At 43.9% G+C, this 144179-nt stretch overlaps 2 protein-coding genes and 1 pseudogene across 2 annotated transcripts; all 3 read right to left on the bottom strand.

The window, feature by feature from the left end:
* Positions 1–20221: 20221 nt before the first annotated feature.
* LOC142443923 (U2 spliceosomal RNA) lies at positions 20222–20292 on the bottom strand (annotated as a pseudogene).
* A 13286-nt stretch (positions 20293–33578) lies between these two features.
* Positions 33579–58700, bottom strand: COQ2 (coenzyme Q2, polyprenyltransferase). The gene is made up of 7 exons (XM_075544097.1): positions 58434–58700; positions 51960–52126; positions 41281–41402; positions 39452–39537; positions 37268–37401; positions 35479–35667; positions 33579–34546 (listed from the first exon to the last, which is right to left on the bottom strand). The coding sequence occupies exons 1-7, from the start codon at positions 58675–58677 to the stop codon at positions 34364–34366; spliced, it is 1125 nt and encodes a 374-aa protein (XP_075400212.1). The 5' UTR covers positions 58678–58700; the 3' UTR covers positions 33579–34363.
* A 17754-nt stretch (positions 58701–76454) lies between these two features.
* On the bottom strand, positions 76455–136660 carry HPSE (heparanase). Its single transcript, XM_075544902.1, has 12 exons — positions 136432–136660; positions 118629–118774; positions 108662–108787; positions 100732–100905; positions 98997–99165; positions 96711–96758; positions 94919–95012; positions 94350–94456; positions 91286–91400; positions 90484–90602; positions 88768–88914; positions 76455–77777 (listed from the first exon to the last, which is right to left on the bottom strand). Exons 1-12 carry the CDS (start codon positions 136641–136643, stop codon positions 77618–77620), a joined length of 1617 nt encoding a protein of 538 aa, XP_075401017.1. The 5' UTR covers positions 136644–136660; the 3' UTR covers positions 76455–77617.
* Between the last annotated feature and the right edge of the window lie 7519 nt (positions 136661–144179).

Genomic DNA, 144179 nt, shown 5'->3' with positions numbered 1-144179 from the left:
CAATTTGCAAGGTAACTTTGTGTTCAAGGGCGGTTAAACACTGTGGTGTCTCTTAGGAGACATGCATAGCAAAAACATGTCCACATTCCATTGCAATTGGGTTTAATGTATAAACAAATCAGCCAACTCTTCCTTGAAATCTGGTGGATCCGAGGCAGCCACCTTTAGCTGATGTTTATAGTCAAATCAACCCTGAACCGCACCCTTGGAAGGTACACAACTGTTTTGCAGTAGTTTTGAACTGGCCTCCCTCTGCCTTATCAGTGAGGAAATGGTAGGCGTTTGTGGGGCTTAGGTCATAAGCTGATGAAATTTTGTGAGACTGAAATTTTGTGAGTTTTGATCTCTGTGGACCTTAGACAACTGGCTTCAGTAGTCCTTGTTCTCCATCTCAGAAGACTATTCTAGCCCAACACAAGGGACCCCAGCTTGACTCATTGTCAATCAACACGGGACAAAGGGGAAAACTTGTTCTTTGCTTCTAGTTCATTTGTATATTATGTTGAGCAAACAAAGTTAGGTATGCATACTGTATTTATATGAAATATCAAAACCTGAAAAATGAATCTATATGGCTTGAGAGCTACTGTATATACTCGTGTATAAGCCGAGTTTTTCAGCACAACAAATGTGCTGAAAAACTGGGGTTCGGCTTATACATGGGTCAGTGGTATCCCAGCGAGGTGTAACATCTAGCGGGTGATTGCCGTTCCTCCGCTGTTCATTCAAAGCCCCACTGACACTGCAGGGCTTTGAATGTTTGTTTACTGACATCTAACTAATCAGAGCAGTCCTATGACATGAACGGCTCCAATTCACAGAAGCACCCGCAGTGATTCACTTACGGCGGCAGCTGACCTGGTAAGGATGTGTCTATGGCTGCGCTCCATCTCTCCTCTCTGGTCTCTGTGTTAATTCCCATCCTGCATTTCCCACCCTAGGCTTACACTCGAGTCAATCAGTTTTTCTGGTTTCCCAGGTAATAATTAGGTGCCTCGGCTTATACCCGGGTCGGCTTATATTTGAGTATATATGGTAATCAGTGGGGCGGTTTAAGGGAGGATTGACACAATGGGTACAGAAAGACTTTGGAGGTTTTTGAAAATGTTCTGCAACCCCTGGCTATGGGCAGAGACACCTGGTTGGTGGTGGTGCTCTTATAGAAAAGAAAATGTTCTGCACCTTGACAAGCATATGCATTCATCAAAGTTCAGCAGATTGTACACCTCAGTGTATGTGCTTGGTTGTATAAAAATGATATCTTAAAAAATTAATTAAAATTTTCATTTTCTATCATCTTTGTTATTTTTCATAAGAATCACTTCATTATGAGGTTTTAGCTTCTGAAACATCTCCCATCTTTTAGATTTGAGTTCACTAGAGTTTAATAGGTTCCAGAAGGGTCTTTTATATTTTAGAAACTATAAAGTATACTTTATATACAAAAACCTTCACCTGTTTAGAATGTTCAGTGAGCAATAATTTGGCCAACACCCCCCAACCCAGCCCCCATCCACAAAACCCCCAAACCCATTGCCATGTAGTCGAAGCCGACTTACAGGGCTCTAGGGGAGCGGGCAGACTGCCCCTGGGACTTTCTGAAGATGCCCGGTCTTTCTCCCACATTTCAAACCGTGGGCCATCCGGCTTGCAGCCCAACACATACTCACGGTGGCACCAGGGCGCCTAATACTCTGATATATACAATCACAATCAAATTGGCGAACATACTCGTCATTTCTAAAGGTTTTGCCTTTCTTTAAGATACATCGCTTTGGGGGGCCAGCCCCAATCCCAACTACTACATGGACACCTGCCCCTCCCCCTGAGAAGAATTTATTTCAAAGCACAGCACTGAATCTGCAGCTCTGGGAGAGGGACATATATGATCAGAGCACACGGGAGCAGATGAAGAGGGAGGAGGGGAGAGTGGAGCACATCCTGGCCCACCAGGCCTTGAGGACGATGTTCCCGATTAGAGCAGCCAGTCCACAGAGAGGACCACATGGCCAGCCCCACTATGAGACATGAAGCCTCTCACTGACCCATGGCCCAAGAGGGGACAACACCAGAAACACAGTGTGGGAATTGCCCCGGATCTGATCCCACCACACCAAGGCAAAACACAAAGGGGGTGCAACAGAACAGCAAGGGATTGGAGTGGCAAGGTCCCCAGGGAATGCTGAAGGTGGACTTTGCGGCCAGGATGTGGTGCCCCAACAGACTAGACTGGAAAACACTCCTAAAGGCCAACAAACAGTTCCTAAACTAACTACAAGTTTTTCTTTCTAGTGATTTGTTTTGGGTTTTTTTTGTCACTGGTTTGTTGCTGTTGTTATGTTATATAGTGTTGCTTGGTTTTGCTCTGTCTTGTTTTTGTGCATTGTTATTATTTCTGCAGGTCTGTCTAAATAAGATAGGCTGGATGAACAATCTGGAGGAGAAAACAAAGGGACCGACAGTTCCACGGGGACATGGGAGAGGGGGACATGGGGAGAAAGGTAGTGGTGTTAACAAACCCAGGGACAAGGGAACAGCAAGTGATTCAAATTGGTGGTGAGGAGGATATAGGAGGCCTGTTAGGGTGTGATCAAGGGTAATGTAGCCAAGAGGAATTGCTGAAACCCAAATGAAGACTGAGCATGATAGTGGGACAAGAGAAAAGTCCAAGGAAATAGAGGAAAGAGCTGGGAGGCAAAGGGCATTTATAGAGGTAGAAATAAAGGCACGTACATATGTAAATATACTTATATATGAGGATGGGGAAATAGATCTACGTGCATATATTTATAGGTTTAGTATTAAGGTAGCAGAAGGACAATAGGCCTCCACTCAAGTACTCCCTTAATGCAAGAATACTTTCTTCTATTAAATTGGCATTCCATGATGCTCACCTTCCTGACACAATCGCTGAAGACAAAGGGGGTGAATAAGCAAATGTGGTGAAGAAAGCTGATGGTACCTGGCTATCCAAAGATATAGTGTCTGGGGTCTTAAAGGCTTGAAGGTAAACAAGTGGCCATCTAGCTCAGAAGCAACAAAGCCCACATGGAAGAAGCACACCAACTTGTGTGATCACGAGGTGCTGAAGGGATCAGTTATCAGGCATCAAAGAACAAAAAATCATATCATTGTGTGCTCACCTCCCTGACACGATTGCTGAAGACAAATGTGGGGAAGAAAGCTGATGGTGCCCGGCTATCAAAAGCTGTGTGTCTGGGGTCTTAAAAGCTTGAAGGTAAACAAGCGGCCATCTAGCTCAGAAGCAACAAAGCCCACATGGAGCAAGCACACCATCCTACATGATCACGAGGTGCTGAAGGGATCACGTATCAGGCATCATTAGAACAAAAAATCATATGATTGTGAATGAGGTGGGGAGTGCGGAGTTGAAACCCAAAGCCCATTTGTAGGCCACTGGACACCCCCTTACAGAAAGGTCTCAGGGAGGAGACAAATCAGTCAGGGTGTGATGTAGCAACAATGAAACATACAACTTTCCTCTAGTTCCTAAATGTCCCACCCCACCCCCACCGCCCACTATCATGATGCCAATTCTACTTTACAAATCTGGCTAGACCACGGGATGTACACTGGTACAGATAGGAACTGGAAACACAGGGAATCCAGGGAGGATGATCCCTTCAGGACCAGTGGTGTGAGTGGTGATACTGGGAGGGTGGGTTGGAAAGGGGGAACCGATTACAAGGATCTACATATGACCTCCTCCCTGGGGGATGGACAAGAGAAAAGTGGGTGAAGGGAGACCTCGGACAGGGTAAGATATGACAAAATAATAATTTATAAATTATCAAGATTTCATGAGGGAGGGAGGAGTGGGGAGGGAAAGAAAAAAATGAGGAGCTGATGCCAGTGGCTTAGGTGGAGAGCAAACATTTTGAGAATGATGAGGGCAATGAATGTACAACTGTGCTTTACACAATTGATATATGTATGGATTGTGATGAGTTGTATGAGCCCCTAATAAAACGATATCTAAAAAAAGAACTGAAAAAAAGATACATATCTTTAGATAAGATATTTTATTCTTATTCAAGGTCATTTTTATAAGATGTAGAATTTCATTTCTAAACACATTTCCCAAATATGGATACCCTGGGGAGTTTCTGTTTAGGGACTCCTACAATTTGTCCAACAGGTCTAAGGGTTCTAGACCCTCTGTCTTACCAAGGGTGTCGAACATAATGACTCTTTTTGCATATCGTGGACTTTAAGCCACATGGTACCCTTTTCCCACAGCATCCTATCACTTCCACTTTTGTCAAGTTCCTTTTGGTGGCCAATAATTTGTGCTTACTTCCTCTACTTTCTGCGGAAACTTTTTCATAATAAGAAATTATCGCCCCCTGGAACATGGTATCTTTAAAAAAAAATTGTTGTTTTGGTGAAAGTTTACAGATCAAATTAATTTTCCATTAAAATGTATACACATTTTGTTTTGTGACACTAGTTACAATCTCCTCAATATAACAACACTCTCCCCACCTCCTACCCTAGCCCCCTGTTTCCATTCACCACTCATTTTTCCTGTCCCCTTTGACCTTCTGAGCTTTGTTTCTAGACAAATGCTACCCTTTTGTCTCATATGGTTGATTGTACAGTGGAACACATTCTTGACTGGTGTTACTGTCTCCACTTAGAGTCAAACCTATTGTTCACCTTGAAGGTGATATCCAGCAAGGGGTTCAGTTACCGACTTGAAGGGTGTTTAAGGGCCATAGCCAATCATGGTCTACCAATGTTTATTAGATGAGTAGGCCTGGTCTTTTTTATGATTTTGAATTTTGTCCTGTATTTTTCTCCCACTCTGTCCAAGAACTGATCCTGATAGAGAAGTCGGTATTAATGACTGGAGGCATCTAATTCTTCTGATCTCAGCCTGATGGAAGCTTGAGGTCATTAGTCCTTTGGACTAATTGTTTCCTTCAGTCTTAAGTTTTCTTCTGGATCTCAGAGAGCAATAGTTACATCTCCCCCCCTTTTTAAAAAATCTTTTTATTGGGGCTCATAAAGCTCTTATCACAATCTTATACATCAATTGAGCAAAGCACACTTATATATCCGTTGCCCTCCTCATTCTCATAATTCACCTTCCACTTGGGTTCCTGGAATTAGCTCGGTTTCCCTTTTGTTCCCCCCTCCCCCTCCCTCCCCATCCCACCCCTGGTCCCTTGATAGTTTATAAATAATTATTATATCTTATCTTACACTCCCCGGCATCTCCCCTCACCTGCCTCCCCATTGCCCATCTCCCAGAGAGGAGGTTACACATAGATCTCCGAGATTGGTTCTCCCTTTCTATACCCCCTTCCCTCCTGGTGTCGCCACTCCCACTGTGAGTGTTGAGGGGTTCGTCTGTCCTAGATTCCCTGTGCTTCCAGATCCCTACTGCACCGCTGTACATCCTCTGGTATAACCAGGTCCACAAGGTAGAATTGGGGTCATGATATTTGGGAGGGGAGGAAGCGTTCAGGAACTAGAGGAAGGTTTTGAGTTTCATTGTTGCTACACTGAACCCTGAGTGACTCATCTCCTCCCCACTACCCCTCTGGAAGGGGTGTCCAGTTGTCTACAGATGGGCATTGGGTCCCCATCACGCACTCCCCCTCTTTCACGGTGATGTAATTCTCACCACTACCCCGCCTTTGTTGTTTGAGACCTGGTCTCCTCTGCCCTTCACGATCACCTATGTTGGTGTGCTGCTTCCGTGTGGGCTTGGTTGCTTCTGGGCTAGATGGCCGCTTGTTTGCTTTCAAACGTTTAAGTCCCCAGATGCTATATCTCTCAGTAGCCGGGCACCATCAGCCTTCTTCACCACACTTGCTTATACACACTTTCGTCTTCAGCGATTATGTGAGGAAGGTGATCACACAATGATTGTTTTTGTTCCTTGGTGTCTGCTACATGGCCCATTCAACACCTTGTATTCGCTTAGGCCGTGTGCTTCTTCTCTGTGGGCTTTGTTGCTTCTGAGCTAGATGGCCGCTTGTTTGCCTTCAAGCCTTAAGACCCAGACGCTATATATTTTTGATAGCCGGGCACCATCAGCTTTCTTCACCACGTTTGCTCACACACATGTCTGTCTTCAGTGATCATGTCGGGAAGGTGGGTATCTTGCAATGACCTTTTAGCAGGGCGAGGTGCTATTGTATTGGGGGATTATGCATGAGGAGGCCCAATGTCCATCTGCTACCCTACTACTGAACCTATAAATATATGCTCATAAGTCTATTGCCCCCATAATCATAAATATATTTACATATGTACATGTCTGTATTTAGGCTTCTCTGTATGCACTTTGCCTCCTACTCCTTTCCTCTATTTCCTTTCACTTTCCTCCCATCCCATTACCATGTTTAGCCTTCATTCTGGTTTCAGTAATTCCTCTCAGTTACCTTGCCCTTGGCACTCCCTACCAGTCCTCCCCTCCCCGCCCTCCTCTGGTTTTGAACCACTCGCTGTTCCCTTGTCCCTGTGTTGGGCGACACCTCCCCCCTTTCCCTACCTCCCACGCTCTCATGTCCCTCCAGGACCGTTGGTCCCGTTATTTTCTTCTCTCATTATTTGTCCAGCCTATCTTGTCTAGGTGGACCTGCTGATATAGTAATATGCGCATACTAATGCAGATGACTTTTGACAGCGCCCAAGTGGCACATAAGAACATGGCTTTGACAGAAGCAACATTGACACGCTGATAAGCAGAAAAACCACTAACATACAAAATTTACAAGGTAAAAAACAAAACAAATAAAAAAACAAAAGATAGCAAATATTAAAAGAAAAATTGCTAGTATTTCAAGGTCAGTTCATTGGCCTTTAGGAGTGTTTTCTAGATGTAGCTTGTGAGGTGCCACGTCCTGGCCCAAAAGTCCATCCTTTATACTCCCTCAGGATCCCATTGCTCTGCTTCCTCCACTGCTCCATTGCACGCCCCCAGTGTTTGCCTCAGTGTGGTGGGGTCAGCTCAGTCGCACATCCCCCACTGTGTCTCAGGTGCGGTCCCGTGTAGGGTCATGTGTTGGTGCAGGATGTCGCATCTCATAGTGTGGCCAGTTGTATGGTCCTCTCTGTATGATGGGCCCTTCTAGCTGGTCTATCGACCTTGGGCTTGGTGGACCCAGGTGTACTCCACTACGTCCTTTCTCCTTCTTTTGTTTCAGCTTCCTTCTGGATGTGGTGTGGTGGGTCAGTTCCTTTCCCACTCCAGACGATCTATTTTTGTTTTCTGTGGTATTCCCTGAGTGTGGGGGTCGGCCTAATTCTGGTTTGGGCCAGCGTGTCGTCCAGCCTCTTTGTGTAGACCTCTGTTCTTTACGTTGCCCTCCTTGTTTGGTGTGTTGTGTTGGGGTCCGTATGCATGTTCCAAATCAGACTCCTACCATTCAGCTACCTGGACACCAAATCTGCTTTGTTTGGAGGAGCTCTCAGAGTATGCGGGTGTCCTGGTCGGCCATCTTCCTCTTCTCCCCTTTTCCCCTTTTTAAAAAACATTTTATTAGGGACTCATACAACTCTATCATAATCCATACATACATCAATTGTGTAAAGCACATCTATACATTCTTTGCCCTCATCATTTTCAAAGCATTTGCTCTCCACATAAGCCCTTTGCATCAGGTCCTCTTTTTTTCCTCACTCTCCCTGCTCCCCCCTCCCTCATGGGCCCTTGATAATTTATAAATTATCATTTTGTCATATCTTGCCCTGTCCGACATCTCCCTTCATCCCCTTTTGCAATAGTTACATCTTAGAGGACTATTCATCAGCTTTAAAGTCCACGGCTGCTACTCACCAAAGTAGCATGTAGAACGTTGGCTTTATGGACTACGTTGTGACCTAGGTGTCCTCCAAGAAAGACTATGATCCTAAGCTGTCAAGGCCACTGACTCAGTACAGCAAGGTGTTCGATTATGGCTTAGAAGTTTACATAACTATGTTGTTGCTGTGAGGTGCTATCAAATGGATCTGACCCACTGTGACCCTATGCACAACAGAACAGAACACCTCAGGGCCCTGCATCAGCCTCACAATTGTTCCTACGCCTGAAGTCATTGTTGCGGTCTTTGTGTCAGTTCATCTCCTTGAGGCCTTTCCTCTTTTCCTATGCATGATGTCCTTCTCCTCGGACTGGTCTCTCTTCACAGTATGTTGGAAGTAAGTAAGATGAAGTCTTGCTATCCTTGTCTCTGAGGACCATTCTGGCCAGATTTATTCCAAGACACACTTGCTTATCCTTTTAACAGTCACAGTACTTTTCAATATTCTCCTCCAGCACCACAGTTCAAAATCATCTGAGATAGTTACGGTATATTGTGCCAACCTGGCCGATAAACACATGTGGGATTAATTGAAGGGCGCAGAGATAAATGGCTCAGTGACCCTCACCATTCTAGTTCTCGCGTCTCTTGCTCTCTGATGGTTGGACCAGGGTGCCTTAGCCAGGTCCCTGCTTTCGCTGGCAAGGGTTACATCCTGTGAGACATCCCTGAGGAGGAGCCACATGGATCTACCCTGATGCAGCCCTGGGTGCTAGAGCAGCTGTGTGGAGACCCCTGCCAGTGCTGAGATGCGTACACACTCACTGATTCAGCTTTCTTCCTGCATTTGGCATAATTGCGTGCATTTTGTGAGATTGCAGAGCACTTTGTAAATTGGCGTCAGACATATGGGATAATGTTGGATTTACAGGCTTGGACAGCACTGGGTTGGGATGCTTTCTGAATGTACACTTTATATGAAACTCTCTCTCATATGTATATATATTTCCCCCCAGTGGATTTGTTTCTCTAGTCTACCCAGACTAACATAACACCTATTCTTCCACAGTCTTCCTTATTCAATGTCTAACTTTCACATGCTAAGGCAATTGAAAATACCATGGTTTGGGTCAGGCACACCTTAGTGCTTAAAGTAATATCCTTGCTTTTCAGTACTCTAGAGAGGTCTTGTGCAGTGCGTCTTGACCTCTTGGCTGCTGCTTTCATGAGCATCAATTGTGTATGCAAATAAGAAAAAACCCTTCACAACTTCAAACTTTTTTCCATTCATCACGATGATACCTATTGGTCCAGTTGTGAGGATTTTGGTCTTCTTTACACTGAGTCATAATCCACAGCGAAGGCTGCAATCATTGATCTTTATCAGCAAGTGCTTTAATTTCTGCTCACTTTCAGCAAGCAAGGTTGTAACATCTTCATAAACCTTCCTCCAGTCCTGATGCCACATTCTGCTTCATACAATCCAGCTTCTCTGATGATTTGCTCAGCGTACAGACTGAGTAAGTATGGTGAGAGGATACAGTCTTGATGCACACCTTTCCTGATTTTAACCCAGGCAACATTTCCTTGTTCTGTTCATACTGCTCAACTATATAGTCGAATATATTTACAGTACATACAGTATGGATGTGGAAATAACCTCTGCCAAATTTATATACACTCATGGGGTGTACGTACTCCCATACACCATCCCATACATGTTACAAATCTACCTATGAATCTGCTCATAAATTATTGTTTGCTATTTCAGCTATGCAGGATTGTAAATGTAATAGTATTTACTGTTGTTACCTTTTGCTCTTGTATACATAACTCTGTGTCTTCCTTTGTCTTGTTCATGTTGTACTGACATCCCCTTATTGTGTTACCTTTACTTCACCCAGGCGTTCTGGCTATACTTCATCCAAGATTGATGTGTTAATTCTCCTGGCAGTCCATGGTATATTTCATTTTCATCACCAACACCATAATTCAAATGTATCAATTCTTTGGTTTCCCATGTTCATTGTCTAACTTTCATAGGCATATGAGAAATGGAACTTTTACATATGTAAAACGTTTCAGCAGTTAAAAATCCTCAACCACATGAAAAGGTACACTTAGAGATGTCTCTCATTTCTCCTTTCTCATGCTCATTTCCTCATTCTGCCTTCTTTAGGTAGCTATTTTCATTAGTTTCTGGTCAACCTTTTCTATATTTATCATTTGTAAAACTAAGTGTGGTTTTGTATCGCATAATCTCCCCTTCTTTCTTACATAAAAAGTAGTATACTGGATATACTCTTCTAAAAATTACTTTTTTCACTTAACTACATACCCTGGATATTATTCCATGTCATTTTTATATCTTTTTTTCCCCACATCTGGCAATCAAAATGTTGGGTAGGCTTGCAGTCATAAGAAGGGATGACTGGGGCCCTTTAAAGATGGTTCACTCACATGCCCAGTTGTTGGACAGAGCATCTCCATGTGAGCCTCTCCACAGGCTCCTTAAGTGCGGAGGCACCGCCTCTAGAAAGAACAACCTAGAGCGCTGGAAGGGAAAAGAAAGGACTTTCATGACTTAGCCTGATTATAGACTCTCCTTTTCATAACATTCTATTTGTTATACGTGAGTCACTTAGTTTGAACCTTTGAGGATACAAGTGTCAAATAATGTATAGACATATCTTAAAACCACCACAAACCTTGTTAAGAAAATATCTGTGCACCAAGCTGCTTATCTTCTTTAGAAATAAAATTTTAATTGCAATAGAAAGTATTTACACAGTTCTGGAATTTGCACGATAATCTACCTATAGAACATTTTTATTATTATAAATAATAAAAACATATACACACAATGACTAATCCAAAAAGTATTGCTGCAAAAATATAGAAAACTTTCTTTAAAAATGATAAAAGTGACAATTTAGCTATTGTTTCTGAACATGTCCTCCACCTAGAGGTCTATACACTTGGAAGGTAGCGCTTCCATCTCTCAAGCCCTTACCCAAAGAAGTCTGCGGTCTTCAATTTAGAGCACATCCAAACGACAGTTTTGTCCTTCTTGAGAGATGCAAATCATTTCCCTTTCAAATAGTCTTTGAGTGAAGACAAAAAAATTCTGAAGGAGCAAGATCGAAAGCTATCTTCAGACTTCAACCATGGGCTGTAGGATGGACGGTGTTAGCTTCTTGTAGGGCAGCCTTCAGTAGCCTTGAAGAATGGGCAGGTGCATTGTCATGATGGGGGTGGGGACCCCTCAGTGCCACTTTCGGACCTTTTTTACAGCCACACATGTTTCAATCTTCTCAATCAGCCCCTGTGGCCATGCTGTGCCCTTCAAGCACACTCATCCAGGTTACTACTGAGGGGTCTCCCCAGTGACCATAACCATCTGAGTTAGCCTCGGTGCCTTCACTTTAACCGATCCTTCCAATCCACTTGGGAGTCACTGTTTTGATTTTGTACATGTGCTGCCAAAGCGAGTATCACCATTTTGATTGGATGCTTTATTTTAAGGCACCTCAATGAAACTGAGACAAACGTATTATGGAGAGAACTTGTCTTTGGCCATCTACTGATCCCAGAAACATGGTTACACATGTTTTCTTGATGATGCTGGCAACAAATCAATGTGCGTGACACAATGGATGGATGGATGGATTGTGGTAAGAGTTGTACGAGCCCCCAACAAAATGATTTTTAAAAGTGATGATGGCAACATAAGTACAAATGTGCTTGACATGTGATGGATGGATGATTGTGATAGGAGTTATATGAGTCCCCAGTAAAATGAGTTAAAGATAAATAAATTAAATTAAAATAAACATGTTTTCTATGAATATATTAACTCATGCATATATGAACTAGAACTTTAATATACTTTTTTAACTTACCCTTCTATGATGGAATATTTGCCAATTTAATAATCCATATAACCCTTCTTGCAAATAGTTCCAATTGATTTATGAAAGTAACAAAAGGACTTATTGAGAATTTCAGAATGAATCAAGGGGAATGGGAAATGTAAGAGCTTTCTTCTCAAACTGGAGTAAGTACATGTCTCCGGAAACTCACAATGGAACATTAAAGTAGGCAAAGTAGGACAAGTCAGATCCCCCAGGAGTGATTTAATGTCTCAGATAGGATAACATGTAATATGCCGTGAAGAAAAACCAGCTCACACAACTATTATTCAAATATATGCACCAACCATTAGAGTAATTGATGAAGAAATTGAAGATTTCTACCAACTTCTTCAGTCTGAAATCATTCAAAGATGCAATCAAAATGCATTAATAATTACTTGTGTTTGGACTGTGGAAGTTGAAAACAAAGAAACAGGGTTGGTAGAAAACATGACTTTGCAAAGCAGGAGATTTCATCATGGAGTATTGCAAGACCAACCATGTATGTATTGCAAATATCGTTTCTCCTCAACATAATTGATAGCTATACATGTAGGCTTTGCAAGAGGAACATGCAGGGATCAAACAGACTGTATCTGCGGAAAGAAATGATGGAGAAGCTCATTATCACCAGTCCTAACAAGTCTAGGGACCAAGAGTGGAACACACCATCACCCATCACTCATATTCAAGTTTAAACTGAAGAAAATGTGAGTTCAAATCGAAGGTGAAGAAACAGTAAATAAGAGAAGGTACGACCTTGAGTATATCCCACCTGAAGAATACACTGGAAGAACACATTCGGCATTTCTGAAGCTGAAAGAACTGAAGAAAAAATTGAAGCCTCAAGTTAAAAAAGTGAAGGATTCTATGTGTATGCTGCACCCAACCTAATTAAGGTGTTCCAGAAAAGCAAAGACATCATTTTGAGAAGTAAGATGTGTCCACCCAAACCATGATATTTTCAATCACCTTATACGCATGAGACAGTTGGACACTCAACAGGGAAGATGGGAGAAGAATGAATGCATTTGGTTAATGCGATTTGGTGTTGGCAGAAGAAAACTGTTGCCGTGGACTCTCAGAAGAACAAAGAAACGGGTCTTAGAAGAGGTACAGCTAGGATGCTTCTCACAAGGAAGGATGGTGGGACATTAAATAAAATCATTTTACTGGGGTCTTGTGCAACTCTTATCACAATCCATACATATATCCATTGTGTCAAGCACATCTGTACATAATGCGGGGGATTAGACCAGCTATCCCACATCAAGCTGGGTCCGAACTGAGGCGTGCGGATGAAAGGAAAAGAAAGAGACACACAAAGCGTGGGATTGGGAGGACTTCAATCTGATGGACGGAAGTACCGAGTATATTCAAAGCTTGGCTTTTATACTTATCTTACACAAGGTAAGGATTACAAAGTAAATATTAAAACACTAAATTTAAAAAACATTTTAAACCTTTTAGTTATGTAAACATTACTTAACTAGGCATACTGTCTAAGCACTTGACTAATAACAGCGCTATATTCTAAGATAAGCATAATGATATGTAGGGTTACAGAGAGTAATAAAGGGTCATAAATAACGGAGTTATCGTTCAATGCTGTTAGCTGCAAGGTAAACAGAGGCACAGGAGACTAATTAGTCACCCATCAATGAACACCTTGACCAGCAGACCTCCTACATGTACATCTGCTGCCCTTATCATTTTCAAAACATTTGCTTTCTACTTGAGCCCTTGGTATCAGCTCATCTCCCCCCCATGAACCCTTGATAATTTAGAAATTATTATTTTGTCATGTCTTAAACTGTCCAACGTCTTCTTTAACCCACTTTTCTGTTGTCTGTTCCCCAGGGAGGGGGTTATATGTAGATCATTGTAATCAGTTCCCCACTTTCTACCCCACCCTTCCTCCATTCTCTCAACATCGCCACCACTGGTCCTAAAGGAATCATCTGTCATGGATTTCCTGTGTTTCCAGTTCCTATCTGTACCAGTGTACATTCCCTGGTCTAGCCAGATTTGTAAGGTAGAATTGGGATCATGGTAGTGGGAGGGGACTGGGGGCTGGAAGAGGAAGCATTTAAGAACTAGAGAAAAGTTGTATGTTTCATCATTGCTACTCTGTACCCTGACTGGCTCATTTTCTCCCCACGATCCTTCTGTAAGGGGATGTCCAGCTGCCTACAGATGGGCTTTGAGTCCCCACTCCGCACTGGCTTTCATTCACAATATGATTTTTTTGTTCTTTGATGCCTGATACCTTATCCCTTCAACAACTCTAGATCACACAGGCTGGTATGCTTCTTCCATGTGGGCTTTGTTGCTTCTGAGCTAGATGACCACTTGTTTACCTTCAAGCCTTTAAGACCCCAGATGCTATATCTTTTGACAGTCGGGCACCATCAGTTTTCTTTACCACATTTGCTTATGCACCCATTTGTCTTCAGCGATCGTGTCAGGAAGGCGAGCATCATGGAATGCCAGTTTAATAGAACAAAGTGTTCTTGCATTGAGGGAGTACTTGAGGGGAGGGGATGGTGGCACTTTTTGTCATGCACTTTGGACAACGTTTCAGGAGAAACCAATCCCGGGAAAAGGACAGCATGCTTGGTAAAGTAAGGGTTTGAAAAAGAGGAAGACCTTAAGTAGATGGATTGACACAGTGGCAGCCACAAATGGGTTCAAACATAGCAACTGAGGATTGCACCAGGTCCGGGCAGTGATTGCTAAGGGTTGGAGCCCACTTGACAGTATCTATTAACAGTTGTCATGAGCAAAAAATTGAACAACACAGGAAGTATCAAAAGAAGATGGAAGGAATACACAGCCACAATATCAAAAACAATTGTCCAACATTCATCCATTCAGGGGGTCAAATGCACCTTCATCACCAATGTGACATTTTTATCTTTTAAAACTTTATGCAGGTCTTTTGCAAGTTTGCCCAACATAATACGTCACTTGAGTGCTTGACAGTTTCTTACATGAACATTCAAGAAGAATGAAATTATTAACACCTTCAGTTTTTTTCTCTTCAGCATAGTGAATTAGTTAATCTTACTCCTCTTTTTATATCCTTTATTACTCTCACCAAATGACCTTTGTTTTCCTGATGGATCTGGGCAAAAAGGTGGGGGAAGATATTGATAGGATTATAGGATTCCACTGTGAGTAGTTTTTAAAAGGGCTAATTGTAATTGCCATCCTACCGGGTAGAAAATGAGCCAACTCAGAAACAGATCTCACCACCAGCAAGATACAGCATGACTTTGGAAGCTGAGGCCCCTGCACATTGAGCGCCCTTAAATCAGGAGATAGGTTTGACACCAGAGGAGCACCTGAGGAGCAACCACAGCAGAATCAGGAGCCAGAGTGGTGGACTTCTGAGCTCACAGAGAAAGTAACTCTCAGTGACTTGGGGCAGGAGGCTGGCTTATGGAGTAGGGGGCCTCTGGGTGTTTAATTGGGAGCACTGGGTTTGCTTATCCACGCAGCTGAGTCCCTGGAGCTGAGTCCCTTTGGGTGTGGCTTATAATGGAGTGGCTCATCCTTTGGGCATTTATTCGCAACCTGAAAAAAAAAAACAACTGTGTAACATTACCCGGGCAGAGCAAAGGCCCTGCCAAGGGGCTAAGAACCAGAGAGAATACTGCCTATGGGCACAACAGAGGCTGTCTTGACTGAACAAATGTATCCTGAGAATTTCTCACCTGAATTAGAAACTGTTAACTTCCCAATAAACCCCAAACACATAATTTGTAAGTTCTGTGTGAACATTGCAGTGAATTATAGAGCCCAGCCATAGAAGTAGAGTGACATGGTATCAGAAAACACTGGAAGATGAAGGCATGTCTAAAGCCTGCCTTGTGGCTATTAGCCTTGAGAGCCAGATGTCAGATGTGGCGCCCATACTGGTTCCACATTCTGCCTTTATCATGTTGTTCACTGATTACTCACTGAAAAATCCACCGCTCATTTTCTGTCCAACATCTTAGCAAGGCCGTGACTGTATTAGCTGCTCACTGTGCTTCTTGAAAGTTGACCTAGAAAGACCAAGACCTAGCGAATAAAATCTGGGGACAAGGCCACGAAGAAGTGGTCCAAAGGCAAAGTGCAGGACCAGTCGATAACCTGGTCTTACTGGTCAAAGGCACATCTGACAAGCTCTGTAAAGACGTTCCCAAGACTCAGCTTATCTTCCAGGCGGTTTTTCTCGGCAAGATTGACCGGCCAGGGCAGCACTAGAGAAGCTGCTGAGTAGACGGCTTATCAAGCTGGTTTCAAAACACAGAGCTCAAGGAATTGACACCAGGAACACAGAGCAGAATTCCTCCTTAGCATTTCTGAGACCGAATCTTTACATGGGCAAACAGTTTCATTTTTTTTCCCCTGAAGAGTGGGTGGTGGGTTTAGACTGCCGGGTGTATAGTTAGCAACCACAGCACTACAAGGGTGCCCTGTCTATTGATGATGGTATTTCAAAGGCTAGAAATTCTAAATCCCTGCTTCCAGGTGAAAACTAAAAGGAAATACATGTACACCCATTATCTATGCTCCTCCTAGATATAAAAGTGTGAATATATACACACATGCATGTACAGGTGCTGGAAGTACAGAAGACTAGGCACCAGAACTGAGAGTGATTAGGTAATGATCAGGTCGGCTCTCTCCTGTCTCGCTATCAATATAATTATTTCAGAGGCACTTTTTAATTCAGGATTTTAGCAACAAGATAAAAGGATTTATTAGGAATGATTGTTCTGCAGATAGACATTGGGCTTCCACTCAAGTACTCCATCCATGCAAGAACACTTTGTTCTATTAAACTGGCATTCCATGATGCTCACCTTCCTGACACGATCGCTGAAGACAAATGGGTGCATGAACAAATGTGGCAAAGAAAGCTGATGGTGCCTGACTATCAAAAGATATAGCATCTGGGGTCTTAAAGGCTTGAAGGTAAACAAGTGGCCATTTAGCTCAGAAGCAACAAAGTCCACATGGAAGAAGCACACCAGCCTGCGTGATCATGAGATGTTGAAGGGATCAGATATCAAGCATCAAAGAACAAAAAACTCATATCATTGTGAATGAGGGGGAACGCAGAGTGGGGACTCAAAGCCCATCTGTAGGCAGCTGGACATCCCCTTACAGAAGGGTCTTGGGGAGAACATGAGCCAGGTAGGGTGCAGTGTGGCAATGATAAAACATACACTTTCCTCTAGTTCTTAAATGCTTCCCCCCCTCCCACTATCATGATCCTGATTCTACCTTACAAATCTGGTTAGATAGGAACTGGAAACACAGGGAATCCAGGACAGATGAATCCCTCAGGACCAGTGGTGAGAGTGGTGATACCAGGAGGGTAGAAGGAGAGTGGCATAGAAAGGGGGAACCAATTACAAGGATCTACATATATCCCCTTCCTTGGGGGATGGACAACAGAAAAGTGGGTGAAAGAAGACGTTGGACAGTGTAAGACATGATAAAATAATAATTTATAAATTATCAAACATTCATGAGGGAGGGTTTGGGAGGGAGGGGAAAAATGAGCTCAAGGGCTCAAGTAAAAGCAAATGTTTTGAGAATGATGATGGCAGCAGATGTGCAAATGTGCTCGACACAATGGACGTATGTATGGATTGTGATGAGTTGCATGGATTCCTTATAAAATGATTTTAAAAAAGAATGACTGCGCTGTACAAAATTCAAAAAGCCCCGTAGCTGGTTTTCGGTTCCTTCTTTCTAAGGAGTTGGCAATGCTGGCTGACCTCTCTGGCCAGGGGACTGTTTCTGGGGTGACCTGGGTCCTCTTTTTGCTCTTCTTGCTGCTCTCACTCCACAGTAGCTGGGAATATCCACTTCCTCTTTCTAGACCCTTATTATAAATGAAAGTGGTTCTTACATCTTTGTTTCAGCGCTGGCCCAGCACAGTGTCCTCCTCCACAGGATCTTTATTATCCTTTGCATACTTATTAGTTGCTTTGCTTTATTTTGTCAGATGGGTCAATATAACGGTTAAGAGACTGGACGCTGGAGCTCATTTCAACAACAGCATAACATTGTGCGTGTCACTGCCTTCCCTTGGTCCTCAGTTCCCTCACTGGGGAGGCGCTTGGCACGCTGGAAGTACCAGAGCTTGTTACTTGCCATCAAGTGAGTTCCACCTCCATCTGCAACAGAACGGAATACTGCTTGGGCCTGTGCCCTCTGATGCTTGGGTTCACTGGTGTGCCAATGTGACCGGTATAATTAGTTCAATTGACCAGTGGTCATACTACCGGATGGTGGGCCTAGCCCAGCATTAGAGTGTCTTTAGAAAGAGGTGATGAAACACGGACAGAGAAACACGTGGGTAACACTGCCACGTGATGTCGGAGGCTGAAATTGAAGGTATATTGCTATAAAGCAAGAAATGCCTGAAGTTACCAGAAGCAGGAAGAGCGAAGAAAGACCTTCCCGTAGATCCGCACTTCCCAAAGGGGCGGTGAGAGTGGAATGACCCAACCAAGCCAAATGTGCTGCCATTGAGTCGATTCCTAGCCACTTTCTAGGGCAAGGTAGAACTGTGCAGGTGAGCTTCTGAGACTGTCATTCTTTACGGAAGTAGAGAGCAGTGGGGATGCTCATGGTTTTGAACAGCCGATCTTGTGGTTAGCAGCCGAATTCCTAACCACTATGTCACCGGATTCCCTTGGGAAAATGCAGAGGGTGTGTGAAAACAGATGCCTCCACTCTAACTGGGTTGTCGTGGTGTCGTAGTGGTGATGTGTTGGGCTGCTTACATCAATTACTCCGCTGGAGAAAGACGAGGCTTTTGGGTCCTGTAAAGTATGACAGTTTCGGAAACGCATAGGGGCAGGTCTAACCCTGTCCTATAGAGTCACAAATTCAGAATGGACTCCATGAGGATGTTTGTTAATTTGTTATTGTTGTTCTCCTGCCTTATGAGCTATAGACTAAAGTTTTTCATTGCAGGGTGGTGGTGGCGGGGGTTGCTGATTAATTTATGTTCTGTGAAAGGAGCAGGCTCGGGAATGCATACCTTGTGCTTTTGCAGAAAGCTCAGCACTACCAACACTTAATTCCAGACTGATAGACACAGAGAGAAAAAATTCTGTTGTTTTAAGCCACCTACCTTGTGACCATTTGTTAGTGCAACACGAGGAATGTATAGTGTAGTTGCTCAATAGATATGGACTTAACGAAAGACTGTAGGTTTTCAGAAAAGGAGCGACTCTTCTCAAACAGAAGTCTGTGCAGGCAGAACTACAACAAGGTCATTTATCTCCTAACTTCATTAGCCTGGCAACAGTTCTGTTGCGTTTTACTGTTTTTCACCTAATTTGATGAAGATGACTTCCATATATATGTGGGTATGAGTGCTTAAAACTATAGAAATGTATCCTTTTAGCTTTCTGGAGGCCAGGAGTCTGGCAGGAGTCTTACATGGCTAAAAGCAAGGTTTAGCAGGGCCACCTTGCCCTGGAGGCTCTCCAGGGGAGAATCGGCATCCTGGGCTTTCCCAGCGACCAGTGCTGAGGAGCCCTGGGGATGCCGTGGTTACTTGTGGGGCTGCTAACCACAAAACCAGCACTTGGAACTCTCCAGCTTCTCAGCAGGAGGAACAGAAGGCTTTCTAAGCCCCGGGCAGTTCTCCTCTGTCCTACAGGCACCACTAGGAGTGGGAATCCATTGGATGGCAGTGCATTTGCTTTGTAAGCAGCTGCATTCCCTGGCTAATGGCCCCTTCCTCCATTTTTCAAAGCCCGTGATGTAGTATCTTCTGTCTGTGACTCTAGCTCACTCTGCCTCTGTGACATGACCATTTTCTCTTCTGTCTGTAATCTCTCTCTGCCTCTTCACTTAGGGCCGGAGCAGAATAATTCAGGATAAGCACACAATGTCAAGGTCCTTAGCTTGGTCATGTCTGCAAAGTCTTTGTCACTAGCATATAGGGCAGCGGTTCTCAACCTGGGGGTCACTACCCCTTTGGGGGTCCAATGACCCTTGCACAGGGGTCGTATAATTCATAACAGTAGCAAAATAACAATGATGAAATATCTATGAAAATAATTTTATGGGTGGGGGGCACCACAACATGAGGAACTGTTTTAAAGGGTCGCGGCATTAGGAAGGTTGAGAATCACTGTTATAGAGGGCTCAGGAACCTTGAGGATCATACATTACCCCACCACATTGTGGTTTTATTTATATTCTGTAACATTCACCCTTGTTGATGCCCAGCTCATATGTATACAACTGTATAAAACTACCATAATCAAGATGTAAAACAGTTACATCATGCTCCCAAACTTCTTCAGGCTGTTTTGTAATCAACCCTCCTCCCAACCTTCAACTCTTAGCCACCAATGATCTGTTTTATCATATTCTGTAATGTCACATATGTGGAAGCACATCGCATCTAGCCTTTGGAATCTGGCTTCTTTTATCTAGTATGTACTTTTAGAAATCATGTATGTTATTACTTTTGTCCATGGTTTCTTCCTTTTTATTGCTAAGTGGTAATGCACTATAAGTCTATCATTTAGATACTACACTTGATCTTAGCCAAAAGGCCGAGAAGCGATAAGTCCATCATTTAGAAGCATCAGGTTTATTCCATCAGTTGAAAGGCATTTGACTTGTTTCCAGTTTGGGGTGGGGGGGATGATGAATCAAGTGACTCCTCCCCATCAAATAAAAACAAACACAAAACCACCAAATGAACTGCCATCCTGCTGATGGTAACTCATACCAACCATGTAGAGCAGAGTCGAACTGCCCCGGTGGGTTCCCGACACTGTACATCTTTACAGGAACAGAAAGTCTCAGCTTCCTCCCTCAGAGCAGCTGATCAGTTTGAACTGCTAATCTTGCAGTTAGCAGCCCGACTCATAACTGACTACATCACGAATGCTACCTATTTAAGTTGACTAGAAGCATTTATATACAGGTTTTTGTATGACTATAAGCACTCATTTCATTTGTATAAATATCTGTGAATAGGGATTCTGAGTCAAATGGGTAACTAACTACTAGAAACTGCCAAACCGTTTTCCACCGTGAGATCATTTTGGATGCCCACCAGTAATGTAAGAGCGCTCCCTACATAGCACTACCGCTTGCTATCGTAATATCCATTCACAGGAACTGATGTTGAAGTTGCTTCCAGTTATGAAGAAGTTGAAGAGGAAGTTAGGAGTACAATTTCATTTACAGCATCATGTAAAAGTAAAATACCTAAGAATAAACTTAACCAGGGAAGTGAAAGGCTATACCCTAAAAATTATAAAACATTTCTGAAGGAAATTAAAGAAGCCCTAAATAAATGGAAGTGCATCCTGTATTTGTGGGTTGGAAAATATAATACTGTTAAGATATCAATACTACACAAAACGATCTATAGATTCAAAATAATTCTTATCAAATTCCAATAGGTCATTTAAAAATTTTTAGCAGAGGGAATGCCAATCCTCAAATTTATAAGCATAATAAAGGTCTCAGATAAGCCAAAATGAGTTTGAAAAGAAGAAAAACACTGGAGGTCTCACATTCAATTGATTTCAAAATACAATAGAAAGCTATCGTCATCAAAGTGCCTTGGTACTGGTATAATGACAGACAATGGGGCAGAATTGAATCCAATCATCTGTGTCCAAATAGTGCTTGACAAGGGTGCTGAGCTCATGCAAAACACTCCCCAATAAATATTGCTGGTACAAATGGATATTCACATGCAAAAGAATGAAGCTGGACCTGTGTACTTCACACCATATATAAAAAGTAACTAAAACTAAATAAGTCATCTACCTGTAAGAATTAATACCACAAACCACCATTTCTCTGTTAGTTTGATGTACTGTTGGTGGCTTCCCTGTTGCTGGGATGAACACCTATTGGTGGAGTTTTCAGACTAAGAAACAACATGGCGGTTTAAAATCAGGAGAGGTCTGAATCAGGGATGCATCCTTTCACCATATTTATGCAATTCTTATGCTGAGCAAGCAATCAGAGAAGGTAGACTGTATAAAGAAGAACGCAGCATCAGCATTGGAAGAAGGTCTATTAACAACGCGAGATAAACACATGACACACATTGCTTACTGAAAGCAAAGCCTGGAAAGTCTTGCTGATGCCGATCAAGGACTGTAGTCTTCAATATGAATTGAAACACAATGTAAAGAAACCAAAAATTACACAAATGGACCTGCAGATAACCTCATGATAAACAGATTGAAATTGTGAAGGATTTAATTTTACTAGGATCCACAATAAATGCTCATGGAAGCAGCAGTCAAGAAATCAAATGACATATTACATTGGGCAAACCCACTGCACAAGATCTCTTAATGTGGGTCTTAAAGGCTTGAAGGTGAACAAGTGGCCATCTAGCTCAGAAGCAATAAAGTCCACATGGAAGAAGCACACCAGCTGGTGTGATCACGAGGTGCCAAAGGGACCAGGTATACGGCATCGTGCATAGTGAGGTATAAGGCATCATACCATAGCGAATGGAGGAAGTACAGAGTGGAGACCCAAGGCCCAGGTGTCGGCCACTGGAGATCCCCTCAGAGAGGGGTTGAGGAGAGGAGATGGGTCAGTCAGGGTGCGAGGCAGTACCGATGAAGAACACAGCTTTCCCCCAGATGTTTCCTCCCCCCAACTACCATGATCCGAATTCTACCTTGCAGGACTGGATAGGGCAGAGGTTGTACACTGGTACATATGAAGGCTGGAGGCACAGGGAATCCAGGGTGGATGATACCTTCAGGACCAGGGGTGTGAGGGGCGATGCTGGGAGAGTGTAGGGTGAGTGGGTTGGAAAGGGGGAACTGATTACAAGGATCCACATGTGACCTCCTCCCTGGGAGATGGACGGCAGAGAAGGGGGCGAAGGGAGACTCCAGATAGGGCAAGATATGACAAAATAACGATGTATAAATTATCAAGGGCTCATGAGGGAGGGGGGAGCGGGGAGGGAGGGGGTAAAAAAAAAAGGACCTGATGCAAAGGGCTTAAGTGAAGAGCAAACGCTTTGAAAATGATTAGGGCAAGGAATGTATGGATGTGCTTTATACAATCGATGTATGTATATGTGTGGATTGTGATGGGAGTTGTATGAGCCCCTAATAAAATGTAAAAAAAAAAAAGGAAAAGATGCTTAACATAGTAAGTGTTGGAATGCAAATGAAACCCCAGCCAGAGACGATTACGCACTCATGAGAAGAGCTAAAATTGAAATGGAAGAGTGACATCATAGAATGTTCAAGATATGGAGCACGAGCAGTTTTGGTGGCCATAAAAAGGGTAACATCATGTTTGGGAAAACTTCAGACAGTTTCTTTTTAAAAAAATCATTTTATTAGGGGCTCATACAACTCTTATCACAATCCATACATACAACCACCGTGTAAAGCACATTTGTAAATTCATTGCCCTCCAGGCAGTTTCTTAAAGACTACACATACACCTACCTGATGACTTAAAATTTCTACTCCTAGATATTTACCTAAAATAACTTCAGGATGAAAAAACTGTAACTGTGAAGCAGGAAAGGTGCATTTCTTAGACAAATATTTTTGTTCTTCTGGCAGTAGATAGTACTTTGAATAGTATTAACATTCAATATTACTCTTTATAATTTGAATTTATTAATTTAAAAAAATCTCTTAATGTTTAAAAGAGCAAGGATGCCATTTTGAGGACTAAGATGTGCCTGACCCAAGCCACGGTATTGCTAATAACTTCAATGGACAGGAAAATTGGACAATAGAGAAGACAGACTGCAGAAGAAGTGATGCATTTGAGCTGTGGTGTAGAGGAAGAATGTGGAAAATACTGTGGACTCTCAGAAGAAGAAATACACCTGTCCTGGAGGAAGTACAGCCAGGATGCTCTTTACTGCGAGGATGGTGAGACTTTGTCTCACATACTTTGGGGCTTTGGGCATGTAATCAGCAAGGGTTATTCCCCGCTTTTTAAGTGGAGCGTCACTGACAAAGAGGAAGATTCTCAATGACATGGACTGACACACCGGCTGCAACAATAGGATCACACATAACACCAAATTTGCAGACGGTGCAGGACCAGGCAGTGTTCGGCTTTGTTGTGCACTGGGTTGCTATGAATCAGAACCAACTCAATGACGCCTATCAACAACACTCTCATAAAATTCTGAGAACAAACATAAGAATAATGCTTTGGAGTCTAGTTTTCAGCAATGAATTAGGTATGTCTTAGCTGTGACAGTAAAAGCACAAGCAACAAGAGATAAAGTAAAGACATTTAAAAGAGAGATAAAGTAAAAAATCACAGGACTTTATCAAGAAAGTGAAAAGTCAACCTATAGAATGGGATAAAATATTTGGGGACTGTGTACCCCATAAGTGTGGGAAACAGAAAGATTTCTCCCAAGCCGTCTCCCCCAAATATGTTATACTTAGGATACTGCTTGCAGCTAATGGTAAAAGGTACTTCCCTTGAGGCAATCAGCTGCCAGACTGCTGTCTGTCCCACCATGGGTGGGCCTGCTCCTTGCTGCTGGGGACAATGGGCTACTTCTCTCTGAGGCTTGCGACCCTGAGCTTGGTTCCTGAGTTCACACCCTACTGATAATGGTCTCCATCAGTTGAGCCAGGGACATCCAAAGATAAGCTGCCATCCTGAATCTAGGATCCAGCCATCGTGCCACATTTATACCCCCAATCCCTCCTCTTCCTATTGTGTGTATGTCCCTAGATTGTCCCCCTCTCATTGCTGTATAACCTATAGTGCAACCCCTTCCTGTGACGTATGTCTTTACCTGTAATTGGTGGGCTTGCACTCTGGGCCAAACATATATAGGCCTGGGTTAGCAATGAAGATCTCTCTCTCTCTCTCTCTGCCCCTCCTTTTTTTTTTTTTTTTCAAATAGGGAGTTTTGGTTTTCTTTATTTCTTAATCGTTTTATTTTTAGGGGCTCATACAACTCTTATCACAATCCATACATACATCAATTGTGTAAAGCACATTTGTACATTCATTGCCCTCATCATTCTCAAAACATTTGCTCTCCACTTAAGCCCCTGGCATCAGCTCATTTTTCCCCTCCCTCCCTGCTCCCCGCTCCCTCAGGAACCCTTGATAATTTATAAATTATTATTTTGTCACATCTTTCAGCTCTTCCCTTGACCTCTCATTGGCTCCCCTCTCCTCTCCCATCCTCACTCCCTTGTTCCCTGTCCCCTTGTCCTCCTTCCCTTCCCCCTCTCTCCAAGTGGACCACCAAGCAGGGCTGAGGTGAGCACTGCTACCATGCAATGTGTCTGACTCCATTATTTCTATCTCTCATGCTCTCGGTGACCTTAATATAATATACATATATCTCAACCGTACAATTGTGCCTATCGAACCCATGATTAGTGGTGGAGGGGCTGGCTCCCCCTTCAACCACACAGAAGGGTTTAATATCTGAAATTTGTATATAAAGAACAAATTAATAGCAACAAAACAAACAGTAGCAAAACTGGGCAAAGGACTTGAATAGACATATCACCAAAGAATAAATAGACCTGGCAAACAAGCACATTAAAAGCTGCTCAATGCCATGTGCCGTGGTATAGTTGCTAGGGGCTGTCAAGTTGGTTTCCGAAATTAACAATGCTATGTACAGCCAAACAAGACGTTTCCTGGTCCTGTGCTATCCTCACAATTGCTGCTATTTGGAAGCTCATCATGGCAGCCACAGTGTCCATTTATCCTGTCCAGGAGCTTCCTCTGATCCTCTCATTTACCAAACATGATGCATTTCTGTAGTGATTTTCTCTCCTGATAGCATGTCCATTTGCTTTTTTTTTTGGTATTATGTTCTTGATGTCATCTCAGAATTCATCTGACCTTTGATCATTAATGTTCAATGATAAAATCTGCCCTTGAGATGGTCTTTCAATTTGGATGGGATATACTCAAGGTTGTATTTTTGCTCTTGTGTATTTTTAAAATTTGGCCTCAGCTTCGACCTGAACTTGAAAATCAGCAATCTGCCTCTGGTCTTTTTTAACTGATGATATTGAGATTCCCACATGTATAGTAGCTATTTATGTTGTTGAGAATAGGTGTCGGCAATGAAGAGGTCATTAGTCTTGCACAATTCTATTATGTGTTCTCCAGCTTAGTTACTAGCACCACGATCATGTTTACTAACCTTTTGTTCCTCTGTTTCCAACTTTCACATTCCAATCAGTAATTATTAATACATCTTGGTGATGCATAGTTGGTCAATTGCAGACAGATTGAAAACATTGGTAAAAATTTTTTTCTTATTGGGAGCACAGAGTGGGTGATTCTACATGGGTGCCAACCTCCCAAAAGAGGAAGTCCTCCTTTTGTTCGCTTATTTATATTTTCTAAGTTTTTCTGTATATGAAACCCAGGAGAGGTAAATCTATAGAGACAGTAGGCAGACTAATAATTACCTAGGGCATGGCAGGAGACGATGGAGGGAAACAGGGAGCTGACAACATTGTGGTGTTGATTTCACAACTCTTCATTATATGATTGAATGATTAAATTATATATGTGACATATTTACCATAAAAGTATTCATAAAACATAGCAAAACCCTCTACAGCCAATGCAGCTGTTATTCTCTTTGCATCTGCTCCAAATCATGGTGACCTTATACATAACAGAACAAAACATCATGTGGCCCTGTGCCATCTGTGTGATCATTGTAATCTTTAATGAAATGAGGAAGTAAATTGAAAAGGCAGCATGGCATAGTTTTATTAAAAATGTTTATAGGCCACTTAAAAGTTTATAAGACTACGACTTCATAGTGACCATTTTTGGATATTATTTTTTATTGCCCTTTGTTCTTCTCTGTATCGCTGTTAGACTTACCACAATGTACACATTAATTTTATACTAGGAGAAAAATGCTATAAGTACATTTTTAAAAATTTCTTTTTATTTTTTGTTACTATAAGTACTTTTTAAAGGGCAGAAGAGAGCTATGTTTTTTTGTTTTTTTAAAATAAATTATTTTATTGGGGGCTCTTGCAGCTCTTTTTTTTTTTTCTGCCTACAAATTTTATTTAAATCTCAAAATAAATTAATTAAAAATAAGCCATCCCTCCACTGGGTATAAGTTTTTTTTTTTAATTTTAACAATTTATTGGGGCTCATACAATTCTTTTCACAGTTCATATATATACATACATCAATTGTATAAAGCACATCTGTACAGTCTTTGCCCTAATCATTTTTTTCTCTTTTCTTCTTTTCCATTTTACTAGGGACTCATACAACTCTTACCACAATCCATACATATACATACATCAATTGTATAAAGCACATCCACACATTCCCTGCCCCAATCATTCTCAAGGCATTTGCTCTCCAGAGCTATGTTTTTTTTTAAAGATTGTTTTATTGGGGGCTCTTACAACAATCAATTGTATCAAGCATATTTGTACATATATTGCCATCATTATTTTCTAAACATTTACTTTCTATTTGAGCTCTTGATATCAGCTCCGCTTTTTTCCCTCCCACCCCCTTCCCATCCTCATGACCCCTTGATAAATTATAAATTACTATTATTTTTTTAAATTACTATTATTTTAAGATCTTACACTGACTGCTGTCTCCCTTCTGTTGTCACCCTAGGGTGGGGGTTGGGGCGGTGGCTGTGTGTCAATCATTTTGATCAGTTACCTCTTCTTCCCATTCTCTCCCCACCTTCCCTCTATCCTCCTGGTATTGCTACTCCTATTCCTGGATTCCATGTCCTGAGCTCTTATCTTTTATATCTGTGCACATGCTTTGGTCTAACCCGAGTGAAAGGTAGGACTGGGGTCATGATAGGGGGGGGGGGGTGAGGAAGCCTCAAGGAACCAGAGGAATATTGTGTTTGATCGGAGTTATACTGCACCCTGTTTGACTCATCCCTTTTTTTATGACCCTTCTGTGAGGGGATGTCCCATTGTCTACAGAGGAGTTTTGGGTCTGTGCTTCAAGCCCCCCTTATTCTCAACATATGTTTTTGGTTTGTTAGTTTGTTCTGAGTCTTCTGATACCTACTACCTGATTCCATCGACACCTTATGATCGCACAGGCTGGTGTGCTTCCTCCATGTGGGCTTGTTGTTTCTATGCTAGATGACCACTTGTTAAACTTCACGCCTTTAAAACCCCAGACGCTCTTATCTTTTGATAGTTGGGCACCATCAGCTTTCTTCACACATTTGCTTATGCACCCACTTTGCCTTCAGCAATCTTGCCAGGATGGTGAGCACCACAGAATGCCAGGTTAGAACAAAGTGTTTTTGTGTTGAGGGAGGGCTCGAGCAGAGGCCCAAAGTCCATCCACTACCTCAGTGCATTGCCATATAACTGTATGTACATAGACCAATGCCTCTGTTTTATGAATATATTTACATATATGCACACCGTTTATACCTCTATCCATAGCTTTGCTTTCTAGATCTTTTGTTTCATTTTACCTTTCTCTTGTCCCACATCACACTCGCCCTTCCTCTGCCTCTTAGTAATTCCTCTCAGCCAGATTGCTGTTGCTCCAACACCCAGGATCTCTCATCCTCCTCCTCGTTGTTGACTTTAATTCCCCATTTGTTCCCCTGTCTATGGCGTTGTTTGCTCACCACTGGCTTCCCCCTACCTCCTCCTCTCCGCAAGTCCCTCTGGAATCGTCAATCCTACTGCTTTCTCCTTGGACTTGCTTTTCATGCCTATCTTATATAGGTAGACAAAACAATAATAATGGAGACAAAACAAAAAGGGGAAAAATAGCTAGCAAAATACCCCAAATGAAAAAAGCATGGACAGTTCCAGGTCTGTCCGCTGACCTTTATGACTATCTCCCCAGCAGTCCTAGGGCGTTCCGGGAACTGCCCCTCCTAGCCTGAAGTCTATTTTTTTGAGGCTCCTCGGGGATTTGTGGCTTTGCTCCTGTTGTTGATCTGTTATGTTTTCTTGGTTCACCCCAATGTGGGGGGTTCAGACTGGACTCACTCCCCGCCATGTGTCCCCAGTATTGTCCTCTGTCCTGGTATTCTCCAGTGAGGGGACATCATGTCTCGAGCAATTGTTGGCACAACAGTCCTTTCTGTGCCTTAGCAGATCAGCGCACAGATGTCATTAGGCTTGGTTTGCCAATATGGGGTCTAGACCCCTCACTCTCTTTTTACTTCTTGGTTTGCTTCCTTCCTTCCATGTGCACCTGGCAGGCCAGCCCCTCCCCCCAACCTCTGAGGTTTAGTGTCCTCTGTAGCACGTACTTCTAGGGCAGGGGTCAGTTTGGTTCTGATTGGGCCCACTCTGTTCATGAGTTGCTCCATGTGGTTACATTGCCCTCAAGGTTTGGTGTGCTGTGGTGGGGTCTGCTTGCACATGCCCATTTCTGTGGAGACATGAACAATACCCTCTCCCCGGATGGGTTTGCTCTGCTCCCCCAGTGCCATCATCTCCCTCTCCCTGCCCCCTTTCTTCCTCTAGACCCTCCCCCTTTCCTTTGTGTTGGATTGACATGTACATCCTTGAGTTTGGGATGGCATTTTTAATTTCATGCCCTTTGTCAATTTTTAGGGTATTGCAATTCCTGACCGCCTATTTCTGAGACAGAGCAAGGGGTGGAGACTCATTACCCAACATCACCGTGGGAACTCTGTTGGCTCCATGATGCAATGGAATGGTGCTTTACAGTCTGACTACTGGCAGCCGGAGGGCTGGTTGAACTGGGGCACTCTGCTGGAGTTTTTCTTTTTCAGACGTGGGCAAGGATCATTGCTTAAAGGAGACAAGGAAATCTGAACTTGCCATTACAGCAAGTACTCAATCCCACCCTTTACTTGGCAAGAGCTTATTAACATCACCAGCATCAGCACCTTTCTCCTTTGTGGGCCGCATATAGGGTCCATCATCCATCTGGTTCCTGGTATACTTCGATGGCTTCAGTGCTGCTATTGTGCTGGAAGCCACACAACCAGCGTTTCAAATACCAGCAAGGTCACCTATGGTGGGAAGGTTTCAATGGTGCTTTAGCCTAAGACAGGGTTGGGGATCTGCATCTGAAAATCGGCCCCACACACCATGTAGATCACAACAGAACAGTGATGAATGTAGTGTTGGAACATGACTTCCCTGTGATAGTTGGGTTTGGAACAGCATAGCTACTAGCCAGGATTTTCAGTGGTTTGCCAGTTATGGCCTACTAATCCCCCATGCTGTGACGTAACACTGTAATCGACTCCACAATAGGATCTGCAGCTGTGAGCAGTCAATCCGTTATAAGGCTGGGGGGAATTGAACCCTTTTACTCTCAGGTCACAAACCTGATGAAATTTCCTTGGGGGTGTGGTCTACTTTCTCTAAAGGTAGGCTCTGTGAAGAGCTTGTTTCCTTCTTGTTGGAAGAGTTAGAGTATTAGTCCAATTTAGTATTAAAACGAGATGTCTTTGTGTTTGTCAGGTGCCATCAAGGTGGTTCTTAGAGACCCTATGCAACAAAAGAACAGTCCTGTTCTATGCTACTATTGTGCTTACAATTTGAGCCCATTGTTGCAAACCCTGGCCGTCCATTTCCTTGAGGCTCTTCCTTTCCTGGCTGTACTTTTCAAAGCTAGGCATTAAATTATTTTACAGAACAATCTTACCACCTTCAAAGTATCCTCCACTACACTTAATACATTTGTCAAGCCTCTGATTCCATTCTTGGGAACAGTTTTCAAACTCATCTGTTTGGATGGCACCTCCGTCATTTTTCCCCCTCACCTCTTTCATGTCATCAAATCACTGTCCTTTCTGTCCTTTGTCACCCGAGGAAACAAAAAGTCGCATGGAGCAAAGTCAGGTGAATCAGGTGCATGGGGCAAGAGAGGCATGCTGTCTTTTTGCCCAAAACTGGTGCAGTGAAGACTGTTGTGTGAGCAGATGCATTGTTGTGGTGGCAAAACTAGTCCCGTTTGCCACAAAACATGCCTTTTTTGGTGCATATTATTACATATACAATCTTTTCAAAACCTCTAAATAGAAAGCTTGATTAACAAACAGTCTTACCTGGTGGAATAAAATGTCAACATTTTCATCTATTCAGGAAGTTGATGGACATCCAGAACGAGGTTTGTCATCAATTGGCATTTCACCTTTTTTGTAATGAGAAAACCACTCATGTGTACTTGAGTTTTTCCTATAGCACTGTCCTTGTAAGCTGTGTTCAAGTTTTTTGTGACATTTTTCCCAGGCAGGAAACAAAATTTCACAGCTGTACGCTGTGAGGGAACCGATTACAAGGATCTACATGTGACCTCCTCCCTGGGGGATGGACAACAGAAAAGTGGGTGAAAGGAAACGTCAGACAGTGTAAGATATGACAAAATAATAATTTATAAATTATCAAGGGTTCATGAGGGAGGAGGGGAGCGGGGAGGGAGGGGAAAAACGAGAAGCTGATACCAAAAGCTCAAGTAGAAAGCAAATGTTTTGAGAATGATAAGGGCAACAAATATACAAATGTGTTTGACACAATGGATGGATGGATCGTGATAAGAGTTGTACGAGCCCCCAATAAAATGGTTTTTTAAAAAGATAGGACTATTAAAAAAAGAGAGAGATCTTAAAAGAGCCTAATGCTCAAAGCATACATATTTCACTAATTAAGCTACATGATTGTTTGGGTTTATGAAGATATCATGGAATGTTTAAGGTTTAAAGATGACCTCAGGACAATAGCTTTGAGGAATCCATCCAGACTTGGTGGCCCCCCCCAAAATCTTGATTCCATAAGTACTTAAAATTCCATTCTACTCTCCCCATTTTGATTAGGATTCCCCTATAGCAGAGGTGTCACACTCAAGTGAAATGCGTGCCATTTGGTGAATTAGGTGAGATTCATGCAGGCCACATCACATTTACACATTTTGTTAAATTTATATTTTGAAGTGAGGATTCAGGAATATGGATAGGATAATTAAAACACTATATAGTTGCTTTTATTTAAACATTTATATTTAATATATAAAACTAACATTCTTTTTTACCAGGAACTTGCCAGCGCTTTCCTCCTACTAGTTTTCACTTACCTCTTATATGTTGGGACTGGAAAATATAACAAATAAAAAACACAAAATGTTGGACAGCTGACAAACATGATGCACAATCATAATTTTTAGAGGCTTCCATCTAAAAATGTTAACCAGTGCTGCCGCTAGGTATGATTCATAACTGCACAACCCAGAGTGCTCTTCTTAACCTTTTCGCTATTGGGATCTGTTCACATTACGCTACACTGAGAGTGGCAGACAGATCACTTCCAAACGTCGCCGGGACTGAGTCAGCACGTTTACACACATCCACAGGCCCCCAGGAAAGGCACTGGGCCATGTGTATACTCTTCAGTAGTTAAAGGATTAATGGGGGAATTGTGTGTCCGGTATTGCAATTAAAAAAAAAAATATATATATATATATATATATATATATATATATATATATATATATATATATATATATATATATATATATATATATTCAACAGCCAGTCCTGGCTATTGACTAACTGCATGTTCTAATCGCTGTGCTGGTAAAGAGTTCCCCAGCCAGTATCAGGTGGACATTGGGCCTCCTCGCACTCACTCCCTCAATACAATAGCACCTTGCTCAGCTTAACGGTCAATCCATGATACCCACCTTCCCGACATGATCACTGCAGACAGACGTGTGTATAAGCAAATGTGGTGAAGAAAGCTGATGGTGCCCGACTATCAAAAAGATATAGTGTCTGGAGTCTTAAAGGCAAACAAGCAGCCATCTAGCTTGGAAGCAACAAAGCCCACAGAGAAGCACACAAGCCTAAGTGAACACGAGGTGTTGAAGGAATCAGGTAGCAGATACCAAAGAACAAAAACCATCATTGTGTGATCACCTTCCCCACATAAATGCTGAAGACAAATGTGTGCATAAGTAAGTGTGGTGAAGAAGGCTGATGGTGCCCGGCTATTAAGAGATATAGCGTCTGTGGACTTAAAGGTTTAAAAGTAAGCAAGCGGCCATCTAGCCCAGAAGCAACAAAACCCACATGGAAGCAGCACACCAACATGTGTGATCATGAAGGGCAGAGGAGACCATGTCTCAAACAACAAAGACAATGGGGAAAAAAATCGTATCATTGTGAATGAGGGGAGCGCATGATGGGGACCCAAAGCCCATCTGTAGACAACTGGACTTCCCTTGCAGAGGGGTAGCGGGGAGGAGATGAGTCATTCAGGGTTCAGTGTAGCAATAATGAAACAACCTTCCTCTAGTTCTTAAACGCTTCCTCCCCCATAACTATCATGATTCCAATTCTACCTTGCAAACCTGGTTAGACCAGAAGAACCACAGCAGTACAGATGGGAACAGGAAATCCAGGGAATCTAGGACAGATGAACCCCTCAGGACCAACGATGAGAGTGGAGATACCGGGAGGGCAGGCAGGGTAGAAAGGGGGAACCGATCTCAGGGATCTACATATAACTTCTTCTTTGGGGGATGGGAAACAGGAAAGTAGGTTTAGGGAGACGCCGGGCAGTGTAAGATAAGATAAAATATAATTTATAAATTATTAAGGGTTTATGAGGAAGGGGGGAGTGGGAAAAAAAGGAAAATGAGCTGATTCCAGGAACACAAGCGGAAGGTGAATTTTGAGAATGATGAGGGCAACGAATGTGTAAGGGTGCTTTACTCAACTGTAAGAGTTGTATGAGCACCAATAAAATGATTTAAAAAGAAAAATGAAGGAAAAAAAAGTGTCCCAGCCAAACAACAAACTCACTGCCACTAAGTCGATTCCAACTCAGAGCCTTGATCTCCCATATAGATATCAAGTTTTTGACAGCAGCAGTGTAATTGGTAGAAATTTTATTTGCTTAATTTCTCCTAAAACATACAACCAAAAAAAATCATGACATGGAGTCAATTCTGATGCACAGTGACACGGTTGTTTCTAGAATCTTTGTGAAAGCAGGTTGCCAGGGGACTGCTGGTGCGTTTGAAATCACTAATCTTTGCAGCAAACCATGTGAGCCACCCAGGCCCCCTGAATAACATTGAAAAAACTAACAGTGTCCTGAATTAGAAGTCTCTAGCAATGAGTAAAGGTCCAATAAAGAATAAATAGCAGTTTTTATTGTTCTTGTAAAAGAGTCTATTTTGGGGAGGGGATGAATGCATGTTTTATTTTAAAGTGCCAAAACTCACACAATTCCCATTAACTACATGAGAATAATGGTGAGCAGAAAAATGAATCAACTGAAACTTCAAAGTTACTTCAAAACCTGAAATATTCCTATAGTTACTGAAACAGAGCAAGAGTTTTTCTAATTAATAAACTACTCACCCACTGCCATCATCGTGACCCTGTCTTGGGTTTCCAAGGCTTTGTAAATCTTTACGGGCGCAGAAAGCCTCCTCTTTCTTCCAATGAGCAGCTAGTGGGTTTGAACCAACAACCGTATGGTTAGCAGCCCAACACTTCCTGAAAGCGCTAGTAAAATAGTTGCACTGAAAGCTAAGCAGATCAATATTGATCTTCTGGTTCTTAATGATTAACTGACTGTTTGTTCCAAATGTCATTCAGTGGAAACAATACCTGAGAGTGTGTGGCAAAAATGTGCTTTCAGAAAAACCCTAGTCACACTTCACTGGCTCAGTTTCTAATCCACTGTCTAGATTTTCCTTGGGTTCTTCGGTTTTCTTCTCTTTCCACAAATTTCCAAGGACAATCCCTAGAAATAGCATCAGTCCTATTGTTCGGTTGGAGGCAAACTTGTCCCAGCAATCCTCGGGTCTGTGGATGTCCAGGGTGTAAATCTGTAAGAGAGGAGCGCAAGGCTCCATTCGTTAGTATCTAGGTGCCACTCACTGGGTTTTTTGTTTTTGTTATTTTTTGCATCGCAAATTAACACAATCCAGACAGGAAGACTTTTAAGCAGTGGCCCAACCCTAAATATAGCCCAGATGGTTCCCAATGTAGACAATTCTGTACCACTCGGTCTACATTATCTAAGCTGGGCCCTAAAACCTTTCCATTGAAGGGCGCGTTAATGCTTCCAAAGCTGAGCCAGACTATTTTCAGGCTACTTGGGGAATCCTGCCTTATGTAGACTGATCTACAGTCCGCTTCTCTGCAACTCCTACCCAGTGGTTCTAGTTATTCTCTGGAGCAATGTTTTTCAACTGGAGAATAAGTCACATTTGCAAAGGACAAGTCCCTACTGTGCAGAGCTGTCTGGTGGGCTGAGAGGTATTTAATATGTCTGACCTTTACCCATGAGCATCTGCAGAGCCTCCTCTTTATAAAATACCCCCACCCCGCCCCACTTCCAGATCCACTTCCTACCACTCAGAGTAATCCCTGCTAGCGATGGAAACGCCCCGTGTTCCCCAGGCCTGTAAACCAGAAAACAGCTGTTTGATGATCAGTTTCATTTTTAGACTAGTTCAACTCCACCAACCACCTTTGGATGGTACTGAAATTTGTCCGGAAGTTGATTTTAGGAAAAGGGGAAGATATTCTTAGAAAAAAAATTCAGGCTGAATTTTAAATTATCTCTAAAATAATACAGCTAGCTCTTTTATGTGATGCGCTAGGGCAGGGGAGGAGGTGGTTTGGGGCAGTACAAAGGCAAAAAAGAGGTTTGTTTCAAGAAGTATCTGGCCTGATAAACACTGAGGGCATTTAAGGGAAACCATTTCCCCCCTTTATACTGGGAGAACAGGGAGAGAGAAGTACAAAGTCACACCTGGTGAGTCAGATGGGCTCCTATGGCAGCCAGGGTAGTGTAGTAGGGCAGCGTCTGGTCGCAGGTCACGCCCACCAGACCCAGAGCCCCCAGCATGGCTACACTGAAGCCACTGAGCCACTGCTTGGTGCTGTCACGGAACCTCAGTGCTGTTGACTTGAGGCCGAGGAGCGCATCGTCTCTTTTATCCTGTATCAGAGAGTGGAAAGACACGGTTTGCTTGTTTTCAGGAACATGTGGCTACACCTCCAGCCGTGAAGGAGACGGAAACTCTGAGATGCCAGCTGACCCGTAATGAAGGTGCAGGCTGGACCACATGGACACCTAACTGCTGAAGGCATGTCCAGTTCTACAGCTCAGTATGTTCCTCACAGCCTATACAATGCCACGCAACTCTGCTTGTACTAGCGTAGATTAAGGTGGACCCGACCCTGATTTCCATGGAGGCCTCTCTTCCTCTGACGTTTCATGTCTTCATCATCTCCTGTATGTTTTACTTAACATCTTCTAAAGGCACAGACGAAGAAAAAAGCCCCAGACCACATCAATCCACATTTCACTTACAGCTCAATGTAGTCCTTCCTTCTTCCGCCAAACCCCTTCTAGGAACGACACTCTCCTACCTAGCCCAGAGGTCTCCTGCAGCAGCTGACTCTGGAAGGATGTGCATATACTGTTGCCATTACGGTCGTCTGACAACCCTGGCTGCACAGCCGACGTCTCTGTACTGGCCTGCAGCCAATTGGATAGGCCTTTTCAGGTTCTAAGGCTACTGCCACTCGAGAGCCAGCATCTTGTAATCCAAATAAAAATGACCCGTGGGGTTAGCGTGTCTGTTTCCTTTCACCCGTAAGCTCCGTCAGTGCAAACCGTCTTTAATCATGTGAACCACCCAAGTGTAAGGAGTATGTGGCATTTTACTGTCCCCTTTTCTCGGTTGGGACTACAGTTATCCCAACCCCTGGCTTCAGAAGGGCCAGACAGTCTAGCCTCTCCTCAGCTGTGACCCCACAGAAACAGCAATGGGAGCAATGATCCCCTGAGGACATGGGAAGACAGGGGATGGGCCTCATAGCAATGATTGTATGACCCCATAACTTCACTCAAGGGGAGCGAATAGCAGAATCAATAAAAAGAGAATATTCATAATAATATATAACAAGGGTTCATGGGGTAAGGGTGGGGGAGAGAAGGAGAAGAGGGGAGCTGACATCAAAGAGTTCAAGAAGAAAATGTTTTAAACTGATTGTAGTAGCAATTGTACAATTATCCTTGAATTACTTGAATATGGAATGTTATGACATCTGCAAAGAGCTCCTAATAAAATAATGAATTAAAAAAAACAGAGCCTGTCATCTCTCTCCACCCTAAGAACTCCCCCTCACCCACCCTGGCCAAACTCAACACCATGGAGTGTATTCCGACTCAGAGCTGCCCTACTGGGCAGATTAGAACTGCCTCTGCGTTTCAGAGACCGCAACTCTACACAGGAGCAGAAAGCCTCATGCTTCTCCCAGGGATTTCAAATTCCTGGTGGTTTCAAATTGCTGCCCTTGTAGCTAGCAGCCCAATGCTGTCTTATAGGGAAAAATACATAATGCTTCTAAACATTGTAAATCGGACTCTCCTGCTAAAACAATACATGAACATGAAACAAACAAAAAAACCCAACTGTTAGAGCTATGAAATTGTGAATGATTTTTCTTTTTAGAAAAAAGTACTTTTCCCTTTAAAGTTCTTCAAAAACTGTGATAACAAAGTGAAAGTGAAGAGAAAGGTGCTTCTTTACCTGGTGGGCGTAGATGGTATCATAGATCAGTGTCCACATGATCCCCGAGAAATAAAGTGGCAGGCAGACATAAGGATCACAGGAGCCTTTGACAGCAGACCAGCCAAGTAATGCTCCCCAGTTAAAGGTCAACCCTATAGTTAGAGAAACACAAAGAGGGAATTCAGGCCAAGTGTGCTTCAGGGCTCCGCAGGGACAGCACGAGTTCTACGATCCTCTCGGGGAGGCTCTGTAGGTGCCGCTGTGTAGGTGCTCCCTCACTGATTTCTCTCAACTGTCTCGTGATACCCGCCAGCCGCCTTTGAAGGAAACAGGCTCAGAGAGGCTACTGAACAAGTTACAACGATCTAGCTACTACCCTCCCGTATAAAGTCAACCACGGGCGAAAGCCGCTGCGGTCTTCCCCCACAAAGGTGACAGCTGTGGAAACCCTGAGTGCCAGTCAGTTTGACTCTGTCGTCCTCAAGGCTGCTGGGGTTTGGGTGGGTGGATAGTCAATAGGTTTCATGAGAATGTTCATGAGACTACGGTGTCTGGCACAGCCAATAAACAGACGAGGGGGTTGGAACTTAAGATGAATCTGGCTCAAAAACCCCGTGTTCTGTCCTGTCCACTACCTCTCCCTTTCCTCCCTTCTCATTCCGACTCGGGGGGACCCTCTGCAACGGGACGGACCTGTCTCTGTGGGTTTCTCAGACTGTTAACCTTTTACCGGAGTAGGAAGTATCCTCTTTCTCCCTCAGAGCAACTTGTGGTTTCAAACTGCTGACCTGTGGTTAGCGGTCCCATGCGTAACCACTGCGCCACCAGGCCACCTCCGTCCCCTCTAGGCTACAGAAACAATAAGGTAAAGCTAGGCACACTTGTTCACTTCACAAGGGCATCCTCTGAGGGCTGTAAATGAAACCACATGTTAGTAACTTCCAAATCTATCTTTCCTAAGCTTCGGACTAGATACTGAGCACTACGGGTTGATACCATAGACATCGTCACCTGCGAATCCCTCGGTGATCCGCAATCAATGGGTCCCAAACACCTTTTCTCAGAAACCCCTCCCCCTCCGGTCCTGCCTGGTGAAGGGAGGGGCTCTCTGCAGTGGTCCCCTCGCCACGTGTGCTTGCCCTGCCCGCTGTTCAGCACTTGCCTCCCCTGGAACTCCGAAAGGCGGGAAGGCATTCATTCGGTTGACACTTCCCTGGCACCCGATGCTGGCTCATGCATAAATTAAGAGCCCACTTGCTATCTGTGGGAAGCAGAGTCACTTTCATAACATTATCTTGTAAGTAGAAAGCGCTCGTTTGTTTTGTTCCCTCCACCAAAATAGCACCAGGCCAACCGAGAATACTATGTCTTTCAAAAAAGAGAAGCATTCCACCACAACTTCTTTCTCATGAATTAGTCTGGTACCAGTTTCTTGTAATGTCTTGGCTCCACTCCTACCGACTGCAAAAATGTCTCCAGAAGTAAGAAGAGAGGAGTAGGGAAGTCTGGGAGCAGACATTTTTGCAATAGACTGCGTCATCTACGAACTTGCCCTCTGCTCTTTCTACCGCAACGGTATTCGAACATTTCCTGACTGACTACCTGTCACGTGGCACGCATTAAGCGAGACACGAGTCCACACGGGAAGACTGCGATCTTGGCGGCAGGCACTGAGAGCGTGCTGACGAGGAGATGTTGGAGACTCTCACTACGCTCCGCTCGAATAACGCCAGGGAAAGGGCAACCGGAGGAGAGACTGGCCGCATTTCTCCTGGGAGGAAGCTTCCTGACAGGAAGTTTCATCAGGAAGGGAGTCTTCGGTTACCCCGAGCCCGCACGTTCAACCTCTCTCCTTCTGCGTTATGGCTTCCTTCTTAACCTTTGAATTCTTCAGGGCACACACATCAACCACCTGAAAAGAGGGTTGTGGTCAGGGCTCCCTCGCCCCAACAAAACACCTACATTTTAAAAAGAGGATTTTAGGAAATGATGATAATCTTAATAAATGGAAGATTTCTTAGCTACCTCCCCTCTGCACCCACCAACAACAACAAAAAAAGGCCGATTGACTAATATGAAAGCCTGTTTTTGGTTTGGAAAATGTCATGACTGAGCTGACATTTTATCCCTGACACATACTAATTTTTAAAAGTACGGTTTGAGAGTATCAAAGGAAAAACTTAATAGTCATTTCACGCTCACCCAGTACTAGCTGAGGCCAGTACGTGACTCTTTTCATCAATGGGTAGACGGTGACCAGGAGAAGAGACGCGGCGCCCAGAGCGATGCTGAAATCCAGACAAGGCAGGAGAGAGATGAATGTCAAGGCAAATGAGACAAGCAGAACCAAGTATGAGCACGTTGACGCCTGGTGAAAACGTGCCAGCCTCACAGTGTGTGCGCAAACCTCAAATGGGTACCTTGCTTGCTGCGTAGTCTTTCACCAGAAACACAATAAATTATTATTCTAACACATAAAAGTTGAATACCGTTATCTCCTCAAATCACTATATACTTTTAAGACAAACACAGCATCACTTAATAGAAAATGAATGTTTCTTCAATTGTATTTTTTGGTTACATAAAATTTTCTTTGGCTATTAAAAAAAGTATTAACAACACAACCAAACCACACAAAATATAAGAACTAACCCAGAATTATAGCTCATTTTAATCTTCACAACAAACCTAAGAGGTAGGTAGTTTTATTCTCATTGTATAGATGATGCGCAGAAAGAGATTAAGCCTTTGTTCAATTGTCATATAGAAAACGGCAGCGTCAGGACTGAAATCTACAGCCGTCTGACTCTAGAGTCCATCTCATGAACACTTTCTGTTACTGTCCCTCTAAGTTGTAAGTGTGAACTGAGACATCTCAACAGAGAATGCAAATCATCGACCCCGACTCACAGCGGAAGGAAATGCTGCCAGGCCTACGTCATCGGAAGGGCTGGCTGCAGATGCACAGGCTTTTCACTGGTTGAATTGTGGAAGTAGCTCACCAGGGCTTGTGTCCTGGAGCACCGAGTCTGGGCGCTCATAGCATGCAGCAATAGGCAAGACTACAAAATGGCTGGGAATGGAACTGGGCCTTGCACGTGGAAGGGGAGGGTTCTGCTGCAGCCATCCACGTCTGAGCTCAGCATGGCTGTTCAGTGCCATGTCCCGAGTCCTGGGCCCACAAGGCCGATGGACTACCTCACAGGGCCTGAGGAGTTCATCTTACAGGAGGCCATTGTTGGGCCTTTTTTCCTGCATCGTGGTTGGTGACTTCAAGCCATTGACCTTTGGGTTGACAGCCAAGTGCTTCGCCAGTAAGCCAGCAGGACACAGGACATCAAAATAGCACTTCCCCAGCCCCGGATATGGTCCACTGATTGTTCCTTTTCTAGAAAAAAGAGGACTTTCCAGAAATCACTTTCAAAAGCGTTTCTGTGTTGCTGATGCTAACTTATCAGGGAAAGGCCTAAGACTGGCTCTAGCCTCTACGGCATTAACCCTTTCTGCTGAGACCAATACCTATGCCTTTTGGGCTTCGACATTCTCATCAAAGCGGGCTGTAAGCAGCCATCCATTGCACCAACGTTTACTTTTGTCTCTATTAGTGAATTAGTCATCGATGAATAAACAGCAAGAGTCTGGGAAAGATAGAGCTGCTCTTTTTGCAAAATGAGTACAACCACTTTTGTCGCTGTCAATTTAAAAAATGTGGTCAGCAGAAACACAGTCCTGTCAACATACATGTACTTGGGAATTCTGGGCGAGCGCTCTTGGTCTCCCGGGACACTACTGTACACACTGCAGGCTGGTTCGGGTTAAATTACACTCTGGTCTCTTGTTCGGTGGAATGCCTCCCTGAAGCACACTTTGCAATGTGTGGTGACTTTCTTTACACTTGCTAGCTCAGAGATGGTCAACATGTAGCCTACAAAACAACAGTGTAGAAAGGCGTTCCAAGTTTATTTTATTCCTATTTCTATCAATTCAAATGAGAGACTTTAAAATGATTAAACGAGACACATTTAATATACCTGTAATGATTCAGACACAGAAGGACACCCAGTGCCAAGGTGAGCTGTCCCCCAAGAAAAACAAGGGACTGGAGAGTTGAAATGTCTCCGGCAGCTATTGGGCGGTTTGCTGTTCTTGAAACCTTAACACAGAAAAACAGACAGCTTAGTCTCTCTGAATGGCACCATCATCCATTGAAACATGAGTCAAGACACTGGCCCATGGTAAGGCACAAATGCAAATATGAAAAAGGCTGAAATCAACATCTGAATAAAACAGCTTTGAAAATTGCCAAATCAAATTAGCTTTGGGAAGTCCTAGTGGCTACCATCACCCCTTTTTTCCATTTCTCATCCCATTTCCAAACAAACAAAGCCACTCTCTTGTTTAGCTACCCAGCTTATGGGAGAAAGGTGAGGCTTAATTTTTTCTTCTACTTTATTGGGAGCTCTTATAGCTATGATAACAATCTGTAGTTCAATTAGATCAAGCATGACTATACAATTGCTGCCACCATCATTTTCAAACCATTTTCTTTTTTCTTGAACTCCTTGATACCAGCTCCCCTTACCGGCCCCCCCGAACCCTTATTATATGAAATGTTCTTATTATTCCTTTTTTAGCAGTATCTTACACCATCCAATGTATCCATTGGGGTTATACAGTCCTCATTGCTATCAGTCCCATTCCCCCACCCCACCCCCACCCTGCTGACTTTCTTACCTTCAGGGAATCATTACTCCCGTTACTATTTCTGAAATGTTTATCTAGCTTGGATTTCATGCATCGAACAATCTTAATTATACAAATGGCAGCGGGTTTGGTTTGGGCGCTACTCAGTTCACCAAGGCAGCGTTTAATTTCCACCCAGAAAAGAGGTATGCTCATAATGTGAAATCCTGGAAACACAGAAAGAGGAAATTGCAGTGGATATTGGGCAAGGTGGGTAGGTATCATATGAATGCTCTGGCATGGGAAGCATCGCAGTGAAGATGGAGGTCTCTCTCTGTTCTATAGGGTCACTGTTGCTGGCTCCTTGATGGCCGTGTGGCCTTGTTTTGCATATTTGTCTGTACAGGGAAACCTGCACAGGTAGATTTAAGAAGAAAGTAGCTGGACTGATGATTTCCTGGGGCACAGAAGGGGAGAGTGGGGGGAAAGGACCCAGAGTTGATTGCAACCATGATTGTACACCCCTGCTCGATATGACTGAACTGCTGAATTGCATGGTATGTTAATGATAGCTCAATTTAAAAAAAGAAAAAATTAGATGTGAAGAAAGAAACGACACATCATTTGGGACTGTGGGAGTGGGAATGCTTTTGCCATGCAAACTGGTCTGAGTCCACAGTCTACTGATTCCATCCAACTCTCAAGTGCAAAGGGCAAACTCATTGTGAGACTGAATGTAAACAGACCTGCTACGTGGGCAAATAATACAAACTGTCATTTTATAAGAGGAACTGCCCTTTTCATTCTAAGTGGTGATGAAAAATGATTACAGTAACCTCAAGATAAAGAACATAACTGGAATTTCCAACGTTAGAGGTCCCGGGGTTGGGGGCTGAGGGGGGAGGGGAAAGGGTGCATGCAGTTAGGGACTCAACTGCTAACTAAAAGGTTGGTTGTCCCACTGGACCTCCACTCAAATACTCCCTCAATTCAAGAACACCTTGTTCTATTAAACTGGCATTTCATGATGCACACCTTCCTGACACGATCGCTGAAGACAAAGCAGGTGCATAAGCAAATGTGGTGAAGAAAACTGATGGTGCCCAATTATCAAAAGCTATAGTGTCTGGGGTCTTAAAGGCTTGACGGTAAACATGTGGCCATCTAGCTCAGAAGGAACAAAGCCCACATGGAAGAAGCACACCAGCCTGTGTGACCACAAGGTTTTGGAGGGATCAGGTATCAGGCATCAAAGAACAAAAAATCATTATCATTGTGAATGAGGGGGAGTGCAGAATAGGGACCCAAGACACATATGTGGGCAACTGGACATCCCCTTACAGAAGGGTCACGGGGAGGAGACAAGCCAGTCAGGGTGCAGGGTAGCAACAATGAAACATACAACTTTCCCCTAGTTCCTAAATGCTCCCCATCCCCTGCCAACTATCATGATCCCAATTCTAACTTACAAACCTGGCTAGACCAGAGAATGTACACTGGTACAGATAAGAACTGGAAACACAGGGAATCCAGGGCAGATGATTCCTTCAGGACCAGTGGTGGGAGTGGCGATATTGGGAGGGTGGAGGGAGGATGGGGTGAGGAAAGGGGGAACCGATTACAAGGATCTACATATAACCTTCTCCTAGGGGATGGACAATAGAAAAGTGGGTGAAGGGCGACGCCAGACAGTGAAAGATATGACAAAATAATAATTTATAAATTATCAAGGGTTCATGAGGGAGAGGGAAGCAGGGAGGGAGGGGAAAAATGAGGAGCTGATGCTAGGGGCTTAAGTGGAGAGCAAATGTTTTGAGAATCATGAGGGCAATGAATGTACAAATATGCTTTACACAACTGATGTACGTATGGATTGTGATAAGAGTTGTATGAGTCCTTAATAACATAATATTTTTTTAAAAAGGGTTGGTTGTCGGAAGTCACCCAGAAGCACCTCTGAAGCAAGGCCTGGCAACCTGCTTATAAGTAAGTTCAGGTAGAGAGTTTACGTAATTTGCCCCAAATCACACAACCAATAAGTGATGGAGTTGAATTCAGTTTTGCGCTCTCCGATCTCAGATCCTGAGTTTTCATCAGAGTCAACCTAACCAACTTCATCTTTTTTTTTTAACATTTTATTAGGGACTCATACAACTCATCACAATTGTATAAAGCACATCTGTACATTCTTTGCCCTTATCATTTTCAAAGCATTTGCTCTCCACTTAAGCCCTTTGCATCAAGTCCTCCTTTTTCCTCTCCCTCCCTGTTTCCCCCTCCCTCATGCATCCTTGACAATTTATAAATTATTATTTTGTCATATCTTGCCCTGTCCAGCATCTCCCTTCACCCCCTTTTCTGTTGTCTGTCCCCCAGGGAGGAGGTCACATGTAGATCCTTGTAATCGGTTCCATCTTTCCAACCCACTCACCCTCTACCCTCCCAGTATCGCCACTCACACCCCTAAAAATATTAAGCAAGTGGGGTCACTTTAGTTCCTCCTGAAGTGATTCTCTTCTCTGGAGAGAAAAGGGTGCGGAAGCCCGTGTCAACCCCGTGGAACACAAGCCTGCCCTGCACACACAGGCGGGCCTGCCCTGTGTCGGAGTAGACCGCATGGCAGTGATGGGCTCCTCGCTGTGGTTTTTGAAGTTAAGATTCAGAATCTGGATCCAGGAGAGGTGACTCTATAGAGACAGTAACTGGATTAGTGGTTTCTTAGGGGGTATGGCAAGGAGCGGTTGGGGAGAAAAGGAAAACGAATAGCAATGAGCGTAAAAAGAAATACTGTTCTAAAATTTATTGTGATGAGGATTGTACAACTCTTTCGTATGATTGAATAACTGAATGTATGAGATGTGAATTATACGTTGGTAGAACTGTTAAAAAAAAAATCAGGATCTGAGATCAGAGAGCCCAGAACTTGAATTCAGCTCCATCACTTACTGGTTGTGTGATTTGGGGCAAATTACGTAAACTCTGCTTGAAGTTACTTATAAGTTCACTCACCCACTGAAGAAGAGAGAGAAAGGGAAGGGGAACAGTACCACCCATCTCTTAGGGTGAGCCCTGGTGGCGCAGTGGTTATGCACTGGGCTGCAATCCTCAGGGTCCGCAGTTCAAAACCACCACGCCCACTGGAGAGAGGTAGGGTTCTACTGTAAAGATTTACAGTCTCAGAAACTCATAGGGGCAGTTCTACCCTGTGCTATAGAGTCGCCATGAATCAGAATTGACGCAATGGCGGTGAGTTGGGAGTTTGTATTTCACAGGGTAATTGCAGCGTCTAGGGCATATTCTTATGCAGCAAATGCCATGTACTTATTATTAATTTCACACATTTTTATATAATTTAAATGTCTCGGACCTGATGCAAGGGGCTTAAGTGGAGAGCAAATGCCTTGAGAATGATTGGGGCAGGGAATGTATGGATGTGCTTTATACAATTGATGTATGTATGTGTATGGATGGTGATAAGAGTTGTATGAGTCCCTAATAAAATGTAAAAAAAGAAAAGAGGAGAAAAAAATGATTAGGGCAAAGACTGTACAGATGTGCTTTATACAATTGATGTATGTATATGTATGAACTGTGATAAGAATTGTATGAGCCCCTAATAAATTGTTAAAATTAAAAAAAAATTTAAATGTCTCAGTGGGCCTGTTTTTGTAAAGACCCTGAGCAAAGAGTGGTTTTTACACTTTGAAATGGTTGAAAACAGATTTTAATCTGAACAGAGTGATGTACTGTGACTCAAAAACAGCATCAAGTTTAAACTTTGGCCTTTGTAAAAAGACTGTCCTGGAACACAGCTGCGCCCGTTTGTTCCTCAAGACAAACACTCGGCCCACAGTGTACTTGACGATGCACAGAAAATGCTTGCTGCCCATTCAACAGTTTGTCAGAGACTGTGCGTCATGACTCATGTCCAGAGTCAAGAGCCAGAACTGGATCTTTTCTCCTTGATTTGCCTCCTGTCGCTTCAAACCGGAGACAAGTGCAGTTGTTTGATGTGCATTCGTCAGGTGAGTGTCATTATTCCCGCCGGAACATGTGGATAAGGCGCCACAATCCTAGGAGCAATACTCCCAGCACACAGTCGAGCCCTCAAAGTCCCCCGCAAATGTTCCCGCCATGTCCAACTTCTGTAAAACCCAGGCTCAGGGGGGCTCAGTAACTCGTCACCACAACAGGTTCTCGGTGGTAAGACACAGCACACTCCATCCAGCCTCACCGCCCACACCATCAACCAGAAATTTCCACGACCCCTGCAGTACAATAACAGTTACGTTTGGAAGCTGCAAACAAACAAGCCCTTTATCAAAAGACCAAACATGATGTAACATGATGATCAAGACCCAGTCTATGAATCCAGAATGCCCACAACTTACAAAATCAAGTCATCCGCATATCGGTGTATTTCAACATGCGGACCTAATGCCATCAGTTAATCACACGGCTAGCAGAGTTTATACACCAACAAAAACACACCCGCCGATACTCTGGGAACAATTCACTTTTCGCTGAATGCACTAGCAGCTTCCGTCCCACGCATGCAGGAGCCATGAGCATGCTGTCACTGATGTGTGGGGCCTTGGAGAAACTCTGAGCTAAGTAAGCATTATTTTTCGGCTCCGCTTTTTACTTCATCACGTAAAGGAGATAGATGTACACGACATTTTCAAACTCATGTTGTCAAAACCCCTTCCAGGCGCTGTAAAACATGCGATTTAGTGTGCCAGCCAAGCTTTTCTGCGTGTTGACAAACAACGTGAGCTCATCTGAGGAGGAAAGAGCTGTATGAGGGACAGGGACAGAATCTGGGCCCCTTTCCATCAGGAGAAGTGAGGCACTTGAGGGGAAACAAAAATGACTGTGCTTTTAATTTTAACTAAACCAATTCTTTTTAAAAAGGGAGAAATTGGTTGGGTAGAATATACTCCATTCTATTCATCTATTTAATGTGCTTAGTCTTCTTTTGAATTATAGGTTGATGTGTCATTTTTTTTAATGTTTTATCATTGTTTTTTTGGTTTTTTAAACAATTTATTAGGGGCTCATACAACTCTTATCACAGCCCATACATATACATACATCAATTGTATAAAGCACATCCGTACATTCTTTTCCCTAATCATTTTTTTCTCCTCTTTTCTTTTTTAAAATTTTATCAGGGACTCATAGAACTCTTATCACAATCCATACATATACATACATCAATTGTATAAAGCATATCCGCACATTCCCTGCCCCAATCATTCTCAAAGCATTTGCTCTCCACTTAAGCCCTTTGCATCAGGTCCTCTTTTTTTTTCCCCTCCCTCCCCTCTCCCCCCTCCCTCATGTGCCCTTGGTAATTTATACATCGTTATTTTGTCCTATCTTGCCCTATCCGGAGTCTCCCCTCCCCCCCTTCTCTGCTGTCCCTCTCCCAGGGAAGAGGTCACATGTGGATCCTTGTAATCAGTTCCCCCTTTCCAACCCACTCACCCTCCACTCTCCCAGCATCGCCCCTCACACCCTTGGTCCTGAAGGTATCATCCACCCTAGATTCCCTGTGTCTCCAGCCCTCATATGTACCAGTTTACAGCCTCTGCCCTATCCAGCCCTGCAAGGTAGAATTCGGATCATGGTAGTTGGGGGGAGGAAGCATCCAGGATCTGGGGGAAAGCTGTGTTCTTCATCGGTACTACCTTGCACCCTAATTAACCCATCTCCTCTCCTAAACCCCTCTATGAGGGGATCTCCATTGGCCGACACTTGGGCCTTGGGTCTCCACTCTGCACTTCCCCCTTCATTTAATATGGTATATATATATATATATATACATATATATATACACACATATATATACATATACACATACATACACACACACATATCTTTTTTTTTTTTTTGCATGATGCCTTATACCTGGTCCCTTGGCACCTCGTGATCGCACTGGCCGGTGTGCTTCTTCCATATGGGCTTCTTTGCTTCTGAGCTAGATGGCCGCTTATTCACCTTCAAGCCTTTAAGACCCCAGACACTATCTCTTTTGATAGCCGGGCACCATCAGCTTTCTTCACCACATTTGCTTATGCACCCATTGTCTTCAGCAATCCTATCATGGAGGTGTGCAGTCAATGATATGATATTTTGTTCTTTGATGCCTGGTAACTGATCCCTTTGGGACCACTCGATCACACAGGCTGGTGTGTTCTTCCATGTGGACTTTGTTGCTTCTGAGCTAGATGGCCGCTTGTTTATCTTCAAGCCTTTAAGACCCCAGTCACTATCTCTTTTGATAGCCGGGCACCATCAGCTTTCTTCACCACATTTACTTGTTCACCCACTTTGGCTCCAGCCGTTGTGTCGGGAGAGTGAGCATCATAGAGTTCCAATTTAATAAAAGAAAGTATTCATGCATTGAGGGAGTGTTTGAGTAGAGGCCCAAGGTCCTTCCGCCACCTTAATGCTTAACCTATAAATATAGACACATCGATCTATTTCCCCATCCTCCTATATATATTTGCATGTACATGTCTTTGTCTAGACCTTCAGAAATGCCCTTTGACTCCTAACTCTTTCCTCCATCTCCCTTGACTTTCCTCCTGCCCTACTACCATGCTTCATCGCCACCTGGGCTAGAGTATACCTCTTCTCTACGCAACCTTACCCTTGATCATTCCCACCGGGCCTGCCACTCCCCCCTCTCTACCATTTTGGGTCCCATGTTTTTCCCTTGTCCCTGTGTTTGTTAACACCACTTCCTTACCCCCCCCCACCCCCCACCCCAAGTCCCCCCGGAACTGTCGGTCCCGTTGTTTTTCCTCCAGATAGTTCATCCAGCCTGTCCTATTCAGACAGACCTGTGGAGACACTAACATGCACGAAAACAAGACAGAGGAAAACAAAGCAACAGTATACAACCAGACAATAAAACAACAAAAACAAACCACTGAAAAAGAACAGAACAAAAGAGTTCACAAGAGAAAAGCTTGTAGTTAGTTCAGGGATCGTTTGCTGGCCCTTAGGAGCGTTTTCCAGTCCAGTCTGTTGGGGCATCATGCCCTGGCCCCAAAGTCCACTTTCAGCATTCCCTGGGGACCTTGCCACTCCATTCCCTTGCTGTTCCACTGCACTCCCCCAGTGATTTGCCTCGGTGTGGTGGGATCAGGTCAGTTGCAATTCCCACACTGTGGGTTGACATGCCATTTTAAGAAAGACTAGAGGTGTGCTTTATGAGGTTCTCTTCAATGGGGACATCTGGCAGCAGAGTACCACATGGCAGTCCAGATGTAAGTGCTCTGGCAGCCCTGTTGATGGACGGCTAACCCAAGGCCAACAGTTTGAATCCCCCCTCCCCCTCCCACTGCTCTGCAAGAGAAAGATGAGGCTGGCTGCTTGCCTGAAGACTGAGAGCCTAGGGTCACTGGGTAGGATCTAAAAAAAAAAGATTTTAAGCCAAGCTATACAGAGTTGCCATCCCCACAGGGATCCGGGATGTTGCCTGCCATAATCACAGGCGATGCAGCCTCCTGGGCTCCTAGCAACCACCGTGCGCCTTCGTTCACTTTCCCGTGTCACAGATGGAACATACAGCAGGAGGCCTGTTCAGACTAGTTTTTCTCTCATGGTACAGTTCTCGGGGGACTCACGCAGGTAACTGTAGCAATAATTCATTTGTTTTTATTGCTAACTTGTTTTCCATTCACTAACTGCAGAACATCTAGGGCTGTTTTTAGTTTGGATTCCAAAGTAAGGCTGCTCTTTAAAGACTGGTGTATGGGATTCAGTGTTTTTTATTTCTCTAGGATTAATATCCAGGAATGCCAGCTGGGGCATATGGTAATTGCATGTTTATTTAAAAACAGAAACAAAAACTAGCCAAGCTGCTTTCAGACTGGCTGTACCATTTTGTATTCTCAGCAGCAAAGCTAGTGTCTGAGCAGTCCAGGTTTTCTGCATTCTTACCAGCATTTGGAATCGCCATTATTTCTTTTTATTAAGCCATTCTGATAGGTGTGTGATACCGCATTTGGTTTTAATTTGCATTTTCCTAACGGCTAAGGATGTTGAATACATACTTATTTGATTATAACCTCCTCCTTAGTGAAAAGTCTCTCAGTGTCTTTTTTTTTTAAACAATTGTCTCTTTGTGTCTTTTAACCATTTTTGTAATTTTTTTTACTGTTGAGTTTTGAAAGTTCTTTGTATATTCTAGAACAGTCCTATTAATGTTTATTTTTTCATTCAGGTTGAGATTTTCCTGGTTCTTGGTCTGACAAGCTGTATTGATTGAAACCTGAGCATTCTGTCACAAGACTGGATATTATTTCAAAGTCCTGTTGGACTGACTTTCCTTGACCAGCAGGGAAAAGAAGGGCACCACCTCGTTACTGCCAGGTGGTGCAGGTGTGCAATCCCTCACCTTCTACTGCTACCTGAGATCTGAGGGGTTCTTTATTCCTGCCAGTCAGGGCTGGCAGTTCTGACTCCCCACTAGGTCTCTACTGACACCTCCTGGTAGGTGGAATAGAGGGTTGTGTTTCTATTTCCTATTAGCACCTCAGGGAGCAGGAGCCTGGTGATTACTAGGCAGGTGAAAGCTCTAACTCTTAACCAGGTCCTCCCAGCAGGGAGTGCGAACGGAAGCCACGTGACTGCCAAGTAAAAGTGCAAGTCCACGTTCCCCACATGGCCTCCACTGACACTGCAGAAAAGGAAAACTCTTTCAGGCCACGTCTGCCAGCAGGTCTCAGCACCTGACTCCGTTTCTGAGATGTCACCCCACCAGAGGATGGAGTGCCTTGGGTGACAAAGGTGAGAAGTCTAGGCTCCCAACTGGCTTTTCTAAGTGTGTATGTCGGGAGACACAGTTATGTCCGTAGTAGTTGGCAGGATAGTTTCTCTCAGAGCCCGGTCTCTGTACCTGCTGTTCCCTTTGCCTGGAATGACTTCTCTGCAGTCTACTCTTCTTTGGTCATCTTATCCCGACGAAGTTCAAAAAGTATCCTTCTCTGGGGAGTTCTCCCTTAGGCGGAAGTAGGGGCCACAACAAGTTCCCACAGCTCCCTGTGGGCAAAATTCCGACAATCCTGCACCTGTATTATAATTCTACAATGTGAGTCACGAAGGCTACTTTATATCCATGAAATCCTAGAACCTGTCATTGTATTTCACATGTAGTAATTACTCATCAATTCTAGCTGAATGAAAAAATATTTTAATGTGATACTGTTATATATACATTATATATATATATATAAAATTAATGTAGGTAGATCTTGCTTCAAGAACTTTCAGATTTACATGAAAGGCATGCTGGGGAAAACTATTCACTTTCTGTAAGGTTCACTATGGATTTCTTTTAAATGGGAAGTTTGCTTGAGTCTGTGCGCATGAATGTCATGATTTTAGATTGGTTCTGGCACCAACAAGATTGTTCTGTGCCCCTGAAAAATGACTGTGAGGAACAAAGGAATAAGTATACACCCATATGAATGCTCAGATAAGAGTTCAGAGTATAATGCATCAAATTGTTCACTGGATTTAAAAACAAATAAATCTGTGGAGGAAGGGATACGAGGCACTCTCACATTCTATTTTTTCGCATTTCTGTTCTGCCTGAAGTTTTTAGAACAAGCTTTGCTACTTTTCTAAGGGAAAAAAATCAGAAATAAACTGTCTTCTTCAAATCAACAACTACACTAAATGCTAATTAGCCGATCTTGATTCACTTAAATTAGGATTCACTCTACTGAAGAGGAGCTCTGGTGCCAGCCAGAAGTTCTGCTGGGCATTCAACGGCTCAGGATGGATTTTCCAGCTTCACGCCTGGCATCCTTATCCCTGGCCCTCCAAATCCTTAATTCACTAAGGAATAATGAAGTATGCACATTGTGGCCCATGCCACTGACATGTCATGTTGGATTTCGGCAAGGACACGCAATAATCTCAGTGCTTTATCTGATATCTGTAAGTGATGCCACCACGTCACTCAGCAGACCTGAGAGGAGCCTCCTCGTGCGCAAGCAGCAGCTACCTTTTTATCGTACTTCTGGTCCCACATGTCATTGACAGTGCAGCCTGCTCCACGCATCAGAACAGCTCCGGTGCCAAAGAGGGCCAGCAGAGACCAGTCTGGAAAGCAGCCTGGCTCTGCGGCCAAGCTGATGCTCCAGGTGCACGGCAGATACAGCAGCCAGGTTCCTAGGCAAAAACAAGAGGGCACACATTCAGGTGACTATCTCCATTTCTGTAGCTGCCGCATCCAGAAAGCACCCAAGGCAAAGCCAAAAGAGACGTGACAACTGAAGAATCTCTGTCAGAAAAGGGCTGTTTTTCCTAGCACTCATAGAAAGTGAGAACGATGGAAATGATAGTCCCACTTTAAAAATGGACACAAAGCATACACAGAAAGTTCTCAGAAATCAAAATAGAAGTCGCTCTCATGCACATGCGAAGTATGGACCGGAGAATCGGGCATTCAAAACTACACAGAGATGAAGTTTCTCACCGATCAGGGCGTGCACAATCTGAAGGTCTGCCGACAAAGCCCAGGGAGTTGAGCACTAGCAGGTATTTCTAGTGGGGTTGGGAAATGGTCTAATGTCTATGGAGGGCTATTTGAAATTTTGTTACTCAAATGACACATGCGCACACTAGTGGCTGCCTCACTTACTACTACTAACACATGCATGGAACCCCGGTGGTGTGGTACAGTGCTTACGCAATGGTCGGCCAACCACGAGGTGGGCGGTTGGCATAAAAGGATACCTTATGCATATGTAATGTGATAACGTGATACAGATGCCTTATAAAAAGATTCCTTTGCAATGTAATGATATACAGTAATCTTCAGGGTACCTCCTTAAATGAAAAACACAAACTATAAAGTAGTTACCATTCGTGTTGAGAATTTATATGTATGTACTACAAATAAACATAATCAAATGTTAACATGTTAACAGTCTGCCAGAACCGACAAAGCAATCAACCATAAATGAAGTAGAAAAGTAGTCATTTTAGTAGAAACAGTGCCACCTGCTGAAACCTCATGATAATACAGATCAGCTGCTCCACTTAAAAGTAGCAGTAGGCCTTCCTCCACAACAATGAACCTTACTTTGATTTACCAAGGTACTAACAAAAGGCCAACGTAAATGAACTTGAAGCTACGAATAGAAAACTACACCACAAAAGAAACTCGATAAAGAAATACCAAACCTCCAATTCTATTATGGCTGAAGTTTTGTTGCTAGAATATGGTAGGGGCTTAAAAAAATGCTTGCTGAATGAATTGTAATGAGTATAATTAGTAACTTGTTTGAAACATCCTGAAATTGTCATCTTATTTATTTAATATCGAATAAGGCAGGCTGGTATCTTCTTAATGTATATGACTATGAACACAATTGTCTTGATTCCCTACTTTTAAAGTACCATATTAACTTTAAAAAATTATTATATGCCAAGTACTGTCCTAAGCACTTAAACATATCTGATGAACTTTTATGACAACCCTAAGAAATCAGTATTATTAGTAGCTTTACTTCATAGGTGAGGGCTGGAGTAACTTAACCAAGGTCCCTCAGGTAGGTCGTGAAGATCCCGGCTCCAGTTTTATTCCTGACTCCTCTGTAACTGGCCTCTTGCTCGGTGGTGAGGTCCCTGTGTGGAACAAACGGTCTGCACTCACCTACAACTTAGAGGTTGGTAGTTAAAGTCCACTGTGGAGGAAAGGTCAGACTTCTGTAGAAGTTATAACCAAGAGAGCTGTATGAAGCAGTTCTGCTCTTAACATATAGGGTGGCCCTGACTTGATGGCAATGGATTTATGGGTTAAATGGTGAGGGGACCTAGCCCTACAGCAGAAAGTAGGTTAACTGTGGAATAGGGAATCATGGTGGCTGTTGGTCCATCTGGAATTCCTGGAATAAGCCTACACTGCAGTTTTTTGATGGAGATGCCAACCACAGTATTCCAGCTGGGTTTCAAGGAAGAACGGGCCCGGAAGTTATGCCCACTAGCCTGGATTGGCAGAAGGAAGGAAGGACCTGGAGCCATTCCAGTGATGGAGTGTGGGCTCATCAGTCAGCTTGCTTTCACACTTAAAGTGCAGATTCTGGAACTCCTAGTGTTACACATCCACATAGGTAGTGTATGAACCTCAAATGCGAAAGATAAGGTTTAATTTGGGGTGTTGGTTGGGCAAAGTGGATGTATTTAAGCTTTTTAAAATTTAATCATTTTATTGGGAGCTCATACATCTCTTATCATAATCCATACATCCATCCATTGTGTCAAGCACATTTGTACCTTTGTTGCCCTCATCATTCTCAAAACATTTTCTTTCTGCTTGAGCCTTTGGTATCAGCTCATTTCCCCCTCCCTCCTTGCTCCACCTGTATTTAAGCTTTTTAATGTATTCCATGTAGAGGAATGCAAACATAATCTAGGTGAGCTGGAATTCAGATCCAATATCTTCCACGCCACCGCCCATTCTTCTCAGGTTCGGCTTTCTCTAGCTGCCCCAAAACTTACTGCCATCGAGTTGATTCTGTCATGTTGTTAGGTGCCACACAGTCAGTTCTGACTCACAGTGACTGTGTTAGTCTGGGTACATTAGAGAAACAAATCCACAGAAACTCATATGTATATGAGAGTTTTATATAAAGGGTAAGTGCACATTAAGAAAACATCCCAACCTGTGGGGTACAAAAAGACTGCTCCCTAGCTCATCTCCTCCAAATATATATGGGAGACTTAGGACATTGCTTGCAACTAATGGTAAATGATTATTATCTCCCAATTGTAAATTGTTCACTTGCATTAACCATGCTCTGCTTATAAATCTCTCAAGAGAAAGCATCCTCATCCTAAAGAGCAGGTTGGGGGTGTGTGAACCCTGGTGGAGATGCAGCGCAGATGGGAGAGCAGTCCGGAATCGTCCTTCATGATGCAAGTGGTGTCGGAGATGCTGAAACGACCTCGCCGATTCGTGGGAATGTTAATCGCAGCTATAATTGGACTCATAGCCATTGCCACCACTTCTGCTGTCGCGGGGGGAGCTCTCCAAGAGTCCATCAAAATGAGCATTTTGTGCAAAAGTGGCAAGTGGACTCACATCAGCTCTGGGCCACTCAGGCAAAGGTGGATGATGAACTGGGGGGGGGGGGGAGTAGTGGAGCTGCAGCAAACTGTCCAGTGGTTGAGAGATCAAATCATGGACTTGCAACATCAGTTAATGCTGAAATGTGATTCGAATGTAATTGATTTCTATGTAACTCCTTACCTATATAATGTAACATTGCATGATTGGGATTTGATTAAGAAACATTTGCAAAGGTTTTAGGGAAACATCTCATTAGATATTGATCAGCTTAAAAAGAACATTTTCTATACATTCAAAGACAAACTCGAGGCATCTCCGGGCTCTGATATGATTAAGCAGTTGGTGAATGGCAGGGAAGGGTTGGATCCTCGAGCTTGGGCTCAAAGTATCTCACATAGCTTAAGTTCCAGTACGACTGTTGTTTATCATCATAATTTTGATGCTCACAGTCTCATGCCGCTTCTATAGAAAGCTAAGGGATATGAAGAGAGACCATGTTGCCTCCGTGACACTATTAAATCTTAAATGTAATGCAGAAGGGGGAAATGTGGGAAGCTAGCACTGAGAGAAAGAAGACTGGGACTTACTCCCTGACAGGTACAGAGGGAATCTGGAAGACTAGTATTCCACGGCAGGAAGACTGCCACTCTGGTAGTTGGAGATACAGTCCGAGTACATTTTCCTGCAGTAATCTATCATCTCCACAGTTTCTCCCCTTAAAGTGAGCACATGGTTGATTCTGTCTCCCTACAGAAGCAGCCACTCCTATTGGCTCTATTTCTTCCTGCCGTGGCATCCAGCCCCTCATGCCTCTCTCCATCAGCAAATGAGCTTAGGGGGACTTACTTTATCCTGTGCCTGGATTCAAGATGTTTGCTAAAGCCTGACTTTTGGGCTACCGTATATACTCGTGTATAAGCCGAGTTTTTTTTTTTTTTTTGAAAGGCCACTGGGCCAGGGAGCTCTTTATTTTATGGAGGAGAGGGGAGAATCCCAAATTCTTTCCAAGACTTCAGTTCTACACCCTTCAGTGGGTGCACAGGACAGTCCACGGTGTCTGCTGCAGGTGTGTGAGGAACATAGGCAGGAAGTACCCTTTTGTAGTCAGGCCCAAGGTTTCATGTGGGAGCCTTTCTCCCCCTGGTGTTCTCCGAGGGATTGCAGCATAGTCTAAGCCGAGTTTTACAGCACAAAAAATGTGCTGAAAAACTGAGGTTTGGCTTATACACGGGTCAGTGGTACCCCAGTGAGGTGTAACATCTCGCGGGTGATTGCCGTTCCTCCACTGTTCATTCAAAGCTCCGCTGACACTGCAGGGCTTTGAATGTTTGTTGACTCACATCTAACCAATCAGAGCCATCCTATGACGTGGACGGCTCCAATTCACAGAAGCACCCGTTGTGATTCACTTACGCCAGCAGCTGAACTAGTAAGGATGTGTCTGTGGCTGCGCTCCATCTCTCCCCTCTGGTCTCTGTGTTAATTCACATCCTTCATTTCTCACCCTAGGCTTATACTTGAGTCAATCAGTTTTTCTGGTTTCCCAGGTAATAATTAGGTACCTCGGCTTATACTTGGGTCGGCTTATATTGGAGTATACACAGTATATTAATTTGGTCATTAAATTCGCCTGACAGCTTTCAATGTATAGAAAAGAACTACTTCGCTCCTATGACTCTTTTGAATTTTATATATAAAACAAAAGGGGGAAATGTGGGATATAAAAAGACTTCTCCAGCTCATCTCCTCCAAATATGTATGTTACTTTGGACATTGCTTGTAACTCATGGTAAATGATTGTCAAGTTATCTCCCTGAAGATTCCAGCCTTCCAGAGCAAGGGGACACCATTGTTTCTCCCACAATGGATTGGGCTCACTCCTGCTGTGAGGTTCAGAGGGTTGCTTCCCCTGAAAGCTTAGGCTAAATAGTCTCCAGCTCTAGGGCAATCAAGGTTAGACCACCATCATGAATCTAGGACCCACCCATGTTGTCACATGTAAACCCTAAATCCCTTCTCATCCTATTACATGTATACCCCTAGATTGTCTCCCTCCCATTACTGTCCTTTCCTGTGATGTGTATCTTTACCTGTAATTAGGGGGCTTGCACGTCCCCAAAAGATATATAAGCCTTGGTTAGTAGTAAACTCTCTCTTGCTCTCTCTCCTGCCCTGTACCACCAAGAGGAGCTGAGGTGAGCGAGCTACCATGAAATGTGTCTGACTCCATTATTTCAATCTCTATCTCTTATTTTCTATGACTTTACTATAATCTTTACTTATTATCGCTGTACAATTGCACCTTGGACCTGTGATGATTTGTTAGGGGCTGGCTACCTTGACACCAACCCAGTACTGTCCAAGCCCACAAGTGCAACATTAGCCCATATGTCCGACACCAATCTACAAGGTCCTGCTCCATCTCACAAAACACACCAAAGGATGCCGACTGCAGGAGGAAAGCTGAATCAGTGAATATGTAAGCATCTCAGAACTGCCAGGGGTCTCCACAGTACATTTTGTTTTTCTTGGTACTTTTCCCAACAGTGATTTCTTCTTCCTGCAGTGCAGAGTCTGTACCTCATGTTTGAGTCCATACTTCCCTAGCTCAACAAATATTGTGTCCTTTTCCAACTTGATGGGAAAGGCGTTGAAAGCAAGCCATGTCCCTAGCTCCAACAACAAGGCTAAGCAATGTAACAGGCGTTTGTTGGAATCCCTAGGCAGCACAGAGGGCTAAGGGCTTGGTGACTAACTGAAAGGACAGCAGACAGGTTGCCTTGGAAGGCAACCCTGGCCACCTGCTTCCAAAAGGCCACGGCCTGGAAAACCGTGCCCCAAACAGCAATGGAAATCCACGGATATCTTTAGTGTCAATTTTTAAAAGAGAAAGAACGGGTTAAAGTCCCATTCGCGAAGAGCTTATATTGTAGGGATGAGTCCATCGACTAAGAATGCCTAAGGTTAGTACAGTAGGTGCCCTGCAGAGAAACAGAGTACAGGGAGCGTGTTCATTTAAAGTCCTCCTCCCTTAGGCACCCGTAAGCACTGTACCTGATTACATCTCTGTTGGGACCTGATGCCTCCAAACCCTGGGTTTATGCGCCTGGCGCTGCCAGGGCGCCCTTAGTTTCCACACGGTCTTAATTGTTTGCCTTGGGGTCTTGGCAAGATGGTAAATGTGGAGGTGCTGAAACCGCGACTCTTTGCAAGGAAAGACGCGACTGCCGCGCGGTCCATCGGATAACGCGGACTCGCGCGGTGAGCGAACTGACTCCCTGCTTTGGGATGTCACGAATCGGAGAGGCGTGGCAGGTCCCCGGGCCCCCCAAGGTGTCCCGCTGCAGACATTCAGGCCCCTGCTTTCCTTCGCGTCGGGGCACGGCCCGCCGCCGCACTTACCGATGGGCTTGTCCAACCGCATGAGGCGCAGGTAGGGCTGGAGCGCGCCGGGCGCCGAGTGCACGACCGCCGCCGCCGACAGGCTGAGCGGCCGCGCCGGCCGACGTGCCAGGGCTGCGGGCCGCCAGTTCCCCGCGGGAGGCGCGCCCACCGGGGCCAGCGAGCGGCCGCGCGACCCCCGCACCCACCACAGAGTCCCGGCCCGCAGGCCCCGTGCGAGCCCCGCACCGCGGAAGGGCAGCATGGCGGCTGGTGGGCGTGGCCCGGGGCCGACGTTTTCCTCGGGCGCTCGGGAGGATCGCACATGCGCAGTGGCGTCTGCCGGAGGCGGGGCGGCGCATCCCTGGCGTGGTCAATGGGCAAATTTAAGCCTTTTGGATATTTTTGTGGTCGCTTTGGTCTCAGACTTGGGTTCTGAGCATCCCCGGAATACTTGGCGTAAAAAACCCAAAATCACATCTATTTGCTTTCTCAATAAATGGGCCGCGCGGTGGGGTGGGTTGGGGTGGGGGGGACACCTTTTGAACCCCCAAATCTGATTTGCAGACAGGTATTGCCTTGTTAAAGTTAAAAGGGTACCGAGATGCCAGATCTCGAAAGACACATTAAAACAGTGCTCAGAATTAAGGAACATTTATTACACAAATAAAATCCCTAGAGAATCAGGGTGGTTTAATCTGTGGATTTGCTAAACTCCTGAGCTAGAACACCTGACAGGACTACAGCCCTAGGCTGTTGCTAGTTAGCGCAGGCCAGCAGGCGCTGATTCAACCTCTTAACTCTTAACACCTGCCAAGAGCGTAGCCAATGCTTTGCACAACGTGGTGCCCTAAGCAGTGTTCAAGGCGCTTATCTTCTAGTACACTATTCAACCTTTTACCGGGGCATGACCCTGGGCAAGTCACTCCTCTGAATCTTGGTATCCTGGGTACTAGGCTCAATCTTCAAATTGCTTTCTTCAAGGCTTAATTGGATTGGAGATGATTTAAACTTGCCCAAATCTTAAAGCAATATACTGTCTGTCAGTTAGCTATTGCAATATAATTCGCTCAGTTTCAAATAGCAGAAGTTGGTAAAATGTTTCCATTTCATCATTAGCATTAGTAGATGGTGCTTAAGATTGAATAATAGTTGCATTACGTGCCTCCCCTATAGGGATATTTAAGGAACCTTGCTGGTGTAGTGATTACACCTTGGGCTGTGATCCATATGCTCAGCAGTTCAAAACCACTTGCAGCTCCGTAGGAGAAAGACTGGGCTTTCTACTCCCACAAACAGTTACAGTCTTGGAATACCACAAGGCGTTGCTATGAGCCAACATGGACTCCACGTAAGTGACTGTAGGGATATTTACAGCTATCAGGTTGATTCAGACTCATAGCAATCATTTGACATGCTCTCTTTTTTGACATGTTCTTTTTTGATGATGATCAAGCAAATATGCCCTCAAGAGGCACTGATAATTATTGGCTACTGGAATTCGAAAGTTGGTCACAAAAAGGAAGGGACATATGTTAGTCTGGGTAGACTAGAGAAACAAATCACAGAAACTCATATGTGTATAAGAGCAAGTTTTATGAAAGGGTAAGTGTACATTCAGAAAGCACCCCAACCCTGTCCAGCCCAAGTCCATAAGTCCAACACCGATCTACAGTCTTCCTCAATCTAAAAAAAAAAAAAAAAACCAACTGCAGGAGGAAAGCCGAATCAGTGAGCGTGTAAGCATCTCAGCGCTGGCAGGGGTCTCCACATGGCTGCCCCAGCACCCAGGGCTGCATCGGGGTAGGTCCATGTGACTTTCTCCTTAGGGATGTCTTGCAGGAAGTGAGCCTTGCCAGCTGAAGCAGGGAATTGGCTAACGCAGCTGCACCCTGGTTCGACCATCAGAGAGCAAGAGACCTGAGAACTAGAAAGGCGAGGCTCACCAAGCCATTTACCTCACCAATTAACCCTACATGTGCTTATTGGTCAGGTTGGCACAATAAACCCTAACTATCTCAGGACAGTAGTTGGAAAGTAAAGCTTGGTTATAGAAACAAAGCTGGAGATCATAAATTGAACTTTGCTAGCCCAAGGGTTTTTTCATTGAAAATATCTTTTGTTTTCTTCAATAGCATAAATGGCAACTGAATGCATGAACCTTGCAAGACAGAATATGTTCGAGATACAACAGGGGCTTCTGCCTGCTGGCTAAGGGAATGAACAAAGGTCCCTGTGAGAAATAGTAATGAACAAAGAACTGTGAGACCTGTTCTGGTAGACCTAGAAGCCAGGCCAGAGTGAATATCTGCACAGGAGACGCAACCTGGAAATAAATCTGGGAGCATACTTACCCAGAGCCTGAGCTACGATAAAATCAGGAGACTTGAGGACAAACTGGTTGCTTGACCATGTGCAGAGCTGCAGCCCCCCCCCCCACTTTGAAAGTGCTATTTTATACCTACAGGCATTCTCTTAAACTAGTGGCTCTCAACGTTCCTAATGCCGCAACCCTTTGATACAGCTCCTCATGTTGTGGTGACCCCCCCAATCATGAAATTATTTTCGTTGCTACTTCATAACTGTAATTTTGCTACTGTTATGAATTGGCATGTAAATATCTGAAATGCAGGATGTATTGTTACAAATTGAACATAATTAAAGCATAGTGATTAATCACACAAACAATATGTAATTATATATTGTGAAATATTTATTTCTAATTATAAATAAATGATTTTTTCATGGTGTAGCATGGGTAACAGTCTTTATACAGGGTACTCACATGTGGGCAATCTGCATGTGGGCGGACCTGCATGGAGATGGATAGAGGAGCGGTGTCTCAGTTCCTAAGACCATCGGAAATATGTGTTTTCCAATGGTCTTAGGCGACCTCTGTGAAAGGGTCATTTGATTCTCAAAGGGGTTAGGAACCACTGCCCTAAACAATATCTATGCTCAACTCATGAGGGGGCAGGTCTACTCTTTTGTACAAGGTTGCTATGAATCAGCATTCACTTGATGGCAATGATTTGTTTTTGCTTTTGGTTTTTGGTACCAAAAAGAACTGGTTACCATTCAACAATTTCAAGAGGCAGCAAGTGATCACGAACCAGTGGCAGTGAGGGGATAACTTCAAGCTGCACAGCCAAAAGTTTGGTAACAACTTGCAATGTGCATATGACACAGTCTTGCTCACCGAAAGCCAGAGGACTGGAAGCACTTACTGATGAGAATCAAACACTGCAGTCTTCAATACAGGTTACAACTCAATGTAAAGTAAACCAACATTCGCACAACTGGAGCAGTGGAGAGCCTCATGATACACTTGGAAATGACTGAAGTTGTCATGAACATCATCTTGCTTGGGTCCACAATCAATGCTCATGGAAACAGCAGTCAAGAGATTAACGGACATTGCGTATATTTGCTGCACAAGACCTCTTAAGTGTTGATAAGCAACGATCTTATTTTGGTGATGTAGGTGCACCTGGCCTAAGCTATGGTATATTCAATTACCTCAGATGCATGTGAAAATTGAACGATGAATAAGGAAGACTACAAAAGAATTCACGCGTTTAAACTATGGTGTTGGCAAGGAATATTGAAAGTAGCATGGACGGCCAGAAGAACAAACAAATCTGTCTCGAAAGAGCTGCGTGGAAGCAAAGACAGTGAGACTTCGTCTCACACCCTTTGGACATGTCGTCAGGAGGGACGAGTCCCAGGAAAAGGGCATGCTGGGTAAAGTGGAGGGTCAGGGAAAAGGAAGGAGACCCTCAATGACATGGACTGACTGACAGATGACTGGCACAGTGGGCTCAGATCAAATAATTGTGAGGTTGGTGTGTTGTTATGAATGGGGCCACCAGGAGTTGGAACCCACTAAAAAAAACACCTCACAATAATAGTAACAACATTGCAACATAATAAATAAAACAGTAATCATTTCTTGTTTCTCACTTCTGTGACTTCTGTGTTTGGCTCACGATTGCCTGGCCTCATTCACATGTTGGGCACTTCGCAGGGACAGATTCACATTCCTACACTTGATCTTAGCCAAAAGGCCGAGAAGCGATCAGATTCACATTCTTAAAGTAAAATTGTGAGCTTGTTCCTGTCCTGATCAGTTGACTCAGTGGCACCTGTTTTTTGTTGCTGTGGTTGTTAGTTGCCATGTGTGGTAGTTACATAATTTCATGCCAACATGATATATAAAAGTGTAGGAGTGGAGTCTAGCCTGTCAATCAGGTCACAGCCTGACGACACCGCCATATGGGCATGGCCTTCTCATAAGACCCCTTTCTCTCTGCTTTTACCTTCCTGCTGGCTGACTTGGATGGCGGCCAGAGCCCTAGAGATGCGTCCACTGCCATTGGATCCATGAAACGTTGCACCCACTGGTCTGTGATTGTCCTGCCTCCTGCATCATTGCATGTCACTGTGTGAGTCTGAAGAGGGACTTAATGGACTAGTATATCGGACTATGGACCGGAGTTGGACGGGGCTGGAGTGTTTCCCTGATTATATAAAGCTTCTTGGTATAAAACTCTTTCTTACACATATTTGAGTGTCACTGGATTTCTTTCTCTTGTCGACCCGGCCTAACACACAATGAAATCTACTCTGACTCCTGGCGACCCAGGCTGGCGGATTAAAAACACACGCCAGGGGCTTTGCATGATTGCGACTCTGTGGAAGCAGCTCATCTTCTGAATAGGTGCATGCTGTAGGACCTCCAACTTTAACGAGTGCTTAACAGGTTTCGCCACCCAGTAGCTTCTTATGACTTAACCAAATTAGTTTCCAATTTCTCAATTTGGCATTTGAGGTCTTTGAAGCAACCTTTAATTTACCCTCATATATCTCTATGCAGAAGCTTGTTCCCTTAGTAATCCAGGTACTTGCTGTATCCATCTCTTTAAATCTCACCTGGAGTTCTAGAATTTATGTTTTATAATATTAAAAGCACAATTTCAAGAAAATTCAACCCCTCACCAGCATGTCAATTCCAACTCACAGAGATTTTATATAGGGTTTCTGAAGTTGTAAATCTACTCAAGAGCAGGCTTATTGTTCTCCTCGGGGGCAGCTGGTGAGTTTGAACCACTGACCTTGTGGTTAGCAGTCCACTGCTTACCTACATGGCTCTTTCAAGTACAATATAGTCAAATTATAAAGTTATAGCCTACTATATGATAATGAGACTAATTTTCAGAATTGTTAACTTTTTCATTTCTCTTGGAGTTAGAAACAGGAATGGTTCATGAAAGTTGAATTCCCAGGAAAAGGGGCTGTCATGGTTAGGGAGCACATCAACTAGAGACAATCCTGGTTAGGGGTGGAGTCACACCTGTCAATCAACTAGTAGCTTGTGGCTGTCTCCTTGGGGTGTGGCCTTCTGTACACCAGCAAGATAAAAAAGAGGCGCTTTCTCCCCCTTCCTCCTTACTGGCCACTCCCCCTTCCTCCTTACTGGCCCCTCTCTGGGGCATTGTGTCTGCTCCAGGGGTGGCCCCATGTGGGCCGCCTGGCTTTCAGAGTTATTGGCACCCTGCCACGCTTCCCCTGACCCTGGATACCCAAAACTGTCCTCACTGATCTCCTTGCTTCCCGCGTCACCTTTCTTCTTGTACCTACAGGGGTCTGAAGAGGGCCCAGCGAGCATCGGACCAATGGGCTTGAATGGCGCAGGACTGGGCACATCCTTGACCGGAAGTTCTCTCCTCCATAGACGAGTGCCTCTGGGTTGTTTTTACAGGCAAGCCAGGCTGCCTGTTTTTGCTTCTAGACTTACAGGACTTACGCACCAGTGAGATCCTAAGGTGAAGTACAAAATGCGACCCGGGAAGAGGGACGTTTTATCTCTCAAAGATCTGCTTGATTTTTCTAATATATTCCAGAAGAAACCTGGAGAACATGTGTGGAAATGGCTATGAAGGGTGTGGGATAATGGTATAAGGTTGGATCAGTCTGAGTTTATTGATATGGACCCACTAAACACAGATTCTTCCATGTTTCAATGGGAGAGGTTAGAAAAGGACCTAATGGTTTATTTGGTTGATGCACTAAAGCACAGATTAACAGGTGGCCCAGCCTAAATCAAGTGAGTTGCCAGAACTGCCTTGATACACTGTATCCAAAGACTTAGGAAAATCAGCCCATTAACCTATTAGTGTGGCGATATCAGGTTAGGGCCACAGTCACCCACAGTCCATAGAATGCCCAAAGGACACACTTTCAGGATAATGGTGGGGAATACATGTGTGAATGGAGCCCCACCAGCCTTAAATACTGCTGCGATAGCTATTTTATGTAACTCAGATTTCACAATGGGAAATGTCCCAATTGAATGAAGATACCGAACTACCATGGAGATGTTTGGACCTTGGTAGGGATCAGGGACTTGAACGCTGGAGGGACTGGAAAATTGGTTACAAGGAAGAGGTATGTGAATCGACCTCTCTGGGTGGGCCAAAGAACTGAAGATATTTGTGTTTCATATGAATCCTCAGTAAAGGGTTACCTTGGGCAGAGGAGGATTTTAACAGCCAGGATGACATTTCTGTGGAAACCAGTCATCTTTCCCCCCTAATTCCTCCTGACATCGTCTAATGGACTCCTGAACTAAGTGTCCATGGTAGTAGGGAATCGAGGATATGCATGAACTAAGCAACATGAACTTCCCACTCACCAAGACCAACTTGGCTACAGCCACTTTGCCAGCTGCAGAGATTGACACTGCGCTCCAGACATGGACCCTTCCTCCTTCTCCTGGTGACAGTCTGATTACCTGGGACTGCTTCTAACGTGAAAAGGACAGGGCTTTGCTCTGGCTGGAACAGCATAGGCACTCTAGATATGGATTTGCCTTCCCTTCACCCAATGCTTCTGACAAAACTAACTATTCGTGGACCCACAGAATGCCTTATCATGGTATCCTCTCCAGCATTGTCTTGAATAGAGGCTCACTTCACGGGAAATTAACTGCAACAATGGGCCCATTTTCATGAACTATCACTTATCTAACCATCCTTCTATCACCCTGAATCAGCTGACCTAATAGAGTGATGACATGACCTTCTAAAGACACAATTAAAATGCCAGGTAGATAGTAATGCTTTGCAGGGTTAGGGGAATGTTCTTCAGAAAACTGTTATGTTAATCTGGTTTAACTAGAGAAACAAATCCAGAGACATTCATATGTGTACAAGAGAGAGCTTTATATAAAAGAGTAATTGTATATTAAGAAAAACATCCTAGCCCAGTGCAGATCAAGTCCATAAGTCTGATATTAGCCCATATGTCTGATTCTAGTCTACAACTTCCTCTTCAGACTCACCAACACATGCAATGACACAGAATGCAGGAAGATCACAGGCCATTGGGTGCAAAGTCTTGTGGATCCAGTGGCAGTGGAAGCATCTCAGTGCTGGTGTGGGTCTCCACATGGCTCCTCCATCTCCAAGGTTCTGGCTCTATCAACATAGCTCCATGTGGCTTGTCAACAGGAATGTCTTGTAGGGAGACAGAAAGAGTCTGTGTGGGTCTGGCCTCCAACAAACTATTTATCTCCATAGCATCTCCAAATAAGGTCATCAAGCTGTGACCCAGTTGACAGGCTAACCTCTTCCCCTTCACTCTTAATAGTCTCAAGTTAATACCAGATTATGTAACTACCACGGCTGTATATACCTTAAAACCTGTGTCCAATATATGATGCTACTTCTTTCCTATCCAGGATTCATGAGTCCAAGAATCAAGGGTTGGAAAGATTAGTGACCCCATACATTATTGCCCTTCATGACCCACTTCCAAAATATTTGCTTCCTGTCCACATGACAGTATGCTCTGTGGGTCTAGAGGTCTTTTTCCCAAAGGGAGGTATGCTTCCCTCTGGGAACAGCATGAATTCCACTGAATTGGAAGTTATGAATACCACCTGGACACTTTGGGCTCTTCACTAGTCCACTGTATTGGCTGATGTGACCAATCCTGATTACCAAGGGGAAGTTGGATAGATATTACATAATGGATTTAAAGAAGAGTATGCCTGGCATCCAGGAGATCAATTAGAATAACTCAATACTATCATGCCCTGAAATTAAAATCAAGGGAAAACTAAAGCAAACCAAACCCAACACGACTATTAATTGCTCAAACTCTTCAGAAATGCGGATTTGGGTTATGGCACCATGCTGAGAATTGTGACCAGTGGAGGTGCTGGCGGAGGGCCGAGGGCATATGGAACAAACCGTGGAGTAGCACAGTTCTAACTACAACAGCCTCTTGATTCATGTACCAGTTCCGAGTGGGCACCACGAAGTGTTCTGGAATTCCACTCTTCTCAAGCCTGTCCTTGATTTATAACAATCCACACAGTACGGTAAAACAATTAAACGTCTTTGTGGTATTTTCTGCTTTCAGCCAAAATCCAGCTGACATCAGCAATGTGATCCCTTGTTCCATATTCTCTCCTGGATCCAGCCTGAACCTCTGGATGCTCCCTGTCAATGCACTGCTACAACCGTTGTCAGATGATCTTCAGAAAAATTTACCATGCATGTGATATCAATGACATTGTTCTATAATTTGAGCATTCTGTTGGGTCACCTTTCTTTGTCATGGGCACAAACATGGATCACTTCCAGTCAGTTGACCAAGTAGCCGTCTTCCAAATTTTCTGGCATAGACAAGTGCGTGCAGGTGTTGAAGTCCTTGACTTCACCTAGGAAGAATGTGTACAGGGAGAAGACAAGAGGGTTGGGAAATGACTCACAAGAAACTCCACCATAGAAGGCAGACAGAGGAGCAGAAAGCATAAAAAGAACACAGAGAGGGCCAAGTCAGAGAGATAAGTGGAAAACCAGGAGAGAGTGGTGGTGTAGAAGCCAGAAGTGGAAGTGGTCAACAGTGTCAAATGCTTCTAGGAAGATAACCAAAAAGTGCTCATTGGTCTTATTTATAATTGAACTTGTGGGAGCAGCTGGCTGTCACAGTGTCTTTCTTTAAAAAAAAATATTTTCTGAGAAAATATACACGGCAAAACAAACACCAACTCAACCAATTCCATTACATGGACTATCTTCTTCATGTTGTAGAAATGTTCTCCCTGTCTTTCGCTAACTTATTCACCCTGAAGTTAAGACAAACTCACCTTTGGAACTTTAACCTTTGTAGTTGCGTGGTCAATTTTATCTTGTTTAGATAATAAACCAGCCTCTACAAATATATAGTAAGAATTTATATGTATTTGTTGAGCATCTGGATTTTATTTATTTATTTATTTTAAAAATCGTTTTACTAGGAGCTCATACAACTCTTATCACAATCCATACATACAACAATTGTGTAAAGCACATCTGTACATTCATTGCCCTCATCATTCTCAAAACATTTGCTCTCCACTTAAGTCCCTGGCATCAGGTCCTCAATTTTCCCCCACCCTCCCCGTTTACCCCTCCCTCATGAGCCCTTGATAATTTATAAATTATTATTTTGTCATATCTTGCCCTGTCCCACATATCCCTTCACCCACTTTCCTGTTGTCCGTCCCCCAGGGAGGAAGTCACATGTAGATCCTCGTAATCAATTCCCCCTTTCCAACCCACTCTCCTTCTACCCTCCAAGTATCACCACTCACACCCCTGGTCCTGAAGGGATCATCCGCCGTGGATTCCCTGTGTTTACAGTTCCTATCTGTACCAGTGTACATTCTCTCGTCTAGCCAGACCTGCAATGTAGAATTGGGATCATGATAGTGGCGGGGGGCGGGGGGTCGGAGAAGCATTTAGGAACTAGAGGAAAGTTGTATTTTTCATTGGTGCTACATCACACCTTGACTGGCTCATCTCCTGCCCTAGACCCCTCTGCAAGGGGATCTCCAATGGCTGACAAATGGGCTTTGGGTTTCCACTCTGCACTCCCCCTCTCATTCACTATGGTAAGATTTTTTGTTTTGATGATGCCTTATACCTGATCCCTTCAGCACCTCGTGATCCCACAGGCTGGTGTGCCTCTTCCATGTGGGCTTTGTTGCTTCTGAACTAGATGGCCGCTTGTTTACCTTCAAGTCTTTAAGACCCCAGACGCTATACCTTTTGATAGCCGGGCACCATCAACTTTTTTTTGCCACATTTGCTTATGCACCCATTTGTCTTCAGTGATCATATCATGGAGGTGTGCACCCAATGATATGATTTTTTGTTCTTTGATGCCTGATAACTGATCCTTTCGGCACCTCGTGATCACACAGGCTGGTGTGTTCTTCCATGTGGGCTTTGTTGCTTCTGAGCTAGATGGCCACTTGGTTACCCTCAAGCTTTTAAGACCCCAGATGCTATATCTTTTGATAGCTGGGCACCCCCAGCTTTCTTCACCACATTTGCTTATTCACCCGCTTTGTCTTCAGTGGTTGTGTCGGGAAGGTGCGCATCATAGAATGCCAATTTAATAGAAGAAAGTATTCTTGCATTGAGGCAGTACTTGAGTGGAGGCCCAATGTCCTTCTGCTACCTTAATACTAAACTTATAAATATATGCACATAGATCTATTTCCCCATCCTCACTTATAAATATATTTGCATATGTACATGTCTTTATCCAGACCTCTATAAATGCCCTTTTCCTCCCAGCTCTTTCCTCTATTTCCCCTGACTTTCCTCCTTTCCCACTATCATGCTCATTGCCCACCAGGGTTTCAGCAATTCCTCTTGGTTACATTACCCTTGATCATGCCCTACCAGGCCTCCCACACCCACCTGACCACAAATTTGGATCACTTGTTGTTCCCTTGTCCCTGGGTTTATTAACACCCCTTCCTTTTTCCCCACCTCCCCCTCTCTCATGTCCCCCGGAAACTGTCGGTCCCATTGTTTTCTCCTCCAGACTGTTCATCCAGCCTCTCTTATTTAAACAGACCTGCAGAGATAATAACATGCACAAAAACAAGACAGAGCAAAAACAAGCAACAATATACAACAAAACAACAACAACAACAAACCACTGACAAAGAACAAAATAAAACACAACAAGAAAGAAAAGCTTGTAGTTAGTTCAAGGATCATTTGTTGGCCTTTAGCGGTGTTTTCCACTCGTCTGTTGGGGCGCCACGCCCTGGCCCCAAAGTCCACCTTCAGCGTTCCCTGGGGACCTTGCCGCTCCATTCCCTTGCTATTCCGCTGCACTCCCCCAGGAGCATCTGGATTTTAAATGCTACTGATTCTACCTTTGTTGCTGTGTGCTGCCTTCCCGTTGGCTCTGATCCATAGCAACAGTAGGGACAATAGAACCAAACAGAACCAAGCTCCGCCGGATCCTGCAGGAGCCTCACAATGACAGTTGTGTTTGAGCCCATGGTTGCAGCCACTGTCTCCATCCATCTTGTTGAGGGCCTTCCTCTTTTCTATTGACCCTCCACGGTATCAAGCAGGATGACTTTGCCCAGAGACTGGTCTTTCCTGATAACTATCAGAAATATCTGAAACAAGTCTGGCCATCACGACTGCTGAGGAGCATCCTGGCTGTACTTCTTCCAAGACAGATTTGTGTGTTTTCCCAGCAGCCCATGGTACCTTCAATATTATTCGCCAACTCCATGATTTAAATGTACCATTTTCCTGCATTTTTTCTTATTCCTTGTCCAGTTTTGCATATGTACGAGGAGATTGACAATACCAGGTTTTGGTCAGGCACACTTTGTCCTCAAAGTGCCATCCTTGCTCTTCAACAATTTAAAGCTGTCTTGAGCAGCAGATTTGCCCAATGCACCACGTCCTATGATTTCTTGACTGCTGCTTCCATGAGCATTGACTGTGGACCCAAACAAAATTCTTCTTCTTTTTTTAATATATCATTTTATTTGGGCTCTTACAGATCTTATAGGAATCCATACATCATTGTATCGACGATGTTTTTATATATATTGCCATCATTATTTTCTAAACATTTACTTTCTATTGGGCCCTTGGTATCAGCTCCTCTTTTTTCCCTCTCTCCTCACCCCACCACCTCTTGAACCCTTGATAACTTGTAAATTATGATTGTTTTCATACCCTACAGCATCCACTGTCTCCCTTCACTCACATTTCTGTCCTACTTTCCCCCTATCCTCCCTTTATTGCTCCTGGGAGGTTTCTCTGTCCTGGATTCGGTGTGTCCAGAGCTCTTAACTGTACCAGTGTACATGCTCAGGTCTAGCTGGGTTTGTAAGGTGGAACTGGGGTCATGATAGTGGGGGACGAGGAAGTATTAACGAACTAGAACAGTGTTATGTGTTTCATTGCTGCTAAACTGCACTCTGGCTAACTGGTCCCTTCCTTGTGACCCTTCTGTGAGGGGATGTCTAATTGTCTACAGAAGGATTTTGGGTCTCCACTCCGACCCCACCCGTTTCACATCAGTATGGTTGTTTTGAGTCTTCCCAAGCAAAAATCTTAACAATTTCTTTCTTTTCTCCATTCCTCATGATATTGTCTATTGGTCCAATTTCGGTTTTCATTTCATTGCACTGCAATCCATTCTGAAGGCTGCAGTCTTTGATTTTTCATCAGCAAGTGCTTCAAGTTCTCCACTTCAGCAGGCAAGATTGGCTCACCTGCATATTTCAGGTTGTTAATGAGCCTTCCTCTAATCCTGAGGCCTTTTTCTTCTTCATATAGTCCAGTTTGCCTGCTTCTCAGATGATCTGCTTAGCATACAGATTAAATAAGTGCGGTGAAAGGTTTCAACCCGGGTTCCCACCTTTCCTGTTTTTAAACCATACAATATTCCCTTGTTCTGTTTGCCTGACTGCCTCTTGGACTAAGTACAGACTCAGACTTCATGCACATGAAGTGCCTGAAATTCTTCTCAGTGTGGTCCACAGTGCGTTATGATCCACACAGCCTAATGCCTTTGCACAGGCTATAAAACCCGAGTGAGCATCTTTCTGCTCTCCTCTGCTTTCAACCAAGTTTCACCTGACGTTGGCAATGAGAACGCTCATTTCATGTCCTCTTCCGAATCCAGCTTGAAGTTTTGGCAGTTCCCTGTTAGTGTAGCCGTGGTGGAGTTGTCCTCAGCTACATTTCACCTGCCTACGACACTATTGCTATTGTTTGATACTCTCCACTTCTGTCCAGTCACCTTTCTTTTTAAGGGGGACAAATACGGGTCTCTTCTGGTTATTTGGACAGGTAACTCTTGTCCAAATTTCGTGGCATAGACAGTGAGTCATCAGATTATTGAAAGAATTCTATTGATGTTCTGTCTTTACACACATGACATTTCCATATTCTGGGAAGGCAATCTTTTCCATTACTGTGGAGGCTTTTTTCTCTTTGCTCTTTTCACTCAAGGTACCATGAGCACCTTTTCTGTGGTGACATGCTGTTACAAAATAGCTATTAATGACACAAAATATTCCCCCATGCGGGTGCACCTTAATTTATTGTACTCTTCTCTTATGGGACATCCAGCTGGCTTAGAATCGTTCACCGCTGGAAGTAACTGTTTCCCCGATTGGTCTTATGGTGAATGTTCAGCCGCACTGTTCCTTTGGGCTCAAGTCCTAAAATAGCAGCACATCGTTCTGCTTTCGCTCAGTTATATAGCTGAGTTTTCTTAAAGATGTAAGAAGGCTGTGAAGTACAGAAGCCGGGAAGAAACGCGCAGGAAGTAGCAGAAGAAAGCCACAAAGAGAAGCCTTTTCCAAATGGTCCAGAGCAAGTCCCAAGCCCACCGAGAAGAGAATTGCAGATGCTGGAAGGACAGGCTCAATAGGAGCCTCAGACTTGAAGACCCAGGGCTGCCTCCTTTATTTAAGGCCAGAACCAGGACTGTACGTGTGATTTGTGGGACCTGGTGTGAACACAGAATGTGGAGCCCTTTGTTTAAAAATTTAGAATTTCAAGCAACCCAGCAGAGACCAGTACACCAAGCCCCGGACCCTTTAAGAGCAGGGCCCTGAGCGACTGCCCAGGTCCCGCGGACCAGGAAGCTGGCCCTTCCCACAAGTGGTGTGATCCCAAGAAACGTAGGTCAAGACTGAGCAAGACTTAATGCCACTCTGTTTATTTACAGCATTGTAGGGCAGTTACATGGAGCACAGGCCCAGTTTTCAGAGGTCCCCTTGAGATGCTGTCTACCAAGGTTCTGTCTACTTGGGGCAAGTCACTTAATTGTGTATGTTGTTCAAAAACACAAAACCCCAGATGATCTCTCCACCAATCATCTGTCAGTTTGTCATACTCTGGTGACTGGGGAGTTGCTATGACAAAGCAAACCCTGCCACCATCATCTCAAATACCTGCAGGATGATCCATGGCGGACAGGTTTCAGCAGTACTCCCAGGCTAAGACAGACTAGGAAGAAAGGGCTGGAGATCTACAACAGAAAACTAGCCGACGAAAGCCTTGTGGATCACAGCAGACTGTTGTGCAGTGCAGTGCTGGAAGATGAGTGCCGTAGGTCGGGAGGCACTCCGAGTCCACAGTGGTGATAGCAATGGGTTCAAACACAGCGGTGATCAAGAAGACGGCACAAACCAGGCAGTGCTGTGTTGTTCTGTTGTGCACTGGGCCACAACAGCAGGTGATCTCCAGAAGGGCCTGAGTGCCCTCTCTGGGCACCGAGTCGCTGGGAGCAAGGACTTTTTTTTCCCCCTTCTTTAAACATATTGCCCCCAGGAACATTGTATCGAGTACTTAGTGTATAAATGAGTTAATTCCACTTGAGTCGCTGGGAGGAAGGGCTTCCCCCACCCCCTTCTTTAAACATATTGCCTCCAGGAATATTGTATCGAGTAGTTAGTGTATAAATGAGTTAATTCCACAAATAGTGGTTTAAATGGCGAATAAACCAGATTATTCCACTCTATGTGTGTCCTTCATTTGCATTCGGTTACATTTTGGAACAACTTCCACATTTGTTAGATTTGCTCCTTTAACATTTTCATCTGATCTTGGTGGTGGGGGGGGTATGTGAGTTGTGTTTATGGCAACAGTCTCATTTTTCTCCCTCAGAGCAACTAGCAGGCTTTAAACCACCAACGTTGGGGTTAGTAGTCCAATGTCTAACTCAGTGCTCCACCAGAGCTCCTTCTAACTCTGGTTAGGGGAGTGAGTTTGTAACTTTGTAACAAAGAAATGAGAAACTTATGCAAGTTGCATTTACATAGGTTTTGCCATAAACACTCATTTTCAAGATGGTTGTATTACTAAGGAACCGGATCTAATAAATTTTATGTGCTTTATTAGACTTACAACAGTTTTTAAGGGGCCCGGGGGTGCTTAGCCATAAGGCCAGCAGTTCAAAACCAGCTGTTGATCCCTTGCAGAGAGAAGAGGCATTCTGCTCCAGTAAAGATTTACAGCCTCAACACCCATGGGGCACTTACACGCTGTCCTGTAATAGGGTCACCATGAGTCAGAATCGACTTGATGGGAGAGGGTGAGAAGAGTTTTTAAATGCACTTAAGAAGTTGCTGTTAATTTAGCAAGTCTGGTTCATTAGGATTGAAGTACTACAGAACTGGAAACACTAAACTTGTTACTGTCTTCAGGAAGGTCTATGGCATTTGAATCATTATATGAGTTGTCCCTAGTCTTTAGGGGCCTAGAAAGCAATTGGGCTAATAGTCTAGCGACAGTGTTCTACATCCCTTGTTGGTAAGAGCAACTGGGGTCTTCAAAGCGTATGAGTAGCCATCTGTGGCAGTCACCTAATCTGGAGTCAATTTAAGGATTAGGAGTGTAGGGGTGGAGTCTAGGCTGTCAATCTGGAGATAGCCAATGAGACTTCTGTGTGGGCCTGGCCTTCTCCTGAGAATTCTGGGAAATCTAGTACTTCCTCCTTGGAGGCGGAAGACATCTCTCTCTCTGCTGCTTTCTGGGAGACACTGCAGAATACAAACAACATGGACGCAACCAGATCTCGGAAGCCGGAGAAGCCACAGAGACCCCTGCCAGCGCTGAGATGCTTACAGTGCCACTGAATCCAAAGACTTTCTACCCATTGGCTTGTGATCTTCCTGCATTTGGTGTCATCGCATGTGTTTCATGAGTCTGAAGAGGACTTTATAGATTGGTATCAGACATATGAGCTAATATCAGACTTAGGGCCTTGGACTGGACTGGGCTGGGATGTTTTCTCAATGTTCAATCCCTCTTGTATAGGATTCTCTTTCTTATACACACATGCGTGTTTATGAATTTGTTTCTCTAGTCTACCCAGACTAACACACCATCTAAGGTCCAAGTATGAGTCTCTCCCTGTCCAGAGCAAAAGCGAACGAAGACAAAACAATCAAGGACATAAAGAAATTAGTGCAAAGGATGAGTGCATCAGGTGAACCCCAGCCCCCCTCCCACCCCTGACTGAGACCAAAAGAACTCGAAATTCTGACCGCTAAGAAAGGGGTCACACAGTAGGAGGTCCTGGATGGGGGAGAGAAAAAAGATGAGGAACAAAACTCAAAATCACAGAAAGAGACCAAGTTTCCTGGTCAACAGTGACTGAAACACCGGGGACTATGGCTGTGGACACGTTTGATGCCTGGGATGGAACCTGCCCAGGTGGCTGAGCTTTCCGCCAAGCAACCAATAAGGTGAATGATAAGACGAGGGAGGTCGGCACACATGAGAACAACCACCCAACAAGATCAAAAGGGCAGCACTTTCCCAGGGATGGAGCTCAGAAGGTAGGAAGGGACAGGAGAGGAGGGGGAATAGAAACAGTAAAAAGGAGCAAGTGGGAAAAGCGCTGCTCTATCGTGGGGATTGCCATGAAATATCACAAACACGTGTATGAATTGTTGACTGGAAAACCAATGTACCTGAACCTGTCACCCACCCCACACTATACACAGGTCCCACTTGATTGTCGGATTGTCGTTCTGCCATGCGTTTCTTGGACGCTGGAAGCTGGTCACCTGGGTGAACAGGTTCCAACAGAGCTTCCAGTCTAAGAACAGCTTAAAAAGAAGGATGAGTTGGTCCCTTTCTGAATAATTAGTCACTGTTAACCTCAGGAGTCCTGGCGGTGGTTATGAGTGGGCTGCTAACTGGACGGTCAGCAGTTCACAATCACTAGCTGCTCAGAGGGAGAAAGGCTGAACTTGCTACTCTCATTATAGTCTTGGAATCTCACAGGGGCAGTTCTACCCTGCACTGGCATTGACTTGATGGCAGTGAGGTGTTTTTTAACAACATGTTAAAGATCTAGAATGGGTAAAGTATATAGAAACTAGAGTTTGTTAGTGGTACCAGGGAGAGAGGGAAGGGGAAAAGGAGGGTGCACTGCTTAGGAAACAGCTTTTGTTAAAGATGACAGGAAATTTGGGAACAGATAATGGTGATAGCTGACCAACATGATAAACATAATTAATGTCACATAATTGTATATATGGGGTGTTGGAATGGCAAATATTTTGTTATCTATATTTACCACAATAATAAATATGAGAAATTACATCTTTCAATTCCATGTTTCCAATGAAACCCATACATCTATGTGTGTGCACACATATACACACATGTGCAAACATTTGCCACATCCTGTGGCAAGTTAGGATAGTGCAGGCAGAAAGTAGATGGGCAAACACAGGTGACAGAGGAGTAAAAGGAGCATGCGCATGTGTGTTCAGACTTCTCAGCTGATCTGTCATTGTGGAGTATACAGAGTGTGAGGCTGAAGAAACAGGGCAGTGATAGGCTATTGAGGACGTGAAAGAGCCATTTACAAAAACAGTAAGTACAGTCAGGGTGAACAATTAGGGATTCATTTAAGAATACAAGTGAAAAATTAGACGTTGAATTGATGAAGTACCCTAAAGGACAGCAAAGAGACAAATAGACAATGTTAGAGCTAGATCAAGATTGAACGCACATGATGACGTGAGAACTGCAGATGGTGCTTGCTCTCTTTTGTTCAGGTCAGCTGCTGGTGCGGAGAAGAACCAACCAGTAAAACAAAGGCGGTGTGAAGAAGGAGGGGAAGTAAGACAAAGTTTCCAAATATGGGCCTCCACAGCTTAGGTTTCATAAAATAATGATCGTGCACTCCAAAGGTTATAAAATTACTTTATTTTGAGTGTGAAAATATAAAACCACTTCTATATAAAAATCTAAGAGCACTGAAGCATCCAAACACCAAGTTCCAGCTTTTGCTCCTTATAAAATACTTAAAGGGAATTGAGACCATGTTCAAAGCAAGCATAAATATAAAGAGGATTAGCCGACCCGAGTTTAAGCCGAGGTACCTAATTATTACCTGGGAATCCAGAAAAACTGATTGACTCGAGTATAAGTCTAGGGTGGGAAATGCAGGATGTGAATTAACACAGAGACCAGAGGGGAGAGACGGAGCGCAGCCACAGACACATCCTTACCAGTTCAGCTGCCTGCGTAAGTGAATCACTACAGGTGCTTCTGCGAATTGGAGCCGTCCACGTCATAGGATGGCTCTGATTGGTTAGATGTGAGTCAACAGACATTCAAAGCCCTGCAGTGTCAGTGGGGCCATGAATGAACAGCGGAGGAACAGCAATCACCCGCGAGATGTTACACCTCGCTGGGGTACCCCTGATCCATGTATCAGCCGAACCCCAGTTTTTGAGCACATTTTTTTTGGTGCTGAAAACCTCGGCTTATGCATGAGTATATATGGTAATAGTTTTTATATTAGTGCACTGAGTCATCTGTCCTCGCACATATTACTTCAGACAAAGACAGGACAGAGCAGCAGATCAATTCCAGCTCCGTGTCCATGTGCACTTTCATAACCATTTTGAAGATTATTGGTAAGAAACCTTTCCCAGTGGAATTCTGAATAAACAGGCAGAAAAGAACAGAAAAACCTTCTTTAAATTTTTTTTAACAGCTAAGCACTTTCTTAAAAATTAATCATATATCCTCCACTTACTTGCCTCCCGGCAATACTGACAACATTCATACATATTTTTAATAACCTTAAGTAAAAATAGTGCATGCACACAGCTAAGCATAGTGTTTGGCATAAGGGATTGTTAACTATTGTTATTAGTGCAATTCCACTTAGAGAGAGACCAAAATACGGTACTGAATTTGGCACTGAGATGTCTCAGTGTCTGAAGGTCCTGCAAGCGTGTCTGTAATGTCAAAGTTCCTCCCTAAATAGTGGGTTTCGCTTTGTTCATCACTGCACTCAGAAACTTCCCTCTCAGGGCTAGTTGTTGATGCCTTTAATTTTCAGACGCAAACAGCAACTTTGGCATTTTTTATCACAAAAAACCCATAGGAGAAGGGTGGCAAGCCCAAGGAACGTCCTGGGCGGAGCGTTTTCTCCGTCAACGCTGGCAGGGTATGATCATCCACCATCTTCAGAATTTGTCCATTGAGTTGAACAGACCTGCAGAGGAAGAAGATGCACCCAAGTTAGCCAAGGTGTGGATGCCCCACCTCCCCCACAAAAGTTATTAAAACGTTTCCAGAGTTAAAACAATACTTCAGATAGTCTATATCATAATTTTTATTTAAACACGAATCATGTATTTAACCTGTCATTGTTATTGTTAGGTGCCATCGAGTCAATTACAACATAGATTTATCCTACGTGCAATAGAACAAAATACTGGCTGGCCTTGCACCATCCTCATAATTGTTGTGTCTGAGGCACTGTTGAAACTGGTTTGGCAACCCATCATACTGAGGGTCTTCCTCTTTTTTTTTTGGGTGGACCCTCTAACTTCACCAAGCACAATATCCTTCCCAGGGTCTGACCCCTCCCGATGGCAAGTCCAAAGTGTGTGCCATGCCCAACTAAGAGCATTCTAGCCGGGCTTCCTTCAAGGCAGGTTTCGTTATTCTTCCGGCAGTCCATGGAGCTTTGACTAGTCTTTCCCAGGAACGTAATTCAAATGCATCAATTCTTCCGTGGGTTTCTATATCTACTGTCCAACTTTCACATGCATATGAGGTGATTGAAAATACTCTGGCTTGCATCAAGTACCCCTTAGTCCTCAAAATGACACTGTATGCATTTTTAACACTTTAAAGAAAGTTTGTGCAGCAGTTTGCCCAGTGCAATATGTTATTTATCTAGATGATCTCTACAATGGTAGAGTTGAGTAGTTGTAGCACAGAACATTATAGGCCACAAAGCCAAAAATGTTTACAACCAGGCCCTTTACAGAAAATTAAACATATACAATTTATAGTAAATTTGATGAAGGTATAAAGAAGATAAATGGGGCATGACTTCTAGAGTTGGTGCAATTTTATTTGATGGAATATAAGTGAAAGTATTTTCAAATAAAGCCAACAAGGGCACATAACATATACACACACATATAATGGGATGTCAGACTCACGAATATAATAATTTTAAAAGATAGTGAATGAAATTTCCCACTTGGAATTATGACCACAGTCTTCTCACTCCCACAGGGGGTGTTCCGCCCCTTTTTATGCTGTCAAGGTACACATTTTGTTAGAATATAAATTGCTGTAGTGAAACAAAAATATTCTATTGAGCACATAGACCCCAAAGAAAAAAATAGAGTTTATTTATTTTTGGTTGGAATCAAAATTCAATATTGGGTCAAAAAATGTAAAAGAACAAACCCAAAATTTGTTAATGACACATGTTATTACTCATGCAAAAAAACAAACCAAAATGCAGCTCTTAAAGTCAGCGTGGCAGTCAGTTTGGGCTCAGAGCATGTCCAAGATTGTAACTCTTTACAGTAGCGGGCGGCCTCATCGTTCTCCCCTGGAGCTGCTCGTGAGTTTAAGTGGCCAACCCTTGGATGCGCACTGAAGCTCTTTAACCACTGCACTGCCAAGGCCTCTATGCATAAGAAATAAGAGCTGTTTGTCTGAGGTCAGAAATATACATGAGGGTCAGCACACAGCCCTCAACTATTTATAACCCCCCCTTTCTTTCTTCTTCCTTTTTTTCATGTGTATCTCTATAAGATAGGCAAGATAAACAATCCTGAGAAGAAAACAATGGAACCCATGGTTCTGAGGGGATAGGGGAGTGTGGGAAGGGGAGGAAAGGAAGGGGGAAGCCAAGAAATCCAGGGACAAGGGAATAAGAGATCTAAAATCAGTGACGAGGAGGGTGTAGACTGCCTGGTGGGGTTTGATCAAGTGCCATGTAGCCAAAAGGAATTACTGAGAGCCAAATGAAGGTCAAATATGATAGTGGGACAGGAGGAAAGTAAAAGGAAATAGAGGCAGGAGCTAGGCGGCATTGATCAAGGTATAAACATAGGTGTGTACATATGTAAACACATTAATGTATAATGATAGGGATATAGGTCTATGTACGCAGATTTATATGCGAACTATCAAGGTAGCAGACAGATATTGGGCCTCTACTCAAGCACCCCCTAAACTCAAGAACACTTTGTTCTAATAATCTGTCATTCAGTGGTGCTCACCTCCCAACACGATTGCCGAAGTCAAAATGGTCGCATAAGCAAATGTGGTGAAGAAAGCTGATGGTGCCCAGCTATCAAAAGATATAGTGTCTGGGATCTTAAGGGCTTGAAGTTAAACAAGTGGCCATCTAGCAGAGAAGCAACAAAACCCACGTGGAAGAAGCACAAGTTGTCGATGGGATCAGGCATCAGAAGACCCCAAACAATCATATAGATGAAATAGAGGGGGGTTGGAGTGTAGACCCAAAACTCATCTGTAGGCAATTGGACATTCTCACACAGAAGGGTCACAAGGAAGGGACAAGCCAGCCAGGGTGCACTGTAGTGCCAATGAAACACATAACATTCCTCTAGTTCCGTGGTTCTCAACCTGTGGGTCATGATCCCTTTGGGGGATTGAACGACCCTTTCACAGGGGTCACCTGATTCATAGCAGTAGCAAAATTACAGTTATGAATTAGCAACGAAAATAATTTTATGGTTGGGGGGGGTTCATCACAACATGAGGATCTGTATTAAAGGAAGGTTGAGAACCACTGTTCTAGTTCTTTAATGCTTTCCCCCACCCCCACTATCATGACACCAGTTCTACCTTGTAAATCTGGCTAGACCAGAGCATGTACACTGGCACAGATAAGAGCTCCTGACACACGGAATCCAGAACAGATAAACCCCGCAGGAACAATAATGGGAGTAGTGATATCATGAGGGTAGGGGGAAGGTGGGAGGAGAAAGGGGGACTTGATCACAGGGGGATGAACAACAGAAGGGAGACATTGGATGGTGTAAGATATGAAAATAATAATAATATATAATTTACCAAGGGTTCCTGAGGGTGGGAAGGTAGGGGGAAGGAGCTGATACCAAGGGCTCAAGTAGAAAGAAAATGTTTTTAACATGATGATGGCTACATATGCGCACATGTGCTTGATTGTTAGAAGAGCTGTAAGAGCCCCCACATTAAAATGATTTATTTTTTTTAAAAAAGCAGCCATCTAAGTGTGACATCAACTAAGTCCACATGGAAAAAGTACACCAGCCTGTGTGAGCCAAGGATTGTAAATAATACGATCTAAATCTGGAAGAGGGAACAGTATCAGAGTATACATTCTGAACATTTCAGGGTCCCTACATGGATGAAGCCTCCAGTGAACACCTGTGACCACAGTCCAGGGACGGATGAGCTCTGCTGTCAGAGAAAACACTGTAAAGTCAACTATGGCAGGTGTGGTTAGTTGACAGTCGATCTCCCTTTTGATTTTCAAGTTATTTCAGTTTTTAATATTTTCTGCTTCCTTTTTGATTGAGGTTTTTTTCTGTTTTGTTTTGTATGTTGTTAGGGTTTTTTGTTTGTTTCTTGTTTTGTATGATTTTCTGTATATGAAATCTGAATAACCATAGGTATATCTATAGACACAGTACTTAGATGAATAATTATCTAGGGGCATGGTAGGGGAGGTGGGGCAGAAATGCGGAGCTAACAGCAATGAATAGAAGAAAGATGAAAATGCTCAGAGATTGATGGTGGTGATGACTGCACAACTCTTCTGAATATGATTGAACGATTAAATTGTATGCAGTGCTGAAAAAATTGTAAATAATAGCATTTCTTATGTATTATTATTCATCTCAAATTAATACATGCTCTCAGCAATAAATCCAGATAAGAGCTTATGAAAAAGCAACAGCCTGCTTCTAGCGCTGCTAACAGTTACTTCCATAGTCATATATGATACTCTCTGACTCTATTGCCGTTTCTCAAATGCTTTCGTATTTCCATAAAAGTCAGTACTCTTTCAGTGTGCTGAAAATTTGGAGGATATATTTAATACCTCAGCTGTATGTATGTCACATATGGAATACACAAAATATATATAGAACCCCTATACTAGTATCTTGCATATAGTCAATACTGTAAAAGTATTCTCTGTCATATAATAAATATAACAAAGATGTTAAAATATTTAAATAACTTAAAATATTTTGTTGTATCGCCATCTCTTTTCTCTGTTCTAAACACATTTTATTTAAACAAAAATGAGTATACTGTAATATTCTCTTAAAATCTGATTCTTATTCCTCTTAACACAACCTAATATTAAGTCGCTAGATTAGGGACAAAGGGGAGTTTTCTCCACAGTACCTGCATAAGACCCCAATACAGGCCTTGGAAAGAGATCAGGCACACTGACCTATGGGAAAATCCAGAACTGGGCATGTGCAAACTAAGCCCCCTAGGCCCAGGTCAAAACAACCTGGGAACACCCACCTGGGGTCCATGACATCACTCAGGTGGGTCTGAACTCAGCCAAGGGGATCAGCCAAGACCTTCAACCACACCTCCCCAGCCAGAGCTGGGAAAAGCACGGAGCGGGCAGGCGGCACCCTGGTTCTCTTCCACGGGCACACCTGTGCACCTGCTCCGGGACCACCCACAGGCTCTTGGCCTCTGGGGGTTTCCCAGCTCCACACACGTGTGTTTCACGCGCCCTGTTCCTGAATTCTTTCCACGTGGTTTTTCATGCCCAGATGTGAAAGCCTTGTGGACTGGCAGCTTTGCATAAACAGCGTGTACACTTCTGAGGCTGTAAAACCGGAAATTTTCCCTTTTCTTCCTAAAATCTCACTTGGATTACAAAACGTGCTGCCAGGTGAATTCTTTCAGTGTGTGAAGCAAAGAATCGAGGCACAGCCCCCTCTAGAAACCCAACACTAATACTTCCCCACAGCACCAAATATTCATCTGATACATCATTGCTCTAGAAACCCAACACTAATACTTTCCCACAGCACCAAATATTCATCTGATACATCATTGTAATGGCTGCACGGGATTTGGGGGTGTGTGTTGGCTTGTTTACGTAATCTATGGTTAGGCATTAGGCATTTCCTACTTAGCATTGTTATGCGGTTTTCACTTTTAAAAGGCTCTCACTCTCTCTCATTAAGTATCAGTGAGCAGAAAAACTGGTTTCTATTAAGCCTTGGTAGGCAGCTGTGACTTAAGACATGCCCACAACCTAGTCATAACTGTGCCAGAGGCTAACACGCGATGTGGCAATTGTACTCACTCCATGCGCCCCGCTTTTGGTCCTAGCACACATAGCACACTGATTTTCAGATACCGCTGGGGAGGAAATGCCATGACCACAAACAAGAACAGGTCTTTTGAAGACTGCACCAAATGACAGTAGTTAAGAGTCTGTTACGTATGAAATCAAAGATAGATGTGAAGGGTACACATAAAAAATTCAGAAATGCATTTAGAGATGGCATTTTGCTGATCATTATGAACCCATATTGTTGGAAGTAAGGCAGCGCTCGCTGTGCCGGCCATTAATGCCATCAGGCTACATTGGTTATGCCAGAGGCATACTGCTTATAACTAATGTCTGTCGCTGCTGTCCGTGACAACCCACAGAGACCCTAAGTGCGCAGAACGAAACAGCACAGGGTGTTCACGACTGGGGCCCTTTGGAAGCAGATTGCCAGGCCTTACTTCATTGAGCCTAGAATGGTTTTGACTCGCCAACATTTAGCTTCGTAGTCCTGCATTTAACCATCTGTGCCACCCGGGGACTTTTATACACAATTAGACAAAATTAAACCAAACCTATTGCTTTCGAGTTTAATCCCACCTCATAGCAAGCCTATAGCACAGAACAGAACTGCTCCAGAGGGCTTCTGAGGCTGCAAATCTTTACCGGTGGACTGCCCCACCTCGATCCATGGAAACGGGGAACAGCTCGTGGTTTTGAACCACTGACCTTTCTGTTGTGAACCCAACATTCACTCTCATGTGCCACCAGGAATCCGTGCGTACAACTAAAGGCTGCTCTAATAAATACATTGAGTGTACACCTAAAGTATGTGGACTATTTCCACATCAGACTGAGAGGCGAAGGTGGCTGCATTTGTATCTTGTTTCATGATTTGAAGTCAGTAACGTGATGACACACGAACAGAAGAATGCTTGTCAGGATTCAGATGCCACAAAGCTCCAGGGGATTAGCAAACAACAGATATGGCAGAATCAAGATGCTGAGCGACATTTATCTGAGATAAGTCCAAAATATAATCGCTCAAATATTTATTAAACAACAGGGAGGACTCTTGATTTTCAGGTTTTTTCCCAAGTAAAATAGTCTTTTTAAGAGGTGACCATTATTTAATCCTCAGAAGGTATTAGTACAAGCCAGTGTGCAGACATATCAAATGTATGTGGCATATTATTTATAACATTTTAAAAAGAGAACATTGTAGCTAATATTTACTCATCAAATTTAGAGGAATAAAACATTAGCTATCCATTTGCCAGTTTGCCAAAGATAAAGCGTGAGATGTCTGATCAGAATGTCACAGTCTGGCACAAACTCATTTCCCCCCAGGGGCCGGGCCTTTGAGCTGGCCCGAAGGGTCCGTCCACTTGCTGCTTCTTGGCTGGGACTGGAGTTGCTTGGACTTTGGGCTCTGCCTGTTTGGGGATGGTGACCTTAGTGTGGCGCTGAGGTGGGAGGTGGCCTGCTGGTGTTGGCTGTTGTCCTGTTTCTTCTTTGGGGAATAAATCTGGGGTTCGCTGGAGAGGAGGGCTTGTGGGGGAGTGGCAGACAGGGTTGAATGTCCAAGTTTGTAAAAGGGAGGTTTGGGCTCTTTACCAGACATGGGTCTATATTTCAACGTTTAAAAACAAAACAAAGTCCCAAAGCAAGAAGCAGAAGAAGAAGCAGGAGGAAGAGGAGAAGGAGGAGGAGGAAGAGGAGGAGGAGACTGATCGTGGTAGCAGAGAAAAGAACCACTGAACAGATTGGCCGTGTTTAGTTTGCATGGAGATACAGAGATAATCAGAATATCTTTCATATAGCCTAGAGTAAGTTGGAGACAATGAAGTGCTCAGTAGTGCTCCAGATTAGAAGCAGCAAACTCAATGTCCACAAGGGGAGAAACAAGTTATAGGTATACAACTGCATTGTTCTTGTCAGGTGCCATCAAGTTGGTTCCAGTTCCCAGTGACCCTGTGAACGACAGAATGAACCACTGCTCAATCCTGCACCATCCTCACAATTGTTGCTATGTGTCAGCCCATTGTTGCAGCCACTCCGTCAATCCATCTCGTTGACGGTCTTCTTTTTCACTGGCCTTCTACTTTACTAGATACGGTGTCCTTTTTCTAGACATTGGTCTTTCCTGATAACAGGTCCAAAGTACATGAAACAAAGTCTGGCCATCCTTGTTTCTAAGGAGCATTCTGGTTGTACTTCTTTCAAGATGGATTCATTTCTTCTGGCAGTCAATGGTATTTTCAATATTCTTTGCCAGCACCATAATTTAAGTACATCTATTCTTTCTGTTTTTTAATCATTTTATTGGGGGCTCATACAGCTCTTATTCCAATACATACATCCATAGTGTGAAGCACATTTGTACATATGTTGCTATCATCATTTTAAAAACATTTTCTTTCTACTTGAGCCCTTAGTATCAACTCCTATTTTTTCCCCTCCCCCCTCCCTCCTTCATGGACTCTTGATAATTTATAAATGATTATTTTTCTTTTTTTTTTTTTGTCTACACAAGAGGTTGGCCTCTTTTGTTTTTTCATGTCTTACACCAATCGATGTCTCTCTTCACCCATTTTTTTGTTGTCTGTCCCCCTGGGAAGGGCTTATATGTAGATCATTGTGATCTCCCCCCACCTTCCTCTTCCCCTACTGGTATCACTACTCTTATTATTGGTCCTGAGGGGTTTATCTGGACTGGATTCCCTGTGTTTCCAGCTCTTTTCTGTACCTGTGTACATGCTCTGGTCTAGCTGGATTTGTAAGGTAGAATTGGGGTCATGATAGTGGGGCAGGGGAGAGCATTAAAGAGCTAGAGAGAAGTTGTATGTTTCATCGGTGTTATACTGCACCCTGACTGGCTTGTCTCTTCCTTGTGACCCTTCTGTAAGGGGATGTCCAATTATCTAAAGATGAAGGGCTTTGGGTCTCCACTCTGCACTCCTCCTCATTCACATTGATTTGACTTTTTTGTTCTGGGTCTTTGATGCCCGATACCTGATCCCATTGACACCTCATGATCACACAGGCTGGTGTGCTTCTTCCACGTGGACTTTGTTGCTTCTCAGCTAGATGACTGCTTGTTTATCTTCAAGCCTTTAAGACCACAGACACTTTATCTTTTGATTGCTGGGCATCATCAGCTTTTTCCACCACATTTGCTTATGCACGCATCTATTTTTTTGTTTTTGGTCTCCCTTATTCAATGTCCAACTTTCACAAGGTTTGGGCATGATTGAAAATACCATGGCTTGAGACAGGCACAACCCTAGTCTTCAAAGTAAGATCCTTGCTTTAAAGAGACCTTGTGTAGCAGAAATACTCAAAGCAATGCATCACTTGATGTCTTGACTGCTGCTTCCATGAGCCTTAATTGTGGATCCAAGGAAGATGAAATCCTTGATAACTTCATTCTCTTCTCTGTTTATCATGATGTTACTTATTGGTCCAGCTGTGAGGATTTGCTCTTTATATTGAGTTGTAACACATAGTGAAGGCTGCAATCCTTGCTCTTCATCAGCAAGTGCTTCAAATCCTCCTCACTTTCAGCCAGCCAGGTTGTCCCAACTGCATATCGAAGGTTGCTACTAAGCCTATCTCCAATCCTGGTGCCAGGTTCTTCTTCGTGGAGTCCACCTTACATGATTTGCTCAGCATACAGATTGAATAGGTGTGGTGACAGGATACCACCCCGATGCATACATTTCCTGATTTCACACCATGCAGTCTTCCTGTGGCCTTTTGAAACAACTGCCTCTTGATCCACAGATAGGTTCCGCAGGAGCACAATGAAGTGTTCTGGAATTCCCATTCTTCTCAAGGCCCTCCATAGTTTGCTAAGATCCACACAGTAAATGGCTTTGCATTGTGAATAACACATATGCAAATAACTTTATCGTAGTCTTTGCTTCCATCCAAGAGCCATCTGATGTCAACAATGTCATTCCTTTGCAAATGCAGCAGGACATAATTGCAAATGCAGCAGGACAGGCATAAAAAAAACAACGTCAGAGGGAGGCAGTGGAGAAGAGAAAGCGCATGCCCGTTTAGAGTAAATGGCCGCAAGTCAACCTTAACTAATTTGGAAAGGAATCTCGGGGATGCCAGGGTTCCTATTTTGCCTCTTTTAGAAGCTAGGACAGCCAGAGGTTAATTTATTCATTCATTCAACAAGCATCTCTTGAATGTATAAACTCTTGGACAATGTGCACAATTAGATTTAATAGTGCTGTTTGCACATCTAATACCCATGTAATGTCTCCCTTGTGCTAAACCAAAATAGACCATTTACTGTTTTTTAATCATTGTGAATAATTATACACAAATACTGACATTCCGACAATTTTCATATTGAAGTTCAGTGACGTCACGATCATCAACTTCAACCTTCACCATTATTTGTTTCCAAATTTAACCTAAGAAGCTCAGTGGCCCTACGCAATGAGTCCTTCTTTGCCCTTCCTTCCCAGAGAATCTTCTGATTTTTAAAAAGAAAATGTAGAAACCCAGATATTGTAGCTATTGAGCGTTAATTAGTGGCTGCCTGTTAAAAATAACAATGCAATGCAGAGTGCCTACAAGCCCATTCCAGGAAGAAGAAGGGAGGGACCTCCTTAAAAACAGCCGCACTTGTCTATAGTCGTGAAGCATAATGTTCAACGTCTGCTCTGGAAGTGTCGACCTAAGACCAGGTCAGAGGCTCACTGGAGCCGCTTGGAAATAATAATCACGAGAAGCCATCAACTCCAACGGAGGATGGATCAAAGATGGCCTTGCATGAGTCACTGGATTAAATATATCTCTCCAAACTCTACAGCTATCATGAACTATTTCAGGAAAACCTTTCTTTATTAATACCAAGCAAAAACATTCTGAAAACATCCATTTCAAAAGAGGCCAGAACCTGAATGTAGAAAAGTATCTGTTACTCAATAATGCATTATTTATGACAGGGAAAAAAGCCATAAACAGTAGGATAGGTTCTTTCCATAACACATCCAGCCTGCTACCAGTGTCTACAAAGGCTGTCTAAGGAAAGACACTTGGGAAAACTTTTGAGGACTTTGCTTTTGGGTTTTTAGCTCACCCCCTCTCCCCCAAAATTCCTACAATTATACTTACAGCAAGGTCAAAACAACGGGGTGGGGGGGATGGAGGGGGTAGTGATAAAGATTTTTGTTGTTGTGAGGTGCCGTCAAACTCCAAACCAACTGGCATCAAGTCAATGCTGACTCGTAGTGACCCCGAGACTGTAAATGCTTAAGGGAGTAGAACGCACAGTCTTTCTCCCATGGAGCTGCTGGTGGTTTCAGATGGCCGACCAATGTGCATGGTAGCCCAGTGGGTAACCATTGCACCAGCTCCTATTGGGACTGTCAAGTCAGTTCCAATTCATAGCAAACCTTTGTACAACAGAACAAAACACTGCTGGGTCCTGGGCTCCCCTCACAATTGCTGCTGTTTGAGCCATCGTGGTGGCCACTGTGTCCCCGGTTGTATTCCGAGTGCCTTCCCAACTGAAGGGCTCATCTCCTGGCACCGCATCAGACAGTGTCCCACTGTTCCTCACAAGGGTTTCACTGGCCAGCTTTGTAAGAAGCAGATCACCAAGTCCTTCCTAGTAGCAGTCTGTCTTAGCCTGGAAGGCCAGCTAACATCCTGTGCACCATGGCGACCCTGTATCGGCGAGATTTGAAGCACCAGCAGAGTAGCTGCCAGCGTCACAGCAGCAGGACAAGCTGACGACTGGTGGAAACATAAAGGCGCTACATCCGGTGTTGGCCATTGCTAGTCTACCGTGTTGTACGATTTTGGAGAAAGCATTCTTCCTGTACGTTTCCAGGTCCTAATGCCAATTGCCATCGAAAGTTAGAAATGAACAAGGAAGTATACTCACTTGGAAAGTAATCCATCAGGTCCGGAAGGTTTTATGAGGTATTTATCTACTTCCTTGTTAAATAAATAATGTGGCAACTTTAAGTGCTTGGTCACATTATGTAGGTTTAAGACATACAGAGTTAAGTCTCCTTCTTTATACCTTGGGCTAAAAGCAAATAGATTAATTCATTAAAATCATCGTCTAATTTAAACAAACAAACAAAAAACCAAAACCTTGCTTTCATTGATTGGGTCAATGCTAACTCATAGCGACCCTATAGGACAGGGTAGAACTGCCCCTGTGAGTTTCTGAACCTGTAACTCTTTATAGAAGTAGAAAGCCCATCTTTCTCCCATGAAACAGCTGGTGGTTTCGAACTGCTGACCTTGTAGTTAGCGGCCCTAACCACTAAGCACCAAGGCTCCTGCATTTGTCTTAATTTAAGCAACGAAAGACTCAATTGCCCTATGGTCATGGATATTAGTATCTAAAATGATGAGTTCTTTCGGTGTTCTTTCGTTTATACCAGTGGTTCTCCACCTGTGGGTCACGACTTCTTTGGGGGTCAAACGACCCTTTCACAGGGGTCACCCGATTCGTAACAGTAGCAAAATTATAGTTATGAAGTAGCAACAAAAATAATTTTATGGTTGGGGGGGTTACCACATCATAAGGAACTGTATTAAACGGTCGCGGCATTAGGAAGGCTGAGAACCACTGGTTTATACGATTAGACCACTGGTGTGGTCTTGTTTTGAAACCTGATACAAACACTTGCTCTCCACGTGACCATTTTCAGGACTCGTGACTGTGATCTATGCTGCGTGGCCAAACTGTATTGCCAGTCCATCAATTGGCCCCTGGATTTTCAAACACAGATGAGTAAAGGATAAAACATTTATTTTGTGGGTTCCTGTGAATTCAAATTACAAACCACACGGATAGGGACCTTATAAAAATGCTTGAAAGAAATTAGAAAAGTCCAATCTATTGATGTTTTGTAGAATTAACCACCCAAATTGCCTCCAGTGGGACCCCTAATTCCCCCAAAGCTCACACACACTACACAGAGGCAGAGTGAGCATTTCAGTGTCAGTCTGCCAGCAAGGACAGATTGAGACTCAGAGGAGGAAGAAAACCTCTGAGACACAGGGATGCTATGCAAGCACCGACTCTCCAAACCTCCCGGCCTCCCACCTGCAGAGACTATGATGGAACTTCTGAAAATCAAGTTGTTATTGTTCATCCTTTTTAATAAATTCAAGTTGTCAAGGAATGATACAAGAGGATATAAGTATAATCACATATTGTTCACTCATACGAATGCATATTTATACTCATTCATAACTATTTAATAAATTAAGTGTATAAAATACATGTAGCTACATTCTCTTACATTAATACTGTTCTGCTTTTAAATCTAGTGTACAAAGGAACTTCAAAAGCTCATGAAAAAATTCCATTTTTAACTTCCATTTTCCCAAACCTTTTCAAGCCCTGGATTATTGATTTTGGTTATTAATACCATTGAATAAGGCCTTGCTGGTCTGTAAATGTCTACATTGGCGCTGTATTTATTTTCAGTTAAACGCTGGCACTGCATCCTTATGAATTTTCAACAACAACATGGACACATCTTAGAACTACTGTGTAGGAGTGATACAGCATGTCAGAGTAGGAGGTTATCTGCTTACTGATCAGGTACATGATGTAACGGGTGCTTTTCACACTTACTGATCGATGTTTGTGCAGTGAAGGTACATTCGAAGTTTGTTGTTGTCGGGACCTTGCACATTTGCCATTAACACCTTGGTGCCCACCAGCTTCTTGAACAGAAGAGATAGCCAATAATCCTAGTTTTGATGGAGTGAAACAAAACAGATCTTTCCTTATTTCATTATTTAACAAAAGCAATGATGAGCAAATTGTTTTACTACAAAGACTGGCTGTTTGCCTTCAATTATCCACTGTCATCTCATTTTGACTTATAACCACACCCACCCACACCCCACAAACAAACAAAACCAACCAATCACACTCACTGCCATTAAAGATTCTGACTCATAGCAACTCTGTAGGTTAGGAGAGAACCGCCCCTGTGGGTTTCTGAGAAGGTAACTTTTTATTGGAATAGAAAGCCTTGTCTTTCACTTGGGGATTGGCTAGTGGTTTCAAACTTCTGACCTTGTGGTTAGCAGCCCAACATGTAACCACTATACCACCAGGGGTCCCTTATTGACCTTATGACTGGAGGAGAACTGCTCCATGGGATTTCTGAGACTGCAAATCTTTATGAGTGCAGACAACCTCATACTTTCATTGGGGAGGGGCTGGTGGCCGTGAACCAACAATCTTGCAGTTAGGAATGCAACACTTAATTAACCCTCACATCACATAGACACCTTGCCTATCCACCTGGGGCTATTCCAATAGCATTCGCCTATTTTGGGTCCATCGAGGCAAGATATCAAGGGCCTGGCAAGGTGCCCACAGCATCCTCTGATCCAATCACAGGTACAAGGAACTGATCACTTACAGGTAAAGGCTCAAAATTTTTATCCACTAATTGGTAGCTTCCGGCTCCAAATAACACTTGTCTCATCACTACTTCGATGCCCATTCTGGCCGACAGGCCCAATTTATCCAGCCACCTGGAGTAGAGAGAGAGAGCAAGAAATAGACCCAGCTTTCTTCAGCTTTGGAAAAGAAAATAATTTTAATTATATGCTACCCTATCTGATCCATCTATGTGGGAGTCGTTAACAGGAAGCAAGGAAAATGGCATTAATTATAAAGTCACTTGCATGAAACAGACTACATGGGGCAGCCTGAGAATCCTTCCCTCACACATTCCCATTCTTCCGCATGGTAATAAATCCTAGATGGCTAGCTGGGAGTTTCAGGCAGGGTAACTCACTTCTACAAGCCAGAGTAGCTAAATGGCCACCTTTACAGACAATTCCTCCTCCTGTGAGGGAAGTCCAACCCTCCCTCTGCGCCGCATGTGAGGTCTGAGTGGTAAAAGCAACATAATAAACCACTGCCACTGAACCCTGGGTATAATCTCCCTTTCCCCCCTCCCGCTCCCACTATCCCATGTTGTGACTCCTTGATCAATTATATATTGTTATTATTATTTCGTGTCTTACACTGTCCATTGTTTCCCTCCACCCACATTTCTATTACTCGTCCCCTTGGGGGTGGCTAGCTATGATGTGACGTTGTGATGAGTTTCCTCTCTCCCCCCCTCCCCGGCCACCCCCCAGATCCTCATGATATCACTACTTCCACCCCTGTTCTGAGGGTTTTATCTGTCCTGAATCCCATGTGTTGACAACTCTTATCTGTACCCGTGTGTGTTCTCTGGTCTAGCCAGATTTGTAAGGTAGAACTGGGTCATGGTAATGGTGGGGGTGGGGTGGGGGACGGGAGGAAGCATTCAGGAACCAGAGGAATGATGTGTGATTCATCGGTGGTACCCTAACCCTTGGTCAAATCATCCCTTCCTTATAACCCTTCTGTGGGGCCATAGGCAATTGTCTACAGATGGCTTTGGGTCTCCACTCCAAACCTCCTCGTTCAAGTCAATATAGTTATTTGTTTGGGATCTTTTGATACCTGATCCCATCAATACCTCATGCTCACACAGGCTGGTGTGCTTCTTCCATGTGGGTTTATTTGCTTCCCTGCTAGATGGCTGCTTGTTTATCTTCAAGCCTTTAAGACCACAGATGCTATATCTTTTGATGGCCAGGCACCATCCACTTTTTTCACCACATTGGCTTATGCACCCATTTTGTCTTCGGCGATCATGTTGTGAAGGAAAGGGAGGTAGTTAGTTTATTGTGCCAACCTGGCCAATAAACACATGTGGGGTTAATTGAAGGGCAGAGAGATAAATGGCTTGTGAACCTCGCCTTTCTAGTTCTCATGTCTCTTGCTTTCTGATGGTTGGACCAGGGTGCAGCTGCCTTAGCCAGTTCCTGCTTCAGTTGGCAAGGCTCATTTCCTGCAAGACATCCCCAAGGAGATGCTACATGGACCTACCCTGATTCAGCCCTGGGTGCTGGAGTAGCTGTGTGGAGACCCTTGCCAGCGCTGAGATGCTTACACGCTCACTGATTCGGCTTTCCTCCTTCAGTCGGTGTCATAGTGTGTGTTTTGTGACATGAAGGAGGACTTTGGGTTAATATGTGTTAATGTTGGACTTGTGGGCTTAGGCAGCACTGGGTTGGGATGTTTTCTTGATGCGCACTTAACCTTTACATAAAACTCTCTCTTATACATATGAGTTTCTGTGGATTTGTTTCTCTAAAATACCCAGGCAAAACACATTAAGTATCAAAGAGTGCCAGGTTATCAGAACAAAGGGTTCTTGTGTTAAAGGAGGCCTTGAGTAGAGCCCCCAGCAGGACTCTTTGAAGTAAGTAGTATTTTACTTAACATTTTATGAAGCTGCTTGCATTTTTTATTATTGGTAAAACAAACACCTTCAGTCCTTTTCTCTCCCTCATACTCCCCTATCCCGACAGGGCAGTGTTTTATTTGGGACTCCTAGAATAAGACAGGGAGGGGGAGGAGAATACGTCTAACTCCTAAAGAGGATAAAGAGCTATCCATTAAGAGAGTTGATCAGATTATCAAATATAGGTAAACCAATAGTCTGAAGCAGGGCTGGCAAACTGTGGCTCTCGAGCCATATGAGGCTCATTAGGCCCATACATGCGACTCTGAAGTACATTGAAAGTGAAAATAAAGCGATTATAGTTTCATTTATAAATATTTATAAGGCTATCATTCAGATAATGGAAATTTCATATGTTTGGAAAATTATACTTATGGCTATCAAATACTTTTAAAATAGTTGTAAGGGATAGGATTGGCTCTTACATCGCAAAAGTTTGTCAACCCCTGGTTTGAAGTATTCAAGCAGGTGGTGGGCGGTTGGATAATGACGTGATCAGGTAAATCTTTGGAGTCACTGGAGCTCTTACGTAATGTTCTTGGTGTGAGCTCTTACGTAATGGTTCAAACTCGGGATTCTTGGGGATCTTGGCGTTATCGCTACATGGAATAAGTATCTTCCTCAGAGTCAATGCCGCACTCCTTTCACAATGCATCAGAACTGACTCAGTGGCAACTGGTTTGGATTGGCTCATTAAAGAATAGAATTTCTAAACCAATTCATTCTTGCAATGTTTCCTTTAGGACACATTAACTATATCCAGCGAAGTTCAGTAAATCGCTTTCCTGTAAAATTTGACTCGGCTATAAACCACCCTTAATGTGTGTGGGGGTGATTTTTTATTGTAAATTAGATAGGGGTTTATATTTCAGATAACCAACTTTGGATGCAACGGTTTAAACTATTAATCAGTCCCCCACCTCCAGCTGTTCACCTTTCCGGTCAGTCTAGCTCATTGCTCTCTCCTCCCTTTCTGGCCCCCTCTCTCTTGGCAGTCTCCAGCGCCTGTGCGTTTTGGTCTGAGAGTCTTTCGTACCAATTGCCCTTGGATCTGCGTTCTGCTGGGCTGTTTCAGCAGAACCGCTGGCCAAGGCACGGCTGCAATGTGACCTCCAGGAGAGTGTGTTGTACTCACATAAACCCTGCTGCAAAGGTGTTGGACAGCGAGGGTGCTCCACCACCGTAGGCTGAGCTGGTTTCTCCTAACCAAACTTTTTTGCCGGGTCTGGTCTCTTCGACAATCTAAGGAACAGGAAAGTCTGTGGGGTAAATGCAAATAAACTGACCACCCACAATGCTGCTGAAAATGAGCAGCACTTAAACCCTTGCCCTCCTTGTGAATCACGCCGGCTGTCCAATAGAGATACAGAGTGAGCTCACAGCCATTCAGTTCTTGGGCAATTGGCCTTTGTTGATATAGCAGGGTGTGAGAAGAATGGAAACACACTCCTGACAATGGCTATGGTAGTTAATTCTAATAAAAGCTATTGAAATAGCGCTGATTTCTAATCAACAGATCTGAGAAAGACCCGGAGCTAAAGGAAACCCAAAAGGAAATAAGACACAGTGCCTGTCCTTAAGAAGCTCATACTCTAAGATGAGAACAACATGGACATTTTTAGGACTGAGGAACTTAAAACTAGTTCAACTACAAAAAAGGACTTGGGTGGTTTTACTCTAAAAACAAACAAAAAAGGCCTTTACCTGGAAAACTTTTTCTGCGCTTAAGATGAAAGTGTCCAGTACATCAGGATTTAGAAAGTCTTCTTTGGTAGCAACTCGTCCATCCAAATAGTAGCTAGATTATTCATAAGATAGAAAAAGAATTAACTTTGGGCTTTTCAGTGAATTGACTTTGTTCTCTTTCCTACTTCGCCAACCCCAGGGCAACAAAAAGAAAAAGGGTGCGTGTGTGTGTGTGTGTGGGGGGGGGGTTCTAGGAAGAAACCAAGATAGAAAGTGGCTATGAAGAAGAGTTCATTGCGTATTGAATTGTGTTCACACCCCCACAAAGGTGTGTCAGCTTGGCTTGGTTATGATTCCCAATGGTGGGTAGTGTCCTCCATTTTGTAACATGATACAATTCGCCTCCACTTGGCCACAGGTGTTGTAATTCCTAACCTGTATATGTTAATTACAGAGCCCTGGTGCCGTTTTTTTGGGTGAGCATTAGACTGCTAGCCTCAAGGTTGGCAGTTCAGAACCACCAATTGCTCTTTGGGAAAAAAACAACAGCAACAGGCTGTCTGCCTCCATGAACATGTATCTCCTTGGGAACCCTATGTGGCACTGCTTCCCCAAGTGGCAATGCCACCCCATGGCGGAGGCTGAAATGCCACAGAGGGCTGAAAAAGCAGGTGCCTCCAATTGCCAGGCAGCTGCTGGGTGATTTTTAGCCCCTGAAAAGGGATAGTAGGTCACATAAGTTTGGGGATCTATGCTATGTAGGATTTCTATGAGTCAGATTCACATGGTGGCAGTGCTTGGGTATTTATTAATGATTTAAGGCCACTGTTATTTGCGTCTCTATCTTGATCCAAGTAATCAAGTCACACCCTTACATAAGTCACTACCTTCATTGGAATCCTACCCTGGCTTGAGCCACACCTTTTGCCTTACAAGCTATGAGAGAGGAGCCAGGAGGGAAGAGAGGGACTTGACTACCACCAATTAAGAAGACCTGCAAGTGGGCTAGGATCCCTGTACTGAGAACCTTGTAAACCCAGGGGGAAATTGATGGCAAGATAAGTGGATGTCTTCTAGGAACACGGGACACACAGATATTAAAAAGAGACAAGAGTCTGCCTTCAGAGTCGATAGCAAGAGAAGCCATCCCCTAATCCTGGTTCAAAGCCCTGGCGGGCCAGGGCATTGTGCATGGGACTCTTAGCCATGAAATTGGTGCTTTGAATCCACCAGTCACTCTGTGGAAGAAAGGTCAGGCCGCCCCCTTGAAGACGTACCGCCTCGAAACCCGAATGAGCAATTCTGCTCTGTCCTAGAGTCACTTGCCGCTAACAGACTTGTTGACAGGACATAGGTCTAGAAGTGATGCGCTGAATTTGGATTTCCAGTCTTCTAAACTGTGAGATGACACATTTTTGTTTGTTAACGCCATCCACTTGTGGCATCTGCATGTTAGCAAGACTGGGTAATGGAAGCATCCATTCTACAGCGATAACTAGAAAATAGTTACAAAGTATTGAAAAGACACCATCACCCTACAGATAATTGTGGGGTTACCCCCTCTTCGGAAAACAGGTTGGTTTCATGAGTCAAGTAACAAGGTGCCTTGATCTTATTGGAAAAACACCTTTTAATAAGTAAGCTTTTGTTTTATTAATATGAAAATTCTAGTATTATGCTGCTTAACATACTCTATTTTTTGTTTGAGTTTAAAACACAACGAGCTGCTAGCTGGAAATCACTTTTAGAAAAATGAATATGGAGTAGAGCTAGCTTTACTTTCAGGTGGCAGGGCAGGGGCTATACTCACTGATGCCATGTCACTGCGTCGAGCACTCCTCCCCCGGCCTTCAGGAAGCTGGGAGGAAACCAATACATGTCACTTCATCTGTGAGAATAGCTGAGTACATGCACCCAGGAAGTAGGATGTTCATCAATTTTGCCATTGGTGCTGCTAGACCCAGAGCCCTGTATATTCTGAGTGAACTGAGGCTTGACCTTTCGGTAAACTTTGGTTAAAAAAATATATTTTTAGATTTTATTTAACTATAATGAACATATTATGCAACTCAGTAGCTCAATTATATCAAGAAGGGTTTGCAAGCATCACCACAATCAACTTTGGAACATTTTCTTTTTCCTTGTGCCCATGACTATTGACTCCCCATTTACCCCACCATCCTCCCCTTCTGTGTCCCCTCCGAGTATATTCTGTGTTTGATTTTTTTTTTAAGCTAGTCAGGCAGTTAATAACATGTGACTCTTCATCAGAAAGAGATCCCCCCACCCTTTGTGGTAAGCATATACATAACAAAACATATGGCGTCTAGAGAGTTAACTTCTACACACACAGTGATGTGGATGATAGTCTTCAGGGCATGCACCCATCCTGTGTCCTTTTCCAAGCCATGCCTCCACGAGCTATATACACTCTGTAAACATTTACTTCTAAAAGTCTCCCCAGACAGGATGCCCCCTCACTGATCCACAGAGCTACAGGGACAGCACAGTGGGGACACCCTCTACCCCCACCCCCACCCCACACATCAGAGTGAAACAATAAGGGAGCAAAACAGAACAGCAAGGGGAGCAAAGCAACGAAGTCCCCAAGGAACCCCCAAAATAGATTTCGAATCCATGGGCAAGACAATCATATTGGAAAACATTCAGAAAGGTCGGCAGACAGAGCTGGAACTATTTATAGACCTTGTTTTTTTCTCTTTCTTTCTCTTTTTCTCATGTCTATCCATATAAGATGAGCAGGATAACCAACCCCAAGGAGAAAACAAAGGGGTGGACGGCTCTGGGGAAACACAAGAGAGGAGGAGATGGGAGAAAGGAATGTGGAAGAAAGGAAGGGGAGAGCCAACAAATCCAGGGACAAGGGAACAATAAGAGACCTAAAACTGATGACCAGGAGGGCATAGAATGCCTATTGGAGTTTGATCAAGTGCAACGTAGCTGAGAAAGTACTGAGAGTAGAATGAAGGTTGAACATGATAGTGGGACAGGAGGAAAGTAAAAAGAAGTAGAGGAAAGAACTAAGAGGCAAAAGACATTTATAGAGGTATAAATATGACCATGCACATATGTAAACATGTTAATATCTAATGATAGGAATATAGGTCTATGTACATATATTTAAATATTAAGTATTAAGGTAGCAGATGGGCATTGGGTCTCTACTCAAGCACTCCCTCCATGCATGAACATTTTGTTCTAATAAGCTGGCATTCTGTGATGCTCACCTTCCAGACAAGATCACTGAAGTCAAAATGTGTGCATAAGCAAATATGGTGAAGAAAGCTGATGGTGCTCAGCTATCAAAAGATATAGCATCTGGGGTCTTAAAGGCTTGAAGTTAAATAAGCTGCCATCTAGCAGCGGAGCAACAAGCATGCATGGAAGAAGCACACCAGCCTGTGTGATCATGAGGTGTTAAAAGGATCATGTAACAGGCATCAGAAGACAACAAACAAACAAACTAGGTGGGTCGGAGCAGAGACCCCAAACCCATCTGTAGACAATGGAACATCCCTGACAAGGAAGGGACGAGTTAACTAGGGCACAGGAAACACACAATACTCCCCTGGTTCCTTGGGGCTTCTTCACCTCCCACTATCATGACCCCAGTCCTGCCTTCCACTTCGGGTTCGACCAGAGCACGTGTACACATACAGATATGAGATAAGAGCTCACAACAGATGGAATCCAGGAGCAGGAATGGGAGTGGCGATACCAGGAGGGTTGGGGGAGGAAGAGGGAACTGATCAAAATGATCGACACATAGCCTCCCTTCACCCCCCACCCCAGGGGGACAAACCATGGGGGAAGAGAGACAGTAGCCAGTGTAAGACATGAAAATATTAATAATTTATCAAGGGGTCACGAGGGTGGAGTGGGGGCAAGGCAGGGAAAAAAGAGGAGCTTATACCAAGGGCTCAATAGAAAATAAATGCTTAGAAACGAGTGATGGTAAGACATATACAAATATACTTGATACAGTTGATGTATGGGTGGTTTTAAGAGCTGTAAGAACCCCCTATAAAATGATCTTTTAGTAAATAAATTTTTTAAAGTCTCCTCCGGCTCTTACCTCCTCAGCAAATTGTATGACTTTCCTCGAAGCTGACTGATATCCGGGCCATAGAGCTTTGCCTTTTTGAACGTGGACTTTCCTAGAAGCTTACGCAGCTCAGTGAAATCGGCTCCTAACTGGAATCCGTCGATGTAAACACCGGACTTCTTCAGAAAACTGTTGGGCTCTGCAACACAGCGATTCCCAGATTAAATCCCTCCCGGAATGCTCAACTTTGAACAGGTAGGGCGGTAACAAACATTTCCAAATGACAAAGCCTTAGAAGTCAAAGGCAAGAGAGGGAAAACATCTAATTATAAAGGAGACGTTTCAGACAAAAAGAAAAGTTGAAATTATCTAAGTGAAATGGGAGGGAATATTAAGAAAATTGGGAATTAATAGTGGGATATTAAATGAATTGTGATTTGGAAAATTATCTGTACCTTGTCCTTAAAATCCCAATATCTTTAAGGGGAAAAAATTAGACATTTAAAAGCTGATTTGTACAGTGGGATTAAACGTCTTGGATATGTTGTACCCTGACAAGGTGTACGTGCAAGTAGGCTTGGGAGCTGCAAAGAGGAAGAGACAAGAGAGCAGAGAGAGCTAAGTGTTTACTCCAAAAGGAGGCTCTGCCTGGAGCCCTTCCTCTTCACCCTGGAAATGAGACCTCTCTTTGTAAATGGGACCAAGGAAAAGGCTATCCTTCTGTCTGTTACCTTATTCTGAAGAGCCGAGGTGCTGGAAGAGCAGTAAGTCATGTACACATGGGTAAGAACAAGTCATGTACAGATGGGTAAGAATGGATGCAGATGACATCTATTCATCCAACTGCTGTAACAAAGCTCTTCAGCACTTTGCTGACATGATGGCGTCTCCCCTTCTATCTCGTTTTCTGTGCTTCAACTTGCCTGTTATTCTCAGCAACCCGATCCCAAAGTCTGATGCCAATATTTATCTTAAGCCATCGCACCACAAACATGTATTCTGCTTGGTTTGTTATTGGACTGGCTCCCTACCTCTAGAGATGAAGCTCCAGGAGAGTAGGGCTTTGCTCTGGAGGCAGATGGCTGGGTTCAAATCCTCCCTCCTCTAGTGGCACCACAGCATCACACAGCTGTTTCCCTAACCTCGTTTGTTGTTGTTGTTGTTTAGTTATAGACTTTTTACTGAATAAACATTGTACAGTCACTGGTACAGTTAAGAGCTCTCGACACATGGCCTACAGGACAGATCAATCCCTCAGGAACAGTAATGGGAGTAGTGATACTATGGGGGTAGAAGGAAGATGGGGAGAAGGGGGAGAAGGGGAGAAAGGGAGAACTGATCACAATGACTGATGTGTAACACCCCCGGGGGGATGTTCAACAGAAATGTAGTTGAAGGGAGACAGCCAATGGTATAAGATATGAAAATAATAATCATTTATAATTTATCAAGGGTTCACAAGGGTGGGAGGGTGGGGGAGAGAGGGGGATAAAGAGGAGCTGATTCCAAGGGCTCAAGTAGAAAGAAAATGTTTTGGAAATGTTGATGGCAACATATGTACAAGTGTGCTTAATACAAATGAATAATTGATTGTTATAAGATTTGTAAGAGCCCCCCCCCAATAAAATGATTAATAATCATAAAAAGAATATGTCCTGGTAGAAGTATAATTGCTAAGATGAAAAAGACAGCCCTAAACAGTCATAAATGATTTAATGCTGGAGGAGAATCTCCTTACTCATGCAATGCTCCCGCCAGTCCTTACCATTGCCTAGTTCCCAGGACATTTTATAACCCTTGGAAGAGCAGTAGCCAAGCAGCAAGCGTGCATTCGAATTGTTCCAGTGCAAATCTGAGGTTCTCAGTAATGCGTTCAGGCCAAAGATCAGGTCCAGTCCCGAGCAATTTGCAAAAGTGTACAGCATGTCCACGGAGCTCCCTGTAAGAAGAGGGAAAGACGCTGCAGCTTCATGGTAACCAGCTGGCACCAGCTGCTCTCTGCGGGGAAAGGGGCTTTCTACAGCTGTGAAGTTCACACTCTCGCAAATGCACGAGGTGGTTCTATTCTGCTCTCTGGGGCGCTGTGAGTCCAAACGCACCACTGTAAAGCTCTGCTGTTCTTATTAATGACTGTTTCTGTTGTCGAATGTGTTGTAGTGGCACTGAGTTGGGCTGGGATTCGCAAGGTTGGCAGTTTGAAACCGCCAGCTGCTCTGCCAGAGAAAGATGGGATTTTCTTCTCCCGTCGAGAGTCGCTGTCTCAGGAACTCACAGGGGCAGCTCCACATGTCCCACAGGGTCACCTCGAGTCTGCACCAACTCCAGGGCACTGATTTCAGTTTTGGGGGAGCTTAATTCTAATAAGTAATTATAATGATATCTAAGACCCAACACAATTGGAAGGCCAATTAAAAAATTATCAACCTGATTTCATTTGCTTGGACTGGTACATGGAAGGCCCTAGAAGCTTTGATCTGCCACTCAAGCTTTGTTCAAGTGATGTCAGATGGACTGGAGAAACTCCTTTGTGGTTTCAATATGCAGGCGCCAGAGCTCTGCTTCATTCATCAGCATGAACCCTCTTCTTCTTCATAACCTAAGTATCTTTCCTCACACACTTGTTTACAAATTATTTCAGTCAATTTATCCTATGTAAGACATTGCTTTGAACTTTATCTTATACTTGATTTATTAACTTAAAATGAAATAGTCTTACATTAAAAATTAGGCATGAGAATATCAATTATGGGTGATGTTTGCACAACTGATTAATATAATAGTACACTTGAAAAAATGTTGTGTTAGCAATGCTGTATTGTATATATATCCACCACTACCACCACCCAAAGCAGCTGCTAAGGCTGCTAATAATGTATAGCCAAACACCAGAGGGAATTTGTCATCTTGGCTTGGAGGTTTCGAATCATGTTTCTGGAGGACATTCTAATCAATTGACCTCATGCTGTTCTTTCTGCTTGACCTCCTATTTTGTTGAGTAGTGACTGAGGGCTTCAAGCTAGCAAGTAGCCACCAAAGTACAACAATTGGTCAATAAAGAGAGTCAGGAATCAGAGGAGGGAAATGAATGACCACCTGGTTGTCTCCATGTCTCCTTCACCATGAGACCAGAACGGAAATAATGCCTGGCTACCGTGAGCATTTTGATCCAAGGTTTTATAGGAGCTTTCTAATCAAAAGGGGGAAAATGCAGAACAGAATTTCAAACTTTCAATGAGTCATAAACTTTCTGGAGCCACAGAAGCTAAGTGAACCCTGAAGTTATTCCTCTGAGATAATCATTAAACATGTAAATTTAAGCCAAAACCACCCCGTAAAGTCTTCTTTGAATACCCCACCACCACACAAAAAAAAAAAAACACCAAAAAAATTTAACTCGTAGAGTACTTCTGCATTGAGCTTTGTGTTTTTTACAATAATATTCTATGATGAAATGCAGTGCTGAAGAATAACCAGGAATCTGAGAAAGACCTCATGACATGGACAGATCTGAAGGGCATTCTGCTGAGTAAAATTAGTCAATCACAGAAGGACAAACATTTATGACAGTCATTTTTAAAAATAATAACAATAATAAAGGTTTTCACATTAAAAGAAATAGACATTGATGGTTACCGGGGATGGGAGGGAAAGAAGGGGAATTCGCAGGCTCCATGGGAGCCAGGTATGAAAGTAGGTGGAGGGGAAGATGATATTGAACATGAAGAGATGGAAGAAAATGATGAAAACAGGGCATGATACTGGTAGACTTCCTAAGCTGTCAAATGTGAAGCTCCGTATACTTTGACCTAAGGCACAATAAAAAAAAATTTTCCAAACAATCTCTTCAGGGTACTTCTGACCCTGATAGTTCTGCCGGGAGCCCCAGAACCATCTCGAACTCCCATTTGCCATGACCAGAGTACTCGCCATGAAAGAAGTACCTTTTAGGGATACCAACCCCATCAGCACCAAGCCCTTAGCGGTCTACCTGCTTTTCACTTACACAGACTATTGAGTTCCCACTGCCTGTATGAACAGGAAACAGGCTGCCTGTTGCCCAAGTCTCACCCTAGACACCTCCCAGTGTAGCTAGCTACCCACACTGTTATTCTATTCCTAAGGGTAAGGACTTTCTCAGAATGCCGGAATGGAAACTCAGATAGACGGTGAGAGTTGGTGCACTATTCTGTTCTTTAAAAGCTTAAGAAATTTAGTTAAATTTGTTAGGTTGGCTCTCTCCTCCCCACCAAAAAGAATGAGTTGTGTAAGATCAAATTGAGAATGGCAACTGGAAAGGTTTACAGGAAGCATAGAGGGCTGGGAGTTTAAGGTAAGTTGAAGGTGGCGGAATGATGTGGAAAGATTTAACCGGAATAGTAGTACATCTTGAGAATGCAGTGCATGCCACTGGATTGTGCATGAAGAAATTGTTGCAATAGTGCATCTTGGGCTATTTATACATTCGCTAAAATAAGAAATAAAAATAATGTTACAAAAATTAGTCCTGAGGCTCCAGCGGGGCAGGGCAGGGGAGGGAGGGGAGAAAGGGAAACTGTTATCAAGGAATTAAAGAAGAAAGAAAATGTCTTGAAACTGATGGTGGCAGTAATTGTGCAGTGATGCTTGATCCAATTGAACCACGAATTGTTACAGCATCTGTAAGAGCTCTCCATAAAATGATTTTTTTAAAAAATTAGCCCTGAGAAGTCACTCGGGCTGTGGTTTCCAACACACCCTATGGAATTACAAAGTCATGGGTGTGGTGCCTAGATTTAGCAAATAAGGTTACAAGACCCCGAGTTACACGTCTAATAAGTAACATTTTTCTAAGCGAAAGTATATCCCATTTAATCTTTGAGGTGTGTTTACACTATAAATCATTTGTTGTTTATCTGAAATTCAAATTATTACCTTGGAAACCAGAAAAACTGATTGAAAGCCTAGGGTGGAAAATGCAGAAGCTATTGGTGAGTTTCAGTAATCAAAACAAATGAAAATAAGATTACTAAAAATTGAGACATCAGTGGGGTAATGTATTTAAATATTTATTTTCAATAAAAACATAAATAAAAGGACAACTCATTTAACATTAGTAAACCAGCACAGTAAGTGGAAAATAGGTTCAACAAAAACAATAAGGTATCAACAATGATACCTTAAGAGTACTATTCCCTGAGCTCAATCAGCAACCAATCTAAAATGTAAAGAGTTAAAATCCTTCAAACCTGGATTCCTCATCATCATCTGTATCCCAATGCAGAGCTTCAGCTGGTGTGAGGTCATCATAGACGCTGTCCTCACTGAGATCGCCGTCATCACCATCACTGCTGTCATTTTCATACAAAGCGCAGTCTTCACTGCCATCCATAGCATTACTAATACTACATTTCTGGAAGGCATGTCGCACCATGTCTTCTGGAATGTCTTCCCGTGCATCTCGAACCCACTTTGCTATTAACTCTATGTCAGGTTTCATGAGATGTCCTCCTTTTGTTAGTCGGGCTTGACCAGATGACATCCATTCATGCCACATCCTTCGCACACAGTCTTTAAAAGACTTATTCAAAGTATATCCAGAGGCTGCAGTACAGATGTAAGCCCACCTGGAATAAAGGTTACAGTAACTTTACTAGATTTTGCCAATTTTTTTATGTCATCTGATAGGTGGGCTCTGAACATATCCCAAACAAGTAACGATGGCTTTTTCTTTAAGGCTGCTCCTGGTCGTCGGTTCCAAATTTCTTCTAGCCATTTTTTTGTTCCATCTTCATCTCCATCCAGCCGTTAACATGTGCACGCACAGTAATTCTTGGTGGGAAATTGATCTTTTTAGGCAAGGTCTTTCTTTTAAAAATAATGACAGGACACAGCTTAGTTCCATTAGCCAAACATGATAGAACAACTGTAAAGTGTTTTTTTTCATTTCCTGTGGTTTTGAGAAAAATGTTTTTTTCTCCTAAACTTGCCACAGTTCTGTTGCTTGGAAGATCAAAAGTCATGGAAGTTTCATCCATATTCCCAATATCTGCCAGGTCATAATTATAAATCCTTCTTTCTTTTATAATAAATGACTGGAATGACATATGGTAATTTTTTCAAGTTCTTGTGGCAATTCTGGGAAATCTTTGTTCTTTGTCTCAAACATAGGCTGAACCTATTCGTAAAATGGGTACACAGAAAATTTTTCAATGCCTGGTGCTTTATATTTGTCATCCTTAGCCATCTGTAGAGCACGTATGCGGATTCCCATGCGTGCTACACAGTATCCATTTTGACGACACTCCATAACCCATTTGTGTAATTCACTCTTTAGAACCCCATAAAAAGACGTTAAACCACGATGAGCTTTTTTACCTTTTGGAATCTGTTCCAAGTAGCCTTCATTTTCCGCCACTCCCTCACTTGCTTTTTGTCAACACAGAATTCCCTACTGCCTTCTTCTTTTTCTCTGCCCTTCTGCTTTACCCAGCATGGCATCCTTTTCCCGGAACTGGTTGCTTCTAGCAACATGTCCAAAGTACATGAGATAAAATCTTGCCATCCTTGCTTCTAAGGAGCATTCTGGTTGAACTTCTTTCAAGGAGCCATGGTGGTGCTTGGCTGCTAATCAAAAGATGGGTGATTTAAACCCATGCAAAGAGCTCAAGTGGCATAGAGGGCTGCTAACCACAAGGTCAGTAGCTTGAATGCACCATAGGCTCTGCCAGGGAAAGAAGAGGCATTCCCAAAAGGGAAGTTCTACTCTATCCAATAAGGTTGCTTGGCTCAAAATCAACTCGATAATCATGAGTATTTTGTTTGCTTGTTTAATGGCTCCATGGAAGAAAGATATAGCAATCTGCTCATTTAAAGATTTACAGCCTAGAAAACTGGGGGAAATTCTACTCAGTCACATGTGTCACTGTAAGTTCAAACGGAATTGATGGCACCTGATAACAAAAACAAATAATATAATAAACTCTAACATCTTCTAGAATAACGGCTCTATTATTGAGTTCATATTCACCTGAAAAATGTAAGGACAACCTGGTCTCCCTCTTTCCCACCTCCCCAAATTAAAAGAGCCATCAAACCAACCAGACTGACATTAAACACCTTGAATGTGGAGGCAGCTGGGATGACAAGAACCTAGACGGTGCCTTCAAACCGGTGCTGATTCTTTCTTGCTTCCTCCTTTGTAAGTTTAAATTAGTCTGTCCAGCATCCAGGGTGGGAGTGCATGAGGGAGATGGAGGGGTGGGGTGAGAGGAAAGGGAGGTGGAGAAGGAGGAGAGCAAAGAATTAGCTCATTCAACACAATTAAATCACTAAGGGAGTCCTCCTTTGTACGGTCACACCTGGGAATTACAACTGTCATATTACTTTCTCCTGCCCAAACAGGTTTGTACTGTGCGTGAACGTGCTGTCTAAGGGGATCTGTATTAGGTGAAGTTACCTATATCCTTCCAGACACCTGACTAGGGCTGCAGGATGTGAGCCCATAGACGTCATAAGATGCCCACCCACGTTGTCCAGGCATTGCAGCTTCAGCCACAGGTCCAGAAGAATGTGTGGCAACAGTTCCTTATTGTTGCTGTTAATGCCATGGGGTCAGCTCCGACTCGTAGCGACCCTCTGCACAACAGAGCAAAACACTGCACCGACCCGTGGCATCCTCACGCTTGTTCCTATGCCTCAGCCACTGTGTTAATCCACCTCTTTGACGGCCTTCCTCTTTCTTGCTGCCCTTCCCCTTTGCCAAACATGATGTCCTTCTTCAGGGACTAGACTTTTCCAACTATGTGTCCAACGTTTGTAAGACGAAGTCTTGCCATCTTTGCCTTTAAGGAGCACGCTGGCCTTACTTCCTCTGAGACAGATTTGGTTGCCCTTTCAGCCATCGCGGTACTTTCAGTATTCTTCTCCAGCACCACTATCAAACACATCCACGCTTCCTCAGCCGTATTCAGTGTCCCGCTCTCACAGGCATATGATGCAATGGACAACACCACGGCTTGGGTCAGGTGCACCCTAGTCCTCAAAGTAACATCCTTGCTCTCCAATACTCTAAAGAGGTCTCCTGCAGCAGATTCACCTAATGCAATACTTCTTTTAATGCCTTGCCTGCTGCTTCCATGAGCACCGATTATGGATCCAAGCAAGACAAAATCCTTGACAATTTCAACCTTTTCTCCATTTATCACAATGCTACCAATTGGTCCAGTTGTGAGGATTTGGGTCTTCTTTAAATCCATACTTACGGTGCAATCCTTGATCTGCATCCACAAATACTTCAAGTCCTCCTCGCTTTCAGCAAGCAAAGCTGTGTCTGTCATCTGCATATCACAGGTTGTTAATAAGCCTTCCTCCAATCCTAATGCCACATTCTTCTTCAGGCAATCCATCTCCTCTGATGACTTGCTCAGCACACAGATTGAACAAGTGTGGGGAAAGGATACAACTCCGACGCTCACCTTTCCTGCTTTTAAACCATGTGGAATTCCCTTGTTCTGTTTGCACAACTGCCTCCTGATCCATGGACAGTTCTGAACGATCACAATGAAGTGTTCTAGAATTCCCATTCTTCTTAAGGATACCCACAGTTTGTGATCCAAACAGACAAATGCCTTTGCATAGTCCATAAAATATGAGTGAATATCTTTCTGACATTCTCTGTTTTGAGCCCAGACCCATCTGACATCAGCAATGTTATCCCTTCTTCCACGTCCTCTTGTGAATTGGCCTGAACTTCTGGCAGTTTCCTGTCAATGTACCACCACAGTAACTGTTGGATGATCGTAAGCAAATCAGCTCCTTGTAACACCACTTAGGTAGATATAAAGCACCAACTTACAAATAAAAATCTATTTCAGAATTAAATAAGAATTCCTTGTTTCCTGTGCCTTAATGCCCACATGCAATGACTCACACATCCACTCTCAAGACTGGAACACTATCAAGGAATGGAAATCAAGTTCCAGTTAGTTGAGCTAGGCTTGTGTTGGCAGCACCTCAGTGGAAAGAAAAGGAGAAAGCTGTTTGATGGCGGGGAGTCTGGTGTGTACAGGATTTCCTTGTGGCATGGCACCAACGTACAATAAGGCTTCTCTCTGGGGAGGTGTAGCGGGTGGGCAAAGAAGTGAAGGACATTCACACCGTGCCTTTTGCCTTTCTAGAAGTAATGTATTTGTGTTCTCCTGACACCCCTGTTCTACAGAGCGGGGAAGGTCATTATGACCTTGTCAGTGATCAATTTCTATATTTCACTTGATGTCCAACAAGGAAAGCCAGACTACAAACAAAAAAGAAGAGACGCGGCTTTGAGCTCAAGATTTTCTGTGAACTCTAGATCGTACCTGAGTACTCTACAGCTTTAGAACAGAAGCCCGGCCTGGTGTGCCGAGGCCATGCATTCGCTGCTCCATGCAAAGTCTGTGAATGATGCAAAAGGGGAATGTGATGGACCACAACCTACCCAAAGGTGGGAGGTTGGAGTCTACTACCCAGAAGCGACACCTCAGGAGAACGGCCTAGTGATCTACTTTCAAAAACAGCTTGGAAACTCTGTGGAACACAGCTCTCCTGACACACATAGGATCACCATGAATCAGGCAACTGGTTACAGCTTGACCCATGGCCACTTAGGAATGATTACATTCAAACTGTCCAAATACTGTGGGAGCTAGAACATCTCCAGGGTGCTTCGCATGTCTTACTTGAGTAGGTACTGTTCTTGAACTTTCCCTGATATTGTTCTCTGAGTATCAGCTCTTCCTGGAAAGGCCATTCCAACTGCAACCTCTTCTCCACATCAGAGGGAATGGATCCAGACTTGCAAATATCTGCAAATGGAAAAAATAATTTAGAGAATCTATGTGTATAGCGACAAGGTTGAAATCCCATACGTATATTTATTAGATGTTTTTATGACTAATGCAGGATAATTAGGTTTCTGGATATTAGATATGAGATCATCAAAAGATATACAGTAGTGTCCCCCTCCCCCTATTCACAGGGGATACCTTCAAAGACCCCTTGTGTATACCCCAAGCCATAAATAGGACTGAAACCTATATATTCTATGTTTTATCCTTAATTTATCAATTAGGCCTAGAAAGAGACAAGCTGTAATAACTAATAATAAAATCAGATAATTACAACAATATATTACAGTAAAATTTATGTGAGGGATAGACTGAGGTGGTATGGGACTTCATCAAGCTCCATTCTCATTTAAAATTTTGTGCTATGATAACTGTAGGTAAATGACATGTAGGAAATCAAAACCATGGATAAGGGGAGTCTATTGTATTCTACCTCTAAATTGCTTCAAAAAATATACTTAGTCTGGCCCACCAGGCCATGATGATGATGTTCCTGAGTAGAGCAGCCAGTCCACAGAGAGAACAACATGGCTGGCCCTACTATGAGACATGATGCCCCTCAGTGACTAAGGGCGATACAGGGGACAGCACCAGAGACACAGTGTGGGAATTGCACCTGACCTGATCCCACCACACCGAGGCAAATCACTGGGGGAGTGCAGCGGAACAGCAAGGGAATGGAGTGGCAAGGTCCCCAGGGAATGCTGAAAGTGGACTTTGGGGCCAGGGCGTGGTGCCCCAACAGACTGAACTGGGAAACGCTCCTAAGGGCCAGCAAACGATCCCTGAACTAACTACAAGCTTTTCTCTTGTGAACTGTTTTGTTCTGTTCTTTGTCAGGGGTTTGTTGTCTGGTTGTACACTGCTGCTTTGTTTTCCTCTGTCTAGTTTTCGTGCATGTTAGTGACTCCACAGGTCTGTCTGAATAGGACAGGCTGGATGAACTATCTGGAGGAAAAACAATGGGACCGACAGTTCTGGGGGGACTTGGGGTGGGGGGGTAGGGGGGGTAAGGAAGTGGTGTTAACAAACCCAGGGACAAGGGAAAAACATGGGACCCCAAATGGTAGAGAAGGGGGAGTGGCAGGCCTGGTGGGAAATGATCAAGGGTAAGGTTGCTTAAAGAAGAGGTATACTCTAGCCCAGGTGGCGATGAAGCATGGTAGTAGGGCAGGAGGAAAGTCAAGGGAGATGGAGGAAAGAGCTAGGAGTCAAAGGGCATTCATGGAGGTCTAGACAAAGACATGTACATGCAAATATATATAGGAGGATGGAGAAATAGATCTATGTGTCTATATTTATAGGTCAAGTATTAAGGTGGCGGAAGGACCTTGGGCCTCTACTCAAACACTCCCTCAATGCATGAATACCTTCTTTTATTAAATTGGAACTCCATGATGCTCACTCTCCCGACACAACGGCTGGAGCCAAAGTGGGTGAACAAGTAAATGCGGCGAAGAAAGCTGATGGTGCCCGGCTATCAAAAGAGATAGTGACTGGGGTCTTAAAGGCTTGAAGATAAACAAGCGGCCATCTAGCTCAGAAGCAACAAAGTCCACATGGAAGAACACACCAGCCTGTGTGATCGAGTGGTCCCAAAGGGATCAGTTACCAGGCATCAAAGAACAAAAAATCATATCATTGACTGCACACCTCCAGGATAGGATCGCTGAAGACAAATGGGTGCATAAGCAAATGTGGTGAAGAAAGCTGATGGTGCCCGGCTATTAAAAGAGATAGTGTCTGGGGTCTTAAAGGCTTGAAGGTGAACAAGCGGCCATCTAGCTCAGAAGCAAATAAGCCCACATGGAAGAAGCACACCGGCCAGTGCGATCACGAGGTGCCCAACGGACCAGGTATAAGGCATCATGCAAAAAAAAAGATATACGTGTGTGTATGTATGTGTATATATGTGTATATGTATATATGTATGTGTATATATGTATATATATATATCATATTACATGAAGGGGGAAGTGCAGAGTGGAGACCCAAGGCCCAAGTGTCGACCAATGGAGATCCCCTCATAGAGGGGTTTAGGAGAGGAGATGGGTTAATTAGGGTGTGAGGTAGTATCGATGAAGAACACAGCTTTCCCCCAGATCCTGGATGCTTCCTCCCCCCAACTACCATGATCCGAATTCTACCTTGCAGGGATGGATAGGACAGAGGCTGTACACTGGTGCATATGAGGGTTGGAGGTACAGGGAATCCAGGGTGGATGATACCTTCAGGACCAAGGGTGTGAGGGACGATGCTGGGAGAGTGGAGGGTGAGTGGGTTGGAAAGGGGGAACTGATTACAAGGATCCACATGTGACCTCTTCCCTGGGAGAGGGACAGCAGAGAAGGGGGGAAGGGAGACTCCGGATAGGGCAAGATATGACAAAATAACGATGTATAAATTACCAAGGGCATATGAGGGAGGGGGGAATGGGGAGGGAGGGGGAAAAAAAAGAGGACCTGATGCAAGGGGCTTAAGTGGAGAGCAAATGCCTTGAGAATGATTGGGGCAGGGAATATATGGATGTGCTTTATACAATTGATGTATGTATATGTATGGATTGTGGTAAGAGTTGTATGAGTCCCTAATAAAATGTAAAAGAAGAAAAGAGAAAAAAATGATTAGGGCAAAGACTGTACAGATGTGCTTTATACAATTGATGTATGTATATGTATGAACTGTGAAAAGAATTGTATGAGCCCCAATAAATTGTTAAAATATATATATATACTTAGTAAAAATTGAGCAAGTTACATACTCCAAACTGTGTGATTAAAAGCTTTTGCAAAGATCACAGGAAACAATTATGTTTGCCTCCATTTCTTTCTCCCAGGGTAACTAGGCCCCCATTCCCAGAGGCCTCACGCTTCATTGTTCATTTAAATGAAGGGTATGCGTTTTTCCTAGCTACTTATCTTTTTTAAAAAACATTTTATTAGGGAATCATACAAGTCTTATCACAATCCATACATACATCAATTGTGTAACACATCTGTACATTCTTTGCCCTCATCATTTTAAAATATCTTTAATGGTCTTGCTTACTGACTTCCTGAGTTAGATCATCCCTACTGATTAAGCTTAAAAAATGAAGCGCTGATAGCAAGGGCTCAAGTAGAAAGAAAGTGTTTTGAAAAAGATGACGACAACATATGTACAGACGTGTTTAATACAATGGATATATGTGTGGATTGTGATAAGAGCCCCCAATAAAATTTAAAATTTTTAAAGGAATTATTGCTTCAAGAACTGTAACATTTTGGATTTCCAAAAAGCTAGATCTTCCGTAATGTTATCTTTCTAGCACTTAGATTAACATCAAGCTAACTCATTCAGCCTCTATCCAGAGAAACTGACGGAATAATATGTGGTTCTGGTTACCTGAAGTCCATCTTTTTAAAAATAATTTAATAAATCTTTTTATTGGGGCTCATATAACTCTTATCACAATCCATACATACATCAATGGAGTCAAGCACCCTTATACATTCGTTGCCCTCGTCATTCTCAAAATTCGCCTTCCACTTGGGTTCCTGGAATCAGTTCGTTTTCCTTTTTTCCCCTCCCCCACCCTCCCCACTCCCCCTTTCCCCCTGCACCCTGAATAATTTATACATAATTATTTTATCTTATCTTACACTGCCCGTCGTCTCCCCTCACCCACCTTCCCATTGTCCATCTTCCCGAAGTCCATCTTTAAAAGGCACAGGAACCTGTGGGAACCAGAACTCAGTGGAACCCCGCTGTTCCGGTCTCACCACTTTCCCACAGGGACAGGGAGGGGCCTTGCGCTTCTCTGTGGCTATTAGTGTAAAACATCTGAGCTTTTCTTCTCTCACAGGTTCCTACCTGCCTCAAGTTCTGACTTTCTCCAGTTTTACTCAAGACGGACATTTGCTGTGGCTGGACTACATCTACTTTGGGGCAATTTCTCCTCTTTATAGAAGGTAGGACCAGAAATGTTGACTCTATCTTTAAATTGGGTACCACCAAAGATTCTGGGGTCACAAGATCTCATACTTGGAAACTCTCCCACCCTCTCCCACCCCCATCCCTCTCTCCTTTTGGCAGATGAGGTTTCTTTATCACAAGACAGCAGGGCTGCCTTGCTCCCTGCCAGGGCTGGCTGACCGGCCAGTGGCTTCCTTTCCCAGAAGCGGAACATTCTGGCTTTCTGGCAGCCAGCGCCTCACCCACCCCCTCACCCACCCCTGTGCTCACAAAAGACGTTTCAGAGGCAGTGGGGTGATTCCACACAGGATGAAGAAGACTGATGGGCAAAGGACCATTTCCTGTCTAAAGTTATGATGCCTTTTGAAAGCATGTGACTAGCGGGAAAGGGCCAAGTCTAAACATAAATGCTTCCAACATGTTCATGGGAGTCTGCTTTTAAGATGTCTGTCCAATTACTATTCCGATTAGCTGGTCCAATTCCTTCTACTTCCTATGTAAGAAAAGTCCCTAATATATTGTGTAGGGACACTAAAGTTCCCAAATGGCCGCATTTCATGTAAGCCAGCACTGCCGGTATGTCTTTGGGCCCGCTTGCATGATGCACCCCACCCCCCCAGGCAGTCAGAGCGCCCCATCACAGCCAGGGCTTTGCGACTGCTGCCTACTTCTTCCCCATCAGAATAGCACCGACTTAACAATGCGTAGGTTAGGCTATGACGTGAATGGTTTCAGTGGCTTACCTCACTCAGGTTTGTAACAAATATAAAAGATCCCCTATACGACATCCACCCCTGACACACACACACACACACACACACACACACAAACACACACACACACATCTATTCTTTGGTCTTCCTTAATCAATGTTCAACTTTCACATGCATGTGACACACTGGAGAACACCATGGCTTGGGTCAGGTGAATTTAATCCTCAATGTAACATCCTTGCTCCTCAATTCTCTGAAGAGGTCTTGTGCAGCAGATTTACCTAATGTTCAAGTGCTGCTTCCATGAGCATTGATTGTGGATCCAAGCAAGACAAAATCCTTGACTACTTCAATCTTTTCTCCATTTATCATTGTTACCCTCTGGCCCAGTTGTGAGGACTTTGGTCTTCTTTATACTAAGTTGTAATCCATACGGAAGGTGAAATCCTTGACCTTCATCAGCAAGTGCGTCAAGTCCTGCTCACTTTCAGCAAGCAAGGTTGGGTCATCTGCATACAGCAGGTTGTCAATAAGCCTTCCTCCAGTCCTGATGCCACACTCTTCTGATGATTCGTGAAGGAAACAAATTGAACAGTTAGGGTGAGAGGATACAATGCACACCTTTACCGATTTTAAACCACGCATTATGCCCCTTTTCAGTTTTCATAACTTCCTCTTGATGAATGTACAATTGCTGAATGAGCACAGTGCAATGTTCTGGAATTCCCTTAGTCCCAAACTTATCACAGTTTCTTATGGTCCACACAGTCGAATGCCTTTGTATAGCCAATAAACCACAAGGAAGCATGCTTCCAGTATTATCTGGTTTGTCAGGATACAGCTGACATCAGCAAGCACATCCCTTGTTCCACGTCCTCTTCGGAATTTGGCCTGAACTTCTGGCAATTCCCTGTCAATGTGATGCTATAACTGTTGTTGGATGATCTTAAGCAAAATTTTACTTGTGTGCTATATCAATGATATAGTTAAATAATTTGAAAATTCTGTTGGGTCACTTTCTTTGGAATGGGAACAATTATGGCTCTCTTCCATTCAGTCGGTCAAGTAGTTGTCTTCAAAATTTCCTGGCATAGAAGAATGAGTGCTTCCAGTGTCTCTCAAGCTTGCTGAAACATTTCATTGGGTGTTCTGTTAGTTTGTGGAGCCTTGTGTTTGGCTAATGCATTGAGTGTAGTGTGAACTTCTTCCCTCAGCACCATTGATTCTTGCTCATATGCTACTTCCTGCAATGGTGGACTATTGACTAGTTCTTTCTGGTACAGTGACTGGGCTCTTTCCATCTTCCTGTGATGCTTTCTGCATCTTTCAATATTTTGCCCAGAGGATCTTTGAAGATTGAAACAGAAGGCTTGACTTTTTTCTTGAGTTCTTTCAGTTTCAGATGTGGTGAACGTGCTCTTCCCATTTGCTTTTCTAATTCTAGCTCCTTCAACATTTCATTATAATATTTGATTTCTCTTCTCAGCGGCCTTTTGAAAATTTATATTCTGCTCTTTTATTTTATTCTTTTTACTTTTTTAAAATTAAAAAATATATTTTTAATTTTATATTCTGCTCTTTTAATTAATCATTTCTTCCATTTACCTTAGCTGCTCTATGATTAAGAACGCATTTCAGAGCCTCTTCTTACACATATTTTGATATTTTCATTCTTTCCTGTCCTTCTAATGCCCTATTGTTTTCTTCATGATTAATGGTCTTGTGTCCTTCCACAGCTCATCAGATCTTCTGTCATTGCTGTTCAGTGCCTCAAATCTGTTCTTGAAATTCATGTGGGATACACTCAAGGTCATATTTTGACTCTCATGGATTTGTTAAATATTCTTCAACTTTACCCTGAACTTATACATGAGCAATTGATAGTCTGCTCCACAGTCAGCCCCTGATCCAGTTCTAGTTGCTGAACTTTAGCTTCTTCATTGTCTCCTTCCACAGATGTAATCAATTTGATTTCTGTGTATTCTATCTAGGGAAGTCCATGTGTATAGTCACCTTTTATGTTGTCAAAAAAAGGTATTTGCTATGACTAAGTCATTGGTCTTGCAAAATCCAATCATTCAATCTGCAGCTTCATTTCTATCACCAAGTCCGGATTTCCAAGCTATTGTTCCTTTCTGTTTCCAGCTCTTGCATTCCAGTGGGCAGTAATTATCAATGCATCTTGATTGCACATTTGATCAATTTCTGACTGAAGTTGTTGGTAGAATTCTTCAATTTTTATCACTAACTTTTGTGTTTGATGCATAAATTTGAATAATGCTTATATTGATTGGATTTCCTTGAAGGTGAATATAGAAAATCCTATCACAGACAGCATAGTATTTCAAGATCAAGTTTACAATGTCCTTTTACACAATGAATGCCTCGCAATACATTGTTCTTGATTATGTTATTCCTGGCATAGTAAATCATATGATTTTCTGATTCAAATGGCCAGCAGTCATCCATTTCAATTGTGATTGGTTCCCCTGACAATGTTTTGAAGTTATGCATAAGGGTTTCAAGCCACTACCAGCTCTCAAGAGAAATATTGGACTTTCTAACAGTTGCAGTAGCAAAATCCCATTGGGGGGATCACTGTGAGTCAGCACTGACTGGATGGCAGTGAGTGTGGTTTGGTTTCCTCTGGGAGGAAAAAAAGAGTTGCTGATACCAAAGGCTCAAGTAGAAAGAGAATGTTTGGAAAATCATGATGGCCACATATGTACAAATGTGCTTGATACAATTGACATATTGATTGTTTTAAGAGTCCCTGGTAAAATGATTTATACATTAAAAAACAAAAAAAGATGGGTCCCTAATAAAATGTAAAAAAAGAAAAGAGGAGAAAAAAATGATTAGGGCAGGGACTGTACAGATGTGCTTTATACAATTGATGTATGTATATGTATGAACTGTGATAAGAATTGTATGAGCCCCTAATAAATTGTTAAAATTTTAAAAAAATTAAAAAAAAAAAGAAAATGATTAGGGCAAAGAATGTACAGATGTGTTTTATACAATTGATGTATGTATATGTATGGATTGTGATAAGAGTTGTATGAGCCCCTAATAAAATGTTTTTTAATTAAAAAAAAAAGATTGTAAGGGCCCTTTCTGGAATGGTGGAGAGAAGTGTGGAGATACCAGCGAATGCCCTGAAATGGCCATATAAAAGCCTGTGAATCGTCACTGTCAGCTAACATCACACATGACACCAAAGGGAGGCACTTCCAGCCATCACATTGGGGTGAATTTACTAAATGATCCACCGAATAGAGCAGACGAATTTTTCAAGTTGAAACTTTGTATGGCCCACAAATAATGTTATAAATATCCAAATGGCCCCTTTGATCCCAAATATATAGGACTTAATGAAATATTATTAAGATGTATATTATATACACATTCTTTTTTGCCTTCAGTTTTAAGATGTTTTATTCAATCTTGTACTCATTGTTATTAGCTCCCCACTTCCCTCAACCCTCCCAGCCACACCCCCAAGGTATGTTGTTGTTCATTTGCTTTTTAAGGCGTTCTGTCGATAAAATCCAGGATAGGCAAACCTATAGACACAGCAATTGGATAAACCTGAGTTAAATGGTTAAAACCTTGTCACTGGATCCGCCCTCTAATACACTTTGAGATTGATCTGGTTTTCAATGTTTTCTTTCTTTACTTTTCTTTAAATTATTGTATTGGGGGGCTCATACAACTCTTATCACAACCCATACATCCATCCATTGTATACATACATTCTTATAATTAAATGGTGTATACAATACTTTCAGTGATATTTAATATTTCAAATATTTTATTGCTATTACTAATACATTTATTTATTTAAATAAATAAGTTTTATTTGTATAAAGTCATATGAATTACTAACACTAAATTTTTTCATTGCTCCTACTAAATGAACAAACAAATCTGCCTTGGAAGAAGTAAGGCCAGAGTGCTCCTTAGAGGCAAGGGTGGTAAGACTTCATTCTCACATACTTTGGACATGTTGTGAGGAGAGACCAGTCCCTGGAGAAGGACATCATGCTTGGTAAAGTGGAGGGCCAATGACAAAGGAGATGGAATGACACAGTGGTGGCAAAAATGGGCTCGGGTGTGGGAATGATTGTGAGGACAGTGAGGGCCCATGCTGTGTTTTGTTCTGTTGTGTATAGGGTCACAATGGGTCAGATCCAATTTGATGGTGCCTAACAACAACAACTAATAAAACAGTTTTGATCTTTTTAAGTAGTTGTTAAAGGTCATTAATGAACTTGCATTTGAGATCTGAGTCATTCTTGAAAGACACAACAGAGCAAATTCTTAGGGCTCCCTCGGGCCGGTTTCTCAAGTGAAGCCCAAACTTCCAATACCAGAATCACCTGAGGTGCTTGTTAAAACTGGAATCGTAGAGTGATGCGCTGGTGGCACAAGTGGCTTGTCACCAGCTGCTATTCCAAAGGTTGGTGGTTCAAACCCAACCGGGGATTTCACAGAGGGTCTAGTGAACTGCTTCCAGAAAGACTACAGCCAAGAAAACCTTTGGAGCAGTCAACTTTGTAAATCATCGCGTTCCCGCGAGTCAGAAGCTAGTTCAATGGCAGCTGACAACAACAGTGAGACCTGGGATTCCAAGCTTTCAAAAGCAACCGGGGTGAGTGTGCAGTCATACGGGTTAGAGAACATATCACTATGTCAAGTCTCAGCATCCATTCTGAGAAGCAGTGGATTTCTCCATATCCAGCTCATCCACACTTTGTTTCCAAAATGGAGGTGCTGAATCTTCAATGGAAAATACCCTCTTTGGTTTGACCCATGTCTGACCAGTGTGTTCCCTCCAAACCCGCTCTCCTTCAGCTGTCATCCTGTTTCATTTCACAGCACAATTCACAGTTCACTTGGCCCAGCACACTCTTTTTTAGGGTCTTAAATTGATGAAAACATTATTTCATAGGGTTTACATTGATGAAAACCTGCCTACTGGTGTCACCTTTGACTTGGATGCCTCCAAAGGCCCTTTGGTGCCATCTCATGATTAATTGCTAGATATGAACAACAACTTTTCTTTCCAGGACTTCATGAATGACACAAGTTAATTAAAATATATAGTTAAATTTTAAATAAAATTTCACCCTGGTTGACTTGATGTTGCCAGTAACTTCTCTCTTCAAAGGTTGGTTCCTTCTTGGGGTCGAATATTAGGAAGTCTGTCTTGGTGCCACCAAATCTCAGGTATGCAGGAGACAGGCCTCTGGCCAAAGTGCGAAGCTTTGAAGAACTGTCATGAACACAACAAACAAGGCATTAAAATGACTTTCCACCAAGGCAACCCACGCATACATTTTGAATCCTTCCTCTCTTGCTAGTGCAATGCCCACCTGTGTGAAGAGGAGATCAACTGAAGAAAAAGATTGAATATATGAAAGACGTTGCTGAGGAGAGAGACTTTTCCATGGAATTGAACTAAGTCGTTCTAATAGCAGGGCTGATTTTCTAGGCATCTAAAGGCAACTTGGAACTTTAATTCTGGAAAGACTTTACATCTGACCAGTAGGATAGATTTTTTATTCCATTTTCCTTAGAAGAAGAAGAAGAAGAAGAAACCATACCCCTTTATGACTGATGGAGAGAATAAGATTTTAAAAACTCAAACTCACTGCCATTGAGTCCATTCCAACTCATAGTGACCCTATAGGACAGGTTAGAACTGCCCCTGTGGGATTTTGAGGCTGTAACTCTTCAAAGGAATAGAGAGCCTCATTTTTCTCCCACAGAGCAGCTGGTGGTTTCAAACTGCTGATCTTGGAAGTTAGCAGCTCAATTCGCATGCTATTTTATTATTAGGACTCCTAGAAAATGTGATCAGAAGATAAAAATTGAGTGGTGACTCCATTTCTTTTTGGAAAGTAGATTATCTTCAGACATTTTATTTCCAGAGAAGCTCACTAGTTACTTCATCTGGGACATTGGGCCTTGACTCAACTACTTCCTCAACACAAGAACAGTTTGTTCTAACAATCCAGCATTCTGTGATACTCACCTAACGACACAATAACTGAAGGCAAAATGGGTGCATTAGTAAATGTGGTGAAGAAAGCTGATGGTGCCCGGCTAGCAAAAGAGATAGTGTCTGGGGTCTTAAAGGCTTGAAGATAAATAGGCAGCCATCTAGCTCAGAAGCAATAAAGCCCACATGGGAGAAACACACCAGCCTGTGTGATCATGAGGTGTCTATGGGATCAGGTACCAGGCATATAAAACCAGCACAAAATCATACCCAAGGTGGGTGAGGGGACCATGGAATGGAAACCCAATGCTCATCTGTAGACAATTGGACAACCCCTACAAAAGGATCACAGGGAAGAAATGAACCAGTCAGGGTGCAGTATAGCACCGATGAAACACACAACTTTCCTCTAGTTCTTTGGTGCTTCCTTCCTCCAACTATCATGACCTTAATTCTACCTTACAAATCGCATTAGACCAGAACATGCATACTGCTACAGACAAGAGCCCGCAGCACAGGGAATCCAGGATAGATAAACCCCTCAGGGTCAACAATGAGAGTAGAGATATCAAGAGGATTAGGTGAGAGTGGGGGAAAACAGGGGGAGTCGATCACAAGGATCAACCTAGAACCCCCTCTCAGGGGGATGAACAACGGAAAAGTGGGTGAGGGGCAACAGAGGACAATATAAGCTATAAAAATAATAATCTATAACCTATCAAGGGTTTGTGAGGGAGGGCGGGCAAGAGAGGGAGGGGGAAGAAATGGGGAGCTGATTATCAGGGGCTTAAGTGGGAAGAGAATGCTTTGAAAATGATGATGGCGGCATATGTGCAAATATGCTTGACACACTGGATGAATGTATGGATTGTGATAAGAGATGTAAGAACCCCCAATAAAAGTATTTAATAAAAAAAATTACTTTATCTGAGATCACTTGGGAAATCCTGAGTGCCAGATCAAAGCTTCTGGGGCCAGCTAATATAAATGAAATTGAGCAGATAAACTTTTTAATTTGCCAGTGTAATTTTGATGACCCTTAGACATAAATATAGTCACTTATTAGGACGTCATTCCTTAGACTTACGACAGAAACAGTAATTATGATGAAGAGCAGATCCCACAGCCTACTTTTCAGTGGTGCTAGGCCAAACCAAACTCACTGCCATTGAGTCAGTGCTGACTCAGTGACAACCTCTGACCTCCCGAGACTATAACTGTTTACAGGAGTAGAAAACCCAGCCTTTCTCCCAAGGAGCTGCTGGTGGTTTTGAACTGCCGACCTTAAGGATTGCAGCCCAACATGTAAGCACTATGCCACCAGGACTCCTCATGGTACCAACTAGTAACCAGATACAGCAAAATATTTTTTTTAGAAAGGACAGTGGATATGTTGTATATTTCTGCAAATTCCTTAGGATTGAACCTGATGCCAAGAAAGATCATCCTTAAAAAAAAGAAAGAAAGAAAGACCATTCTTTTAAATTTACGTCAAATTATATAGCATTATTTATTAGATTCGGTCCTATTATCAAGAGCTTTGATCTGAGAAATTCTGAGTATACATCCTGCCAAGCCAAAACTGTTCCCAACAGGAGCATATTACACGCTTGGGGTGGTACTAAATGCTATAAACTAGAATTAGAATTATAGTCCCTTTCTTCAGAAAGATGAAGATACATGTATGTAATTAAGGAGTAAAACAAAGCAAACCAAAAATTTTGCCACATTTCTGAAATTTTACACATGCATTCGGGGCTCACACATGCTTCGCTCTTGCTTCTGGGAATGGTCCTAAAGCACGTAAGCCAGCGCCACATACGTCTTGGAATGGCTCGACCAGTTCATTCACATGCAGATCTATTTTCAATGGAAAAATTACTCCAGGAGGACTATGGGCTAGTCAATTGCCAATACATCTGCAATCTTAGAAATCAAAGACCCGACCAAGAATGAAGATGTGAAAGATACATTTCTGTGTCACCGTCTATGAAGGGTCCCCGGTGGCAGTGTAGTGAAAGGTGGAGGCTGGAGCCTGTCATCTGCTCGGCGGAGAGAGATGTGGCCGTCTGTTCCAACAGCTTTCAGCCTTGGGAATCCTCACGGGCTCTAATGACTCAAAAGGGACTGGGTGTCTGATTATCGTTTTATGTGGACATTTTAGAAGATGTCTATGCTTATGCTCCTGAGAGAAAGAACATTTTTAAGATAGTAACTGACCAAAGGAGAGGGCTTCTGCAATAAAAACCCCAGTGATTTCTCCTCGCCATTTTTGATGGATTGGGTTGTAACTCCAGAGTCTTTCAAAGCACCAGGCCGGCTTCATGGTGACTTTCTTGGACCCTGGGTGCTTTCCCTCCTTTCCTCCCTAAGAAAATCCCAACTCGAGATGGGCAATGGGAAGGTGGATGAGGGGAGACGCGGGGCAGTGTAAGATAAGATAAAATAATTATTTATAAACTATTAAGGGAGCAGGGTAAAGGGGGGAGCGGGGAGGGAGGAGAAGGGGAAAATAAAGGAAACCGAGCTGATTCCAGGAACCCAAGTGGAAGGCGAATTTTGAGAATGACGAGTGCAATGAATGTATAAGGGTGCTTTGCTCAATTGATATATGTATAGATTGTGATGGGAGTTCTATGAGCCCCCCAAAAAAGATTTATTTAAAAAAATAAAAACAATTTTAAAAGCAAAAAATTAATAATAAGTAAAAATTTAACTTATTTTCAGTATTTTTAATATTATCTGTGAGTGAGAGAATAAAAACCATCCTCAAATTAGGTGTTAAAACTACTTTTTGCATTTTGTTCCTGAGGTTCGTTCAGGAATGTGTTAGCCAATGGAAAAATAATTCTCAAAAAATTCCTAATGAATATGCTAGAGATGTACTTCAGTGAAAATTCTTCACTTTGTGTCTAAATTATAAATATATTATTTCTTTATCAATGTTTGTAACTCAATAATTATACAAAGAATCAAAACATTATTGTCATCATTTAGCATTTATATTGGGTTATATTGTATCAAAATTACTCTTGCTTAATCGTTAATGCTGGTAGATGACTAGCCAATGTTTTTTATTGTTTTCTTTTGTTTTTTAAACTCTATGAACTTTTGAGGTTTCTATGAGACTTCCAGCAAGGAAGGTTTTCTTAATACATAATCTTTCACATCTTAATATTTATTTCCCCATAACAATGCCTTATTTCTGTAAAATAAAATTGGTATTAGCTCCCCAAATAAAAAAACAAAAAAGAAAGTCCCAACTCAGTGCCACTGAGTCAATGCCGATGCACAGCGACCCCTGTGGGTTTCTGAGCCTGGGATTGTTTATGAGAGTAGAAATCTCAGTCTTTTTCCCGAGGATCTGCTGGTGGTTTTGAACTGCCAACTATGAGGATCACAGCCCAACTTGTAACCACAACCCACCAGAACTCCTCCCCTAAGAAACTAGTACAATTTAATTTTATGATAATTGGTATAGACCTACAGGTTAACATCATAAGCTAAAATGTTTCTAGGTCCTAAAAGTTACTTTTCTTCAAATTGATAAAAGAAATGAAAATATGCTCATGAGCCCCTAAAAGTGTTCTGAGCTCTGGCACTAGAAAATGGACCACAAAGCGAGACTTCAGAAATGCCACTAGTGTGGAAGGAACTCTCTGGGCTGCAACTTCGAACAACATCAAGAACCCCAGGCAGGGTGGCGTCTGGCGTGGACCCCTCAACATCATTTGAAAATGAACATAAATGCTGACATGGAGTCAGGAAGGAAGAATTTCCAGTGTTCTACAAGCACAAATAAAAATCAACTATAGACTCATGTAATATCAACAATGAAAAGAATATATAAAAGCCAAACTCACTGCCGTCAAGTTAATGCCAACTCTTGAGGACACTGTTGAGACCCTTTAGGACACGGTAGAACTGTCCCTGTGAGTTTCAGAAACGGAAACTCTTTCTGGGAGTGGAAAGCCCCGTCTTTCTTCTGAGGAGCGGTTGGTGGTTTCACACTGCTGACCTTTCAGATCACAGCCCAACTGGTAACCACTGAGCTATATGTCGGGGAGAACCAGAGCAGGTGTGTGTGTGTGTGTGTGTGTGTGTGTGTGTGTGTGTGTGTGTGTGTGTGTGTGTCTTTTCTATTACTGTTAAGTATTTTCAAAGTTTTCCCATAGTAAGCACATTATACCATAAAGGATAGGGGATGTTGGTGATGCAGGCACAGAATTCTTGCCTTCCAAGCAATCAAAGGGCAATGGGGAGCCACAGACGGGTCTAAAGCAGCGGCATGACCTGATCAGACTTTTATTTTAGAAAGGGGTCTCAGCCTGCATGGTCTTGAACTGATCAGGCAGCCAAGAATGGAAGTGGTAGAAGTGGGACAGCTGCAGGGACGGTACTGTTGGTGGAAAGTGGAGGCCTGAGATACAGCAGCAGTGGGGGTTGACAGAGAGGACTGGAGGGATTCAAGCTTTAAGGGGTAGAAATGATTAGTTGGATACTAGGGAGGCTGCTAACTGCAAGGTCAGGTCAGCAGTTCGAAACCACCAGCCCTTCTGAAGGAGAAAGATGGGGCTTTCCATTCCCGTCAAGAGTCATGGTAATGGAAACCCACAGGGCAGTTTTATCCTGTCCTAACAGGTGGCTATGAGTCAACCTCCACTCCGTGGCAGAGAGTTTGGGTTTGGGAGTTTGGGGGGAAGAGTCAAGGATTACTTTGGGGCAGCATCAGTAACTGTGACATAGAGGACTAGGTGGTAGGCAATGCCAATGCAGTGGGAGAGGAGAGAGGAGATGCATTCAGCGTTGTAGAAGCTGAGATGCTGATGGAACACCACAAGAGGTCTTCCCATCAGGCTACTTGAGTCTGAACACAGACGATTCAACTGGCTGGGGGTAGGAGATAGACTTGAATGTCCTCGGGGCAGGACCCCTAACCCATCAGTCCTGTGAAGCAGCCCTAAAAGTGATGTCAGAAATGCCTCCGGACACCATCCCACACTGGCGCTATTCCACAGCCTTTGGCCAGACACCGAGACGAGTGCGTGCATCTTGATTGTATCTGAAGACAGATGGAGTTCAATTTGATGGGTGCTGCCAGTATTTGTAATCAACCGAGGCTGAGTCAGAGAGTGGTGCTCTCTGGGAAGTACAGGGAAAGGAGGCCATTGAGACAAAGGAGCAGTGACATCACAAGGCGTGCCCCAGGTCCCAGAGCTTGGTCCCAGGTGTAGGTATTGGTTGCGCCACCTTAGAGCATGCTCCATCACATTAGCTAGATGCTCCTGGGTGGAGCCTGGCTCATGGGGAGGCCCTGTGGGTCAGGGGAAAATCGTCCTTCATAGGGTTTTCAGTGGCTGGTTGTTCAGAAATAGAACACACAGACTGTCTACTGAGGTGCCTCTGAGTGGACTTGAACCTTCAACTCTTCATTTGGCAGCTGAGCACTCTCATGGTTTCCATCACTCTTGGGTCCTCCATGCCATCCCCCCCAAACAAACACCCAACCCCATTACTGTCAAGTCAATTCCATGGGTTACAGAGACCTGCTCCATAAAGTTTTCTTGGGTGTATTCTTGATGGAAAAGGAGCCCTGGTGGTGCAGTGGTTAATGCGTTGGGATGTGAACGACAAAGTTAGCAGTTCAAAACGACCTGCTGCTCTGAGGGAGAAAGATGGGGCTTCCCACTCCTGTAAAGAGTTATAGTCTCAGACTCCTAGCAGTTGTTCTCCCTGTCCTATGGGGTCGCGGGGAGTCAGCACCCACTCAGTGGCAGTGAGTTTGCTCTTGGTGATTTGTGTGGAGCACAGCCTAACTTGTCACCACTATGCCACCAGGGCTCCTTTGGGGTACTCTTTATGGAAGCACGCCACCAGGTCTTGCTCCAGTGGTGCCACTAGGTGAGTTTGAACTGTCGACCATTAGGCTAGTAGTTGAGCACAAAGCGTAGGATGATTCCATGTCAGATGTCAAATGGATCTTGACTCAAAGCCAAGACGACCAGAAAGATGTTTGCTTGTGCTTCCTGGACTGTGCAAAGGCATAGTGTGGACTATAATAAACTGCGGTGACCTTGAGAAGAACGGGAATTCCAGAGCACTTTATTGTGCTCATTCAGAACTTGTACCTGGACCGAGAGACAGCTGTGCAGATAGAACAGTGGAATGCTGCCTGGTTTTAAAATCAGGAAAGTTGTGTGTCAGGGCTGTATCCTCTCACCAGACTTGTTCCATCTGTATGCCGAGATAATCATCAGAGAAGCTGGTTTATCTGTAGAAGAATGTGGCATCAAGATCAGAGGAAGGCTTATTAACAACCTGCAATATGCAAATGACACAGCCTTGCTTGTTGAAAGTGAACAGGAATTAAAGCACTTGCTGATGAAGATCAAGAATTATAGCCTTCAGTACAGATTATGACTCAATGTAAAGAAAACCAAAATCCTCATAACTTGACCAGTAGGTTAATATCATGATAAATGGAGAGAAGATTGAAATTGTCAAGGAGTTTGTCTTGCTTGTATCCACAATCAATGCCCATGGATGCAACCATCCGGAGATCAAAAGATAAGTTGCATTAGGTAAACCTGCTGCACAAGACCTCTTTAGAATGTTGAAGAGCAAGGGTGTCACTTTGAGAACTAAAGTGTGTCTGACCAATGCCATGGTGTTCTCCAATGAGACACTGAATAAGGAAGACCATAGAAGAGTTGATGCAGTTGACTTGTGGTGCAGGAGAAGAAGATTGGAAGTACCAAGGACTGCTCAAAGAACAAACAAACACATATTGGAAGAAAGCCAGAGTGCTCCTTAGAGGCAAGGATGGCAAGACCTTGTTTTGTATTCTTTAGACTTATTGTCAGGAGAGACCAATACCTGGAGCAGGACATCATGTTTGGTAAAAGGTAGGCAAAGAAAAAGAGGAAGCGCCTCGGTGAGGTGGATTGGCACAGTGGCTGTATCATGGGCTCAGGCATAGGGACTGTTCTGAGGATGGCGCAGGACCATGCAGTGCTGTGGTCTGTGGTGCACAGGGTCGCCATGGGTTGGAACTGATGCGATGGCACCGAACAACAACAACATTAACAACCCTGCTCCAGATAAGACCTGGGACCTTCTCTATCTAGTTCACCTGATTCTCCCAGCACCTCGATAACTGCCTGACACAGAGCCACCCGAAACTCACTGCCATCGACTCCATGAGGACTACTCATAGTGACCCGATAGGGCAGGGTAGAATTACTTTTGTGGCTTTCTAAAGCCGGAGCTCTTTAATGGGAGTAGAAAGCCTGTCTTTCTCCCACCGAGCAGATGGTGGCTTGGGACTGCTGACCCTGCAGTTACACATCCCAACACGACCAGGACTCCCTGGCACACAGATAGTGCCCAATAATTATTTGTTAGCTGAATGAACCAAAGAGTCAATTCTGATAAAAGGGCAAGAGGGGTCAGACAGAGACTGCTCATTGAGCAAAGTTAAAACCCGATGCTCTGGCGTCTGCCAACGAAAAGGAAGTCACGTGTTTCAAAGTATTGCTATTAAGGAGCTTGGTGTTGGTCCCTTTACAGTGGTGCTTTCTCTCGCTCTGAGAATACAATTCCCTCTTTGGGGGAGGGGGGAGGGGATAAAAACAACGGATTTAGCACACGTCATAAAGACAAATTTGATCCAAAGTAGATTTTTCTCACTCACATTCAGGAAAAAAAGAAAAGGGGGAGTGGGGGGGGGGGGCGGGGGGTTGGCAGAGAACCAACACAGCAACCCGGTAACAACAGATAAAAACAACTGCAGACATTTCACTTCTGCTGCAGATTGTTGGGAGGTGGAAATATCTGCAGGCTATTTTTATTTTACCTTTTGTGCAAAAAATAAAGTTATTATTTCTAGCAGGAATGCAGGTGTGTTGGAGCATAGCAGCTGTGAGGGCCAATGGCTAAATGTTGAGGAATTTCATGAGCCAGATATTAAAATATGAGCAGTTTTCAGTTGGCCCTGGTGAGACTCAGCACAGAAACCAGCAACAACAAGTCCCAGCGAGTCCGCTGTTATACATTCGCTGGGGGCGGCACCCCGAGTCGTTACGAAGTCACAGAGGTGACAAAGACCCTTTAAGACACTGTCTGGAGCACAAGGAACACCAAGGACAGAATTTGGAGGAGCAGGGACGTTTAAGAGCAGCCAGAAAAAGAGATGGAGCTGCCAAAGAGGGATTGGGGAACCCCGGGAAATGGAGCAGACACCACCCTGGAGGGATGAGAAAGTGGCTCAAGTGTTCCACCACGCCGAATGCGGCCAACAGATCAAATGAGTGCGGCCTTGGATCTAGGCACCGAGTCAGTTGGAGAGACTTTGTTATTGACCCCATGACAGTGGCACTAGGTGTGTGGAATAAAGCAGCAATGGGTGATAAACAAACCCACCAGTGAGCGGATTCTGACCCATGATGACCCCGTGTAGTGCTTCCCATGGCCTCACCCTTCTCCCTCGGATCGGCTGGTGGGTTTGAACCTCCAACCTTGTGGCTAGCGGCCCAACACTTACTCGATGGCATCACTAGGGAGCCTAGGAATAGTAGTGATAAGGCAGGCTTTAGGGGAGGAAGGAAATAAGGCATTTACTACAGAGGCAGGCAGGCAGGGAGGCATATGAGATGGGAGAGACTAGAGGATGTTTCTCTGCTGAGAGGCAGGAGCCAGTGAGAAGGAAGACATGGAAGATGTAGGTCAGAGAAGAGAGGAGTGGCTGAGAAAAGTCCTTGAGGAGGCAGGAGGGTAGGACTAGCCTGAGCAGAGAGAAGACAGGAAGGTGGACAAAAGCATGGCATGTCTGCGGAGCGGACAGCAGGGAGACGGGGAAGTTCCTCCCTGGGGCCTTCATTTTCCTTGGAAAGCAGACATTTGGTCACCTGTTGAGTGATGGGGGTCGCGGTGGGCTCAGAGGATGACAAAGTGGAGACTGAGAACATTAGGGGAATTAAGAGTGAAGGGGTAGCACTGAGGGCTATGGACGTAAGTCTGGATCCAAGAATTTATAGTGGGACATCAGGTTCTGAGAGCTTGATACATGCTGACTACTAAGCTCAGAAAAGGAAGCAACCACATAACATAACCATAGTTTACCCGGCTGTCTTACAATATATGATCAAATAAGAGACTTTACGGCCATCATGTGGATTGCAAGGACAGATAATATCGTCAGAACAATGCAGTAGGCTGAGGATTTCAGCAGGAAGAAGGATGAGGTAGGATGTTGGGAAGAAGTTCATGTGATAAATCCGGAAGAGCAGGTCAGATATGGAAGACCCCGAAAAGGAAGCCAGTGGAATAGTGAAGATCCTTTAACAAACAATGACGTAAGAAGCCGGAGAAAAAGAACAGGGTGGATAAGGAGTTGTGCTCCAAGAATTGGGAGGTGGGGGAGAGGGGGTGTCTGAATGTAAGATTTCACCTATTAAAAAATTCTCAGTGGTGCATGATTCTAAACCAACTGGATGTCTCACAAGAGAAGAGTAAAATAAATTAGGGTGCACCTGCATGAGGGAATATTTTGTGTCATTAATAGCTATTTTTGTAACAGCATGTCACCACAGAAAAGGTGCTCACAGTACTTTGAGTGAAAAGAGCAAAGAGAACAAAGTCTCCACAATTACCTTCCCAGAATATGGAAATGTCATGTGTTTAGAGACAGAATATCAATAGAATTCTTTCAATAATCTGATGACACACTGCAAGCACTCACTGTCTATGCCAAGAAATTTGGACAAGAGCTGCCTGGCTAAGTAACCAGAAGAGATCCGTATTTGTCGCCGTTAAAAAGAAAGGTGGCTGGACAGAAGTCGAGAGTAACACTAATATCACAGGCAGGTGAAATGTAGCTGAGGACAACTCCACCATGGTTACACTAACAGGGAACTGCCAAAACTTCAAGCTGGATTCAGAAGAGGACATGAAATTAGGGTTCTCATTGTCAACGTCAGGTGAAACTTGGTTGAAAGCAGAGAATAGCAGAAAGACGTTTACTTGTGTCTAGCATGTTTATACATTTGTTGCCATCATCATTCTCTAAACATTTTCTTTCTACTTGAGCCCTTGGTATCAGCTCCTCATTTTTCCCCTCCTACTTCCCCCCAAAAAGTCCCTTGATAATTTGCAGATTATTATGATTTTGTCGTGTCTTATACTGTCTGATGTCTCCCTTCGCACACTTTTCTGTTGTCCATCCTCCAGGGAGGAGGTTATATGTAGATCCTTGTAATTGGTTCCCCTCTTCCACTCTACCCTCCCTCCATCCTCCTGGTATCGCCACTCTCATCACTGGTCCTGAGAGCTTCATCTGTCCTGGATTCCCTGTGTTTCCAGTTCCTATCTGTAGCAGTATACATCCTCTGGTCTAGCCAGATTTGTAAGGTAGAATTGGGATCATGGTAGTGGCGGGAAGGAAGCATTAAAGAACTAGAGAAAAGTTGTATGTCTCATTGTTGCTACACTGCACCCTGACTGGCTCATCTCCTCCCCACAACCCTTCTGTAAGGGGATGCCCAATTACCTATTGATGGGCTTTGGGTTCCCACTCCGCACTCCCCCTTATTCACAATGATATGATTTTTTGTTCTTTGATGTCTGATAAATGATCTCATAAACAACTCATGATCACACAGGCTGGTGTGCTTCTTCCATGTGGGCTTTGTTGCTTCTGAGCTAGATGGCTGCTTGTTTATCTTCAAGTCTTTAAGACTCCAGACACTATATCTTTTGATAGCCGGGCACTATCAGCTTTCTTCACCATATTTGCTTATGCACCCACTTTGTCTTCAGAGATCATGTCGGGAAGGTGAATATCATGGAATGCGAGTTTAACAGAACAGTGTTCTTGCATTGAGGGAGTACTTGGGTAGAGGCCCAATGTCCATCTGATACCTTAATACTATGCACATAGCTCTATTTCCCCACCCTCATATAAAAATATATTTACATATGTACATGCCTGTATTTAGACCTCTGTAAATGCCCTTTGCCTCCTAGTTCCTTTTTCTATTTCCTTTTACTTTCCTCTTGTCCTACTATCCTGCTCAGCCTTCATTTGGGTTTCAGTAATTCCTCTTGGTTACAGTGCCCTTGATCAGGTCCTACCAGGCCTCCTACACCCTCCTTGCCATCAATTTTAGATCACTTGTTGCTCCCTTGTCCCTAGGGTTGTTAACACCCACTTCCTTTCCCCCACCTGCCTCTCTCCCATGTTCCCTCCCCCCGCCCCCAGAACTGTAGGTCCTGTTGTTTTCCCCTCCAGATTGTTTATCCCATCTATCTTATCTCGATAGACCTGCAGAGATAATAACTTGCACCAAAAAAACAACCCACAAGACAGAGCAAAAGAAAGCAAAACAACAACAATAAACATCAACAAAGAAAAGCCTGTAAATAGTTCAAGGTCTGTTTGTTGACCTTTAGGAGTGTTTTCTAATTGTGTCTGATGGGGTGCCATGCCCTGGCCCCAAAGTCTATTTTTGGTATTCCCTGGGGACTACGTTGCTCTGTTCCCCTTGCTGTTCTGTTGCATGCCCTTAGTGTTTGGGGGGAAAAAAATACTGCTTGATGGGATTGAATAACGGAATGATATGATATCTGTATTAACTCCCAATAAAATGGTTTTGGGAAAAAAAGAAAGAAAAAAGCCAAGTTTCTCTTGGGCAAACTCTTACGGTTTCTGGGTCTGTAAATCTTTATGAAAGTAGAAAGCCTCATCATTCTCCCATATTTCACTTGGGGGCTTTCAACTGTGGACCTTGTGATTAGCAGTCTGACGTGAAAGCAGGTGGAAAGAATGCGGTGGGAGGAGGGTAGGGCTTGCCACATAAAGAACTGGGGGGGGGGGGCAGTGGGAGAGCTGAGAAGGAAGGAGATGGGAGCTTCAGGCTGGGAGGGAGGAGGGCACTTGGGGGAGTGGGAAGAGGGGTCAAAAAACTGTGAGTATTTGGCCTGGGATTTTTCTCAGTTCATTTCTCTTTCGCTGTGGTTATTTGTGTTAGCAACAGACCCTTGAAAGGCCTGTGGTTCTTTCCAAAGGAGCTCCGGTGGCATAGTAGGTTATGCATTGGGCTGCTATCCCCAAGGTTGACAGTTCAAAACCACCACCACTCACTCCATGGAAGAAAGATGAAGCCTTCTACTCTCCTAAGGATTTACAGTCTTGGGCAACCACAGAGGTAGTTCTGCTGTGCCCTATGGGTCACTGTGAGCTGCAATCGACTCAATGGCAGTGAGCGTGGGTTTGGATTGGTGGCCCTTTCCACTATTGACCATTAGAATGCGCTTTTAACATGGGTAATCCCTCCCCCCAAATCAAAAGCAACTTTGTCAATGAAGATGCAGAACTCCGATGATTTAAAGTTATTAATCAATAGTTCCTGAATTGGCAAAAAGGGATGAATTTTGCTGAAGAACAAGCTGTACACTGTTGTGAAGAGCAAGCACAAGGGCATTGTTATTCGGCTCCTGCTCTTAAACATGACCTTTGCTCTGTCGTCATGTGTTCCCTACCCCTGACTCAGTGTGGCAGGTTCTCACCTCATGCTGTCTTCACTGAGCAATAGAGTGGCACTGTCCCCTGTGGGAACCACTAGTGCATGAGGCTACTGAGTCCTTGAAATGTGACTAGTCTGAATCGGAAGCAGCAGTCAAGAAATCAGATGACTCATCATGGGGCGAATCTGCTGCCCAAGACCTCTTGAAAGCATTAAAAAAAGAGAGATGTCCCTTTGAGGAATAAGGTGCATCTGCCCCAAGCAACGGTATTTTCAATCCCCTCATATGCATGTGAAAGAGAGACAATGAATAAGGAAAACTGCAGAAGCACAGATGCATTTGAACCAAGGTGTTGGTGAAGGAATGAATGTGCTATGGATTGCCAGGGGGACAAGCAAAACTGTCTTGGAAGAGGTACAGCCAGAATACTCCTAAACAGCGAGGTGACAAGACTATGCATGTGCTTTGGATGTGTTATCAGGAGGGACCAGTCCCTGGAGAAGGACATCATGCCTGGTGAAGTAGAGGGTGAGTGAAAAAGAGGAAGACCTTCATGAGATGGATTGGCCCAGTGGCTACCACAGTGGGGTTAAACACAACAATTATGAGGGCAGCGCAGGACCAGGCCTGTTTTATTCTCGGGTGCAGAGTCTCTCTGAGTTAGAGCTAATTCAGTGGCACCTAACAACCTAAGTGTAAAACACTAGGTTTCAAAGATTTGGGGCTGGAGGCAGTAGGGGGAGGGGGTGAGAGTAGCTTTCTCTATCTCATACACTTTTTTTATAATTGATCATACATTGCAATGATATAGTGATATTTTGTAAAAATGAAAACAAACCAAAAAACTCACTGCTATCAATTCTGACCCATAGTGACCCTATAGGACAGGGTACAACTCTGTGGGTTTCCAAAAGTGTCCTGTGGATAGCTCTTTACGGGAGTAGAAAGCCTCAACTTTGTCCCAAAGAGCAGCTGGTGGTTTTGAACTACTGACCTTAGAGTTAGCAGCCCAATGTTTAACCCACTACGCCACTATATATTAAACTATCGTATTAAAACTAACTCCCCTTTTCTCTGTATTTTTTAAACTTTGGGTATTAGAAAATGTAAAGTCACTTATGTGACTCATGGGGTGCACATGGTATTTCTGTTGGGCAGCTCTGCTGTGCAAACTCCCAACATATCTTTGGGGCTCTGCCGATAGTTTTAGGGCGCGCTTTGATTAGTTTGTTGATTAGTGACCTCTGGGAGGAGGGCAAGTTGGTGATTATTTCCAGTCTTCCATTTTTCTATCATTGCTGCAACCAGCTTTGTGTATTTTGTTTCCTAGATGCAAATGTGACAAAACCTGTTTGCTATGTGGGAAGGCAGAATCTTGCCATCTGATTAAATCTACTTAGGCCTCCTTTGAAGTGGCTTGGAGGTTTAGGCCGGGATTCCTTCTTACCAGCACTTCTCTTCATTGTGTTATCCTCTCAACTTGTCTCCAGAAAACCATTCTCTACCAGACCCTATGCCATTTTCTTTGACAATTACATACATTAAATGTTGAACTGGCTAATGATGGGATATGTACATGACAATATTTTAAAGCCCTGGTCTGAAGTATTCATTGCTGAGTGGATAACTTGCTTTGTTTTCTTTCTGTGTACTGTTTTCTCTGGCCTCGGCCTGTCCGGCTTCAAACTCTGGACCCTGCATTTATTGGCTGGAGGACCACGAGCAAGTCATTCAGTTTTCCTGAGCCTCAGATTCTTCATGATTAAAATGGGGTTAATGCCAGTTCTCCCTTCCTTGTTGGGTGACAAAGATTACCTTTGGGGTGCTTACTAAGGGGTCTTGCTAACGACAGGGGTTTGCTAAATGCCATCAGTTTTAACTGTTTTCTCCTTCTTATTTCAGATCTCAACGCCCTCACATCTAAAGGGCCGCTCAAATATCTCCACCTCAGAGGGACTGTAAGGAAAAGGGCCCCGTTTTATTCTTGCTACTGCGGACATACGCTATCTTCTCAGAGAAAGTTAAATCTGGTGTCTTCTACTCTGGGCATAAAGCTAACCACACTGGGGAGACAGCGCCTTAGCCCAGAATCTGGAAGCCTGCTCTGCGATGAGGCAGGGAGCTCCTGGGCTCTCAGAGCTGCTGGCCTGCAGGTGTCAGGCGAACATGTGGAAGAGCTTTCGGAGGCCTCTGAGGGAGCTACTGTCAGCCTCCAAAACCAAATTCACTGCCATGGAGTTGATACTGACTCACAGCCACTCCCGCTTTGGGTTTCCAAGCCTGTAACTATGCCTGGGAGTAGAAAGCCTAGTCTTTCTCCCCAAGAGCAGCTTCCGGATTCAAACTGTGGACCATGAGGATTGCAGCCCAACTCGTAACCACTACCCCAAGGACCCAGGTGACGCTGTGGCTTAGACAATGAGCTGCGGGCCAAACTTCCCTAAGGATTTTCAATCTCGGGAAACCGTCTTGACTATGAACCAGAACCGACTGGACAGCAGTGGGGTGTTTGTTCGGTGTACTGTAACGCAGATAATCTAGTTGCTCTCCTCTCTTGGTTTTTCATTATCCTCCAGTCTTTAAAACATAAAAAGAGTGGATTAGGGAATCAAGAAGGAAAGGAAGCGCTTCCAGATATTAAGAGGCTGGATTAGGAAGAGCAAATTAAATTGCGGAGGGGTGTGTGTTTGGAGCCGGGAGTGCTAGCCAATCCTTGAACTTGACTACACAGTGATGGGCCTAGTGGGATTTCTTCAGAAAGGAATCCCTAACTGGTCTTCCCCTGGAGGGAGGAGTGGAGGGAGTACACCCCCTGCCCTGGCGGCATGGTGGCTATGCTTGGGCTGAGGACCACCAATCAAGAAAACTGCCAGGGGCTCCTATAAAGAGTTCCAGCCTCAGAAACTCACAGGGGCAGTTCTACCTTCCCTGTGGGGCTGATTGTGAGTCAGCGTTGACTCTCCAGCAGTAAACTTTATAGCAGAAGAGGGCCCCCCACATTTCAGAAAGGGGGCATTACTGAATCCCTCTGTGTGCCTAAAGCCCACCTTGTTCTTCACCCTCTCACTGCCACTACACCCCACCCCCACCTCCTGTACCACACCCCATCCCTACCCAACCCCCACCCCCACTCCCACCCCTAGCAGTCCTCCCAAGTCCTCCACCACTAAGCAAGGCTAGCAGTCCGCAGCTCTGACCGGCACTTCTCTTGAGCAATTTCCCAGTGCCTCTGCTTGTTATGGTCTGGTATCAGCTTGCCACCCCTTCGTGAAGAATCAGACTCCACCAAGAAATGTGCCCGCCAAGGCCATGAGGCACAGAGATCTGGTGACTTGTCAGTAAACTCCCACCACAGCCCAGAGATCCGCCAAGGGCTTCGTTTGAACATTTAAACCTGAAGATTTACTCTGTCCAACGCTGTGTGAAATACTTCCTAGCCTGGTAGCAATTGTGTTGCCTTCTACCCAGGAAGGAATGGAGGTTGGGAGTTGCCTGTGAAAACCAGATCAGTCCCCTTTGGCAAAGTTGAGAAATCAACGGAGCCAAAGGTGAGGACTTCCCAGCGCGTCGTCGCCCGGCCTGCCTGCGTTGTTTGCAGACTCCCCCACAGAAATGAGCGATGGTACCAGAGGTGTGCGCACAGGATTCTTCGCAGTTTTTGAGCTGACTGAGAGAAGTCGGCCTCTGGAGGCGCCCCCGAGTTTGGGTCCGCCGACGCTCATTCGGTAGGGGGTCCTGTAACCTGACACCGAGCTCTTCCCTCCCCAGATGAAGGGGGACATGGCAGTCTTATCTGGAAAACTATCTTTTTTATATAAGCCACTTACTGCAATAGTCTCCTGCAAAAAAACTCATAGGGACCCTGTAGGGGGACACCTGGTTTTCCGAGGTTTTCTTTCTAGGCACCGAAAATCTCTTTCTCCTGCGGGGCGGCAGGTCATTGCCAAGTGCTGGCCCTTCGGGGAGCAGACAAACGCTTAACCACTACGCCACCGGAGCTTTTACCAGTCTCCTGGGTTTTGTGATTTGCTATGTAGACCTTCACATTGCATTTTAAAGCGAAGGAATCACGCTGACTGGTCTGCTCCGCGGACTTTGATGTTGTGACTTCTTCCTAGGCACGCCCCGTCCTTTCCTGAGGAAGCCAATCCAAGCTTTCCCAGGTGCGTTCGGTGGCGTCCCCTTCTCGCCCAGCCCTGGTTACGTGCTCAGTCATTTCTTGCTCTGGACTGAAGGAAGGATGGACGTGAGTAAGGTTTGGGCGAGCGAGCGAGACTGATTGATTGCTTGACTGACGGGAGGTGCCCCGGACGTGTGTGAAGTTATTTCAGCTCGAGGAGCCGAGAGTGGCTGGCAGGAGCGCCCTGGCGAGGGGACAGGGACCGCGGACCCCGGGGGGCGCTTACCCCAGGAAGGTGAGGAAGCGCGGGTCGGTGGCCAGGTTGGCATCGATGGTGAAGGACAGGAAGGCGGGGCTCAGCAGGTGCCGCGGCCGCTGGATGGAGAAGTCCAGCTCCACGACGTCCTCCGCGGGCGCCGGGGCGCCCGGGCAGCGGGGTGCGAGCGGCGCCAGGAGCAGCAGCGGCAGCAGCAGCCCGGGCTCGCAGCGCGGCAGCATCGTGTCCACCTGGCGGTCCCACCGGCGAGTGGCCGCCCGACCGGCGGGACCTGGCGTACTTCCTCCCGCCTCACCCCCGCCCCCCGCCCGCTGCCCCGCCCCCCCGCCCGCCGCCCCGCCCCCTCTACTGCCCGGCGCGCCCTCTCTCGGCGGTGCCTCCCACTTCCGCGCTCGCCCGCTTTCTCCTCGCTGGCGGGCGCCCACTTATGAAAGCACCCACACCCTTCAGAAGGATGCCGGTCAGGCCGGGATCCTCGCGCCCAGGAAGACTGGGAGGGAGCGCCCGGGCAGCAGCGCGGGCATCCGGGGTCGCCCTCCCGATGCACTATGCCCTTCGCGGTGCGGCGCACGGTGCACTGGGGAACACCGGCGCCCCCTCTGCCAGCCCCTCCAGGTGGCACCCCTCTCCTGCCCCTCAGCGAATGCCTCTTCTACCCTTGCACAAGCGTGCCTTCCCTTCTGCTTGGGTTAGAAAACATGAACTTATCACCGGGTCCGCCCAGACCTGTTTGACCCTGTGTCTGGTGGCCAACGAGTTGTGTTCCGGGCATCTTGCTGTTGCCTGCAACGGCTAACTTACAGCTAGAAAGCGATCCAGCCACCAAAAGTCCCTTATTAAGTTTTCTTTTTTTTTCCTTATTAAGTTGTCATAAACCCAGTTTTCAGTAGTCTCAAAACATCGAATGCGCCAACATTTGAAGTCCAGACCTTAAGTAAGACCCCCTACAGTGTAGGGGAGTGACTGTCTGCTTGTCTTTCACATCTCCTTCTGGAAGGAGGCCCGGTGGCATAGTGGATTGTGAGTTGAGCTGCTGACCTAAGACCCCCAGCTTTCCATGGGAGAAAGACCGGGCCTTCTATTCCAATAAAGATTTCTTTACAGCCTCAGGAACCCACAAGGGCAGCCCGACTCTGTCCTCTAGGTTCACTGTGAGTCAGAATGGGCTCGAGGACAATGAACTTGGTTTTGATTTTCCTCTCAGAGCAGTGTTTCCCATTGAGCTGAGAGCTTAGAGGTCAGGTTGGACCCCACCAGCCGAGCCTCAGGAGATAGCGGAGGCAGGCAGTCTGCTTCCATGAAGATTTGCAGCCTCGCGAACTCTACTCTGTCTTATATTGTTGTTGCTGCTGTTGCTGTGAGGTGCCATCGAGTCAGCTGTGACCCATCGCAGTCCGATGCTCAACACTGCCTGGCCCTGCGCCATCCCACCACTGTTCCTGTGCTTGACACCATTGTTCCCAGACTTGCAGCCCACTGTTGTCCATGCATCCCCTTGGGGACCTTCCTCTTCCTAAAGGGTGATGTAGGTCAGAAGTGGCTCAATGGCCGTGGGTTTGGTTTGGAAGCATATCTTGATGTACCAAAAAGGGCTTCCAAAAATGTGTGGCATAAATACCATTGTCTTTTAATTCCAGGTTTCCATGAATTATTTTGAAGCTCCTTGTAGAACAAGAGCCATGTATGTTAGTGCATTTGCAAATGATTGCTGCGTGGGAGCTACTCATTGAAAGACTGGGGGTTCAAGGCTCCCCTTGACCCAGAGGAGCCCAGCTCCCTTCTCACACATGTGGGCTCACCATGAATCAGAATCCACTCACAGGCAACTGAGCGGTGAAAGGTGCATTAACTGTCTTGTGTCCCACTGCTCACAACCGGGAGAAGTGCACAGCATCCTCATTTTAATATAAAGACACGTGTGACGTGAACTTGTCCAGTGTCAGAACTGAGACGGGGACACAATTGCACACAATGACTCAATGGCAGTGAGTTTGGTTTGCACTTTGGGAAGCAGATGGCAGCCTGTCTTAGCAACTTTCTCAAGGAAGTTTTCCCCGAACCTCCAAAGGCTGAAGTCCCCATGACATACTTTCTAAGCACCTTGAACTTGTAGAACCCAGCACATTTGCTGTTATAGTGACTACTTGCTCAATGTTAGCGGTTTGCGCTACATTGTCAACTCCATGGATACAGAAAAGAAGGCTATATCTTGTACCATGCTCTAAGCCATAACCCATCGGGAAGACATCCAAACCCTTAGCTTGTCCCACCTGGTGGCAGAGATGGAGACTGAAAAGCAGGTGACAAGATGGTTCACATTTGTCATGCCATTGATTCTATCTCACTGCTCTTTGTGACTCTGCTTCCTGGGACAATCTCATACCAACTCTCCTGAGACTTTTCTAAAGCTTGAATCCTTCCTTGTGGCATCCTGAGACAGGAACCAATACTGTGCACATGTGAATTGCTAATACAGAAACTGAGAAAACATGAATGAGGAAGCCAAAAGCAGAGCCTTTGCACACGTGGCAATCTGTTGACTGAGGTTAGAATTTCTACTTCCTGACCTGGAGCTGGTTTGGTACACCTGCTCAGAGAAGACACACACACACACACACACACACACACACGCTGTGAGGAGTAGATTCTGGTGCATAGCAACCCTCTGGCAGAGTAGAACACACTCACATTGTTTCCAATGCTGTAATCTTTACAGGTGTGTAGATTACCAGGCCTTTCAATCCATGGAGCAGACAGCAGGTTTGAACTGTCTACTTTTTGGTTAGCAGCCACGTGCTTACCTACTGTACCATCAGGTCTCCTTCGTGGGTAAATAAGAGGGAGCAATGCATGGGAATAGTAATAGAAGAAATGATTCTGAGGCTCCTTACTGGTGGTGGAGTGGTTACACATTGGGCTGCTCATTGAGATGTTGGTGGTTCGAACCTACCCGGCGGTCTGTGGTAAAGACCTGGCAATCTCCTTCATCAAGATGACAACCCAGAGAACTATATGGGGCAGCTCTGCTCTGTCCCAGGAGTGGAAGTGACTCGACAGCACCTAACAACCGCAGTACACTTGCTATCTTCTCTGGCCAGTTCTGGTCTCAGATGAAAAATGTCAGCTTGGCCTGTCTTAGTCTCACCTTAGCGGCACCCATTGAAGGTTTTTATAACAGAGCAACACTGGAATGTGTCTGTCTTCTCAATGCACGTGGCCTTCATGTTGACCTGGCTGATAAGTTCTACCTCACTGAGCCCCTCCTTCTTCCTATTTTCATTTTCCTTTACATTAGTCCAGAGAGATGATGGTATAGTGCTTATGGGTTAGACTGCTATCTGCAAGGTCGGCAGTTCAAAACCACCAGTGACTCTGAGGGAGAAAGACTTTCTACTTCCATTTACAGATGCAGTCTCAGAAACTCACCAGGACAGTTTTACCTGGCCCTATAGGGTCTCTGTGAATCAGAATCAACTTGAAAGCACTGAGTTTGGTTTTTACATTTTTATGGCAAATCATAGCTTACATCCTCCTAAGTAATCATTTTACATAATCCTGGTTCTCTACTTAAAAGATAACAAACAGATGGATTTCAAGGTGCCTTCAGAAAATAATTTTTCACTTTCTTGTCTAGAAAATTAAGATTTCCCTGATATGAAAACCCCTTTATGGGAATAGATCTCTTAGGTCTTTGTGATTACCCGTAAGCTCTGTAAACAGTATACAGAGTGTGCTATTTTTAAGAGTATTAAGTATTTAAGTAAAGTTCAGTTTTAGGTTTAATACTTCAATGATCAAACTATACTCTAAAACACAGATAAACTAAAATTAAATATGTGCTAATAGGGGTGTATGGAGTAAATGTTTCAACTTTACTCAAATAATTTCATTTTTGTTTGGTTCCTAAGAGATAACCTCTACAATTTTGAGCTTCTCTCAGGGATTCAGAGAATCTCGTATCTGTATGGGTTCCAGAACACACCTTAGAGTTTATACTAATGAGACTCCTCTTGGGTGGGGGCTGCCCAGACCTGAAGACCCACCATATGATATCAGCCTGATCTCAGGGGAAGGAGGCTGAAAGTGGAGTTCAGTCAATCATGCCTATGTCATAAAGCTCAAAAGGGGCTCTGGACGGGGGGGGCTCCAAGGCCTTCCTGGTTGGTAAGAGACACGGACATGCATAGAAGAGAATGCACACTTCCTGGGGACAGGAGGACTCTTGGGAACCTTCCCAGACCTCACCCTGTCTCGTCATTCATATGAATGAAACTGTCATCATATGCTCAATGCGTTCCATACGTTCTGTGAATCATTCTATCAAATTATCAAGCCTGAGGTAGTAGTAGAAGCTAGTGGGTGGAGGTCTAGGGGAGCCCTAAAGCTGGGGCTGGCACCCCAAGAGATTTGTGGGGAGATTCTGATTTTGTAGTCAGCAAGTCCAAAGTGAGCGTGCCATGGGAACTGCCAAGCTTGCAACCAGTGCCTGCAGTCTCGGGCAACTGTCGAAGCACTGCTCCCTTTGGCTTGTGAGATTTGACCTGCCTTCACATGGTTCGGGTCGAAAAGAAATTCTGGATATGCAGCTGAAAGTGGAGTAGATGCATTGGTTTGAGATTGGCTAGAAATGGTCACCTTTTGATGGCAATGGGATTTGCTCTCTCAGTAAGGCTGGAAGTAAGGACACCAACATATATTGGGTGCCTACTGTTTATCAAATGCTTTACACATTCATTTATTTATTTGTTCATCCACATATTAGGGGGCTTCCCTGGGCCCAGCATGGAGCCAGGCAATTGTAAGCAGCAAGCAGGAGCAGTTTGTGTTCTCTGGAGCGTCTTGTCTTAATGGAGGGGTTGAGGTGGGGTTATGGCAGACTTAGAACTGAACTGGGTTCTCTAGAGAGGCAAAACCAGTGAAGCTTGTATGTAGATTTACATATATACGGAGAGCTTTATCTCAGTGAAATGGCTCACCCAGCTGTAGGGGCAGGTAAGCTCACAGCCTGTGGGTCAGCTCTCAGACTGGAGATTTCTCCTGACTCAAGTAGCTACAGGAGCTGATGGAAACCAGGTCAAGTTCGGTGGGACAGATGACAGGCTTATGACTGCACAGGCTAATGAGTCCAAGATTGGCAGGTAATATGGCAGGTTACTGACAACTCCCATGTCAGCAGGAATATGACAAGCCACTGGCTGAAGTCCAAAGAACCAGAGATCAGAGGTCAAATGATAAGCCAGTTGCAGAATCCAGATTCAACAAAAAGTCAGCAAGTTTTCCCACAGCACCCACAGATATTGGAAGCAGGCCACACCACCATGCAGTTTCACTATGGGGGATTTCAATGACTTACCTGCCAAACCACTGACAATCCTGGCCCAGCCAAATTGGCCCAAATCTTAACAACCTTACAAACTTTTGGTTTTTTAATCACACAAAAGTAAAATTGTCACTGGGGTAGGTGCTCAAAGAATTTTCTTTTTAGATGAGCAGAGTAAAGTAGGAGGCGACATATGAGTTTCTAGCTGAGAGGTAAGTTGGCCATTTGCTACAGAGTGCTTGGGGTCTTAAAAGCTAGCAAGAGAAAAACAAAACAAAAAACTAGCAAGAAACCATCTGAATCACAATAGTAGGTCCTCATTCGCCTGGCCAGCAAAGGAAGAATGAGAGAAGAGAATCAGAGGTGAATATAAAATGCTCATCTGCTTGCTCCATTCTGTCATCAGGCTAGAAGAATGGGATGGTGTTCAGCTACCATTACGGAATGGTACACCATTTGATATACAAGTCTATGGAAATTGTCTGAACTAAAAAGGGGGCAAAGGAAAACAGAAATTCTTCTTCTTTTTAAAAAAATCATTTTATTGGGGCTCATACAACTCTTATCACAATTCATACGTCCATCCATTCTGTCAAGCACATTTGTACATTTTTGCCATCATCATTTTCAAAACATTTTCTTTCAACTTGAACCCTTGGTATCAGCTTCTCATTTGTTCCCCTCCCCTCCTTCCTCCCTATGAACCCTTGATAATTTATAAATTATTATAATTTTTTCATGTCTTACACTGACCGATGTCTCCCTTCACCCACTTGTCTGTTGTCCATCCCCCTGGGAGGGAGTTATATGTAGATCATTGTGATCGGTTCCCCCTTTTTCCCCTACCTTCCCCTTCCCCTCCTGGTATGGCTACTTTCAATATTGGTCCTGAGGGGTTTATCCATCCTGGATCCCCTGGGTTTCCAGCTCTTATCTGTGCCTCTGTACATGCTCTGGTGTAGCCAGATTTGTAAGGTAGAATTGGGGCCATGATAGTGGGGGTTGGATGGGGGAAGCATTTAGGAACTAGAGGAAAGTTGTATGTTTCATCATTGCTACATCGCACCCTGACTGGCTCATCTCCTCCCGCAACCCTTCCGTAAGGGGTGTCCACTTGCCTACAGATGGGCTTTGGGTCTCCACTCCGCACTCACCCTCCTTCACAATGATAAGATATTTTGCTCTGGGCCTTTGATGCCTGATACTTGATCCCTCCGACACCTCACAATCACACAGGCTGGTGTTGCTTCTTCCATGTGGGCTTTGTTGCTTCTCAGCTGGATGGCCACTTGTTTATCTTCAAGCCTTTAAGAACCCCAGATGGAAAGTAGAAATTTTTAATGGACTTCAGACACTTTGGAACCATTGATGCTGGTTGAAGACATGAAATCATTGCTCTAAGGTAATTTAAAAAAAGTAACCACAAACCAAAACTATTCCCAGAGTCTATTTGGAACCAAACACTAGTTTAGGCTAATTGGTAAGGTATATCTTCCTTGAGCATTGTGCTTTTTCAAATAATTGTGTATGTCCCATCAAACTGACAACAGCACCCCAAAGGTTAGATGGGAAGGTTAGGGGAGGGGGGAGGGTGGGACTAGTGGCGGGATACTTAGCAAATGATAAGAATGGTCGTACCACTAGAAGAACGGGAACAATATCACTATATTGCTCTTATAAAGTTTGTTGAAACGGCATATATGCCTTTTGCTACGTACCTTTTCATCAAAAAGGTAAAATTAGGTGCGGTGGAAAGGGGGAACTGATTACAAGGAACTACATATAATCTCCTCCCTGAGGAATGGACAACAGAAAAGTGGGTGAAGGGGAACGTCGGACAGTGTAAGATATGATGAAATAATAATTTATAAATTATCAAGGGTTCATGGGGGGGGGGAAACGGGGAGAGAGGGGGACAAAAATGAGGAGCTGATGCCAGGAGCTTAAGTGGAGAGAAAATGTTTTGAGAATGATGTGGGCAATGAATGTACAAATGTGCTTGACACAATTGATGTATGTACGGATTGTGATTAGAGTTGTAAGCGCCCCTGATAAAATGATTTTTTTTTAAAAAAGGTAAACTTAAGAACAGGATTAGGTAAAGAATGGAAGAAATCATTCAAAGTAATATGATGGCATGTGCAAAGGTCCTGGGGCACCAGAGAACATGGGAAAGACTGCCAGAGATCTGAAAGAGTGGGGAGCAGCATAGGGACATAGGGGCCAGAGATATCAGCTTTCAGCAATGGGAAGTTACGGAAACACTTCGAGCCAGGGGAAGGGATGTGATCAAATTATACACATATATTTAAAGACAATCTAGGATATTTCCACTGTTGTATAGTGTTCTGTAAATAGAGGACAGAGTGCATCTTTCTACAGACTTAGACTGCAGTACCACACAAGAGCCAGGTAAGAAGAGAGCTCAACACTGTGG

This window comes from Tenrec ecaudatus, chromosome 3 (genome assembly GCF_050624435.1).
Source record: "Tenrec ecaudatus isolate mTenEca1 chromosome 3, mTenEca1.hap1, whole genome shotgun sequence".
Lineage (NCBI taxonomy): Eukaryota > Metazoa > Chordata > Mammalia > Afrosoricida > Tenrecidae > Tenrec > Tenrec ecaudatus.
This window is presented reverse-complemented; position numbering and strand designations above follow the sequence as displayed.

What these genes read in the sequence shown, in the direction of transcription:
- COQ2 (XM_075544097.1), bottom strand. Translation starts at nt 58,677, where the DNA reads ATGCTGCCCTTCCGCGGTGCGGGGCTCGCACGGGGCCTGCGGGCCGGG. An exon ending in CTGTGTCTGAATCATTACAG is followed by an intron (nt 39,538 to 41,280) that starts GTATATTAAATG and finishes TCTGGATTTCAG; the next exon opens with CATCGCTCTGGGCGCCGCGT. An exon ending in ATACCATCTACGCCCACCAG is followed by an intron (nt 35,668 to 37,267) that starts GTAAAGAAGCAC and finishes TCTCTGATACAG; the next exon opens with GATAAAAGAGACGATGCGCT.
- HPSE (XM_075544902.1), bottom strand. Translation starts at nt 136,643, where the DNA reads ATGCTGCCGCGCTGCGAGCCCGGGCTGCTGCTGCCGCTGCTGCTCCTG. An exon ending in CAAGAACAGTACCTACTCAA is followed by an intron (nt 100,906 to 108,661) that starts GTAAGACATGCG and finishes CTCTTCTTACAG; the next exon opens with GGAGCTCCGTGGACATGCTG. An exon ending in TCATACAATTTGCTGAGGAG is followed by an intron (nt 96,759 to 98,996) that starts GTAAGAGCCGGA and finishes GTTTCCTCCCAG; the next exon opens with CTTCCTGAAGGCCGGGGGAG.